The sequence below is a fragment of the Astatotilapia calliptera genome, unplaced genomic scaffold (genome assembly GCF_900246225.1).
Source record: "Astatotilapia calliptera unplaced genomic scaffold, fAstCal1.2 U_scaffold_6, whole genome shotgun sequence".
Taxonomy (NCBI): Eukaryota; Metazoa; Chordata; class Actinopteri; order Cichliformes; family Cichlidae; genus Astatotilapia; species Astatotilapia calliptera.
This window is the reverse complement of record NW_020535800.1, coordinates 94,983-220,000: the sequence shown is the minus strand read 5'-3', so window position 1 is coordinate 220,000 and position 125,018 is coordinate 94,983. Positions and strand designations below refer to the sequence as shown.

Genomic DNA, 125,018 nt, shown 5'->3' with positions numbered 1-125,018 from the left:
TAAAAGCTCTAAACTGCTTTGTTTGGGTAAAAAGTTCTTACACTTAATTTCTTTATTATGGTGTGAATGTGAGTGGGATTGGTTGTCTCCTGTCTGTGTGTTAGCTCTAAAAAGTAATTCAGAGGCTTGGTAAATATCACTATAAATATAAGTTAGATGAGCCTGATAAAACCTATGAATATCCTTTTAGTAATTATTTGAGTTTGATAAGTTCAAATAAATCTCTAAAATGTTAACATACGTGTTTGTGTTAAATTAAGGTCTTTATTTACATTTATCTCAGACAATAAATTCAGTATGTGGTTCACAGAATACCTTCTTTGCATGTGCTTAATATTTTTGTTTGAAATTGAATCAAAATATTTGAGAAATAGGTATCTATACTCCTCAGAATCTTGTACTAAAATCATTAATTATTCAAATCAATATTATTTATTGACAGCAACTACAACTGAAAAGTGCAAGTAAAACACAATAACGTAGAGTAATTGAGTACCATGAGCCTTTTTCATTGTATTGTTCATTTTGTTTTTTAAATACTCTGAGCGTTTGTGTTTGCTCTCCTGGTTTGACATTCATCCTTCACGTAAGTGAGGCTTTGAGCTAAAAGGGGAAAGGCTCCCTTCTTTTTAGTGCTTGTTTATTTCGAGTTATCTCCATGTTTATGAAAATTACATTTTCATTTGGAAAAATGTTAACATGTGGTCATTTTTCATACATGTATTATGAAACACTCAACTACATATTAGTTTGTTTGGTTTTGTAGACTTAGACTACCAGTGAAATACAATAACATTCATATTTGAATGTTAGGCGGCGATCGTGGCTCAAGAGTTGGCAGTTCTTCTTGTAATCGGAAGGTTGCAGGTTCGAGCCCCAGCTCCGACAGTCTCGGTCACCAACAGGCCTACTCTGTCAATGCACCCCAGGGCAGCTGTGGCTGCAATGTAGCTGCCATCACCACTGTGTGAATGGGTGGATGACTGAATGTAGTGTAAAGCGCTTTGGGGTCCATAGGGACTAGGAAAAGTGCTGTACAAATACAGGTCATTTATCATATTTAATATTAATTACAATTTTGATTATGTTAAGTTTACAATATTAAGTAAATGGAACAACATTTTGGATTAACTGACCATCTATATTTCAGTTACATGACCAAGCATGTCAGTGTTATTTACTCCATTTTTTTCATGTTTGTGTAACAACTACAATTATTCATTTCAACTTAATATGTTTAAGCTTTAGTTTAAAAGTGTTGCTTCAAAATTTTTTTTTTTTCTCAAATCTCTTTATTTGGTTTTCCAGTGTTCTTTATCATAAAGGCAACTAAGATTCAAATATAAATGATTGCATATATACAATAGGAATTAAACAAAGTAAAAACAAAACAACAACAACAACAACAAAAAAAAAAAGGCAACAACAAACAACGTTGGACAGAGGATGCTATTTATCGAACTACCAATGAGGCTCAGTGACCATTTATATCTGTACAGTATTGAAGAAATCTATAAAAGGTTGCCAGGTTGAATGGAATTCCTCCAACCTCCCCTTTAGTAGGAATTTAATTCTTTCCAGCTGCAAGTGTCTCAATACATCTTGTATTAACGCTGATGTGGTAGGAGGCACCCTTTGTTTCCAATTTAGTAGAATCAAACGGCGTGCCAGCAGCGTCACAAAACGTATCACATTATTTTGGGTGGCTGATAGGTCTACAACAACCGGCTTCACTCCAAATAAAGCACAGATTGGGTCTGGCTTAAGTGGTTTTTTTAGAATTTTAGACAAGATATGAAAGACATTATTCCAATATGTTGTTATACAGGGACAAGTCCAAAACATATGCGCCAGTGAAGCAGGTTGCTGTTTACATCTTTCGCAGGATGAGTTTACATCGGGGAACATTTTTGACAGTTTCAACTTTGATAAATGGAGTCTATGTAGCACTTTAAACTGTAAGAGTCCATGACGAATGCAAACAGAGGAAGAGTGTACATTTTCCTTGGCTTTTGTCCATTGATTGTCTGTAATTCTCGTACCAAGGTCACGCTGCCAGGCCTCTTTCAGATAGTCAAGTGTGACAGTTCCATCCAGCTGTGACAAAGTTATTAGTCCTTTCTTGAGTGGATCAAACTGAAATAAGTTATCTAAGGCAGAGTCTGGGGGCCGACCTGGAAAAGATGGAAAAAGCCTCCTTACAAAGCTTCTGATCTGTAAGTATTTGAAAAAGTCATTACTGTGCAAGTCAAATTTTTCTTGCAGTTGCCGGAATGTGGGAAAAACCTTGTTGATGAATAAATCCTTTATTGAGTGCAGCCCCTTGTGGTTCCATTGGAGAAATGAAATGTTTGAAAGTGATGGTGTGAATGATGCGTTATTCATGAGTGGAGTTAGTATGGAAGCTTCCTTCCACCCGAAATGTTTCCTTATCTGTGTCCAGATTTTAATTGTATGAGAGACTACAGGATTTTTAAAGTCATGTTTAGGGATAGGGAGGGCTGAATAGACCATAGCTTCTAATGAGGAGGGTAACAGCTTTCATTCTCCATCGTTGTCCAGTCGGCCCCCTTAGTGCGCAACCAAAACGACATGGAACGAACATTACATGACCAATAATACAGACGGAAGCATGGTAACCCCATCCCTCCCTGACATGTCGGTCTCTGCAGGTAGCCTTTCTTGATCCTTGGATTCTTTCTGTTCCATATGAAATAGGATATTAAGGAGTCTAATTTATTAAAAAAGGCTTTATTAATCACAATAGGGATACACTGAAATAAAAATAAGAATTTGGGAAGAATATTCATTCTAACAATGTTTATCCTCCCTGCTAGTGGAATTGGTAGATTAATCCATTTGTCTATGTTATTTTTGGTTTCATCATATAGTTTAGAGAGATTGTGTTTAAATAAACCACAATAATCCTGAGTGACATTTATTCCAAGATATTGGAATTGTTTAGAAACCCAAAATGGCAAGGTACTGAAACAACTTGGGTTACCTATTGCTTTAGAGTTGACTGGGAATAGCACACTTTTAGATAAATTCAATTTGTATCCTGACACTTCTCCAAAATTCTGCAAAATTTCCATGATGACTGGGACTGATTTTGCAGGGTTAGAAATATACAGTAGTAAATCATCTGCATAAAGCGAGACTTTATGTTCTGCTTTTCCCCTTCTGATCCCTGTATATTCGTCTGTTGAGCGCAGTAGAAGAGCTAAAGGTTCAATAGCCAATGCAAAAAGCAGAGGTGAAAGAGGACAGCCTTGTCTTGTTGAACGATTCAGATCGAAATAGTCGGAGTGGACATTGTTTGTTTGTACCGACACTTTTGGTTGGATGTATAGTAGTTTAACCAGAGAAATGAATTTAGGGCCAAATCCGAACCTCGACAGGGTCGAGAAGAGATAATCCCACTCGACCCTGTCAAAGGCCTTCTCCGCCTCTAAAGAAATTGCTTCAAAATTTTTAAGTAAATCTCAGTTTTAGTTTTTAGAGTGTAAGTGCAGAAGAAAGTCTTAACATCCCTTCAGTACAGTGTCAGTGGATGTGGGCTGGAGATGCAATGACCTTCGACCTGCCGGTGACCATCTTCACTGACCACACCTTCTGTGATGAACGACTCCTCTCTCCTGGTGTCCTGCAAGCAAACAATCATATATTTCAGAACACCAACTTATTTGCTTTCTTAAAACATTTTTTTCTGAATTTCCTATAGAACAGACCTCAGTTTACACTCTCAATCTCAGACTCCCTCCCCACTGGAGAGGTGACATTCACTGTCCCACTTGTCAGTCTGGATAGCCAGCCGATACACAATAATGTCATGAAAGCATATTTTTAAAAAGGGCTCTGCAAACATGGCCAATAACTTTCATTCTGATGATCTGCAGAATAATTTGGGCACAAAACAAATTTCACCCTTCAAAAAGTTGCAGACTTCACTATATACAGTGCAGACAGTGTGGACCCTCTAAACTAAGTCTGTGGGATATGATCTTTGAATGAATGCAGACCAAACTGTCGTTGTATTTACTTACACAGCATGTCTTGTAGGATTAACTGGAGTCATCAGCAACAGCACAGAGCAGTCACATCTCAGGTCTAATAATAGAAGACAGGAAACCAAAGCACAAAGGAAACAGCAAGTAAAGCAGTTTGATCTAAAGTATGATTAAAGTTCAGCCTGATTAACATAAATGTGACAGCTACTAACATATTGTGGGAAGTAAACTAACCAAAATCCTTCCCACTCAGCTGATGTCTTTCTGTCCAACAGCTGCTCTTCTAGACTTGTAAGAGTTTGATGTGATGTGTGGAGTGCTGATTCAGAGCCTCAAAGAAATAGGTGGTCTCTTTTTAAAACACATAATTGAAATGTCATCATTACATAGGGTGAGACGTTCGGCCATACGGGAGGGGCTCAGAGTAGAGCCAGGAGCAGACCCAGGACACGCTGGAGAGATTACATCTCTCAGCTGGCTGGCTTGGGAATGCCTTGGTGTTCCTCCGGACAAGCTAGAGGAGGTGGCTGAGGAGAGGGAGGCCTGGGCTTCTCTGCCTAGGCTGCTTTCCCCATGACCCAGCCCTGGATAACCAGAAGAAGATGGATGGATGGATAAAACAGAAATGTTCATTAAATGTAAAAACAGTTTGCTTATGTCGCTAAAGAAAGACTAGATTTAACATTAATAGATGTCACAGATGTCCAAAAACAACCTGTGGGATTATAATATTATTTTATGCCATGTTAGACCCCTAATTAAAGATTGTGAATTGTTATGTAGTTGTAGTTTGCATTATTCTCCTGAATTAGAAGAAGGTGATAACTATTGCATTAGTTAGACTGATTTGCATTACATTAGACTGCCGATTTATTGTGAATGAATGATATTGTTTATGATGCATTATACTGCTGAGTTATAAGAAATACTGTTCGCAGAAAGTCATCGTCTTATTTGTCTGATTAGAAGAGAACATGCTGGAGTTTTCTGCCCCATCTCAGCAGGAGCAGATAAACAGGGAGCCAAGGTTGTAGCTTAGGCGCTGTGTGAGAGAAAGCATGTGAATGTTTAGGCTTTTATGATTAGGTGGAGGCACCAGAGGCTATAAGAGTTTGATCAATGCTCCACCATTTTGAGATCTGATGCTGTCTGCATCAGTATCCATCTCCCACGCGTGTGATCATTAAAATCATCGTTTGACTCAACCCGGCCGGACCAGTGTTGTTATTGTGGTTTTTCCTCTTGTATCCATCCCCAATATTTGAATCCGTAACAAACCATAAAAAATTAAAATAAATACAGAGGTTAAGAATGTACAGTCCATGTTATAAAAGTGGATTAAAACAAGCCCCACCCCTAACGGCTGCACCTTCAGAAAAAGTTTCGTCTCGGCTCTTATCTAGTAGCTGCTCACTTTTCTATTTCAAACAATCAACAGAAAATTTCACTGAGAGATTTTATATAAGGTTTTTTAAGCTGTGGGTTAATTTAAGCACCATGAGCCGAGAGGCAACACCAGTCTAACACTAGCTAGCTAGCAAGTTTATAAACCTGGTGCTAATCTGAGAGAAGGCACAAAACCAGTTTGAATAAGAGTAACACTTTACTCACCAAGTCAGTGAATCACATAAAGAATCACAGCAATGCCAACAATGATCTCTTAAGCTGAAGCTTCTCCAGCTTTGCTCAACATATCCTCTGGGTGCTTAAGGGTGCTCCATCTAGTGACGCTATTACTGGGAGACTTAAACACTCATGTGTGCAACAACAGTGAGAGCTGGAGGGGTGTGACTGAGGGACCTCTGTGCAAACCACAGTTTGTCCATAATGAACTATAAATGATATATGTAATATTTCCAAACTGTTAAAATGTGTTCGGTTTGCTGATGATACCACTCTGTATTGCTCAGGTAATAACCTGGAACAGCTTCTGACTACAGTGGAAAAGAACAGTGGAGAATATACTAAAAAATGGTTTCATATAAATAAGTTATTGTTAAATATAAATGAAATAATATGTATTATTTTTGGCACCAGACAAATGAAAAATGTATCTAAAATCAGGGTTAATGGAATTGAAATCGAAAACGTGTACGAAAAAACATTTCTAGAGAGATAATTGATAAGCTTTGTTGGAAGTCCCATATAAACCATGTGAAAACAAAAAAGTTAAAAACCGTTGCTATTCTGTACAAAACAAAAGATGTCCTGAGCAAGAATTCATTATAGACGCTTTATTGTTCTCTTTTGCTTCTGCTAATAGCTTTTTGACTAGCCTTATCTCCTGCTTTCTTGCTTTGTGGTAGATCTTTATTCTGTATTCACTGAGAGATTTAAATGTTAATCAAATAAATAAATTAGATAAGTGCACGTGGCTCCAAGATACTGTGGGCCACGGGTCAATGATCAATTTTGTAGTCGTATCATCAGATCTGCACCCTAAAGTACTGGACATGGTTGAATAGAGGGGCTGAGCTGTCAACTGATAAACACCTGGTGCTGAGTTGGATCAGGTGGCACATCTAAACATAGTGAGGGTGCTCTTGGAATGGATGGTCCGTGAGATCTTCTACTTCAGTAGAGCTTCAACAGCATTCTGAGGGAGACCGGGGCCCTAATTTCCTTCAGGATTAATAAAGTATTCTGATTCTGAGTTTGAATGGACCATGTGCAGCACCTCCATTGCTGAAGCTGCTTCGCTGAGCCCCGGCCATAAGGTCATTGATGGCTTTCATTTTGGTAACCTCCAAATCAAATGGTGGCCACTGGAGTACTCCTCCGGCTTGGTACTGAAAAAGGAGTCCTGTCGGTTTTTGTTAACCTGTGAAACTTCAGAGGCAGCTGATAGGTACCGACAGGCCAAGTGGTTCGGGCAGTTAAGACAGTTAACCTTGTCAGGTAATGATTGTAGTGATTCTCATTAAAGCTTCCTGGTTTGATCAGAAAATAAAACATTGGTCCATACACCTGAAAGTCCTGAAAATGCGTTGTGAATTCTGTCTCGAGTCTACGGATGTATCCGTGTATTTCCGCGGTGCTGATGCTGTGCTGAGCATTTGAAGTGTTGAAATGTGAAAAGATAACAATGTCCCTCTCGCCGGTAGGTGGCTGATACATTTTTTGGGGGTTGTTATCTAAGATGTCGTCATTAAGAAGCGGCACAACTAATGGGTCTACGCAAGCTAATTTGCGATGTGCACCGCTGGCGCGGCCATTTATTTTTCAATGCACCTTCTCAGATTAATTCACTGCATGTCGTGCCCAGGGCTGGACTGGGCTCGAAAATTATAGGAAAAATCATGAAGCCTTTGAATGAAAATAAACACTGTTGTGACAGTGATGTTCACTGTTCTGATGGTATATATGCATCAATCTATCAATCGTTTGTTGTAAGACTCAGATTATTATTTTTTTTTAAAGTGAGACATTTTAAATGAGAATAAGAAAGTATTTCCTTGTTCCCCCCTTTCCCTTTTAATGCCCTTCCTGCCCCCCTGGCAACACTTTGCTAGACCCGCCCCTGCACAGTTACCAGCTGTCAGCTGCTTAGAAAAGGATCCTGGTGTTATTTGTCTCTCAGAAACAGTTCATAACTTCAACTCATTCATGTCACCTAAAAGGTAAACCTGTTTCTCCATCACCTGTTCAGCTCTGATGATCCAGTAAGGACATCTCCTGGTTTCATCTTTATGTTTCCCTCTCACCACATATCCAAACCGACATCATGACCAGCAGCTTTACAGCTGTGGCTCCAGCAAACATCAGCTGATACTAGAAATTAATATTAAATAAATTCTAACAACAGCTGATCAAACGTGCTGCTGTTGTTTAGCGCGACATCCGGCGGTTTCGTCTTTCTGGCGCAAAGTGGGCGATAAACAAACAAGAGAGAAAAGCCGAAAGCCGATCAGCTGATCATTGATCAGTTTCATGATTGAAGTAGAAACAGGAGAGGGAGGGGGGAGGATGAGAGAAGAAGAAACAGCTGTGCACAGAATAATTCCAGCTTTGTGTCTTTTTCATTGTAGCTGAAGTCCGCGACAAACTGTGTTCCTTTTCACCTCAATACGGATGCATTGCAATTGGTCCAACCCAGAGCTGATCATGACCAATTGGCTAAACCACCACCTTTTATTGTTTATACCATTATAAACACGAACAAACAAACATAAAAATGAAAAATCACCATCAGCCACTGGTCAAATGTCCGGTATGCCCAATGGCCAGTCCAGCTGTGCGGTCAGCTGGTGGGTAACAGGCATCTCCGAAAACGTTAGAGCAACTTTGCAAATATGTGATGTCTTGATGAATTGAGCAGATATTTGAAGTTTACACAGAAACATTTTCGCATGAAAATATCTTAAAAGTTTATTTTGTGACCCAGAAAGAGTAATATTTCAAACTCCGCCACTCTGTGTTCTTCCGCCACTGCCTCGTTTGAGTTTTGGACTAAATGCATTCTGGGATATTGCATTTCGTCATTTCGAGCTGATTGGAGACCAAAACAGCCAGCCAGATTTTTTTTTGCATCCAAGTCTGTGATTGGCTGGTTTTGTGGCACAAATATAACGGTGTAGAGAAAGAGTTGAGCGTGCACGGGCAGAAATGTTGAGAGCGCGAGCAACACATTGCGAGTGAGCGCAAATGCAAAAACTGAGCGAGAGGGGCTGTTGTGTGTGTGTGTGTGTGTGTGTGTGTGTGTGTGTGTAATAGCAAACACTGAAATACATATCTTGACAAGACACAAATGAACAACTACAGGCCGATCTCAAATCTCCCATTTTTAAGTAAGATCATTGAAAAAGCAGTTTCTCAACAGCTCAGTTACTTCTTAAAACAGAATAACTGCTACGATGCCTTCCAGTCAGGTTTTAGACAGAACCACAGCACTGAAACCGCTCTGACCAAAGTGTTTAATGACATATGTCTGAATACAGACAGTGGAAAAATGTCAGTCCTAGTTTTACTGGATCTCAGTGCAGCATTGGATACAGTTGACCACAACATATTACTCAAACGACTGGAGAACTGGGCAGGTCTTTCAGGAACTGTACTAAACTGGTTCAAAACATACTTAGAAAACAGGAAATACTTTGTATCAATAGGTAACTTCACATCTGAGCAGACAAGTATCACATGTGGAGTTCCCCAAGGTTCCATCTTGGGACCCCTTCTGTTTAACATTTACATGCTCCCACTGGCACAGATTATAAAGAACAACAAAATAAACTATCATAGCTATGCAGATGACACACAAATATATATCACAATGTCACCAGGAGACCGAGGCCCTGTACAGGCTCTTGGTAAATGCATTGAGGAAATTAATGACTGGTTGTGCCACAATTTTCTCCAGCTAAACAAAAACAAAACTGAGGTAATAGTCTTTGGCGCCAAAGAAAAACGATTACAGGTCACCAGAGAACTTCAATCTATACACCTAAAAAATTTGGTGTAGTGATGGATGCAGACCTAAACTTAGAAAAACACATTAAGACAATAACAAAATCAGCTTACTATCACCTCAAGAATATTTCAAGGATAAAAGATCTGATGTCTCAACAGGACCTGGAAAAACTAGTCCATGCATTCATCTTTAGTAGGCTTGATTACTGTAACAGCATCTTTACAGGTCTACCTAAAAAATCAGTCAGACAACTACAGCTCATTCAGAACTCTGCTGCTCGAGTCCTCACTAAGACCAAAAAAGTGGACCACATCAGTCCAGCTCTGAGGTCTTTATACTGGCTGCCTGTCCGTCAGAGGATAGACTTTAAAGTTCTGATGCTGGTCTATAAAGCTCTGAGTGGTTTAGGACCAAAATACATCAATGACCTCCTGACCCAGTATGAACCTTCCAGATCCCTCAGGTCATCTGGATCCGGTCTTTTATCAGTTCCCAGAGTCAGAACCAGACACGGAGAAGCTGCATTCAGCTTTTATGCTCCTTATATCTGGAACAAACTCCCAGAAAGCCTCAGATCAGCTGAAACACTCAGTTTATTTAAATCCAGGTTGAAGACTCACCTGTTCTCAGCTGCATTTGAATAAAGCACCAAATCCACACTTTTAAGCTTAAATTTTAAATTTAAATTTTAACTACTGATTTTATCTGTTTTGATTTAATCTGTTTTGTTTGTTTGCTTGTTTTAATCAATTTTAAATCATGCTTTTTATTTGTTTTTGTTTTTTAATGTCTCTGTAAAGGACTTTGAATCACCTTGTTGTTGAATTGTGCTATACAAATAAACTTGCTTTGCCATGCCTACAGTTTTTGCACGCAGGAATGAATTTTGTTCACTCAAATGTCTTTGCTCAAAATAAATTTCTCCTCAAAATGCAGCTGCAATTTTATTTGTGAAAAAAAGCAAAAGGGTTAGGGTTTGTTGGATTACACACACGTACACACACGTACACACACACACACACACACACACACACACACACACACGTACACACGCACACACACACACAGACACACAGACACACACACACACACACACACACACGTACACACACGTACACACACACACACACACACACACACACACACACACACACGTACACACACACACACACGTACACACACACACACACACACACACACACACACACACACACACACACACACACACACAGACGCACACACAGACACACACACACACACACAGACACACAGACACACACACACACACGTACACACGCACACACACACACAGACACACACACAGACACACAGACACACAGACACACACACAGACACACAGACACACACACACACACGTACACACACACACGTACACACACACTTACACACACACACACACACACACACACACACACACACACGTACACACACAGACACACACACAGACACACACACACACACACAGACACACACACACACACACACAGACACACACACACACACACACAGACACACACACACACACACACATGTTTCTGTCTGTATTTCCGTGGACGTCACTTGCCAGCTGTCACTGAATGTCTCCCACGAGCACGTTTAGCTTTTTTAATGTTTTGCCCACTTGTTGCCCACTTGTTGCCCACTTGTTGCCCACTTGTTGCCCACTTGTTGCCCACTTGTTGCCCACTTGTTGCCCACTTGCACCTTTTTGTTTTTGTCTGTTTTTGCACAAAGACAGAAATGCAGCATGAGGCCAGTCTCAGCGGTGCATTCACAGCACTATATTTTCCATTCTGCCGATTATTAATAATGAAGCCTGTTATTAAAGAAGCACTAATAATACTGGAGCTGTTAACACACACGCTTACACACATGTGAGCAGAAAAAGTATCTTTATTCAAATGCAGGTTTAAACCTCAGGACCAGCCACAGCTTCTTCAAACTGTGAGACGAAGAATAAAAGTTAGTAAAAGCTCAAAGTTCTTTGCATTGATGCTGTGAACATGAACGTGTGTGAAAGGTGTCCTTGTGTGTTGTTACAGCTTCGTACCTGCAGCTCACGAGACAAACATGTATTGGGTCTCAGCCTGGTCACCTGACAGAAACATGGTAGAAAAACATGAAAGTGTCATTTCTCTGAGTCACTGATGGAAACATCAGCTTGTATGAACTGTTCAGTCTGATGGATCCTCTGAAGTGTGTCAGTGTGCTGTTGGAGTAAAGCTTAGTTAGACTTGGACCTGGTTGGTAGTAGTCATAGATCTTGACCACGGCTGGCTTCAGGTTGTCCACTGGGAGCTCCTGGATGATCTCTAAGCTGTGGTTGATGGCTGTGTCCTTTGATAACTGGACGAGACAGAAACAATCGCAGACACAGTTTGTACCAAAGATCATCATCTGGTGTCCCCACGGTGACTTTCACTTACCTGCTCTATGTACACCAGAACGTGATCCTCCTTTTGCTCAACACGACTCACCAGGAGGCCACGTTTGAGCTGTGAGGAGATGACATCATTTTATTATTATCCTCACAATTATCACATGAGATGCACTCGTTGGTAGAATCTGTCTAATTACTCACACTCTTCAAAGACTCGGGGTCTGGGGAAAATCCAGAGAGCATTTTGATGTCCAGGATCACCATGTTTGTAGTTTCCTCCTTTCCACTGTACCTGTGTTTGAACAGTGTGATTATACTGACCTGTGTGCACACTTGCTTTTCATCTACCAGCAGTTCCTCCACACAGGTAAAGAGCACTCCTCTCACCTGTCACATACTTACAGTGATTGTATTTGCACAGTGAATTTGGGTCTAGCAGATTCACTGGTGTTGACCTCTAGATGGACTTTCACACTGAGAGTGGTGACATCAGCAGGTGTTGGGATGTTGTAGGTGGCAGAAATCTGGGAAACACACTTGGGTCACGTGTGGAACAGAACTAATCACACCTCAATGCACCCTGCTGTCACTGTTCTACACCATGACACATATTAGCACACATACTTTTATAGTCATACCTATATGTCTATATTCATCTTAATATGAGTATCTCTGTTATATCTACACTCATTTTATACGAGTGCTTGATGTTTGCTGTATATTTGCTGCTATGACAACTCAGTTTCCCTCTGGGATTAATACTTTCCCTGATTCTGATACAGACAGAAAGTTCATTTATTTTTGCTCAGTTCTCCAGTTTAGTTTAAAATAGCATTGTACTCTCTACAGTTATTACTGCCAGGTCTAATGTCTTTATTGTGTATGAAAATACCTGTGCAAGATGAGCTTTATTACATGTGACAATGCTAATGCTCTCTGAAGTTGTATAAGGAAAAAGAAGAAACCCTTTCTCTGACATCAACCAGGAGCTTCTCACGTGATGCTGTCACTGACCTGCACTGAAGCACATGCAGTGCCCTTCACCTCCAGCCTGTATTTTCCTGACACGTCCTGCAGCGCCTCCTCCTGGTAGAGCAGTTTGTTGCCCTGATTTACATCAAACGTCAGCTGACTGCTGGGAGCCTGAACTGTCACTGTGCTCCAACCTTCAGCACTGAACACCAGAGTGGAGTAGAGAGCCAGAGCCTGAAGAGCCACCACCGTGTCCTACAGGATGGATTCATTGTGGTTAACACACACAGCATATGTCTCCATATTTCATGGGCTTAAGTGGAATAGACATTAAGTTAAAACGGCCTGTGTCACTTTGAGACCCTCTCACAAAAGAGATCCTTAATCTCAAGTTTTGCAAAGTTCACTTCCTGGTTAAATAAACGTTAAACAGGTTAAATTATCTTTAACTGAGAATTATCAAAGTATAGAAATTACAGGTATAAACTCGCAGGTGATCTGTTATTTACAGGCTGTTACGTGTAGTTGGTACAGAAGTCTGAGGTAACATTGCTATTCTGTAAAAACAATGAATTTTTAGACTTAAATGTCATATTCTAACTAAAGAATAAAAACTTCTCTGCCTGGCTAAAACAAATCTGTTTTACATATCTGATAGAAAAATGAAAGCTTCAGTATTATTTCTTCTGTCCCTGGTTTTGTCTAAGACTGTACTCAAAGATGAGCTTCATACTGTTCGGGTGGTGTCGTACCTGAGTGGAGGAGAAGCCTCCGTAATAGTTCTGCTGCCCAGTCAGCCACCTGATAATACCAGAGGCATATCCCAGATCCTCAGCAGTCGGGGAGGCGCTGAGTTTGGCCAACAGCACATAAGAACTGATCTCCACTGACAGGGAGGCTGATGTTTCTGCTGCTGTCTGAGACCAGTAGAGGAAACCTCCTACAAACACAATAACAGTCACAGTGATGCTAATGAAGCCTGAATGATGTCCTGCTAAAGGATGACTCACCTTCCCTCACTGCAACTGTGTCTAAGTGCTGCAGAAGGTGAGCTCGGGTCTCCACGTCTCCTGCCAGAGTGAACACATAGGCCAGCAGAGCTGTAGTGTAGGTGTTGCTCAGGTCACTGAGAGACTCCTTGAGACAAGCCAGGCTCTGGATCATCACAGGATCCTTTAAAAGATCACAACAAAGAACTTCAATGGACAAACAGAAACCTTCTTTCATTAAACCCAGTGTGAGAAGAATAGGAGGCAGAGTTCCTGATTCAGTCACTCAAAACATCAGCGTGATAATAGAAAACACAGCAATTAGAGGAAAGTACAGATCAAGCAAAGACTGGAGCAATCTTCTAGTAGTATTTACAATATAAAGAACATACTGAAAAAACACTGTACAGGTTGGGTGGTGATACCAGTCCTTGCTGGTGAGAGTTCAGGTATGTGGATGACCTGGGTGAAAATCAATTCTCAGGACGTTCCACAATTCACAGATCACATTAACTCGGTGGAACAACACATCAAATTCACCAGGGAGGATATGAAAAGTGTCAGGTTAGTCTTCTTAGACTGTGAGATTTCCATCAGGAATGGAGGACATTTAAAAGCTGATGTGTACCGTAAACCTAAGCTCCAGCCGATCCAGGAGAGAAGGACAACTGCTGCCTAAGTGAAAACCTGTAGTGATCCCGTACGTGTCAGGAGTATCAGAACAGCTGAGGCACATTTTTTTCTAAACACTGTGTCTCTGTGGCTTTTAAACCCCAAAACATGCTGCGCCAAAAATTGGTCCACCCCGACACAAACCGAGTAACATAGTGTAAGGTGTTAAGTTCCAGGAGGATTGCCAGGATCTGTACATCGGGGAAATCAAACAACCTCTGGCTAAGAGGATGGCACAACACAGAAGAGCCACCTCGTCAGGCCAGGACTCTGCAGTCTATTCACACCTACAGACCAGTGGACACTCTTTCAATGATGAGGATGTAACATCCTGGACAGGGAGGAACGCTGGTTTGAGTGTAGGGTCAAGGAGGCCATTTACGTGAAAAAGGAAAGACCATCTCTGAATCAAGGAGGGGGCCTAAGGGTACATCTTTTGCTATCTTACAATGCTGTGATTGCAGCTATTCCCCAACTCTCTGTGAATGGTACTGATGGCCATTGATCAGTGGTCTTTGATCAGTGGGTTTTGGTCAGTGGTTGTTGATCAATGGTCATGAGAATTTATATAATTACGATTAAGGAACTGACCCCCCAGCCCACTGTTCCTTCCTGACTGCACTCCATGAGCATCTGGCAGCATAAATTAACCAGCTGTTAGTTTACGAGAGACACCCAGAATGGCTAACTGTAGGGCGGACAATCCTGAAGGGAACGGTCCCATCCAACTAGGCCGGACAGTCTTGAAGGGATCGGTCCCATCGATCCCATCCAACTACTGACCAATAACCTGCCTCAGTACCACATGGAAGCTCCTGTCAGGCATCATAGTGGCTAAGATGAACAGACACATGTTCCTGTGCCCCACTCATTGGCAAGAATACCAGAGGTGCAAAACACCAGCTACTTGTAACAATCAGCCGAGACTGCCTGGATTGATTACAAGAGGGTCTATGACTTAATGCCCCACAGCTGGATCCTGGAATGCCTAGACCTGTACAAGATCAACAGGACTTTAAGAGCCTTCATCAAGAACTCAATGGGGATGTGGCGTACAACACTAGAGGCCAATTTCAAGCCCATAGCACAATCACCATCTATCAAGGAGATGCTCTGTCCCTACGGATACTGACTACGGAATAGAGCAGTTGTCAGCCATCTGCTGTATGTGGACAGTGTTGGGGAGTAACGGAATACATGTACCGCCGTTACGTATTTAAAATACAAAATATGAGTAACTGTATTCCGTTACAGTTGCCGTTTAAAAAGGTGGTATTCAGAATACAGTTACTTTGTTGAAATAAATGGATTACACTGCGGTACTTTCCTGTTTCATATTGTCGCGGGTCAGGACTGTTTGGGTTTTGTTTGACAGCTACGGTCTGTTGTTCCAGGCGGCAGCGTTACAGTTGCCATGGTTACAGGGCGACGCTCTCTCTCTCTCTGCGACTGTGTGTTTCCTGGGTGAGAGAGCGCCTTTTCGTTGTTGTTGTTGTTGTGCTAAGCTAACAGGCAGAATGCTACAAGCATAGCTCTAAAGAATGTAGCATCATGGGCAGTGTAGTCCGTGTTGCAGGGAGAATGGACTGCCATACACGTTATGTGTCTGTGAGCGCGAGGAGGGAGAAAAAGGGGAGTGGAAACGTACGAGCAGTCATCGAGGAAAAACGGGAGCTGGAAGCATGTAAATATAATAATAACCACTGCAGCCAAGAAGAGTGCCTGACGAGCCCAGTTGTAAGTAAGCTATTAAGACTCGACTGTACACCGTGTTTGTGTTTTCCTCCGAAAGCAATAAGTTCCGTTGGAGCAGTCTTTCAACGCCTCTCTCTGTTTCTTGCAAGAAAAGTTGACCCACACAACAAAGTAAAGCTATTTTTCGGCTACGAGCTGACAGGGACCCCGCCGTATTAGTCAGAGGTCCCTTTACTACAGTTCGGAGTCGCGGACCTTCAGTAATAGTAATAAATCACACAGCAATAGTACATTCACGTTGTTGTAAAAAGCATGATAATATATTAAGTAATCCAAAGTATTCAGAATACGTTACTGTCATTGAGTAACGTAACGGAATACGTTACAGAATACATTGTGGGGCATGTATTCTGTATTCTGTAATGGATTACATCTTAAAAGTAACCTTCCCAACACTGTATGTGGATGACATCAAGCTGTATGTCAAGAGTGAACGAGACATCGATTCACTGATCCACACCACCAGGATATACAGCAACGACATTGGAATATCGTTCGGACTGGAGAAATGTAGTCGGATGATAACAAAGAGTCAGAACTGAGGGAATCGAACTACTAGAAGGCAACATTGCAGACATAGAGGACAGCTACAAGTACTCCAACAGGCAAATAGGAACCCCAAAGAGGCTGCTGGGAAAGCTGCAACCACCAAGTACCTGCAGAGGGTCAGGCAAATCCTGAGGAGTCAGCTGAATGTTAGAACAGGATCCGGCCTATCAAAACCTACGCCCTGCCCGTGATCAGGTACCCTGCTGGGATAATAAGCTGGCAAAAGGAGGAGATAGAAGCCACTGACATCAAGACAAGAAAGTTCCTGACCATGCATGGAGGGTTTCACCCAAAGTCCAGCATGCTAAATGGAAGGAAGGAGGCCAGGGACTGGTGAGTGTCAGCACCACATTCCAAGATGAAACAACGAATATTCACGAGTACGAGGAAGATGGCCCCAACTGACCGCGTGCTCAGTGAATACCTCAGGCAGCAGAAACCCAAGAAAGAGGATGAAGGCGAGGAACCATCATGTAAGGACAGGCCCCTGCACAGTATGTACCACCAGCAGATAGAGGAAGTAGATGATACCCAGAAATCCTACCAGTGGCTGGACAACGCTGGACTGAAAGACAGCACAGAGGCACTAATCATGGCAGCACAAGAACAAGCTCTGAGTACAAGATCCATAGAGGCTGGGGTCTATCACACCAGGCAAGACCCCAGGTGCAGGCTGTGTAAAGATGCCCCTGAGACAATCCAGCACATACCAGCAGGGTGCTAGACTGCTGGTTAAACCTAACTCCATGGCTCAGCAGCTCAAACTCTACTCCTTTTTTTGTTGAATACCTTGATATTCTTTGACGCTACTCACATGTTGGGATGTATTCATTTCCAAGAAGGCAGCAGTAACGTACGCACTGAGAGTCACTTCATCAGATACACCACCCTGTCAACAGAAGACATCATAGACACTTTATCATCAGTGCACCAACATTCAGGGATATGAAGTCATGAAAATGATTTTCAGCTGCATGTGGTTTTAGTATCATCAATGTCTTCATGCATGTTCAAACATCCAGCTAAAGAGATGAACAGGAAGTTGATTTTGTTCATCTGGACATTGTATTTCCAGTGAGATGGATGTTTCTTCACCTTGGGTTTCCCCAACTTTATAAACAGTTTGTGTAGTCATCTACTAATCAGAAGGTTGGTGGTTTGATTCCCCGCTGCTCCAGCCTGCATGCCAAATATTTGTGGGCAAGATACTAATCCCAAGTTGGTCTCTAGTGCATTCTTTGTATTTAGTATAAATATGTGTGAATGCTACATAGAAAGCAGTGCTGCTGTGAATGGAACAAGATGTATGGAAATAATTTCTTAAATAAAATAATAGAATATACTGATGTGAGCTATTACAGTATGTAGTACAGTGTTTTCCATGTATGCATGACATTATTAATAAAATTTGTTAAATCCAGACTGGAGGCTGTTTCCACAGTCTAACAGCGAAGAACTGCAGGTTACCTTCATTCCGTTGTTGAAGAGTTTCCCAGACTTTTCAAAACAGCCATTTTCTTGTTGTTTATGTTGCAGCCAGGTCTTAGACTCTTCGATCTTTCTGGGATCAATAAAGATGAAAGACTGAGCTTTGGCAAAACTTCTTACCACAAACGCAGTCAGCCTGACAGAAAGAAAACAACACTTACACGTCTTACAATGATGGAAATGTTTGGCTGTGAGGTCACATTAAGAGAAAGAAATACTGATCATTTTGAAAATAAAGTTGAAATTTCAAGGTTAAATTTGAAAATGTATTTTGAGACAAAAGCAGAAATGTGGATATCACAGTTGTTTCAGGACAAACTGCCACGGTTGCTTTCCCCTCTGAATTAGTGAAATGTATAAAAGGAAATGGCTGCTAATGTACAGATGCAAGGATACCGATGGTTCCACGCTAGTGGAATAAAGAGGATCTATGCTGTATCACAAGACCACTGATTTATTTCACTACATCTACTCAAGGCATTTTATACAGGGTATAGCAGTTGTTTGAAACAACAATCATTTCAACTGTTTTCTTAGATTTGAATTTGACTTTTTTCACAAAACAGTATTAAGACTTTATTATTGAAATAGCATTTAGATGTTTTCTTAAAGTAAAATAACTTTAAGCTTTAAAATTCGACTTTATTCTAATAATGATCAATAACATTTTTATGTGGCTCTAATGCTCCTTCCTACCTACTAAATTACACAGTATTAACCAAAAGGTATTGTTAATGTTGGCTTAGTCAAAGGATTAAATGGAGAATTATTTTAAGTATTAGAGGTAGACATGTTTATGTTATTAATGGGTAGTCAAACTTCAAGAAACGTCTTCTGTTTGGTGGGACATTTAAAAACCAGTGTAACCTCTCTGGTTTGTGACATGTTTGATCAGTGATGTTCTCACCAAGTGTTTCCTGGTCCTGTTCCAAATGTGGTGTAAGCACCGTCAGCACTTTTGTAGTTGAGCTGTCTTTGGTATCCTGTAACAACAGGGACACCATGATCGAGACATTGTTGCTATGGTGATGATTGGACTCCATTTGTTTATGGATCTGCATGTGTACATCAAGATTTGGGAAATTCAATGACTCTTGCTGACAGATGAGGAAAATGACACATTTGACCAAAAGCTGCGGCTAATGTTCTGCCTCCTGTCGGCTTGTTTCTTGAACCGTGTGTGTTGAAGTGATTCAAATGATTTCCTTCTTAGAGGAAACAATAAAAACTTGCCACTGGTGAGGAAGTTAGTAGCTTTTTCCATGATGGCTGCGGTGAGCTGCTGTGTGCCTTTCAGGTAGTGGAGGATGTAGATGTTGGGGGCCAGGAGAGCCATGTTCTGCTCCCCACATCCATACGGCATCTGCAGCAATCCATCCAGGTTCTTCAGAGCCCGGGCGAGGATGTCACCTGATCAAAAACATTGATTCACTAAAACTAACAAAACTAGTGTAAAACAACTTTGTATTATTGGGCAGAGATAACCTGAATACTTCAATGTGCAATTTTAAATGATGATTTCATTTGCTGAGCGAAAAAACATCCAAACTGAAAATCGTAGATTGACTGTGATTAACCAAATATTTCTGGGAAGACTGAGTTTCATTTCACCAACCAGACCCAGGCCTGATTAAGGCCAGACCTGCTGGATCAAGAAATCACTCAAGTACAATCTGTTTGACAAAGGGAAGCAGGCTAAAAGACGTCCAGAAGAAACACGTCGTTGCCATGACCAAAAGAAATTCAAAAATAGGCGAGAAGTCTTGAGATCTATCAGTTTGGACAGGATTAAAAACTATTTCTACAGCTTTGGAGCGCCAGTGCACCATGTTGGAACCCATTATCCACAAACTGAGAAAACTAGAAAAGATGTGGCCGAAATTACTCCATTAGCACATCGACGACTCACCGAAAAAGTCAAGCGAATCCCAACAACACCCAGAACTGAAGGCCTTGCCTTCCTCTGTAAAGGTCAGAGTTTACGATTCAACAATACAAAGGAGACGGGGCAAAAACAGCATTCATGGACAAAACCACTGCTGACCAAGAAGAACACAAAAGCTTATCTCACATTTGCCAAAAAACATCTCCAAGCTCCACAAGATATTTGGGAGAATATTTTATGGACTGAAGAGAAAACGTTTTGACTTTTGTTGCATTTGGCTTAAAAGTGACGCATCATTTCATAGAAAGAACATCATACCAACTGTGTGATGCTCTGGGGCTGTGTGGCGTAGGTTTGCAGTGTTTTGTGTTGTTTCACTTTAAATTTGTTTTAAAGGAAAAAGCTGAAAATGTAAATAGTTAAAAGTTGAAATGTGATTCTGTATTTATTTATTTATTACATTTTATGTGGAGTGAATAAATAAAAGTATATTTATTGTAGCCCCTAGAGACAAAAAAGAGTACAAAGTCCAAAACACTTAAAAACTCAGAAACACGTAAAAACACAACAGAAGTGCTCCAGGATGCTGGGCGCAGTGTTGAGCTTTTGTTACCTACACAAGCCAGCAAGTACCAACAACCGGATTTGGTGTGTGGTAGTAACAGGTAAAAGAACATTTTTTTTGAATTATTTGAATATATATGAGTGCTTGTGTATAAATACACGAACAATACATATATGATTTCAATTGTGTAATTTAAGTGATCTAGGTAGCTCTGTTTTGAAGGTCAGTTAACGCTAGCAATGTGTTTTGGAGTTTGTGCATTGTCTCTAGGGGCCACAAAGCACGCAATATATAAACATATAAATAAATCCATGTTTTTTTTTTTCACATTAGTAATTTCTTTTGTGCATGATTTTATTTTGCTGTTGATAATAAATTAATTAAAGCAACAAAACAACCTGAAGAGCCGGTTGGGAGCTGAAAGTCCTGGCTCTTTTTAATGCGCCGAGCCGAAAGAGCCGTTTCTCCAACAAGAGAAAGAAATCCCCTCACTATCTTGTAGCTGTGTTGTCTTAAATTGGTCATGTGATTTTGACGTGTCGGCGCATACGTCGACCCCAGAGGGTTAAGATGGAAAATGATCCAGGACACCAGAAAGTGGTCGAGTCAAAATCTGGACTTAAATCCTACTGACATGATTCTGCATGACCAGAACGATTGCGCTGGAAAACCCTCTGGTGTGACTGGGCCAAAACTCAGCGTTTCAAACACACTTATGACTAAAGCTAGACTGCAGTTCTTCCTGCACAGAATGGCACAAACAGCCTTTTTGGGGTCCATTTCTGTTTCACACAAGGCCAGGAAGACGTGGGTCTATCTATAAATGAAATCATCTTTTAAAAGCTGAATACGGTTTTTACTTTTACTTGAACATGACGTCTCTTTTATTTTCTGTTGTTTTCGTAATTTGCCTTTTTAACAAAGCTTTAACCTGCCATATTTTTATTTGGCTGAATCAAAATTGAGATGAAATGATGAGGTTTACCCAGGACTGATACAGAAGTGCGGGCAGATCCTTCTATCACATTCTCAGGCAGCTGTATCTCTGCTTCCTCCGTCAGCGGGCTTCCTGTGTACAGACACAACAAACGTCCAATCAGGAAGTCACGACTACAACAGAGTTACTGTCCAAAGTCACCAGGTGGCCTGATCTTCAGCACATATCGTTACATTTTGTGAAAGTAAAAGATGAAAATTTGGCACATTTTATGTACACAGTGCACTCCACTGCTAACTTTGAGCATTTAGGTCATTTCTTTATTTAAACTTTGTAACTGATGGAAATCATACCGACCTTTTGGACAAAGAAGCCAGTTGTACGTCTTTGTCGTCTCACTTCCCTCAGCCTGAGGAAAAGTATCTTTAAAATGAGTAACAATTTAAATTTTATGAGTAAAAATGTTTTTCTCGTCTCGTATTTATGACACTGACCTTCACTATGAGAGATTTGGTGACCACGTCGATGCGACCTCTGTCTGGTACGCTCACAACCTCATTATCGCATGACACATGAGACGCTACGGCCTCAGCAGACACAGTCACATTCACAGCCCCTAAAAGCAGCAGCACAGGTCACCTTCTTCGTCTCTCCATTAAAATAAAGGTTACCGAGGTTATTTTACAGATTTTGTAGAAACCAGATGGAAATGTGTTGGGACAAAAGGAGGCAGTTAACTGTGATTTAACTAGATCTAAAGCTAGATCTGTGGATTTAATGTTGGTTCTAAATCAAAGATAACGTCTAACTGAAAATTTTACTGCATCAGGTGTGAGAAACATGAGCTAGAAAATAAATAGTCCAAAATAATTTCAGGGTCCTGCTGGAGGCTGAGGTAATGTAAATCATAAAAAGTATCTCGTCAGAGACGATGCTTCTGACACTTTTAGGGCCACATACAATAATGTCAATTTGGCTGAATTTAGAAAACTGCAGGTCATCCTTAACACATGCCTGTAGCTAAATTCAATTTTATTTATACAGCGCTAAATCACAACAACATTCTTCTCGAGGTGCTTTATATTGTATTGTAGGCTGCCGGGGGATTCCCATGATGCATTGAGTTTTTCCTTTCCAGTCACCTTTCTCACTCACTATGTATTAACAGACCTCTCTGCATTGAATCATATCTGTTATTAACCTCTGTCTCTCTTCCACAGCATGTCTTTATCCTGTCTTCCTTCTCTCACCCCAACCGGTCGCAGCAGATGGCCCCCGCCCCTCCCTGAGTCTGGTTCTGCCGGAGGTTTCTTCCTGTTAAAAGGGAGTTTTTCCTTCCCACTGTCGCCAAAGTGCTGCTCATAGGGGGTCATATGATTGTTGGGTTTTTCTCTGTATCTATGAAGCGCCTTGAGGCGACTTTTGTTGTGATTTGGCGCTATAGAAATAAAATTGAATTGAATTGAATTGTAAGGTAGACCCTACAATAATACATAATTTGTTGCGTCTGACTTCACTAACTGATTAAGATATAAATAATTTGGATGGCAATGAAACTGCAAGCAGTCTTTTGTATTATATATCATTATATATACTGTCCAAGGGAAGCATACATAATGGAAATAATTGATGAGAATTGAAAGGCAGGTTACAGAATGATTTATAATTAGTTAAGACAGCTGCATTGAGTAAACCATGAGGATGGAGGCAGCTTCTACTCTCAGAGTGGAAGGATAGAAGTGGGAAATCTAGGCCTTGTAGACCCAATAGCTGTGTCCCAATTCAGGGGCCACATCCTCCTGAGGCCACATTTGAAGGCCGATTACGTCACAGCTACACGCTGAAGGCTGTCCAAATTCAAAGGCTGCTCCAAATGCGGCGAAAAATGTATCCTTCATTTCCCAAGATTTGAAGGATGGGTGGCCCAAACTATCCCAGAATTCATAGCGCATTCCAGTTTCCAACAATGGCGGCCGCTACTACGTTTTTTTTATATTATTCTTATTACTCTTTTTGGGTCACAAAATAAACTTTTAACATATTTTCAGGAGAGAATGTAGCTATGTAAACTTCAAATATCTGCTGGGTTTATCAAGATATCACATATTTGCAAAAGTGCTTCGACGTTTTCGGACCCACCTGCTCGATAGCTGACCGGGAGGTCAAGCCTCACTAGAGCCTGGTAAGAGATCACCGCTGTCTTTGGCTATAAGTCATTTAGATAACTTAAAACTGTTATTGTTTGGCTTTTTTCAGTGTTTTATTTGTTCCTGAGTAAATCGGTTTGGCTGAGATTAAAGTTACAGTTTTCACACAGCTGAATAAGCGTCAGACAGAAAACTGATTAATCAGAAACGTGAGATGGTCGAGAATTTACTCCAGTGTCCTGTTATATTTTAGATAGCAAGGAGAAGACAGCTGAGTTTATTAAACTCCACCGAGACGGCAGTGATGCGAATCTGAAGGCTAGACCGTCCAATTTCACAACCTGGCACTTCCGGTCTACCCGACCTTCTAAAGACCCGACCCACGTAGACCGCGAAGGCCGGGTCCTCTGAAGGATGCAGCCTAGGAATTGAGACACAGCTAATAATTCTTTCTGCCCCACTCCCAACACAGGGGTTTATAGTCTTGCTTTACCTCGATTTTCAACTGTGCTCGCTGGCACACAAACAGGATGTGTACTCAGCCTGCCACACAGCGGTTTCCTGGCAGTGTGGAGGACCAAAGCCTGATTCTCACCTAAGGCTGTTGGGATCATGGTCCACCTGAGGGTCTTGCGCTCGTTGGCACACAAACAGGATGTGTACAGATCACCAGAGAGAGGCGTGAGGGTGTAATCTGAGGACGGCCCAGGAGTGACAGTAACCTGTACGAGGAACACAGACATGGCTACATTTAAACCTGAGTTCAAATGTGAACACATTTCTAAGCATCTAAACAAATGCACAGGTTTGATGTTATGAACTCATGATCAAAGTAGACCTTCATTTTACTTGGATACTTTAATCACTCCCTTCCTAATCGTTTCCCTCCATCTGTTTTCTTACAGCCTCCACACTAAACTCTGTTCTACAAGGTGCATGAGCGCACAAAGAAAGCTAGAGGAGGGCTGGTAGTGTAAAGACATGTGATTGGGCAATCCTGGTGTCTGTGCTTGCAGGTGAGCTTGCAGGTGTTGGTGAGCAGGGGCCCTTCAAGAACGGCCTGCATCCTGCATGGTTATATTGCCAAAGAAAAGATATTTTCTATTGTATTTTAATAACTATGATATAAATTTTGCTTAGAAAGTCATGTTTTCAGTATGGCTTTCCTTGGCTATGAACAGACATGTATCTAAACACTTTAATCATTCATTACCATGATGCAGCTGGTCAGGTAGTTAAAGACAGTCGCCCTCAGTTCAAAGTGCTCCCCCCCGGATGATGGAGTAGGGCATGGTGAGTTCAAGGAAGAAAGGTTGGAAGACTTTCATTTCTTTACGAGGAGCCAAACCAAAACCCTGAGAGGACAAACAGAAAGCCTCCGTCTCCCAGGTGGTGATGGTGTCTGGGACAGTCAGGGACACGCCCCTTTTTCCATCGTCTCTGAAGCAGCAGATACACACAAACATATTCTGTAACATAATCAAACATGTTTTTATGTCTGTAAATTACTTGTATAACAGTGTAGTTACATCCTGCAGTGTGAATTACTTGTATATGTTGCATTGACAAAGTAAAAGAGCTCCACGTTGCTGATGACAGTGAAATAATATATCCCACAAAACTTTAAATATGACAAAACATCAGCCTGAAGCATCAAAACATGCTCAAGAAAAAACTCACAATTATTCTATTTTCATCTTTTTCATGTGTGCAAAGACACAGCAGAAAGTTCACATGGGTTTCTAAATGTGATCGTATAAACTTTTTAAAATGGAATATGCACCAGATCTCTTCACAACAGATACTTACCCAACTTCCACCAGATCCCAGATCCACGTCTCAGGGAAGAAAGAGCGAGCTGTCTCTATTGGAGCAGCTTCAGGAGGAAGCTGCCCAGCAGATCCCACAACAGGGCTACTTAGTTGAATAGAATATTGTCTAGACAGGGGAACCATACCTAAATAAAAAGAGAAAAATAATTACCAGTTTACTTTTTGGTGAATAAAAAGAAAATTTGTATCAAAAACACAACACAAACAAGTGAATGATTCACCGGAGGAGACAAGATAGCTATCACGGTAGACTTTTCCTTTGAACTTGAGGCATGAAGGCAATCGAAAAAGCAAGTTTGTCGCCATCTTCAGTCCGACTTTCTAGATATTTCAGCAGCACACAAAGATCAGCAAAAACTGGTGCAACAACAGAAACTATTGTATTTACGTTATGTTTGACGGACTCACAGGTATACATGTATGTTACCTGGAAAACTGCATAGGCGTCATTTTGCTCTTGACTGGGGTACGGCAAAACATATCTTTTTGGTCTCACATTAAGGCAGTCTGTAGCATCATCAACCTCATACAGGATACCTGAGGATTTCTTGAGTGGGAGCAAGTCAAATATCTGAAAAGAAAAGTGCAGATCAACAAAAGCTCCAAACATTTATTGCCTGCCTGCCTGGTCACATTTGATCCACATGTGTTTTTTAACTCTTACATGTAAATATGAGTACAGATTAGGTTCAAATGAATTGCTAGATTATCTAAGAAGAATTCTGAAAAAAAAAAGATTAAGTCAGCAGTAAGTGTCCGCAGATATGAGGTGTTATAGTTGAAGTATCTGTTTACCAAATCTTACAGAAGTTCAAATTCAAATTTTTATTTGTCACGTACACAGTTCTACAATTTTACTATAAACACCACATCGTTCTTAGTGACTTATATGGTAAGTGTTCTCCATTTGAAGCTGTCTCTGTAGCTCCTTAAACTCACTAAGTCTCACTTTTTCCAGGTTTTGCTGTATGTTTAACATCAACAAATACTCGTGTATTTGAGCAGTTTTGATGCAAAGTTAAATTCTTCTCAAGTAAAGCAGACAGTGACTGGCAGGTGATACACTTGTTTGCATGGTTGAATTATTTGCTAAAAAAAAGTCATGATCCTGGATTTATCTCCATGCTGAAATATTAATTTGCCCAAAAGGAATTAATTTTATAAGATTAAAATATTGTTGTCTGCAACCACATGAGCAACAAGCATGGTACTTACTTCAAGGTTCAAGGTTCAAGGTTCTTTATTTGTCACATGCATAGTTATACAAGTATAACACACAGTGAAATGTGGCCTGACACGCTCCTCGACATGTGCAAAAAAATTTGGGGGGGGGTATAGAGGAAGAACATTATAAATATATATATATAGTACCGTAATTGTCGGGCTATAAGCCGCTACTTTTTGCACAAGCTTTGAACCCTGCGGCTTTTAGTCAGGTGCGGCTTTTCTATGGATTTTCCATGATTTTTGTCATATCATAAGACGATTTGTTTTGTTTGTTCCGCTGTTGTACGGCACTACGTTGCCTGGCGGAAGGATCGGGGTTCAAGAGTGGTATGTTAGTCACATGTCCGTCCGCCAGGCAACGTAGTGCCGTACGAAGTAGCGCGAAAAACAAACTTCAAAGTAGCGCTACGCATTCAGCGGGAGTCGTGGATGACGAGCGGCGATAAACTTGCGAAAAGCAAGTTATGCCCAACTCCACCGGTGGAATCTGACAGCGTGGAAAAGTGCGAAAACATCCACGATCACCAACGGATTTTGAAGGGCTGGACTGCTGCATGATGGAGAGGAGGACACCGCCACGGCCCTTCTGAGGGTGTTCGACTCCGACACTGACAACGAGGATTTCTTTGGTTTTGAAAGTGACAACGAAGGAGAGAAGCGGAGAGTGGATGACGAAGCCATCCTGAGCCTGTTCGTTTCCGACATTGGAGAAGAGGACTTTGGTGGTTTTAGAGCGCAGGAAGAAGAGAAAGATGGTGAATGACTGACTTTTCTTCTTGTTAAAGCCGTGTCACTGCACCTGAGCCTAAAAGGTAGTCCGAATCTATTTTTCTGGTGTGCTGTAGGCTACTGTTATGTACTACATGTGCAAATATGTACCCATAACTTGTTTTTCAAAATATTAATAAAAGGGGTGTGTCTCCAAACAGCCATCTCTTTCCTGACAATTCCCTTTGTGCATATTCTCTTACATATGATAAGTCAACATTGAAACACCTGCGGCTTTTAGTCAGGTGTGGCTAATGTATGTACAAAACAGGATTTTCCCCTGATTTTAGCTTGTGCGGCTAATATTCAGGTGCGCTTTGTAGTCCGGGAAATACGGTATATACACTGGGTGAATGTGCAATAGTAGCAGCAAGCAGGTGAATTCTGTACATTAATATGAATAGACATCTGACTATTTTACAGGATAGACAATATAAACATATTTAAAATTAAAGGAATTTGGAATGTACATTGTGCCTTGGTTTAGTGTCTGGAAGAGTCCTGTCTCAGTCAATTATAGATGATGTGAGAGGGCGGGTGTGTGTGTTTAGGGCACGGATGGCTTGGGGATAGAAGCTCCTCTTGAGTCTCTCTGTCCTTGCCCGGAAGATGCGGAACCTTCTACCAGATTGCAGAAGTTGGAACAGTTTGTTGCCAGGATGGGACGGGTCCTTCAGTATCTGCGCTGCTCTAGTCCGGCATCTCCTGGTGTAGGTGTCCTGAAGCGGGGGGAGAGCAATCCTGCAGCAGCGTTCTGCTGTACGGATCACTCTCTGGAGAGCTTTTTGGTCCTTCACACAGCTGTTCCCAAACCACGATGTCATGTTCTGTGTGAGGATGCTCTCCACAGCGCCTGTATAGAAAATCCTGAGGATCTTTGGAGAGACCCTGAACTTCCTCAGTTGTCGAAGGTGATACAGGCGCTGCCTAGCCTTTTTGGTCTGGACCTGAATGTGGGCAGCCCATGTCAGGTCTGAGGAGATGTGGACACCAAGATACTTGAAGGACTGCACCCTCTCCGCTGGAGCTCCATTGATGATAATGGGCTTGTAGTCTCTGTGCTGACCCCTTCTGAAGTCCACCACCAGCTCCTTGGTCTTGCTGACGTTCAGCTGGAGGTGGTTGTCCTGGCACCACGATGCCAGATTCTTCACTTCATCCATGTAGGCCGCCTCATCGTTGTTGGAGATGGCACCCAACACCACTGTGTCGTCAGCAAACTTCACAATGGTGTTGGAGCCATGGGTGGCCACACAGTCTGAAGTGTAGAGGGAGTAGAGCAGTGGCGAGAGGACACATCCCTGAGGTGCTCCTGTGTTGATGGTGATGCTGTTGGAGAAGCACCTGCCCACCCTCACCACCTGAGTTCTGCCAGTGAGGAAGTCCAACACCCATGCACACAGACGGCTGTTAAGTCCCAGATCCCTGAGCTTTGTGAACAGTCTGCAGGGCACTATTGTGTTAAACGCTGAACTGTAATCAACAAACAGCATTCGCACATAGTTACCCTGTTTCTTGTCCACGTGGCTGAGAGTGGTGTGTAGGACGTGGGCGATGGCATCCTCTGTGGATCTGTTGGATCTGTAGGCGAACTGCAGCGGATCTGTGGTGTCTGGGATGGAGGAGAAGATGATGTTCTTCAGCAGCCTCTCAAACACCTTCATTACTACCGAGGTCAGTGCAACTGGCCGGTAATCGTTCAGGGATGAGGGTTTGCTGTTCTTGGGCACAGGGATGATGGTGGATCTTTTGAAGCATGTGGGGACCACAGACTTCGCCAGGGACTCGTTGAAGATGTAAGTGAACACACCTGCTAGCTGGTCAGCACAGCAGCGCAGCAGACGGCCGGTGATGCCATCTGGCCCCGCCGCTTTCCTTGTGTTTACTCTCCTCAGTGCCGCTCGGACGTCATGCTCCGCGATGCTGGTCACCGGTCTCTCGCTGATGACGTCACTGTCCTCGGTAGCCAGGCGGTAGATAGCATTAGCCGCCTGGTTAACCTCGAAACGGGCGTAGAACCGATTCAGCTCGTTGGTGAATGCAGAGTCGGCGTTGATCGGCGCAGTGTCCCTGGCTTTGTAGTCCGTAATGGTGCGTAGTCCGTGCCACATACTCCGTGTGTCGCCCTGGTGGAAGCGGGACTCCACACGTTCCCGGTACCGGCGTTTGGCATCTCTCACCGCGCGCCGCACGCCGTATGAGGCCGCTTTGTAGGCGCTCATATCGCCAGTGGCGAGACCCGTGTTGTAGGAGGCGGTCCTGGCGTTTACTGCAGTGCGGATCGATCTGTCCATCCACGGTTACTTACTCGCTAGAAAGACTGTCATCACAGACACATGCATATGTAACCTTGTATTTTTTATACCAGTTTGCTTTAAGACAAACTCAGCATTTGACTGTTTAAAACAGTTCAATGTACGACTGCCCAAAGAATACTTATCAGGACACAAGTACCAGAGCGAAGGCCTGAGCTGCTGGTAACTCACGGCACTACGGGCTCTGGAAATAAGGGATGTGTCCACCTCACTGGTGTTAATATCAGCAGTTACCTTATCTGCATCCAGAGTCTTCCCAGGCTCCTTGATGAGAACGCTCTTGTCGATGGCGCTCACACCACACAGAGAACGTGGCAGGGCCGTCACCTGCATGTTGGTCTCTTCACCTGGGACGGCTGAAGACGGTGAAAACTCCACTGACACCTGACACACACAAAACACCCGTAGAAGTTTAGTGACTGTGATAACTCCCCACGCACTGCTGGCTAAATGAGCTGCTTCACTGTGGTGAGTGACAAATCATGAGTCCCATGTGATGGCTGTAGCCCACGTTGGACACTGTATGAACACTGTGTCAGTGTTAGATAGGTAGGACTTGCATCATCATTGAAAAAGTGCTTGTATAAATGGGAGTGAGCGGGTCATGAGGTCATATAAAGAAGCAATTTGAGTCCTGAGGTAGAGTAGAAACAGCTGTGCAACAACCAGTCCATTTACTGATGCTAGAAATCCTCAGGTGATTTAGCCAACTGGAGATGACTTTGATTTGAACGACATGGCATGACTGCAGACACCAAACACACAGCACACCTCTAGAATTACACTCACCTTGTTGCTGAAGCATTTGTCAGTAGAGAAGTCAGCACTGTGGGCAATTACATCCTCACTTGGCAGGACGGCATAAGCCACAACCTGGAACTCTGGAGCCATCTCAGGAGACACTCTGACTTTAAAGGACACCTGGCCCTCATTCACTGAAACACAGGTCCAAACATGCATCCACAGATCAACAAAACAGACCAACGTCAATGCTTGGCTGTGGCATTTGTGGAAATATGGAAATTTTACCTGATCTATCTTGCACTTCAACCTGTGTTTGTCCTTGCATGGTGACAGCTCCTCTGGACAACACCTGGAAGACAGAAATCATTTAAAAACAAGAATGAACTAGCACTGATATCTGTGGACATCACTACCAGTGAAAGGTTTTGACACACCTTCTCATTCAGTGTTTTTTTTTTTATTGTAATGCTTTCTACATTGTAGATGCACACTGAAGCAAAGAAAAATATATAAATAACTCTAAATATGTTTTATGTTTTAGTCATGAAAATATGGAAAAACCATAAAATAAGTATGTGTCCAAACTTTTGAACGTAAATTGGTGCAGTTTTGTGGCTGAAATTCTGATATCTTATGAATTTTAAAAGTTGCTTGTAGAAAATTGTCTTCAGACCTTAAAAGCATCGGAGCACCTTAAAAGCAAAGGAGTGAAATAACAGCTCTTAGTAATTAAACTGTTTAAAGATAAGTTACAGACCCAATTTTTATAGCTGTTCGAAGGGTTTTGAAAAGTATTTTTGTATTTTGGTATTTTGTCTTTACTCTGATTACAATGCTAAGTTAGCTTACTCCACCCATCTCCTAATAATACAGTTAAATTACAATTCAAAATACCCAAAAGGTCTTTTCTTAACATGCAGTTTGTCTCATATGTTTTTAAAAGATCCTGCGGGTGCCCACAACTTACACCAACATTATTATTTTTTTCTACTTTTTTAATTTTTAATTTCCTGTGATTATATGCTAAAAATCTGAACAATTTTATGTTGAGTCCTGGAAAAATGTTATTATAAAATGGTACATATCATTGCTTCTTTCTGCATGGTTATTTATTGAACATGCCAATCTTGTTTATTATCTTGACAAACTTGGGTGTGACCACTATCTGGTAATTGAACATTTGGAATTCTACCAACGCGGGAGACCACGTCCTATTGTGGCCACATTCGGCCACTTTAAACAAAAGCAGGGAATTAAAAGGAACGGACTTCAGCGTGAACGACCAGTTCCCCAAAGAGATCCTGGAACGACGCAGGGTCCTTTTCCCAATCCGACGCGGCTTCATCCAGAAGGGCTCCCGCGCTGTCATCGCTGTGGACCGGCTGTACGTGGATGGACAGCTCCACCGCGACCCCAACATCACTCCGTGGCTGTATTAACCTCACACCAGATAAGAATCCACTACACCCTTTCCCTATCCACTCACACTAACTTGCATTAACTTAACATTAACATCTGTTTAACTTACCAGTATCAAATTGCATCTTAAGTGTGATATGATAGCAGAATTAACACCGTCACTCTCCGTCAACGGTTTGATTGGAATGTTTTCGGGGTTTGTTTTTTTTTTTCTTCTCTCTTTTTCCCCCTCTTGTTTTTATGCTGCTCACCCTTGTCCTTGGTTTCTTTCTTTATTTCTTTCACTGCTTCGATTACCTGCTTCCACACTAGGGCTGGGTATCGTCACTGATTTCTAGAATCGATTCAATTCCGATTCACAAGGTCCCGAATCGATTTGATCCACGATTCGATTTAATTCGATTCTATTCAATTTGAATCTGGGAAATTTTGACAGAAATATTATAATTCAGATCAGTACATTTACATATTTTTGTATCTATAAAAAGGAAGCTGACACACGCAAGACTTTATCACAGGTGTGAGCGTCACAGCAGATGCCTTTGTGTCAAAGTAGCTGAAGATAAAACACAGAAAAACATGATGGAGATTTTCCTGTTCTGGGATTTTATAAAAATATTCTGCAGTACATCAAAAACGAAAGAAAACCATTAATCAACATATGAACATCACCTCTGATGTTACAGCGGTTTTATTAGAGACACGGTTAAGCGTTTTGCATTTTGAATAATTTTAAAAAGTTTAAATTTGTTCAGTATTGAACAGCAGAAATTAGGTTTTCTTTTCGGAAGTATATAAAACGAAAAGAAAAAAAAACAGCGGCCGACAGCGCTGTAAACAACGGTAGTCTTGTGCGTAACAAGTAAGCGAATAATGAAGAAAACAGATTTTTAGATGGGAAACTGTTCTTGAAGTACAGAGAGGGAGAGAGAGAGCTGTGCATCTTGGACGAAGCAAAACAGTAAAAGTCAGAGTGAATTCATGACGATGTTTATGTGAAGCATAGTTTGGATCTTCTTTTGCTGTTGGTTTGGTCAATATTGTTTGGAGAGACATCAAACTAACAGCTTTAGAATCAGCGCATAAAGGGCGTGAACACAAAGCGCCGACCCGCCGACAGATCAGAATCAGCGAGCTGTCGGCTTTCAGCCCCGACTGTGAGAAAGGCGACATCTAACTGATTCTGATCCGCAGGTCGCGCTGTGTGTTTAAGTCTTTGTGCAGAATCCCTGTACCTGCTCTCATTTACTGTCTTAGCTGTTTGGTGGTTGTTGAAATTTTGTGAGGTTTCACCAGAGATTCTGGCATTTCGGGCAAAATAAATTTATATTAAAAAATCGATTCAGGATTTTAATGAATCGATTTTACGTTATCCAAGCCAGAATCGATTTTAATCGATGAAGCGATTATAAAAACCCACCCCTATTCCACACTCATCCACAAACAACATCCTTTATTTCCACACATACGCACCATGCGCTCAACGGCAGCACATTCACTTCAGTCAGACAGCGCACACAGTCGTTTAGGATACACACACTTAAGCCAAGCCTACATATTAGTAAATATGCAAACACATAGTCAGACTCAGGGAGCATCTCGCCACACATTTTTTCTCTCTCTCCTTCGTGTGTGTTTAGTTAGTTTGTTTGTTTGCTTGTTTTAATCAATTTTAAATCATGCTTTTTATTTGTTTTTGTTTCTAATGTCTCTGTAAAGCACTTTGAATCACCTTGTTGTTGAATTATGCTATACAAATAAATTTGCCTTGCCTTTATTTATGAACAAGTGACATATTCTCTCCACCTGTCTAAGCGACGCACACAGCATACACCCCTAGTTATACACAGACATCTATGGGTACACTGAGGTTCATTACATGGAATATAAATGGAGCTGGCTCCAGAGAAAAGAGATTAAAAATATTTAACCAACTCAAAAAACTACAGGCGGATGTTGTCCTATTACAAGAGACCCACAGACCTCTTAGAGGTTCGAATGGACTTAAAACACCTGAGTTTCCTAATGTGTTCTCAGCTTGTTATAATTCTAGACAAAGGGGAGCAGCAATTTTAATACATAAAAATATTAATTTCACAGTACTCGATACAGTTATAGATCCAGAGGGCAGATTCTTAATCATTAAACTATCTATACGTGATAAAAAGCTATGTATTGCAAGTGTATATGGTCCAGATGTTGATGATCCCTCATTCTTTCACGGTTTTTTCAGTGCACTCTCTGAACACTTAGATGGCACACTTGTTCTTGGAGGCGACCTCAACCTTGGACTAAATGAAGACATGGATAGGCTCAATACAGCGGGAACTCAGCGTAATTGGCAGTCCACAAATATAATCAAACAGTATATGAGCGACTTTGGTCTTTGCGATGCATGGCGCTCCCTTCACCCCACCAGTAAGGCATATTCTTTTTTCTCACATGTCCATCACTCCTACTCTCGTCTGGATTATTTTTTGGTCAGCAGCTCACTGCTGAACGACATTTCAGACACTGAGATTCATCCTATAGCTGTCAGCGATCATGGTCCTGTATCTTTAACACTAATGCACAAGAATAATACTACGCCAAGAAAAACTGGAGATTTAATATATCACTACTTAAAGATGAAGACTTTATTAAATATTTTAAAAAAGAGTGGACTTCATATTTGGACTATAATGACACTCCCGAAACATCAGCTTCTGTTCTATGGGAAGCAGGGAAAGCTGTGATGAGAGGTAAAATAATTTCTTTCTCATCACATAAAAAGAAAAAAGAAAACAAAAATACTCAGGAATTAGAAAAAACATCAAATCCATAGAAGAAGCCTACGAGTCCCACCAAGATCAGGAAACATTGAAGAAAATACGCAAAACAAAACTAGAATTACACTCAACAAAAATATAAGCGCAACACCTTTGTTACTGCTCCCATTCCCCATGGGATGGACGTAGAGACCTAAAATTCATTCCAGATACACAATATAACCATCCCTCCCAAACAGTGGTCACAAATCAGTCCAAATGTGTGGTAGTGGGCACATCTGCCATATTGAGATAATCCATCCCACCTCACAGGTGTGGCACATCAGGATGCTGATCTGACATCATGAGTAGTGCACAGGTGTACCTCAGACTGCCCACAACAAAAGGCCACCCTGGAATGTGCAGTTTTGTCTCACAGCAAAATGCCACAGATGCCACAAGCAATGAGGGAGCGTGCAATTGGCATGCTGACAGCAGGAATGTCAACCAGATCTGTCGCCCGTGCATTGAATGTTCATTTCTCAACCATAAGCCGTCTCCACAGGCGTTTCAGAGAATATGGCAGCACATCCAACCGGCCTCACAACCGCAGACCTCGTGTAACCACACCAGCCCAGGACCTCCACATCCAGCAGGTTCACCTCCAAGATCGTCTGAGACCAGCCACCCAGACAGCTGCTGGAACAATTGGTTTGCACAACCAAACAATTTCTGCACAAACTGTCAGAAACCGTCTCAGGGACGCTCAACTGCATGCCCGTCGTCCTCATCGGGGTCTTGACCTGACTCCAGCTCGTCGCCGTAACAGACTTGTGTGGGCAAATGCTCACATTCGATGGCGTCTGGCACGTTGGAGAGGTGTGCGCTTCACGGATGAATCATGGTTCACATTGTTCAGGGCAGATGGCTGCTGAGAATGTCCCAGTTCTTGCATGGCCAGCATACTCACCGGACATGTCACCCATTGAGCATGTTCGGGATGTGCTTGACAGCGTGTACCAGTTCCCACGAATATCCAACAACCTCGCACAGCCATTGAAGTGGAGTGGACCAACATTCCACAGGCCACAATTGACAATCTGATAGACTCCATGCGACGATGTGTTGCACTGCATGAGGCAAATGGTGGTCACACCAGATACTGACCGGTTCTGGGTCCCCAGACCCCCAATAGCGCAAAAAACTGCACATTCCAGGGTGGCCTTTTGTTGTGGGCAGTCTGAGGTACACCTGTGCACTACTCATGATGTCAGATCAGCATCCTGATGTGGCACACCTGTGAGGTGGGATGGATTATCTCAATATGGCAGATGTGCCCACTACCACACATTTGGACTGATTTGTGACCACTGTTTTGGAGGGATGGTTATATTGTGTATCTGGAATGAATTTTAGGTCTCTACGTCCGTCCATCCCATGGGGAATGGGAGCAGTAACAAAGGTGTTGCCTTTATATTTTTGTTGAGTGTAAATGAGATATTTGGTAAAAAAACAAAATTCTTAGTACAAAGACTACGCTTACAAAATTATGAACATGGTAATAAATCCAGTCAATTTCTAGCAAACCAGCTAAAAATAAATAAAGAAAAAACAACTATATGTGCTGCTAAAGATTTATCTGGGAACACAATATATGAACCGATACAAATAAACAACATTTTCAGGGATTTCTATAAAACGTTGTATTCACCACAAATAAACCCATCTAAAAAAGAAATTGATCAGTTTTTGGACAACATAACTCTTCCAAAATTATTAGACACTCAAGCAATGGCACTGGATTCACCACTGACACCAGGTGAACTCCAGGAAGCCCTGATAAGTATGCCCAATAATAAGGCTCCAGGTCCAGATGGCTTTCCTGCAGAATTCTACAAAGAATTAGACCTTAAAAATAATCTGCAAAGCTCTCTCAAAGAGACTAAAGAAAATAACCCCCTTCTTAATTCCTCCTGACCAAACTGGTTTCATAAAAGGTAGGCACTCATCAACAAATACACGTAGATTACTTAATTTGATAGACTACTCATACAGTAAAAACATCGAAACTACAATATTTTCTTTAGATGCAGAAAAAGCATTTGACAGAGTTAACTGGAAATTTCTATTTGCAACTTTACTTTTTGGATCCTCTTTCATAAACTGGTTAAAAATATTATATAATTCCCCAACAGCTTGTGTCAGAACAAATGACCAGACATCCTCCAGCTTCTGTCTCTTGAGGGGCACCAGGTAGGGATGCCCACTCTCCCCTTCACTGTTTGCAATTTTTATTGAACCACTAGCAGCAGCAATCAGACAGAATTCAGTAATTAAGGGCATAAAATGCAAGAACGTGGAACATAAAATCAGCCTTTTTGCGGATGATGTCTTACTCTTTCTCCAAAATTCACAAACCAATATCTCTGGGGTGATTGAATTGATAAACTCTTTTGCAAGAATATCAGATTACTCAATTAACTGGTCTAAATCTACAGTCCTACCGATTAATTGCTCCCTCCATAATTCCTCTTCTACACCACTGCAATCGGGAAATATAAAATATTTAGGTATTAATGTTTCTCCCAAGCTTGCAGATCTAACTAAATTAAACCATATCCCACTTTTAAAGAAGGTAGAAGGTGATCTGGCTAGGTGGAAATGTCTACCCATATCACTCATGGGAAGGGTTGCCGCTATAAAAATGATAGTCTTACCAAAAATAAATTATTTATTCTCAATGATCCCAACTAAACCGCCACAAGATTGGTTCAGATCTCTAGATTCATGTATGTCCAAATTCCTTTGGAAAAATAAACCCCCACGTATAAGCTTAAAAACACTACAAAAGACCAAGGATAAAGGAGGATTAGAACTACCTAACTTTCAGCACTACTTCTTAGCCAACAGGCTTCAGTTTATCTCAGGATGGCTAAAACATACCCTCTTAGATGAACCTTGGCTAGATGTAGAACAAGCACTTTGCAATAATCTAGAGATCTCAGACCTACCATTTATCAGCTCAGACATCCAACGACATGAATGCTTCAAAAGCGTCAGCATCAGCTCTTCTCTGACAGCATGGTGGGAGTTTCTAAAATTGACGGAGTCTTCATTAATCCCATGCAAACGTACACCTATCTGGAACAACCCTGACATATTGCAAAACAATAATATGATAAACTTTCCAGATTGGAGTGGTAAAGGAATCAAATATTTAGAACATATATTAGCAGGAACAGAATTTATTTCATTTGACAGACTAGTTACACAATATGGGATCAACAAGAAAAGATTTTTAGAATATCAACAAATTAAATTCATAGTAAAAAAGAAATTTAAACCGGGTCAAGTTGAACTACAAACACCACCAAATGTGGTTCAATTTCTTACTCTTAAAACCCCCAAATTACTATCCAAAATATACAGAATGCTTTCTAAAACAGATGAATCAATATAACTTCCTATTGCAAAATGGGAAGCGGATTTATCAGTTAACTTAGACCTAAACTTCTGGTCTCAGATTTGCTTAAAAAACTTTCATTTAATTAGAAATCCCAGTCTTCAATTAATTCAATACAAAATATTACATAGAGTGCACTATACAGGTCATCGGATGTTCAAGATGGGCTTTACGTCTACCAACAACTGCTCACACTGCCAAACCAATTCACCGGACAATTATATCCACGATCTTTGGTTCTGTCCACCAGTTCAGAAGTTTTGGCGCGAGATATGTGAAGACTTATCGAAGTGTCTGAAATGTAACATTCCAACTTCCCCCTTAGTGTGTTTGTTGGGCAGCTTAGATAATGTCACTTCAGAAAAGAATATCGCCCATATGGTTTTCACTGCCCTATGCATAGCCAAGAAAACAGTCCTCATGAACTGGAAAAATTAAAATAATCTTAATTCTAACCAATATAGAAATTATCTATTAGATTACATTAGTCTTGATACAGCCTCTGCCACCACATCAGATCAATTGCTCTGGGCTCCTTTGATCAGCTCCATCACCTAGTGGGGGGGTCATAGTTTGGTCCCACCTTCGCTGTTTTTATTGGTTGTGGTTGTGATTGGTGTGGGGGTAGGGACAGGCTTAGGGCGTCGGGGGGTTCCCCGGGAGCATCTTCCTTGAGGGGCTCAACCCAGGGTAGCGGTCATGTCCGGTTAGGGGCTCTGTTGGCTCTCAGGTGACTGTTTCCTCATGGCTGCGTGCAGCGGGGCTAGGGGAGGGTCTGTGCTGATGGACGTGGGTTACTGACCTAGTAGCCTGGCTGCCCCTGGGTGGGTTCGGGACAGGCGTGAGGTTCTGGGGGCGCTCTGTCTCTGGGCTGGGGCCCTGGCTGGGCCTTGGGGGCTTGGGTCCTGGTTGGTATGTTGCTGGGGTTGTGGGCGGGTGGGTGTATGGGGGCCCGGCCCTGGAGCAGGGTGCCGCCAGTGCATCGAGCCACCTGGGGGGTCTTCAACTGGTGGGGGAGGTTGATAGACCTTGCAGGAGCTCTCCTCTCTTCAGGAACTCACTCTGCAGGAGGGGGAGATACAGGAGGGGTGGAGGAAGATCTCAGCCTGGGCGTCTATTGTCTTGTGTAGTCTGGAAGATGAGTGGATGACGGGGTGGGTGCAGTTTTCTCTGTGGTGGGGTCGGGTGGGCTGTCCCGGGCGGTGCTGCTGTTCTGAGCCCCAGTCCGGATGGGCCTAGGCCCCCTTTCCCTGGCGGGTTGAGGAGTATGGGGGTGCCTACTGGGGTCAGCGGGGGAGCTGGCCCCAGGGAGGGGTCACTTGCCCCTCCCTTCCTTCCCTCCCCATCTCCAGCTGCCTCCCTCTTCCCGCTCCACCACAACCACCCACACATGCAGGGCCTTGGAGTAGGGGTATGTCACCAGGGTGCAGGGGGGGCTACCCCCCCTCTGTCCCATTCTGGCTGCCTCTGCCTCAATTTTATCTCACAACTTAGACATTCACATTACTCACACTCTCATTACACATACATATAGGATCTTGGGGGTGGGCACGCTACATGGAATCCAAATTACCATCAGGGTGTACACCTCACCCCTGGCGTCGTTGCCCACCTCTCAATTTTAAATACACGTAGACATTGAGGGCTAGCAGGAGGGACTATGCGCTTACCTGCTGCTCTCTGGCAGGTAGCTCCATGCCCTCCTGGGTTTTAAAGGCACCTTAGAACACACATGCATCAACACTACAATGAGCGGGTGGAGGGAGGTTTGGAGTCTTCTCACACCCCCGTTCTCTGCGACCTGCTGGAGCGGGGGGCGTTGGTGGTTCTTTGTGTCCGGGGATGGGCGCCCAGGTACACACCGGCTCACTCCTTGGCGGCCGCTTATCGGGGCCTGGAGCCTGGGGCTCGCTCGGGCCACTTCGGGGGTGGGGTGCCCTCGGTTTCTCGGCCTGGGGCTCGGTCACTCTGGCACAGCTGGCTGCCGGCGGAGCTCACGGGCGCGTCACTGCAACCCCCCTGGCTTCTGCTCCGCGGCTGCTGAGTGACCCCTCATCTGGGACTCTCCTCAGCTCTTTCTGGGACAGTGGCGCGGCTGCCCCTCTGTTGGTCTTCCTTGGTCTCTTGTGTTCTGAGGGCCTCTGGATGTCTGGAGTTTTGATCTCCTCCATACCTGCTTCATGCCCTGGAGGACGGGGCTGTGGCCCCCCCACACCCTCTAGCAGATCATTACATGAAGGAACCTTTTAAAAAAACAAGCGCATCCATGCTCACAGGTGTACACACGGGTGCTCACACCCACAAACTACACCCTTTTTGGCTCCTACCTCAAAGCACACTGTGTTCTGTTGATCTTATGTGCTGCACAATAATGTTTAATATTTAGTATTTACTGTCATATTCCCATATATCATTGTGATGTTGTTTATTCTATTACTCTTGTTCTCTTCTGCTTGTTTTCTTTTTTCTTTCTCAACAGGTGATCCAGGTGATTGATATATGCATTTTCTTTTTTTTTGTCTGCTTTCTTAGTTGGTTTTTGTTTTTTGCCCTTTATCCCCGTCCCTCTTCTCTGCTGTTTTTCTTTCCCTCTTCCTTTCTCCCTTTTCTTTTCCTCATTCAAGTCTGTCCCGTATCTAGCAAGTGAAAATAAAAAATAAATAAAATAAACAATAAAAGGTGAATCAAATGGACCATTATGGCAAGGCCGGGATGGTCAATTTGGTAAAGTAAATCCGTTGGGCATCTTTCTTCGCCTTTAGACAATAATTCTGATGCAAAAGAGCCAAACGGGACAGGCAAAAAATAAATTGAAAAAAAAAAAAAAGGAATTCTACCAACGACAGAAGAATGTACTATAAATCTGTTCTTCCATGTTGTATTATTGCCGCCTACTGGAGGAGCTGAGTATTGTGCTTTGGACGGATGTTCAATTAAGGCGCACATGTATGGGCTCAAATTTTGGTCATTATTTTGTACTTGTAAATCAGTTTTGTAAGTGTAAAAAGAATTTGTATGTCTGTAAAAAAGATTTGTATATGTGTAAATTTCACACGTATTTATAACCAAAAAATACGTGTGAAACTCTGCACTCAAGTTTCAAGGTCCAAGAACGAATTTTGAACCAATTTTTCTTCCTTTCAGCCGATTGGTCAATGTCATGTCAATCACAAATTTAAATATCTATATCCAAATATACAATACACAGAACAGAGAGAAAACACCTGTGGAACACTAACTAAACGTGGAGTCACTAAAAGACAAGACTTGAAAAGTGCAGGGGAAACACAGGGAAAGCATGATTAACTAGAGCAGAACCCAGATGACTAAATCTACGAAGGCCTAAGAATATAAATACTTAACAGAGAGAGAAAACTAAGGATATCATGAACAAAGGACTAAACACTGAGGCTAATTACTAAGCTGACAGAAAATGATGAGGGACAAAACAGAGGAACCAGACATGAAGTCTGTGATTCAGGAGACAGACGCCCTCCCTAGTTTTAAGTTTAGGCTTTTTCCTTTTTTCTAAAGCATATAGTTTGGGCTGGATCAGTATTTAGGCTGAAATAGATCGAAGCTGCTGGATTCTCATGATGGACTGAAAGTTTCTTCTTCAGTCATGATGGGCATTACAACAGTACTTTTTTAGCAAACACACAAAAGGTCTGGCCATGGTAAACTTTGTAGTAAACCCAGAGATAACTCACCAGATAAATGACATCCACAGACCCCGGAGACTCTCCCACTATAGTGTAGTTGACTGATACGTCTTCTTCTGCATCACAGGGAAGTGATTTATCCTTCTTCTGTACCTCTAGAGAGCTGATTGTTTTAATATCAGGAGAAGACGGCTGGGACATGGATAATGTGTGAAATCCCCTGTCATAGTATGCAGTTTTGTATTGTTGGTTGCCCACTGTTGGTGTCAGGCTTGCCTAGTTGGGGATAGGAAACAAAAATTTAAAAACTTGATCTACAAATAACATTGGTCAACGAGGCTTTATAAGCAAGGCAAAGGTGGAGGAAGCTGAGTCATAAACTGTTTCAGGATTGCAGCTTACTACTGTGGGAGGTATTTGGACATTTGCAGCCTATCAGAAACCAATTGTGGCTTCATGAAGCTGTCATGGCTGCATTAAATTACACATTGTTTCCGTGTGTCAGCTCACATGGAGTTGGATATCCTGGTCAAAGTTATCAGTGCTGAAAGAAAATGAGGCCACACCGTTGCTGTCAGTTGTCAGATTTTGTAGTGAGCGTGGTTGCCACATTTGTCCCGTGAACAGGTAGACCGGTGCGTCACAAACTGGTGTATTATTGTGGTACACTGCTCTGACCTGTTGAAGAACACAATGCTCTATCAATGGAAAATACAAACAATTTAAATGTGCTTTGTACGACAAACTGAGCTGAAAACAACATGTTAGGCTTACTTTTCCTTCCACATTAGATCCCCGTTCCCAAACCTTGGGCACGTTAATAAAAGACACTTTTCCAAGGACGTAAGAAATCGTGACTCTCTTCTCTTGAGGGAGTGAAACACCTGAATGTAAAAACGTTCATGTTACAATCCTGTGAATGCCTTTTTGGTTAAACATACATTGATGTGTCATTTTAAAGAAATAAAAATCCTTGCCTGTTCCCTCTTCTTCCACTTTGGCCCTGATATCCAGAACATCATGAAGCCTCCTTTGGTCTATTTTAGTAAAAATTGACATGTTGAAGGAAACAGTTGCACAGCCAGTCTTGTCTGCCTGGAAAGAACAATAAAGAAAGAAAATCACTGCTGTGTGCGATACAAGAATAAACCAAAATTAGAATCAAATCTCATTCACAATCGAATCTATAAAATATATTAAATGTTCAAACTATGATATTTTATAGAGTCATGAAAAACTTGAGCTCATTTAGAATTTGATGAATTCTACATGCATGAAAGCTGGTGCAACAACGGGACCAGAGGAGAACGCTCTACAGGGTGGGCCATTTCTATGGATACACCGTAATAACATGGGAATGGTTGGTGATATTAAAGTCCTGTTTGTGGCACATTAGTATATGTGAGGGGGCAAACTCCTCAAGATGGGTGGTGACTATGGTGGCCATTTAGAAGTCGGCCATCTTGGATACAACTTTTGTTTTTTCATTAGGGAGAGGGCCATGTGACACATCAAACTTATTGGTAATGTCACAAGAACAACAATGGTGTGCTTGGTTTCAACGTAACTTTATACATAAAAACATATATTTATAAAATAATAGAATATAATTTTATATTTATATTTCAATATCACAATAATCGTCCAATTTAGAACTACAAGTTAAAAAAGAACTAACATACAGTGGGGCAAAAAAGTATTTAGTCAGCCACCGATTGTGCAAGTTCCCCCACTTAAAATGATGTAAATAAAATACACTTCAGCTAAATACTTCTCATTTATTTTCCCAAACCACACGGAGCTGCACTATAAGGACTAAAGAGCCGCACGCGGCCCCGGAGCCACAGGTTGCCGACCCCTGCTCTAGATCATGTTTACTCAAACATCAAACATGCATATAGAGATATACCCCTCCCCAACCTCCACCAGTCCGACCACACCTTTTGGTTCCTTGGTGTCCTCGTCTCTGCTGACATCTCCTGGACAGAGCGAGACTTTAGAGTGTAGTCAATGCAGCACAGCCCTCTCCCGTCCCTGATGGACATTTATTCCTCCCACTGCTTCAGCAGAGCAGCAAACATCACCAAGGACAGCTCCCACCCTGGTTTCAACATGTTCAGCCTGTTTCCCTCAGGGAAGTTCTACAGGTGCATCAGCACAAAGACCCACAGACTCAAATATAGTTTTCCTCTCAAAGGCCTGCAGTCAGTTCTCTCCTAGCCCTCTTGAGTTTCTGTGCATCACCAGACCTGAAGACAGCATCCCTGACTTTCAGCAGGGAATGGATTTCTGCATTCAGCCAGGGCTTCTGGTTTGGATACCACATCACAGACTTGGTGGTGGTAACATCCTCCACACACTTACTAATGTAGCTGAGGACAGCCAATGTATACTCCTCTAAATCCAGCTTCCCCTTATACACAGCAGCATCCCTGAAGACCAGTCTGTGCATTTAAAGCAGTGCTGCAGTGCAGAGTCACCGTCGTGGCGCCACACAGTGATGGTTTTCTGTGTGGGTTTGGAGCATCCTAGTTCAGAATACAGTTACTTTGTTGAAATAAATGGATTACACGGCGGTGTTTCCTGTTTCATATATATTAGACTCGACTGTACACCGTGTTCGTGTTTTCCTCTGAAACAATAAGCTCCGTTGCAGCAGCCTTTCAACGCCTCTCTCTGTCTCTCGCAAGCAAAGTTGACCCACACAACAAAGCAAAGCTAGTTTTCGGCTACAAGCCCGATACGGAACCAATGTATTAGCCAGAGGTCCCTTTACTACGGTTCGGAGCCGCTGACCTGTTTTATATACGCGCGAAATAGTTTTCTACACGAGATCGCTGCAAAAAGTGCAGCCTTACCTAATGTCCACCTACTGTTACTCATTTATATTAAGATCTAAAAATCTAGTTGGTGTTGATATGGAGAGTAACCTTCAGTAATCACACATCAATAGTACATTCACGTTGTTGTAAAAAGCAGGATAATATATTAAGTAATCCAAAGTATTCAGAATACGTTACTCTCATTGAGTAACGTAACGGAATACGTTACAAAATACATTTCGGGCATGTAATCTGTAGTTGAATACATTTTAAAAGTAACCTTCCCAACACTGGGCACATTGTTAAGCAGCCTGTAGCTAAAACACATCCTTTATTCCCATTTTGTTCTTTGAATCTAAAACAAACGCCAACAACAACAAATCATGAAAGCTTGCCGGAGCGAGTGCAGTCTGCATTTCCATTTGTGTTCGCATGTTTCATTAAACCACTGTAGCTATTTTCCATGTACATGCAACACATAAACAAATGAGGAGTGGCTCAATATTTTTTTAACTGTACCGCATCATGATGCCATAATGTGGCTTGACAACTACTAAAATACTGTATATATAGCTGTATGTACCAGTAACTTAGTAAATCAGTCAAAATTGTTAAAACTTTTAACAGAAGCTGAATCTTTTGATATCATCATATTATATTGTCAGCAATGTTCCCTCTAAGCTGTGTGCGTGCGCAATTGTGCACTGTTGGCACGGTCTCTGCGCACAGAAAATGTGAGTTGCGCACAAAGAAAACATCTAACCTGAATTGAAATTAAAATTAAAACTTCAACAATTCTGTTCTGCAGTGTTAGTCAGTCAGTGACTGGCTGCTCCTGTATGGGATCAGAACGATGCCACCTTATCCCATAATCCAGCCAATGATGCGATTCACATTGGTATATACGCAGCTAATCAACGTGGTTGATGACAGCGTCCTTATGTGCCGACGCCGGTGTTTTAGCGAGCAAAGCGGCTGATGTGGAGTGAAGCCACGTTAATGACAACGTGTACAACCATTGGAGATGTGAGCAGGACAGACGGAACAACTGACGGACAAAGTGTGGACTTTATACCAGTTTTTAAATTGTGTTGATCGGCCACGTAAAACCAGAGTTATGATAAAAATATCTGCAATGTTTGTTTTTCCTGAATACTGTCGTTGTTTATATTTACTGCGGGAAGAAACGTTTTATAAGAAGAAAGGCTCGAAAGCACTCTCCGCCTGTGAAAAACAAACCCCCCCACCCTTTCTTTCAAGATGGCGGCGCACGTAGTTGCAGCAGCTCAGTGTTCTACCGATCGATGCTATGTTTGGATAATTTTGTACGCCTTATGTTTGTTTTTGTGTTCTACCAGCCAAGCGAATAACATCTATAGCCGACATGATCTCCTCAAGATTGGAGTAAGCTACCGCGAGAGCGTGACTAGCAAATTTGTCCGCTTACACAAGATACCGGTGGAAATAGCGAGGAGTCCGGGCTCCCCATGGATTGTTATCCCTTCGGGGTGGAGGCGCAGGCGGCGTCGAGAGAGAAGGAGACGGCGAGGCTGCAGGGCCGGCGCGCTAGCCAGGCTACGGAGGCAGCCACTCAAACCACTGCTCCCCAGCCTATTCATCACAAATGCCAGATCCCTCGCGAACAAGTTGGACGAATTGAGATTGCAAATAGCAGCGAATAACTTCATCAAAGACTCATGCATCCTTCTTATCACTGAATCCTGGCTACATCAATCCATTCCAGACTCTGCTATTGAGCTAGCAGGCTATACCACACAGCGACATGACCGAACAGTGGACTCCGGTAAGCGCAAAGGAGGGGGGCTCTGTATGTATGTGAACAACAGCTGGTGTACCAACACAGTGATAATAGACCGTCACTGTTCACCGGACATTGAATATCTGACTGTTAAATGCAGGCCCATCTACCTACCTAGGGAGTTCACCGTTGTCATAATAACAGCTGTTTACATACCACCAGATGCTAATGCTAACTCTGCGATCGCACTCCTGCATACAAACATCAATAATAAACAGAGCACTTACCCTGACGCTGTACATATCGTAGCAGGGGACTTCAATCACGCAGACTTAAAAAAAGCAATCCCCAAATTCCACCAGCACGTCAAGTGTGCCACTAGGGGTGACAAGATTCTGGACAAAGTTTATTCCAACATCAAAATGGGCTACAGGGCCAGACCTTTGCCACATCTGGGTCAGTCTGACCACTTGTCACTGTTTCTAATCCCTGCATATGCCCCCCTCAAGAAAACTGCTCTTACCATCACAAAGAATATTACCATATGGCCAGAGGGTGCCTCTCAGCAGCTGCAGGACTGTTTTGACAGGACTAACTGGGATATCTTTGAACATCAGGACTTGGAAATGTTCACAGACGGTGTCCTCTGCTATATAAAACACTGCATAGACACTGTTACAGCAGTCAAACGGATCCGGGCTTATCCCAACCAAAAGCCCTGGATGACCCGGGAGGTCAGGCAGCTGCTGAAGGAGAGGAACATTGCGTTCAGGTCTGGCAACAGGGATTACTACACCACAGCCCGATCCAACCTGAAGAGAGGCATCAGAGAGGCAAAGGGGGACTATAGGAGGAGGATCGAGGACCATTTGAAGAGTAATACCAGCCGGCAGGTGTGGCAAGGCATCCAGCACCTAACCAACTATAAGATCAATCTCGGAGCTGCGGACGGTGACCTGGAGCTGGCAGAGGAGCTGAATATCTTCTTTGCCCGCTTTGAGACCAGGGTACCGGAGGTATTGGAGCCACAGCAGCAACACGCCACCCATAGCAGCACCACCCTCACCCTGGAAGAGCACGAGGTGAGGCGCATGCTGCAGGCTGTTAACCCGAGGAAGGCGGCGGGTCCTGATGGTGTGCCAGGTCGAATATTGAGGGATTGTGCAGGACAGCTGGCTGGGATCTTCACCAGGATTTTCAACAAATCCCTCGCACAGGCGACTGTCCCACTCTGCCTGAAGTCCTCCACCATAGTCCCCTTGCCTAAGAAGCCCCACATCACCGGCCTGAATGACTACAGACCGGTGGCACTCACCCCAGTGGTAATGAAATGCTTTGAGAAGCTGGTCCGCAGACACATCACAGCAGCCCTGCCCCGCAGCCTGGATCCACACCAGTTTGCCTACAGAGCAAACCGATCCACGGAAGACGCTGTAGCCACAGCACTCCATGCTGCATTAATTCACCTGGAAGAGCATGGTAGCTATGTGCGGATGCTCTTCGTGGATTACTGCTCAGCTTTTAACACCATCCTTCCACACAAACTGGTGGCCAAGCTACAAAACCTGGGGCTTCCAGACAGCACCTGCATGTGGATCAACAGCTTCCTCTCGGGCCGTAGACAGAGAGTCAGAGTTGGCCATCACACATCCTCAGCCCTGAGTCTCAGCACTGGCTCACCCCAGGGCTGTGTGCTCAGTCCACTGCTCTACTCTCTCTACACACACGACTGCACTCCTCGCCACCACAGCAACATCTTTGTGAAATTTGCAGATGACACCACAGTGGTGGGGCTCATTTCCAAGGGAGACGAGTCTACGTACAGAGACGAGGTGGAGCAGCTGACGTCATGGTGTAAGGCCAATAACCTCCTCCTCAACACTTCAAAAACCAAAGAACTCATAATAGACTTCAGAAGGAAAAAGGCAGAGATCCAACCACTATTCATAAATGGGGACTGTGTAGAAAGGGTGGCAAGCTTCCGCTTCCTGGGAGTCAATATAGAGGAGAACCTTTCCTGGAGTGTGAACACCTCCGAGCTGCTGAAAAAGGCCCAACAGAGACTGTACTTCCTGAGAATTCTCAGGAGGAATAACATCACACAGAGACTGCTGGTGTCCTTCTACAGAGCCACCATTGAGAGTGTTCTAACTTACTGCATATGCATCTGGTACACTAGCTGCACAGGGGCTCAGAGGAAAGCACTCCAAGGGATCATTAACACCGCCCAAAAGATCACTGGCTGCCCTCTCCCCACACTGGAAGTTCTACACAACGCCCACTGTTTTAAAAAGGCCCAAAACATCATAAAAGACACCTCACATCCTGGCCACTCCCTGTTCGAACTGTTGCCCTCAGGCAGACGGTACAGGGCAATCAGAGCAAGGACTAATAGACTCAAACACAGCTGTTATCCAACTGCAATAACACATCTGAATACTACAAAAAAATGTCCATCACGCCACTCTTGTGTTAATCTATGCACGGTCTGAAGCATGTGTGTGGGAATGTATGTGAATGTTTTACTGTTATATCTTATTAGTATTTTAAGTATTCTATCTATTTTATTTATTGAATTTTATTGTTTTATTTATATTTTGATATTGCTAGGGATGATGCAATGATCGGGGAACATTCTTAATTTCGTTGTTCTCATGACAATGACAATAAAGTTTCTGATTCTGATTCCTATTGGTTGAAAAAATTACCATGTCGACCAATCAAAAAATGATATGGCAAGTTGTTAAGAAACGGGGGAAGTTTTAGGAGTGACTGCGGTGTTTTGAGATGTGAGAGATTTGCGACGTTTAGCGCAAATCTTGTGTAGTTAGTGTGTAGTGTTGTCAGTAGTTTTGTTGTGTGTGTCAGAACAATGGTTTACAGGTGTTACAGCAGTGACACATCTGCTGCTGTCAGGCCTGCAGGTATCAGGCTGTTGTTCTCCTTCATCTCATAGTGGACAGAAATGATTTTTGGAGCGGCACAAATAATTTGTGTGGCATCAGATGTGATGCAGAACAGCTGATTGTTCTGTAAATAGTTTGAAATTTTATTTAAAAAAACACCTTGGCTGTATTTTTAGGTAAACAGCTGCAAAACACTTTGTTTATCAAAACTCAGTAACTTTTTTGGGGTGATCGTGGCTCAAGAGTTGGGAGTTCGCCTTGTAATCGGAAGGTTGTCGGTTCGAGCCCCGGCTTGGACAGTCTCGGTCGTTGTGTCCTTGGGCAAGACACTTCACCTGTTGCCTACTGGTGGTGGTCAGAGGGCCCGGTGGCGCCAGTGTCCGGCAGCCTCGCCTCTGTCAGTGCGCCCCAGGGTGGCTGTGGCTACAATGTAGCTGCCATCACCAGTGTGTGAATGTGTGTGTGAATGTGTGTGTGAATGGGTGAATGACTGGATATGTAAAGCGCTTTGGGGTCCTTAGGGACTAGTAAAGCACTATACAAATACAGGCCATTTTTTGAAGAAGTAACTTTATAATTAAGTGCCCAACATTGGTCATTATTTACTGTATTCTGCAGACAGAGTTACAGACTCTCTCCCAGACCACAGACTCAGAATACAGTCAGAGCTTTATTAATTAAAAAGAAAGTTGTGTTTTCAAAATTGGAGTTCAAGTTATTTTTACTTCCAACAGTGTTAACATGCTGCACAGGCCAATGACTACATTTTTGTTTTACATTTTCATTGTAAGTGGGCTGAAGCAGTTAATTAAAAGTCGTGTAACATAAATGTAAAAGCTGTAATTTGATTATTTTAATGACCACAGTGCACACGTCTGCTGTTGCTCACAGTGGTCCAAGGGATACTCAGGCAGTTTGTGTATTCGCTCAGACACATGAAAATTAGAGGGGACATGTATGTGTATATTCATTGAGCTTGTTTAGGTGTCCCAGTCAGATCAGAGTATTTTTGAAGTTCTTAGATTTCCCACAGAAGTTGTATTCTTTTGTGTGACAGACATAATGAGACACACCACTTGCTTTAGCCCTACCAGTAAAGCTAATCATCTAGCAGATATTAGAAACACCAACACAACCTATGCAGCCTTTTAGGCACAACAATAACCACTTCACTCCTTTGGAGCTGACACGTCCGTCCAAGAAACAGGAGATATCACTAACAATTCAAATTCGTGGATGAAAGTATGAGATGATGAAAAAAGTAAAGAGGACACACGGCGCCAGTTCAGCTGGGTAGAGCAGGCAACCCGTTTGCTGTAATGCTAATGCAGGGGCCTAAATGTACCCAAAGTATCAGGGAAAAAAGAGAAATGAAGCCATAACTGTACCTGCTTTGTCTCTGTGTGGCAGGAGCCACCCATCTGCCATAGGGCCAAATCATCCTTATTGGGCTCTCTTATATCTAAACCACTATACAAATTAATAGGTCTGCACACATTGACTGTAACACGTCCTGGTACAGGCTGTCCATACGTGTACCTGTATAAAGAAAAAGAAGTAAACATTATGAGTCATTTGCTCTCCAAACTCCAGATTTTACAACACATAATTTGTCCTGAAAGAACTTTTCCTTACTTTGCACACACTTTAGCTTCAATGTCTTCCTGCCCAATACTCACTTCTTCAGATATATTTACTGTCACATCAAATTTGGGTAAAACTGGGGGAAATATGAATGTCAGCATTTGCACTCCATTACAACAAAGAATTTAAGAATAAATAAGACTGACTTACCATATTTCTCCACTTTGAAGTTGTGAGATATTTTCCTCTCACCCATTGACACAATGATCTGGTACGGTCCCTCAGGGGCCTCAGCGTCCAAGGAGTAAGAAAGCTGCAGTATTCTGCTATTGGATGTTTCATTTAGCCACTGTCCAATCCTGTTACTATGAGGATCCTGTTAAATCAAGTGGCAGTGACAGCTACTACACAGGTGTAAGTACAGTACCAACTAGATTCTTTATTTTCCTTTTCAACAACATTAGAGCTAAAACGGGACAATATAAATTTAGGGGGACATAAAGATGTCCTGTCTTCATCTGTAGCCAGCTTTGTCCTCTTCTAGATGTGAAGCACTTGTTTATAAATGTTTAAAAACTAAGTGATATAAAGAAACCTAAGCTGTAATGACAGGGAAGCTGTGGCTGTGTTTGTGCAGTAATTAAATCAAAATTATTAATTTGATTTAATCACTGTCATTTTATTTTCACATGTGGGGCATCAAGTGACAGAACAGACCCCTGTACGGTGTGTATTACATACATGCAACCCACTTTGTCCAGTTTTTAAAGCTTGCACTGTCAGTAACTTGGAGTAATACTGCAGAAGCAGTGTGTATGCAAGCAGTGAGCAGGGAACCTTCAAGTCTGTCTGACTGCATGTGTTCAGTGTTGTGTTGATGCATTTGCAAGAGAAGGAAAAGCCTTTTCTAGAGGCGCCCTCTTACCTGAAGTTCAATGACATCATACTGAAAGAAAAAGGAAGAAAGACAGGTGGAGTTAAGAAACTGTTGTGTAAATCACTGCATCCAAATTGCAAACAGCATTATTAATAATACTGTTCAAAAACTCACCAGCTGATTGGCAGGTCGCATTTTATTATCCATCGCAACGACTCTGAAATTCACTTTGAGAAGAATTGAGAGGTTACCTCTGTTTCTCTCTTTGTACTTTAAAACAGAGGTCCATTAACTAATTAAAATTGAAATAATTAATTAAATATCTAAACAATTTTATTATTAATAAATTATGTATTTTGAGTTTCAATTTTTAATGAAATATTTCATGGTTGCTGTGCTGCAGTGCATCGTGATCTGTCACTGCAGCTTATCAACGGACACAACATCTGATTTTTACCCTACACAGCAAGTCAATACAGATCTCAGATAAGGGACTGATATGAATTGGTGGTTATGACCAAATGCTTGAAGGTTGCACTACATAAAAATAATAAAATCATATTTGGTGACACGGCAAGTATTTTAAAATATTGCTTATGGTGTAGCTCCATCAGGTCCGAATGGCTGTGTGCATTAAGCAGGGCACAATAAATAAACAGACATCCGGGCAAAGCATTAAATTGTCTGTGTCCCTGAGTTTGATGGGTGACAGATAAAACTGATTAATGAACACCGAAGAAGAGGAAACACAAAATAATTAATTAAATTGAAAACCAATAATTGGACAGTGAAATAATTAAATATCCTTGTAAATAATCAAAATGAGAAAAAATGAATTGAATATATAAAAAGATCATTAAATATGTGCTGGAAACTGGAAATCAGAAATAAAAACCTAAATATGTGTTGGTGTACGCTCAATTGTCCAGGTAAGTAAATCTCCAAAAGTTGATTCTGTTCATCTGGACGTTTTCAGTGGAGAAACGTTGCGTCACTGATCCAGGTGACGTCTTCAGTCTCAGCTGACTGCAGGTTTCAATCTTATAAACAGTACATTTGCATAATGACTGAAACAGCCCACTGAAGGAACAATCTGCCGTTCGCTACATGGAAGAAGTGCAAAGCAGAGCTCTGGTATCGCACCCTGGCTGGAACAAAACAAAGTCACTGGTTCAGGGTTTCCCCACTGAAAACATCCAGATGAAAAGAAACCTTTTCAGATCATTCAATACTTTTTTACATTTTTTAAATGAAATTACTGATATTTGATTAATGTGTATTTTATATATATAGAATTTATTTAAATTTAAATGATATCACTAATTTATATTTTATTTAACGAGACATTTAATATATTTTCTAATTATGTGTTTCATACATTTTGGCACCCATGGCCCTCCATATACTTCCCTCATGATTTTTGGTGCTTTGAATTCCATGTTTGAACATAATTTAATTTTGAACAATAAAACTATTAAAGATAAAACCATTAAACTTTCACATAAAATGAATTTGACTCTGTAATCGGGGACAGATGGTACAAAAAAAAATCATGTCTGAGTAATGCCTCTTAGTTTATTTCAAAGTTAAGCTCAATTACTGTCTAATTCTCCATCACAGCAGCAGGTCTCAAAATAGAAAATATAATATGGCCTTTGTCCTTTGGGGGGAGCTGTGCACTCTGAGTATTCTGCATGTTTTATTTTGCATTACTGTGAATTTTTAAAATAGTTATATTCAAAGATGGAGTCGGATTTCAAAGTGCGACCGAAAATCCTGGTCGATCGACCGAATTAAATATTATATTAAATATCTTGAAAAACTTTTGCTATATGAAGCAAACATTTCACATCAATAACTGTATGTGTGTCCAAATTTTGGACCATAAAACTTGTTACACAAATTGGAGATGGTGGAGCAGCTGGCTCATGATGTTGGAATTTGAATGAACTACATGTCTTATATAACATAACAGCACATTGTTACCTTTTTGTCCAGGGAGGTAGATGGGTTTGTCTGTTTGGATGAATGTGACGGGATCAGACGCTTGGATCATCACTTTTCTGACTTGTTTGGAGTAAAATGTGTCTCCTCGTACCTCCACCTGAAAATGTTGCACCTCCTTTTGTACCAAAGGAGCCTGAGACAGTGGGATATTTAGATAGTCATTAAAGCCTATAATGCTTACGATAACAACTAACAAACGCATTTTGTGTGTGAAAGTGCTGGTGTCCAACCTCAAACTGAACACAGGTTTGAAAGGCCTCATTTGACGTATGCGTGAATAAGGTTGTGTTCTTCTCTCGGGACATCAAAGTGACAGTCATGACCAGAGTCCCACTGGGCTGTCGGAGAGTTGCACAGAATTTGGCCTCAGCTCCAGCTTCAATAACTGCAGGAATGGCCACCAGGTACTGGCTGCATACAGCATCACACATACAGCAGTTACTGCAGTGAACAACTCACACAGACAAAAACACGCTGAAGACAAACTCACGGTTCAGCCACCGCTTGATCCACACGTATCCAGCTCAGGAGGACACACAGAGTGCAGCTCAGGATCCAGAGACGGTCCATGACTGGTTGTGATCGTTCTCAGTGTCAGCTTCGGCTAAATATCGCCTGATCGTCCCCACCCACATAACAGCCACGTGTTTGAAACGCACTCATGTACTCTGATCTCCACAAAGTCAATCACTTACACATTTGCAAAATCCCATTCCTGCTTTCAGCACTGAACACTAAACTATAGACAACAGTAAAGTTTGTCATTCAGTGTAAAACATTACAGTAACATACAGTGCTCCGAGGTGATGTTTCTAAATCAGCTCAGAGTTTAATTCGGCTGTTACAAAATATTATTTCTGTTCTGTATGTGTCCATGTTTGTCTTAACACCAGTGCTGGGATATCCCACTGTAGTGTGTAACTACTGACATTTTCTAAAATCACAGGGAGCTACAGTAGGTGTAACTCCCTGTAGCCAGCGTGGGATGTCTGACTGCCATGTTTGTGACGTTATTTCTCGGGAAAGACTAAACAAACGTTTGTGGGGTGATAACAGGCTCAAACACAACGGATGGATTCATCAGTGATGTCACAGACTGCTATACACGCTTAAAAGACAAAAATCACAATGTTTCTGTAAGAATTCAAAATGAAACATGTTAAACAGCTTTTGTTGCACTTTGGTAAACAACACAGATCAAACTTCAGCCCACTGAAATAACAGCAGTGACAGTCACACTGCTGAGTGTGGAGGGATTTCTAGTCTGGTTTTTAAACTGTAACATTGCTGAGAATGAGTCATTATCTCTGACCCTCTGGACCCAGCAGTATTACCCCATGATTGCCTTGTTTGATTTGCCTTTCCGGGAAAAGGGTTTTTGTTTGTTCCGTCTTACTAATGTGCTGTGGGGGGGGGGGGGGGGGGGGGGGGTGGGGGGGCATGCTTTACACACATACAGATGTGTTAATCCATAAATGTTAATACAGTTTGTTAATACTTGTTAACAAATGCAGAAAATAAAGTTTGTTCAAAAACAGTTAACAGCACTGAACCCATGAAAGACTGAAGTATAGGGCTTTGGAGCGTGATGTCACGGGGGTGGGCGTGGAAAGGATTTTGGCCCGATCCGCCATTTTGGGGGTCTAAGTAAGGAGCAAAAGCATAGCCATGGTTCGTACTTGCTGTGTTGTCGGCTGCAATGTTCGATTTTACGACCGGCACGGGAATAAGTTTGGATTGTCTTTTTATGCTTTCCCAACCTGGAAGCAACATGAAGGAGCTCATGTATCGGATATTACCAAACGAAGGCGTCTAGCCTGGATAGCAGCCGTGAGACGAGCTGATATCAAGTTCTGTTACGTCTCCAGATATCAGCTGGTGTGCTCAAGACATTTTCATTCCGGTAAGTTCTAAATATGTTCACATCACACTTTATAGCTGAATAATATCATAGTTGGTGGTCTCGGAAGTTATAGAAATTGCAATCAAACATCGAATGGAGTGACTTGATTGGTTGATGTAAAGACAATAAATGAAATGAGACAGGAAGGACACAAATTGGAGTTAATAATTTGCCCGATTATCAATGTGTTAATTTGCATGTACTTTACAATTACGGGCATATAATATGATAACGATATTTTAGCAGTTCAATGATAAATGTATAACATTAATTATGGTGGGGGGTGAAAAATGGCTATTTCACTCGATGCACTCCAGCTGACTTACTTTGACGACGTACTCAGAGTTTGGCGGCTTGAAAATAGCCAAATCTTGCACCCAGCCATTTGTAAATTGGATGTGCGCCTCCAGTGACTTGTAATTACGAAACTGGTTCGCTGTGTAAGCGCTTACTCCACAAACAAGATACGTGAAGATATCGGGGTAGGACAGTGGCGGTAAGTCGTCTGGGTCTTTACTCCACTGCCGTATTTCATATGGGTCCAGATTTGCGATGCACTCTATTTTTTTCAAGTACCGCTGCTTCGCCTCTGGACTAGGGGTGGGTTTTTATAATCGATTCATCGATTAAAATCGATTCTGGCTTGGATAACGTAAAATCGATTCATTAAAATCCTGAATCGATTTTTTAATATAAATTTATTTTGTCCGAAATGCCAGAATCTCTGGTGACATCTCACAAAATTTCAAGAACCACCAAACAGTAAATGAGAGCAGGTACAGGGATTCTGCACATAGACTTAAACACACAGTGCGACCCGCGGATCAGAATCAGTTAGATGTCGCCTTTCTCACGGTCGGGGCTGAAAGCCGACAGCTCGCTGATTCTGATCTGTCGGCGGGTCCGCGCTTTGTGTTCACGCCCTTTATGCGCTGATTCTAAAGCTGTTAGTTTGATGTCTCTCCAACAATATTGACCGAACCAGCAGCAAAAGAAGATCCAAACGCTTCACATAAACATCGTCATGAATTCACTCCTTTACTGTTTTGCTTCCATCGCGATGCGCAGCTAGCTCTCTCTCTCTATACTTCAGGAACAGTTTCCCTTTCTTCATTATTCGCTTGCTTGTTACGCACAAGTCTACTGTTGCTTACAGGCTGTCGGCCGCTGTTTTTTTCCCTTTTACATTCTTCCGAAAAGAAAACCTCATTTCTGCTGTTCAATACTGAACAAATTTAAACTTTTTAAAATTATTCAAAATGCAAAATGCTTAGCCGTGTGTCTAATAAAACCGCTGTAACGTCAGAGGTAATGTTCATTAATTAATGGTTTTCTTTCGTTTTTGATGTACTGCAGAATATTTTTATAAAATCCCAGGCCAGGAAAATCACCTTCATGTTTTTCTGTGTTTTATCTTCAGCTACTTTGACACAAAGGCCTCTGCTGTGATGCTCACAGCTTGGATAAAGTCTTGCGAGTGTCAGCTTCCTTTTTATAGATACAAAAATATGTAAATGTTCTGATCTGAATTATACTTCTGACTGTCAAAATTTCCCAGATTTAAATCGAATCGAATCGAATTAAATCGAATCGTGGATCGAATCGATTTGGGACCTTGTGAATCGGAATTGAATCGATTCTAGAAATCAGTGACGATACCCAGCCCTACTCTGGACGCAATCGGTCTCTATACCGTCCGTTTTCTTTTGAGCTGCTTTTAAGCATGTTTCTTGTCGTCGTCGTTCCAACACAGTGTGTTTGTTTTGACCCCGAAAATGGAGCTGCGCTCCCACAATGCATTGCGGCGTGACGTCAACTCCAAAGCCCTATTGCGGGTGAGCGTAACCGTGTTCCCCTGGCTATAGGAGGCGCTACCCCCCCTGATTTCTTATTACCTCCGCACCATCCTCCAACCCAGTCCTCGGGAGCAGGCGCCCAGCGCTGCGTCACCACCGTTCACCACTGTCACTTAACTTCCCCATCACCGCCTCCACCATCTTGCGGCTCCGGGGTGATTCAGGTTGGCTCACTGAGACTCGGGCGCAGCCCGGGGTCGCTACCATCCATTCCTTCGTACACGAGCCGCTCACCCTCGCCGTTTCGTTCGGACTTCGCTTCTCCAGCCTCCTTTCTGGCGCGGATGTGGTCGGAGGATGAGGAGCCAGCCGTCACAGCTATCAATGTTGTGTCAACAGCCGCTGCTAGGAGGAAGCGGCGCCCTCGTCGCCGCCGCACGTCAGCGCAGCCAGAGTCCGGGGTGTCGTCAGAGCAGTCGCCTGGGCCGGAACCGCTGGCCGAAGCCGCCTCCGAGTCCGTGTCAGCAGTGATTTTCGGCTCTGAGGAGATGTCCCCACAAATCACTGCCCAGGACATTGCTGAACGGGAGCAGGTGGTTCTCGCGGAGCTGGAGGAGAAGCTCCGGTGGAAGCCGTGGCTGACCCCCGACTATGAGCAAGTCTTTCGGGGAACGCGCCTGGCTCTTGGGGGCCCGCGGAGCTGCCAGGGCCTGCCCCCTTTCACTTCCCCTGCAACCGGAGCTTCCGTCACTGCGTCGCCTTCAGGGAAGAGGCGACGGCGACGTCACCGTGGCGCCGCGCGGCAGCTGGAGGTTGGGGAGGGTCTCGTTTCATCTCGTGCCCCTTCCGAAATGGAGGTGAGTGACTGTACTTTTGCCCCACGTGTCTTTTCCGTGGGCGAGATTATGGCCACTATTGAACTGCTGCCTGGCGGGCTCAGCCATGAGAAAGACGATCGTGTTACAGAGTCAGAGTCCGGGCAAATGCCTGTTTTACCGGCCAAGGTGTCAATGGAAAATTGTATTTAGTAGTCAGTATAATCTTTTAGTGATATAAGTTTGCATATGGTAGAATACTGCATGTAGTTATTTGTATTAGGAAATGTTTAACCATGTATGCTTAGAGGCATATAATCAATTGTGTAGTGACAGGATGTGTGATTTTCAGCAGGCTTGGTTCACCCCCACATCCTGGGAGCATGGGAAAGAGCTCGTACCTTGTTTTATTGTTTTACGGTAGGATTAACGTAGCTATGTCTGTTTTAGTTTAAGTGCTTCTTTACATTTAGATGAACTGCAGGACTTCCTCACTGTGTTATCCAGGGTGAGGGGGGGGGGGGGGTCACCCTTCTCCTGACCAAGGATGTACCTTTTGTGCTTTATGACCCTTTGATCAGCAACACACACACACACACACACACACACACATATACACACACACACACACGCGCACACACACACACACACACACACACACACACACACACATTGGAACTATAAAATAAAGACCGGGGCAGTCTCTGAGCGCGAGTCCCTGAGCCCTCACTCTCGTGCGAGAGCTCAGAGCTGCCCTTGCTAAGCAACAAATAAAACTGTCTGTGTTTCTCTTCTCTGAAGTCTTTACTGAAGAAGTGTTTTATAATATTTTCCCTAACACAAGGTTACAGAGACTGCAAATGGACCAGCTAACAGTAATGCTACGAGCAGCGAGGCTGTAATTAAACAGCAAGGGATGCCCCCCAAGGGTTGCAGAGTGTCGCAACATAACTGTTTAGCGTTCCCAGGTGTTACCGGTGTTAATCACCACTCTATCAGTGATGATGAGTCGGGGGGCATTCTTGTTGCAGGACATGCGAGCAACACAGAGCATGAACCGTTAAGTGGGGTTCCCAGGACTTGTGGTGTAGAAGCTCCTCATGTGGCCGTACAAGTGCCAACAGAAACCCTGTCAATGTCATGTAGCAAGGATGACAGGGCTGTGCCTAACTGTTCTGAGGGAGCAGATAAGGAGATTTGGTACCATGTTCATGATTTAGAGAGGCCAGAGACTGTTTCCTGTGTTGCTTGTATAACCGAGCCCTTTGACTCCCTGTTAAACACGCCTGAGAACTGTGACCATGAACCCACTCTAGTTGGCGAACCGATGAACAGTGAGTACAGGGACACGTTAGCTAAGAATGTGCATTGTGTGTCTGAACATGCTCGGCCTGAAACAGTCATGGACCATGATAGAAGGTCTATGGGTAACCTGGACTGTTTTCTGGATGCTGTGAGTGTTGAGCAACCCGTGTTAGCTGACCTGGCCTTTTTTATGAGTGACTCTCTGTCGCAGTCATGTTATGAGTCGGAAGAAACCGTGTTTAGCTCCACAGCGGGGGCAGCCAAGGACAGCAGAAGCCACATTAATGGCTTAAAAGGACAGGGTTCTGTTTCAGGTGTTACTCCCTCAGCCACACTCCATGAAGCTCATGTTCCCAAGGCGGAGATTGCAGTTCAGTCTACTTTGGCTTTCTGTGACATGACGAATAACATTGTGTGTGTTACTGATCTTGACACTGGAAATGTACCCCTAGGCAATATTTCCACTATCAGCCATGTGAATGCCGTCCATGTGACCGAGTTTTCTCACATTAAGCCTGAGACAGTGAACTCTGTGTTTGAAGATCCCAAGACCGTTGGCTCAGGAGTCATTGTGTCCTCTGGGTCTAACTCCGGTACGGTGACTGTTAAAAGCGTTCGCTTACTTCAGAATCAGAATCAGAATCAGAATACTTTATTGATCCCTGGGGGAAATTATTTTTTGTTACAGTGCTCCATTTTAAACCAACATTAAGACAAGACAGACAATACGCTAACTAAGAATAGTACAATATATACATATATATACATACATACATACATAAGTCACTTATAAATAAATATTTGGAAAAGAAACATGTGTAGTTGTAGCAGCAAACAGTGTGTTAAGTGGATGCGTTGTACAGGGAGATGGCCACAGGCAGGAATGATTTCCTGTGTCGTTCAGTGGTGCTTTTCGGTAATCTCAGTCTCTCACTGAACGAGCTCCTGTGACTGACCAACATGTCATGGAGTGGGTGGGAGGTGTTATCCAACATTGTCTTTATCTTGGACAGCATCCGCCTCTCCGACACCACCTTGAGGGAGTCCAGCTCCATCCCCACAACATTGCTGGCCTTACGGATCAGTTTATTAAGTCTGTTGGCATCTGCGACCCTCAGCCTGCTCCCCCAGCATGCAACAGCATAGAGGATCGCACTGGCCACAACAGACTCATAGAAAATCCTCAGCATTTTCTGGCAGATGTTGAAGGACCTCAGTCGCCTCAAAAAATAGAGACGACTCTGGCCCTTCCTGTAAAGTGCTGTGGTGTTTTTAGCCCAGTCCAGTTTATTGTCAATGTGTACTCCAAGGTATTTATAGTCCTCCACAATGTCAACACTGACCCCCTGGATTGAAACAGGGGTCAAGTGTTTCCTGGTCTTCCTGAAGTCCACGATCAGTTCCTTGGTCTTTGCCACGTTGAGCTGCAGATGATTCTGCTCACACCACGTGACAAAGGAGTCGACCACAGCCCGGTACTCTGTCTCATCATCCCTGCTGATGCATCCAACCACCGCAGAGTCATCAGAAAACTTCTGAAGATGGCAGGTCTCTGTGCAGTGGCTGAAGTCTGTGGTGTAGAGGGTGAAGAGGAAGGGGGAGAGGACAGTCCCCTGTGGTGCCCCTGTGTTGCTAATCACCTTGTCAGACACACACTGTGGGAGACGTACATATTGTGGTCTTCCTGTCAGGTAATCAACAATCCAGGACACCAGAGAAGCATCCACCTGCATCGCTGCTAACTTATCACCCAGGAGGGTCGGCCTGATGGTGTTGAAAGCACTGGAAAAGTCAAAAAACATGACCCTCACAGTGCTCGCCGGCTGGTCCAGATGGGTGTAGACACGATTGAGCAGGTAGATGATGGCGTCCTCTGTTCCGAGACGAGGCTGATAAGCGAACTGAAGGGGATCCAGATGTGGTCTTACTATGGGTCGCAGCTGGTCCAGGATGAGCCTTTCCAGGGTCTTCATGATGTGGGAGGTCAATGCCACGGGCCTGTAATCCTGGGGGCCACTGGGACGTGGCGTCTTTGGTACAGGGACGAGGCATGATGTCTTCCACATCACCGGGACCCTCTGCAGACTCAGACTCAGCATAAACAGTTTATGAAAGACTCCACACAGCTGGGGGGCACAGGCCTTGAGGACAAGGGGACTCACTCCGTCTGGTCCAGCAGACTTACCTGAGTGAAGTCTCCTCATTTGCATCTCAACCTGGTATTGAGTGAAGGTGATGGGTGGGGGAGGGGTGTCAGGAATCTCACAGGAGGCAACATGTGAAGAGAGAGGCTGGCACAGTGGTGTGGCTCTGGATTCCAGGCTGACTGCAGGTGAGGTTGTGGGGGTGGGAGCAGACACTGTGGTGTCGAATCTATTGAAAAACAGATTCAACTCGTCGGCTCTATTCTCACCTCCCTCAGCTCCCCTGCTGTTGGTTGGCCTGAATCCAGTGATGGTCTTCATGCCCCTCCACACCTCTCTCATGCTGTTCTGCTGGAGTTTCCACTCCAGCTTCCTCCTGTAATTGTCCTTAGCCTGTCTGATCTTGTCCTTTAGTAACACCTGGATCTTCCTCACCTCCTCTTTGTTGCCCCCTCTGAAAGCCCTCTTCTTGTTGTTGTACTTGACACCTGTTTGGAGTTTGTGGGCACTAAGGACAGTTCTTCACCTGCCCTCTCAGAGCGTGGTGTTACGTCCCAGCGGTCTGTTTCACCACAGGCTTCAGCCCGGCTACCTGCTCAGCTGCCAGGTCGGTGTCCCGCTCAGAGGTTTGCTCAGCCACTTGTGCAGGCTCTGGCACAAATCCCTCCATGTCCACTACAGCCATCTGTCCAGTTAGCGGCTCAGCTCCCTGTCCAGCCAGGGGCCTCCTTAACTGTTCGTCCTGCGCCTGCTGCTGGATGCCCGGGTGTGCCTATCTGGCACCCTGCAGCGTCCGCACCACTTCCTGTCATGCCAGCTGGAGGGCCCGAGGAGCCTGTCCGGCCTCAAGCCATGTCAGCTGGAGGGCCCGAGGAGCCCGTCCGGCCTCAAGCCACGTCAGCTGGAGGGCCCGAGGAGCCCGTCCGGCCGCCTGTCTCCGCTGGAGGGCCCGAGGAGCCCGTCCGGCCCCTTCGCCGCCGCCGTTGCCTTCCGCACGGCTGGCCTCCTGACCGGCTCTGTCACCTGTGGCGCCCGCCTGGTCGGCCCCCGACCGTGTGACCCTTGAACTCTTGTGCCCGCGGGCTCCGGATCGGCCTCCTGATGGAAGATGGCGTGGCCTGTTGGGTTGCCGACCCCCGGGTCGGCCGCCTGAACTCATAAACTGTGGGCTGGTGTGTTGCCGCCCTCCGGGCCGACCCCCTGAACTATGTTTGGACTATTGTCACGTGCTCCAGTGTTTTCTGTTGGCTGTTTTTCTTTCTTGTTCTGGTCCCTCCGTCCTGGTCCCCCGCCGCCTGCCCGGGCTCGGTGGTCTGTTTTTTTTTTTTGGTTTAGGGCTGTCTGGAGCCAGCCCTTGGTGGGGGGGTGGTGTCATGGTCCTGGGTCGTGCGACCCAGTGTTTTGTGCTTAGCCTATTTTGATGTTTATTGTTTGTTTAGGTTCACTAAGGTAGTCCAGCCATTTGTATATATTCCCCTTGCATTAAGTCTCCCTTGCCCTTCTGTGTGTCTTGTACCGTCAAGTTCATGCTGTCAGTTATGTCATCTCCCCTGTACTAAGTTTCCCTGGGTCATGAGTCCTGTCTGCGTGGTTATGTTTAGTTCTTGTCATGTCTAATTTCCATGTTTCCTGTTTTACTTTGTAAATCTGTATTCATTGTCAGTGTATTCAGTTGCACCCTCCTGTCCTGTCGTTAGGTTCATGTGTGTCAGCTGTGATCCCATGTGTGGCCACTTCCCCTGATTATCCCTCATGTGTATTTAGTCTCTGTGTTTCATGTAGTCTGCGTCGCGTCGTCTGTGTTATCTCCCCTACCCCTTGTCATAGTTTCCCAGCCTTAACTAGTCCTAGTTTGTACTTTGTTTAGCCATAGTTTTCCCAGTCTATGTTCAGGTTTTCCCTCAGTTGCTTTGCTGCCTTGTTCCTTAAGTTTTCGGCCCTAAATAAAGGCTCGCTTTCTGTTAAGTCCGGTTTTGTGTCCTCACCTCTGTTTGCTCTTGGGTCCTCCACTCACTCCACACGGTCTGCCCCGGCGGTCCGTGTCAATAACTGCTACAGTATCATTGTTTAGAAATCTTTTGAAACTCTGAGATTAAATAATGTACATTTCCAGCAAATGCACCAAGAGTATGCATTTATTCACATAAATATAATGGCACATCAGTGGGTCTTATACCCAGTAACATCCAAAAAAAATCTATAATGTCATTAATGCTCCAACATTCAAGATTCTTTATTTATTCTTTATTCTTTATTTGTCATGTGCATAGTTATACAAGTACAACACGCAGTGAAATGTGTCCTGATACGCTACCCGACTGTGCAAAAAGAGAGAGAGTATTATAAACCGTTAGTGAATATATACAAAGAGAACATTATGTGCAGTAAATCAGTGAATTGCATACATTATATAAATAAAATAAAACAATCTGGAAATTTACAGTTTGAAATCTGAGAATGTACATTGTGTGAGCGAGGTGTTAAAGTGCCTTGTGCCGTGGTGTAGCCAGAATCAATCACTTATGGATGATTGGGGGGGGTTTGTGTCGATTGTGAGTTGACAGGAATCTGATGGAGAGAACAAACACAATCCAGCTGCAGTTATTGATCCATCATCTGTTCATTGATTGACCCTTTGATGATGACTCCTGACATCAGAGATGTGAATGATTAAGATGGTTGAATGTGTGCTGCTTTGTTTTCATGAATCCCATTAAAAACACACTTACACTTCCTCAGACCTGGTCTCAACCATCGGACTCCAGCAGGCTCCACCCTGAAAGGAGGAGGGGGGTCAGAGCAGCACAGTCAGCATGCACACATGGACATTACATGGCTCTCACACACACACTGTTACACACTGATAAAGGAACAGTCCAACATTTTCGCAAAGACACTTCAATCGATGGATCAAACTGCTGATGATTTGGACTGATCCTGGATCTGTCAGTACACCACTGTACTGAATGCAGAAGCTGGAACAGTTTATTGCTGGGACGGATTGAAGTCCTTCAATATCTGAGCTGCTCTTGACCAGCATCTCCTGCTGTAAATGTTCTGTAGGAGGGGAGAGCAGTCCTGCAGCCACGTTCTGCAATACGGATCACTCTCTGAAGAGCTTTTTCATCCTTAACACAGCTGTTCCCATACCAGGATGTGATGTTTTGTGTGAGGATGCTCTCCACAGCGCCTGTATAGAAAATCCTGAGGATCACTTGAGAGACCCTGAACCTCCTCAGTTGTCGTAGGTGATACAGGCGCTGCCTAGCCTTTTTGGTCTGGACCTGAATGTGGGCAGCCCATGTCAGGTCAGAGGAGATGTGGACACCAAGAAACTTGAAGGACTGCACCCTCTCCACTGGAGCTCCATTGATGATAATGGGTTTGTAGTCTCTGTGCTTACTCCTTCTGAAGTCCACCACCACCTCCTTGGTCTTGCCAACGTTCAGCTGGAGATGGTTATCCTGGCATCACAATGCCAGATTCTTCAGTTCATCCATGTTGGCTGCCTCATCGTTGTTGGAGATGTCGTCAGCAAACTTCACAATGGTGTTGGAGCCATGAGTAGCCACATAGTCTGAAATTTAGAAGGAGTAGAGCAGTGGTGAGAGTACACACCTCTGTGGTGCTCCCGTGTTGATGGTGATGCTGTCGGAGATGCACCTACCCCCCTCACCACCTGAGTTCTACCAGTGAGGAAGTCCAACACCCATGCACACAGACTGCTGTTGAATCCTAGATCCCTGAGCTTTGTGAACAGTCTACCGGGCACTATTGTGTTAAACGCTGAACTGTAATCAACAAACAGCAATCTCGCATAGTTACCCTGTTTCTTGTCCACGTGGCTGAGGGTGGTGTGCAGGACGTGGGTGATGGCATCCTCTGTGGATCTGTTGGGTCAGTAGGTGAACTGGAGCGGATCTGTGGTGTTTGGAATGGGAGGAGATGATGTTCTTCAACAGCCGCTTGAACACCTTCATTATCACCAAAGTCAGTGCAACTGGCAGGTAGTCCTTCAGGCATGAAGGCTTGGGCACAGGGATGATGGTGGATCTCTTGAAGCATGTGGGGACCACAGACTTCGCCAGGGACTCGTTGAAAAAGGAAGTGAGCACACCTGCTAGCTGGTCAGCACAGCAACGCAGCAGATGACCAGTGATGCCATCTGGCCCCGGTGCTTTCCTTGTGCTCACTCTCCTCATTGCCGCTCAGACGTCATGCTCCACGATGTTGATCGCTGGTCCCTTGCTGATTATGTCACCGTCCTCAGTTGTCAGGGAGTAGTTAGCATTAGCCGCCTGGCTAACCTCGAAACAGGCGTAGAACGCATTCAGCTCATTGGTGAATGCAGAGTCAGCGTTGATTGGCGCAGTGTCCCTGGCTTTATAATCCATGATTGTGCATAGTCCATGGCAAGATGGGCGTTGAAGGTGGCAGTCCTGGCGTTCACTGCACAGCGCGACTCTCGCAGTGGGGATGATCCCCTCCGCTAGCATGTTAACGAAGCTTACTGCTACTTCCGTAAACTTGTTGATGTCGACTGTGCATGCCCTGAACATGTCCCAGTCTACGTCATTGGGCGGGTCGTGTAGCGTAGCTTCTGATTAGACAGACCAGCGTTTCACCTGACTACCTCATCCCTACGTATGTTTTGTTATACTGAAGAATGAGTAAGATGGCGTTGTGGTCAGACTTTCCAAAACCTGGTTGTGAAACAGTTTTGTAGCGCTGCTTGTATGGCGTGTAGGTCCAAGATTCTGTCTGGCCACTGGGCATTGCCATTATGTGTTGCATCCTTCTCCCATGTGCTCTTGTGCTGTCCTCATACTGTTCCCTTGCCACTGAGAGTACATTCACCATCTTACAATGCTGTGATTGCAGCCATTCCCCAACTCTCTGTCACAATCAGTGACCATGAGTGCCATTCACAATTTGCATATTAATGATCCTAAACTGAGCTCACAGTCCATTGTTTATTCAGTGGTGCTAGTTTCAGTCATTATGCAAATGTACTCTTTATAAGACTGGGGAAACCTGCAGTCAGCTGAGACTGAAGAACTCACTTGGATGAGTGATGAAACTTTTCTCCCACTGAAAACGTTCAGATGAACAGAATCAACCTTTTGGGATTTTCTTACCTGAATGATTAAGCATGCTTTAAAATGTTTCTGTTAAAAAACATGTGTGAACACATCTTTCTCCCAGCAGAATTATTGAAGTGAAACTTTAGCGTTCTGCTGGTGCTACACATCACAAAACATGTTCTCTCATTAACAGATGTCTGTGCTGTCACTTATTATGAAAATGGACATAACATGGGTTCAAGCGTCCTCTTTTTCCTTCATCTTTGTTAATTACCATAGATCGTAGTGACCACAAAAGATGTGTCATATAATCCCCATAAAAACAGCATTTTTTTATAGAAATGATTATAATACAGATAATTGTCATGTTGAAGAAAAGAAGGAGAGTAGCTCACAAACCCTAAAGGTGGTGGTAATAAACAAATGTTTATTGATAAAAAGACCACACTGTGAAAACAAGTGAAAAAGCTGATTTATGAAGTTTCACACTCTATTTTTACCAAGATGTTTGTGTAGGTTGTCAGTCAGCCAGGTCATGATAATCTAAGGAATTTAAAAAGAAAGCGACCCTTTAATTTACATGGAGACATGGAGCTGCTATTTTTATAATCATCATCACCATTCCATTAATTATTACTCTGTTCAAAGTTAAAAATCCAACAGAGCTGCTCCTAACGCTTAAATTTACCATTCAGATCACAGTCTGAAAAACAAGTAGGTCAAATAGTAATATCCCTAATGGGTCCAACATGTAATTAATTCCAGTTTGTATGAATTCCGACCGAATACCAGAATTCATACTTGATAAAAAAGATGAAATATTAATACCTAATTAAAAAATACGCACTAGGGGGAGACGGGGACGGAATGAGCAAAGCTGCCAGTTATGGAGGGTTTTTCACAAACACATGCACATGTACAAACACACGTAGACATACAATTGTCTTCTTAAGTAAGCTGCTAGTTATATTCTTTTTAGGCTTCTTGGGCAGTTCATTGATCTCCGATCCTCTGTATACACAAGACCCAGAATTAATTTTTGGATTAACTGAAGGATTTTCAGGGAGATATTGCACAACTGCAAAAATTAAATTGAGCCTGATCAAAGAATTGAACTCTTTAAAAAAAAAAAGGGGGAAACTGTAAATGTTAAAAACAAATCATGACCTGGAGGACTGAAAATCCACACAGAGCAGCCTGTTGTAGATGTATCAGTCAGTCAGCTGTGATTGAACTCTGTCTGCAGTCACTCCATCCATCTCTCTGTCTTCAGGTCCTGAGGATGTTGACTATGGTCACGTGGTCATCAAAAGCAAGAAAAAAGCTGGCAAGAGAACAGGTAACCATAGTAATCACTACACTGACACAGCATGGCACTCACTCAATTAAATTAAGTTTTATTTATACAGCGCCAAATCACAACAGCAGTCACCTCAAGGTGCTTTATATTGTAAGGTAGATCCTACAATAATACATACAGAGAAAAACCCAACAATCAAATGACCCCCTATGAGCAGCACTTTGGCGATAGTGGGAAGGAAAAACTCCCTTCTAACAGGAAGAAACCTTCAGTAGAACCAGGCTCAGGGAGGGGCGGGGCCATCTGCTGTGATTGGTTGGGTGAGGGTTAAGGTTACTTTATTTATAGCTGAAGGTAAATTTGCGTTACAGAAAAATGATAGCATCTGGTATTGCTTCACAAACACAGACATGGTAAAACCTGACAAACACATATTCAGTAATTAAACAAAATAAATCAAATCAAATTTTTACAGACCAATTTGCAATTCTCATCAAAGTTCAGTTTTTCATTGATTATGGTCCCAAGTTATTTATATGATTGCACTTATTCTATTTTCTGAATGATAATAAGGGTGATAAACACACCCTTGGGGAGAACCTGTGGAGGAGAAGACTGGGTCAGACAGAACCCCATTTATTCTCACTCTTTGTGACCTGTCAGTTAAAAAATCTAAAATCCAGCCCACCAGATTGTTCTTGATTTCAAACTGTGCTAAAAGTCTTTGAATTAAAATATGGGGCTGTATTGTATTAAAAACAGAAGAAAAATTGATAGATGAAAAGAAGTCTTGCAAAAGTCCCTTTGCTCTCTAGATGTTTGAGAATCAGATTAAGTAGAGTCAAAAGCACATCCTCCACTCCTCTGTTGGGCGTGTGTGTGTGTGACACTGTGTGTCATGTTTGATAAGCAGCAGTCGTTCAACCGGGCCTTGTATGGTTGTTGAAGAGAATGTGCATTAAAGGATACGCTGTGGAATTCCCAGTACCAGTGTGATTGTGTGTTCTTCCTACTATCCTGCTAAGTTCTCTACCACCTCCTCTCAACCACTGAACACAACCCAACATTACAAAAGGTACATCTTCTCTTGGACCTCAGTGTGCAGTCTCTTTGAGCAGCTGATGATTTATACATTAAAAGGTACATCGCGGCAAAGTGGATGTCTGCCATACTTCATGGAAACAGACCACGCTGGCCTAGACGCAGACGTCGGGCGGATCACTGGATCATTATTATAGTGTATATTTCAAACTAATTCATTATTGATTCTCGCTGGCTTAACAGTTCTCATTAGGAAGCTGTTTTTAAGTGAATTTGACTTGAAAAGGTGATACTCATACACAGTTATTCATAAGTTTAGATGTATTTTGCAGCTAAACATTTTTGGTTTGGGGTGTTTACTTCTTCTACCTCCGTGTTTCAAAGCGAGATGAAACATTTACTGCTAAAATTAAGAATTCGCATGCTTTGGATATTTTTGTGTGATCAGAACTAAATTTTATTTCAGCACAACTGTTACCTTATATAGATTTGGGTCTTAATAAGTGTGTATTATGCCTACTCATCCTGACTTGACTGACGTGTGTGATGATATAGATTTTATGTTACACCCAAACCGACTTACTGCCAGACATAGTACTGCTGACCTTGGGCATAAAGTGCAAAGTCTACAAGCAGAGGTTGATATGCTTCAGCAGTGCCTTCATGAGTCTTTGGACCTCCAGAGGAGCAGTGGACTCAACAAAAAAGACCAGTCCCAAAAGTACCAGCTGCCCAGATTACTCACCCTTTTCCTCGGGCACCTGGCCCCACGCAGCCCACCAGGGACCTGTCCCAATCCCAGTCAGATTATCTGGAGCTAAATAATACAACCAGAGTCCTTGCTGCAGCATTTCACCAAGCTAAATTAGAGCCCACTGTGTTCGCTAATGATGGCAGTCTTCACCCAGAAGAATGGCTACAATCAGTTAATGCTTAAAAACCTCGTTAGACCGAGCAAATGCCCAAATCCTCAGAGAACTACCACACTTCCTAGCTAAGGAACCAAGGAAGTGGTTTAGTGTGCTCGGTCCTCATATATCGACTTACGCTAAGTTTTGTGAACTTTTCAAGACTATGTTTTTGCCTGCTGACAACCAGGAGCACATTTTGAAAGGCATCATGAACCGTTTCCAGCATCCCGAAGAGCCTCTGCCAACGTTTGTTGCCCATATGCCCAGTGAATTCAGGAGACTGAGGAGCCCACCATCTGAACAGGAGCAAAGCTCATCTGTAAACATGCAGTGGAGAAGTACAGAGTAGCGCTGTACAGGATGCCTGTAAGGTCAGTAATTGACCTAGTGTTGTGTGCCCATGAGCTGCATTCTGTTCTCGGCACCAGCCTTTCACAGCCTTCCCGATTTCAGCTGAAAAACGGAGCTGAGGGAGTTGTTTTAAATGTTCCATGCCTGGTGTTACATCTCGCACATACACTAACTGTTCCACTGATTTTCAGGGAGCTCGACATTCTCCCATGTCGGCTCCGGAGCTTCCCCAAATGCTGCCTCCTGATCACCATCCAGTAGCTCAGCCTGCAGATCCAGATGGAACTGACCCTGTCAGGGAGACAAAACCAGCTGGCAGGAGGCAGGGGAACTTCAGGGGGGGAGAGTGTTTCACAGGGGCAACCCTCCCCCCAGCCAATAAGTCAGCTCTCATTGCCTATGTCACACCCAAGTGTGACACCTGTGCTCAATCACGTTGAAGATGGAGCTTCGCAATCATCGTGGAACACCCCTCTCAGAGTTAAAGTAAACTTTAATGGGCAGCTCTGGATGCCACACTAGATAAAGGTGCATCTCTTTCAGCAGTAAATGCAGACCTGTTACCTGAAAAAAACCAAAATCAGTCATTAAAGAATCCGTGGGATTCTCCACCCATAAGACTGGCCAGTGGCACTAACTGCAGTCCATTAGGAATAACCTGGTTAACCATTGGATTCATGGGCAAGCGAGTCTATCAGCAGTTTGTGATAGTGCAGGACCTGTCATCCCCCTTTGTTCTTGGGATGGACTTTATGAGTCGCACTTCACTAACAATACATGTCCCAACAAGAACTGTAATTATGGATGATAAGCCCCCATGTCATGATGAACTCTGTGAAAATGGCTTTGTGGAAGCTGATTTTGATTGTGGAACAATGACTCTGCAGGACACTCAGCAGCTCTCTGTCCATGACAAGGCTGCAGAAGCTAACTTGGATTCTGTGGAAAGAGAAAGACTGTTAGAGTTGTTAGAAAGTTACAGCGACCTGTTTGATGGCCACCTTGGTTGCACTTCTCTGTCAGAACATGTCATTGTAACTGGGGATGCAAAGCCTGTTAACTTGCCACCATACCGCACCTCACCAGCTAAAAAGCAAATTGTAGAAGAGCAAGTACAAAAAATGCTACAGGATAACATCATCGAACCTGCATCAGGACTATGGGCAGCTCCCGTGGTGATTGTGAACAAACCCCCAGCAAACCACGGTTCTGTGTTGACTTCCGTCGAATAAAAAAAGCTGACCGTGATAGATTCTTACCCACTCCTACGAGTGGATGAATCACTGGACTCTTTGTCGAGAGGGAAGATTCTCACAACACTAGACCTCGCTCGAGGTTACTGGCAGGTCCCCATTGCTGAAGAAGCTAAACCAAAGACTGCTTTTATCACGCACTGTGGCCTGTTTCAGTTCAGAGTCCTTACTTTTGGCCTGTGTAACGCCCCTGCAACTTTTCAGCAGCTTATGAACAATGTTCTAGCTGGCCTGATTTATAAGTCCTGCGCGGTGTATCTAGATGATATTGTTGTTGCATCACCAACCTTTGAGCAACACCTGCTTGACCTAAAACAGGTCATTGGTAGGCTTAAGTCAGGCTTAAGTTAGGCTTAAACATGATAAATAAGTCAGTTAGATAACTTCAAAATGTTATTATTTGACTTTTTCCAGTGTTTTATTTGTTCCTGAGTAAATTGGTTTGCCTGAGATTAAAGTTATAGTTTTACACAGCTGAATAAACGTCAAACAGAAAACTGATTAAAAAGAAGTGTGAGATGGTAGAGAATTTACGCCAGTGTCCTGTTATATTTTAGATAGTAAGGAGCAGACGGTTGAGTTTATCAAACTCCACCAAGACAGCGGTGATGCAAATATGAAGGCTAGACCGTCCAATTTCACAGCCTCGCACTTCCGGCCTTCTCAGTCTTCGGAGGACCCGGCCCACGTAGACCATGAAGGCCGGTCTACGTGGGCAGCTGCTTTTACTTTGGGATACATAATAATCAGCACTGACTCAGAGGTGTGTGTATCCACGAATCCCTCTGTGTGTGTGTGTGTATATGTGTGTGTTGTACACCGTAATTTCTGCAGAGGCCTGTAAGTGGAGCGAGGAGCACCACTGAGCTAACCTGGAAGATATAAACATGTGAAACACACATACAGGTGTGCGATACTCTAATCCTGTGTGTGTATGTTTGTTACAGAGCAGTCAGCTGATCCATGTGCTGTGTACTCATCAGTGAGAGCAGGTAACATTTACATACAGGCAGAGATGGGCAGTAACGCGTTACAAGTAACGCGTTACAAGTAACGCGTTACAAGTAACGCGTTACTTGTAACGCGTTACTGTAATCTGATTACTTTTTCAAGTAACGAGTAAAGTAAGGGATTACTATTGCAAAATCAGTAATTAGATTACCGTTACTTTCCCGTAGGAACGCTGCGTTACTGCGTTACTAAAACCGTGATTTTTTTTGCGAGAATGTCTCATGACAGTGACGTGAGCAAGTGCGACGTTGGTGACAGCAGCTGTGTGCAGATCAACAATGGATAATATATCGAGTGCGGGAGAGAGTATGAGCGTGCAGCGTTTAAAGTGTGGAAGTACTGACCTTACTTTGAGTTTGATTCCATAAAAAGTGACAAAAACATTAGCGTCCATCGTGCGTGGGAAGAAAACTTCTTTTTACAGCGAAAAAAACCCCTAAACTTCCGAGCAAGCACCGAGTAGCTACGACGTGATGGGAAACTCACAGAGACACTCGCGCGGATTCTTCAACTGACCGCAGCACACCTGCACCAGGGTAACCCTCCGCCTACCCTGCTCCTGCTTTACAGGTGAAAATAGAGCAAAAGGACCGCTGAGTCTTTGACTTTATTTATTTTCTGCTGTGTTTTACTTGCATCTATTTGAAAGACTGAGTGAAAACACAAAAAATATTTTATTTTATGTGCTGGAATGTGTAGAAAATAGGTTTAAATGTTAAACTAATTTATTCAAGTCAGAGAATGTTGCATATAATTAAATGTTTTGCTTGATGCATAAAGTTAAAAGATTAAAACTAATAAAACAAGTTTTAAAAAGAGACTTTTCCATTTGATTACATTTTGTATGATGGATTATGTAGAAAAAGTAGAATTGGGCTGAAAGATCTATCACTTTATCACCTCTTCAGGTTGTAAATCGTGTTTTTAAAAAGTAACTAAGTAACTAAGTAACTAAGTAATTAATTACTTTTGAAAATAAGTAATCAGTAAAGTAACGGGATTACTTTTTTGGGGGAGTAATCAGTAATTAGTTACTGATTACTTTTTTCAAGTAACTTGACCAACACTGCATACAGGAGTATTTAAATAAAGGTCAGAGGTGAACAGCTGACATCAGTGATGTTTGTCTCTGAACAGGAAGCTGAGGACACACTCGGTCTGATGGACGACCTTCATCCTTCACTCTGCTCCTCTTTCAGAGCCTGCTGAGGCATCATCAGTTATTCCTGAATCTTCATTAGACAGTGGTGATCATGGAGGAGAAAGGTTCCACTTTAAGTATTAGTTTTGCTCTTTTCATTCTTCTGCAAACATGTGAATGACTTTAAAGGACCCATATATATGTATTAAAGGAAGGACCTGCGTTTAATAAAAGTTTGTTTAAAACATCCCAGATGTGACTGTGTCTGTTAAATCTGACTGCCTGAATGATTTGATAATCATTTGATTGTTGGGTTTTTACCTGTATGTATTATTGTAGGGTCTACCTTACAATATAAAGAACCTTTAGGCAACTGTTGTTGTGATTTGGTGCTATATAAATAAAATTGAATTGAATTGAGTACTCGAGCATGCTGGTTGATATTGTAACAGTTGGTGAAATGTTAGTATTTGACCACTAGGTGGAGCTCTTGTAATGATAATGTAATTAACGCATTTTATTTTGAATGTTTTATTTTTATGTTGAGTATGTTAACATTTTCCTATTTGCATACCGGATTGGTGTACAGTTAATTTGACACATGGAAAATAACCGGTTAATTTTGTAAGTGTAAGGTAAGGGCAGAGGTCACTTCCTGTTTTGGGAAGTAAGGTCAGAGAAGCTGCTCATAGTGACGGTCTGGCCGTGGGAATGTCAAAGAAGAAATAACAAGTCCTAAGTTCTAAAAACACCGGTTTGTCTACTTGCAGGCCAAAGTGGTATGTTTGTTTATATTTTGTGAATTTTATATTGCAATATGTTTTAATGCTGAAATATAATTTCCTTGTACACCTGTATTTACCAGTTCCATAGTGTACCTGTGTACGTTAAGAGAAGCACAGTAAACATCAGTAAAGAAGAACTCTCGTGTCTCTCGTGTCATGATTCGGCTGTGTGCAGGCTGGATGAGGACCCAATCGCAAACTCACAGAGGCAGGAATGAACTCAAAATTCACAGCTTTATTGCTGGAGAGCAGAACCATACAAATTAAACCAGGAAACTATAACGTGGATCATTTTCCATCTTAACCCTCTGCGGTCGATGGAAGCGTCGACACGTCAAAATCACATGACCAATTTAAGACGACACAGCCACAAGATAGTGATGGGATTTCTGCCTCTTTTTGGAGAACTGGCTCTTTCGGCTCGGCTCATTAAAAAGAGCCGGGTCTTTCAGCTCCCAACCGGCTCTTCAGGTTGTTTTGTTGGTCGAAAGTAACGGACTTCAGACTACATACCAGTTCTTGAATTGTGTCGATGGGCCACGTAAAACCAGAGTTATGATAAAAAATACACATAATGTTTTTTTCTGAATAAAACAGCGGCGTTTACAGCAGGAAGAAGGTAAAAACGTTGTTTTCTACAGACAGCGCTAGCAAACACTCTCTGCTTGCGCGTGAAAAAATGAAAAAGAAAAAACCCTCCTTCCCCATTGGTGTTAGAGTTTACCATGTCAGCCAATCAAAAAATGTTTTGTTGCTTTAATTAATTTATTATCAACAACAACATAAAATCATGCACAAAAGAAATTACTAATGTAAAAAAACAAAGTGGATTTATTTATATGTTTACATATAAATATATGTGGTGGCCCCTAGAGATAAAGCAGTGGCAGAGTAAAACTAAACACGATGAACACAGGAACACCAGACCTCTTCAACATAAAACAGGAAACATAAGATGCAGACATGAAACACATGAAGGGGAAGGGAGACTTGACATGGGCGGAAGACACAAGGGGAATCTAATAACGAAGAACTAGAACAACCTAGGCATGATAAAAAATGAACTTAGAAAACCTGAAGGGCTTAAACATAAACTAAAACTCAAAACGCTGGGTCAAAAGACCTGGATCGTGACATCGCGTGTATGTGTACAAGCCTGCCCTAAACACATCAGGGTTACTAAATGGACAATCAGTGACTTCCTGACCCCATCTTTTTTTTACAGAGCCGGATCTTTCGGCTCCCAACAGGCTGTTTTGTTCCTTTAATTAATTTATTATTAACAACAATATATAATATATAATATAAAATTGTGCACAGAAGGAATAACTAATGTAAAAAAAGTGGTTTTATTTATATACCTTTATATATAAATATATGCGGTGGCCCCTAGAGACAAAACACGTACAAACTCCAAAACACATTTCTAACGTTAACTGAACTTCCAAAGCAGAGCTACTAGATCACTTAAATTACACAATTGAAAGCATGTGTGTGTTGTTTGTGTCTTTATACACAAGCACTCATATGTATTCAAATAATTCAAAGAAAATGTTCATTTACCTGTTACTACCACACACCAAAACCGGTCGTTGGTACTTCCTTGCTTGTGTAGCCACTAGGTAACAAAAGCTCAACACTGCCCCCTAGCATCCTGGAGCACTTCTGTTGTCTTTTGTACGTGTTTTGAGTTTTTATGTGCTTCTGAGTTTTTAAGTGTTTTGGAGTTTTTATGTGTTTTGGAGTTTGTACGTGTTTTGTCTCTAGGGTACTGTAAATATACTTTTATTTATTCACTCCATATAAAATGTAATAAATAAATCATATAATACAAAAACCAACTATTTAAATTTCAACTTTTAACTATTTAAATTTTCAGCTTTTTCCTTTTAAACAAATTTAAAGTGAAACAACACAAAACACTGCAAACCACAACACAATTAAATATAAATTAAACTATGAAAACAAAAAGAAGATGCACATTCTCTGCATGAATAAACTTTCTGAATCCTTTATCATCTGCAACTGAAAATAGTTGTGGATGATTACTATACCTTTCTGATGTGACGTTGTTGTCTCTCTTTCTCTCTCTCTCCCTCCCGCTCTGTTCCTGTGCTACTGGGAGTGTAACTACCGCCCCTCCCCCCTCTGCCCAGCGCAAAGCACACGGCTCGAGAAAGAAAAGAAAACCTACACTGGTGTCGTTCACTTCAAAGAGCCTGTATGTAAAGCATGTAAAGTCAATGGAAAGGCGCGCTGACCCGCGATTGCGGCTCCCGCGAAAATTCGGAAGCAGATTTGCGTCGCGAAAACGCGAAAACGCGCGTGAGTGTAGGGCGTTTCAGGCGTTTGACTCGCGAAAAAAACCACGCGCGTGAGTTTATGTGTTGCATTTTGTGCATACACGCGTTTCGCGTCCCCCGCTCGAGTTGGAAAAATCTGAACTCCAGCGTAAAATCGCGCCGCGACAACCAATCAGGAGCCTGGTGACATGGCTGTTACCTAGTTCAAAGGGGCAGATCCAGCCAAAGCCCTTTATTCTTCAATAGAAGGAAGGCTAATCAATGCCGTAGCAAACAACCCGGAGCCTACGACACCAGCTGCCTTCTGGACCGAGACAGGAATATAAAGGACCGAGCTTGGAGGAAGATATGTGAAGAGATCGGGCAACCTGGTAAGTTCATTCATTTCTCTTAAGTTTTCTCTCAAGTTTTCACTGACCCGGGGAAGCTGCACACAAGCTAGCAAGCCACCGCTATTTTCCCACTGACGTACAAATACCGTTCTGCTTTTAGGCATGTTGTCATTTAAGAATATATTTTATTGTTTATTAATAAACAGCACACAGTGGTCCCGCTGTTCATCCGTCACTGCCTCTTTTTTTTGATTTCCTTTTTTCTGCACCGTACAGCATTGCATTCTGCAGCCTGATTGACAAATCTCCTCCGTGTCGTGTCTCCTGCGCTTGCCAAATTTATCATGTTTGGTTTTGATAACCATCACGTCCAATAGAAAACAGCACAAAAACACCCATAACTATGAGCCTCATTCGGAAATAGACACCTGCACCGCGAGGGAAAAAGGCGCACGAAAGTGGCAGGCAGATGAAGACAAACCGCGGCATAATAATACTTTTACGTTTTGCAATCTACAAAGGTTTGCACTTTGAGAATCAATTGTGAGAACTGTGACCAATGTTCATGTGTGTGTGTGTGGGGAAAAAAGTGTATAAAGTGCGTGGCCAGGGGCTAGTTATTCTGAGAACCCCTGATTATATCCTGTCTTTGTTTTTTTTCAATGTTGAAATTAAAATCTAGTAGCAGCCTTCTCATTTCTTTGTGTTTTGTGCTGTTTTACAGGCCCACAGGGGAGGACGGCTCCGAGGCAGATGAGGGGCGGGTCCCAGGACGGTCCATCGGCGCTGGAGCTGGCCATCCTGGTGTCCCTGAAGAGTCCACACCAGTCTCCAATTGTGCATTTCCTCCTCAGCCTTGTTCCTGCTCTGGAGAGCAGCTGGTCGTTTTTATTCCTGTCTCTCTGTAAATACTTATATTTTATATATTTATGTTTAATGTTTTTCTGTTTGAGAATTCTAATATTATTTCAAATAAATTTTTATAAAGACTAATGTCTCAGTTCTACTACACAGCAAATGTTGGCACACGACTTGACACATATCGAATTTATTTCATATTATACTAATGACAAAATATACTGATACAGTGGGATGCAAAAGTTTGGGCAACCTTGTTAATAGACATCATTTTCCTGTATAAATCGTTGGTTGTTACAATAAAAAATGTCAGTTAAATATATCATACAGGAGACACATCACTAGTGTGCGCTGCGTGTGGTGTAGGCGTCACAGCTCCTTTCAGCATGGCCGGAGGTAAGTCACTGCCACGTTGCTGTCAGCTAATTAAAGTTTGTTCAGACCTGTGAAGATAGTCGCACCGCCGTGTAATTATATAATATATATAATATATATAATAATGATTATTTGGTAATTTGGGATACATGATTTTTGTTCCACTTCTCACGTGTGCACCACTTTGTGTTGGTCTTTCATGTGGAAGTCCAATAAAATTGATTCATGTTTGTGACTGTAATGTGACAAAATGTGGGAAAGTTCAAGGGGGCCGAATACTTTTGCAATCCACTGTATGAATGATAAATGGTCCTCATGAGGAGACGAGGACATGGAGGAGGCAGCAGCTCTTAGAGCTGAAAGAACAACAGCAGCTTAGTGAATGAAACAGCAGCTGCAGTAGTAGCAGCAAGCAGGTGAATTCTGTACATTAATATGAATAGACATCTGACTATTTTACAGGATAGACAATATAAACATATTTAAAATTAAAGGAATTTGGAATGTACATTGTGCCTGGGTTTAGAGTGTCTGGAAGAGTCCTGTCTCAGTCAATTATAGATGATGTGAGAGCTTTGTCATAAACAGGACGAGCTGTTAATGTCATAGAATTGTCAGCTGTATGAAAAAGGCTTATAGTTACTTAATGGCAAACGTTCAAACTGAACTAAACAGTCACAGATTCATGTAGTGACTGTGTGCACAACGTTACAATTAATAATGATACATTTGTTCCAACAGCCTCTATGAAACTGATCTTTGTATTTTTCCATGTAACACAGTGGAGTATGAAACATGTACACTAGGGCTGTGCGACATGACCAAAATCTCATGTCCCGATATAAGAATTCTATCGTCCGGTAACGATATAAATCACAAAAATGTAACATTTTCTGTAAATTCTGTGAATCTCGGGCAGCTCGACTTGCGTGAAGTGTTTCCAGCTGCGCGTCATGTAGCTGGAGTCGAGTGTTTTAACCGATGCTGAAACGATACATTTTAGACATGTTGTAACGGCCGCCGTTTTCTTTGTGAGTATTTATTACACGGCGTGCTGCGGGGAAAAGCCTGTTCTAACGTTTGAGTTTAAGCTTTATTTTTCAGCACCTGGCAGCTCTTTTTTACTTCTCATGCGTAAGTAATCTGCTCTTTCACGTGATTTAGTTTATTTTGAAAAGTCTCAAAAGGATCTTGAGCTTTATTGTGAAAGGTTTATGTGGAACATAAACAAGCGGACTGGCGATGGTGTTACCGTCGTTGTTGCTAACCACAACGCATAAAAACAGGCGCTTGTCCATCGGTAGTGTGGTTATATTAAATATAAGAGAAAGAGAGAACTTCTAGAAATTAATAATAACTACAGTGACATCAAAACCATGAACAAATGTTGCCGTAAACAGTTTATTTTGCGACACCACGAAACAAACGATAGCGTAAAATGAAACGATAGACGTTTTTATATCGTCATCAGATATATATCGTTATATTGAACAGCCCTAATGCCCACAGTTTAATAAAACTGTAAAATGATAAAAATGTTTTACAAACAGACTAATTTGTTAGCACAGCCTGTTAGGAGCAGCCATTTACTTGTAGTGCTGAGTATAAATGTACTTGTACCATTAGATGTTATTTGAATGACATCATTGTGTACTTTTAGTTTCATGTACAGTTAGCATTTATGGTTGGCTTTTGTATCCTGTACACTGTTAAAGGTGTGATGTTGTTCCACTGTCACAAACACACCTACATGAAGTACACAAGTGAAAGAGCTTTGTTGGATTCCACAGACACACTCTGTATGTTAAAGGCTCTCACACACACACAGACACACACACACACACACACACAGACACACACACGCACGCACATGCACGCACACACACACGCACACACACATACGCACGCACATGCACGCACACACACACACAGACACACACGCACACACACATACGCACACGCACGCACACAGACACACACACACGTACAGACACACACACACGCACAACGCACCACACCACACGTACAGACACACACACACGCACACACACAGACACACAGAACACACACACGCGTACAGACACACACACGCACACACACACAGACACACACACACACACAGACACTCACACACACACACACACAGACACACACACACACACGTTTCTGTCTGTATTTCCGTGGACGTCACTTGACAGCTTGTCACTGAATGTCTCCACTAGCACGTTTAGCTTTTTTTAATGTTTTGCCCACTTGTTGCCCACTTGTTGCCCACTTGTTGCCCACTTGTTGCCCACTTGTTTGCCCACTTGTTGCCCACTTGTTGCCCACTTGTTGCCCACTTGTTGCCCACTTGTTGCCCACTTGCACCTTTTTGTTTTTGTCTAAACCTGCACAAAGACAGAAATGCAGCATGAGGCCAGTCCTCAGCGGTGCATTCACAGCACTATATTTTCCATTCTGCCGATTATTAATAATGAAGCCTGTTATTAAAGAAGCACTAATTAATACTGGAGCTGTTAACACACACCGGCTTTACACACATGTGAGCAGAAAAAGTATCTTTATTCAAATGCAGGTTTAAACCTCAGGACCAGCCACAGCTTCTTCAAACTGTGAGACGAAGAATACAAGTTAGTAAAAGCTCAAAGTTCTTTGCATTGATGCTGTGAACATGAACGTGTGTGAAAGGTGTGTGTTGTTACAGCTTCGTACCTGCAGCTCACGAGACAAACATGTATTGGGTCTCAGCCTGGTCACCTGACAGAAACATGGTAGAAAAACATGAACGTGTCATTTCTCTGAGTCACTGATGGAAACATCAGCTTGTATGAACTGTTCAGTCTGATGGATCCTCTGAAGTGTGTCAGTGTGCTGTTGGAGTAAAGCTTAGTTAGACTTGGACCTGGTTGGTAGTAGTCATAGATCTTGACCACGGCTGGCTTCAGGTTGTCCACTGGGAGCTCCTGGATGATCTCTAAGCTGTGGCTGATGGGTGTGTCCTTTGATAACTGGACGAGACAGAAACAATCGCAGACACAGTTTGTACCAAAGATCATCATCTGGTGTCCCCACGGTGACTTTCACTTACCTCCTCTAAGTACACCAGAACGTGATCCTCCTTTTGCTCAACACGACTCACCAGGAGGCCACGTTTGAGCTGTGAGGAGATGACATCATTTTATTATTATCCTCACAATTATCACATGAGATGCACTCGTTGGTAGAATCTGTCTAATTACTCACACTCTTCAAAGACTCGGGGTCTGGGGAAAATCCAGAGAGCATTTTGATGTCCAGGATCACCATGTTTGTAGTTTCCTCCTTTCCACTGTACCTGTGTTTGAACAGTGTGATTATACTGACCTGTGTGCACACTTGCTTTTCATCTACCAGCAGTTCCTCCACACAGGTAAAGAGCGCTCCTCTCACCTGTCACATACTTACAGTGATTGTATTTGCACAGTGAATTTGGGTCTAGCAGATTCACTGGTGTTGACCTCTAGATGGACTTTCACACTGAGAGTGGTGACATCAGCAGGTGTTGGGATGTTGTAGGTGGCAGAAATCTGGGAAACACACTTGGGTCACGTGTGGAACAGAACTAATCACACCTCAATGCACCCTGCTGTCACTGTTCTACACCATGACACATATTAGCACACATACTGTTATAGTCATACCTATATGTCTATATTCATCTTAATATGAGGATCTCTGTTATATCTACACTCATTTTATACGAGTGCTTGATGTTTGTTGTATATTTGCTGCTGTGACAACTCAGTTTCCCTCTGGGATTAATAGTTTCCCTGATTCTGATACAGACAGAAAGTTCATTTATTTTTGCTCAGTTCTCCAATTTAGTTTAAAATAGCATTGTACTCTCTACAGTTATTACTGCCAGGTCTAATGTCTTTATTGTGTATGACAATACATGTGCAAGATGAGCTTTATTGCATGTGACAATGCTAATGCTCTCTGAAGTTGTATAAGGAAAAAGAAGAAACCCTTTCTCTGACATCAACCAGGAGCTTCTCACGTGATGCTGTCACTGACCTGCACTGAAGCACATGCAGTGCCCTTCACCTCCAGCCTGTATTTTCCTGACACGTCCTGCAGCGCCTCCTCCTGGTAGAGCAGTTTGTTGCCCTGATTTACATCAAACGTCAGCTGACTGCTGGGAGCCTGAACTGTCACTGTGCTCCAACCTTCAGCACTGAACACCAGAGTGGAGTAGAGAGCCAGAGCCTGAAGAGCCACCACCGTGTCCTACAGGATGGATTCATTGTGGTTAACACACACAGCATATGTCTCCATATTTCATGGGCTTAAGCGGAATAGACATTAAGTTAAAACGGCCTGTGTCACTTTGAGACCCTCTCACAAAAGAGATCCTTAATCTCAAGTTTTCCAAAGTTCACTTCCTGGTTAAATAAACGTTAAACAGGTTAAAATATCTTTAACTGAGAATTATCAAAGTATAGAAATTACAGGTATAAACTCGCAGGTGATCTGTTATTTACAGGCTGTTACGTGTAGTTGGTACAGAAGTCTGAGGTAACATTGCTATTCTGTTAAAACAATGAATTTTTAGACAAAACTCATGTTCTAAACTATGTTCTAATTATTCTAACTAAAGAATAAAACTTCTCTGCCTGGCTAAAACAAATCTGTTTTACATATCTGATAGAAAACTGAAAGCTTCAGTATTATTTCTTCTGTCCCTGGTTTTGTCTAAGACTGTACTCAAAGATGAGCTTCATGCTGTTCGGGTGGTGTCGTACCTGAGTGGAGGAGAAGCCTCCGTAATAGTTCTGCTGCCCAGTCAGCCACCTGATAATACCAGAGGCATATCCCAGATCCTCAGCAGTCGGGGAGGCGCTGAGTTTGGCCAACAGCACATAAGAACTGATCTCCACTGACAGGGAGGCTGATGTTTCTGCTGCTGTCTGAGACCAGTAGAGGAAACCTCCTACAAACACAATAACAGTCACGGTGATGCTAATGAAGCCTGAATGATGTCCTGCTAAAGGATGGCTCACCTTCCCTCACTGCAACTGTGTCTAAGTGCTGCAGAAGGTGAGCTCGGGTCTCCACGTCTCCTGCCAGAGTGAACACATAGGCCAGCAGAGCTGTAGTGTAGGTGTTGCTCAGGTCACTGAGAGACTCCTTGAGACAAGCCAGGCTCTGGATCATCACAGGATCCTTTAAAAGATCAAAACAAAGAACTTCAATGGACAAACAGAAACCTTCTTTCATTAAACCCAGTGTGAGAAGAATAGGAGGCAGAGTTCCTGATTCAGTCACTCAAAACACCAGCGTGATAATAGACAACACAGCGATTAGAGGAAAGTACAGATCAAGCAAAGACTGGAGCAATCTGCTAGTAGAATTTACAATATAAAGAACATATTGAAAAAACACTGTACAGGTTGGGTGGTGATACCAGTCCTTGCTGGTGAGAGTTCAGGTATGTGGATGACACCTGGGTGAAAATCAATTCTCAGGACGTTCCACAATTCACAGATCACATTAACTCGGTGGAACGACACATCAAATTCACCAGGGAGGATATGAAAAGTGTCAGGTTAGTCTTTTTAGACTGTGAGATTTCCATCAGGAATGGAGGACATTTAAAAGCTGATGTGTACCGTAAACCTAAGCTCCAGCCGATCCAGGAGAGAAGGACAACTGCTGCCTAAGTGAAAACCTGTAGTGATCCCGTATGTGTCAGGAGTATCAGAACAGCTGAGGCACATTTTTTTCTAAACACTGTGTCTCTGTGGCTTTTAAACCCCAAAACACGCTGCGCCAAAAACTGCTCCACCCCGACACAAACAGAGTAACATAGTGTACGGTGTTAAGTTCCAGGAGGATTGCCAGGATCTATACATCGGGGAAATCGAACAACCTCTGGCTAAGAGGATAGCACAACACAGAAGAGCTACCTCGTCAGGCCAGGACTCTGCAGTCTATTCACACCTACAGGCTAGTGGACACTCTTTCAATTATGAGGATGTAACATCCTGGACAGGGAGGAACGCTGGTTTGAGTGTAGGGTCAAGGAGGCCATTTACTGTACGTGAAAAAGGAAAGACCATCTCTGAATCGAGGAGGGGGCATAAGGGTACATCTGTCACCATCTTACAATGCTGTGATTGCAGCCATTCCCCAACTCTCTGTGAATGGTATTGATGGCCATTGATAAGTGGTCCTTGATCAGTGGTCTTTGATCATTTGTCTTTGATCAGTGGTTGTTGATCAATGGTCATGAGAATTTGCATAATTATGATTAAGGAACTGACCTCCCAGCCCATTGTTCCTTCAGTGGTGCTGGTTTCAGTCATTATGCAAATGTACTGTTTATAAGATTGAAACCTGCAGTCAGCTGAGCCTGAAGACGTCACTTGGATGAGTGACGAAACGTTTCTCCCACTGAAAACATCCAGATGAACAGAATCAACTTTTTGGGGTATATGTAATATATATATTAGATTGTATATTATATTGTTGGTTTATACACTTTTGTGTATGTATTTATATATGCATACCAGCTCGGACGTCGCCCGGATCAACTACTGGAACAAGAAGGCATTGGTGGGCAAGAGATGAAAATAGGGCCTTGTTGGAATGCTACTATACAAGTAACCCTGGCAGAAGGGGTTACATGAATAGGATGAGGGACCTATGGAATACCCAGCACCCACACTGACAGCGAAACAACTAATAGCTCAGTGTTCCAACATTCGAAAGAAGGGTATTGCTCTCACAGCTAGAGATTGTCGAAGTGCAACACAAATGCTACGGCAAGGGGGAGCCAGGACGCCAGGCCAGGGGGGGAGATGTCATCACCGCCACCCGAGATTTGTACCAAACCCCAAGTGCTATAGTGCGAGAGGAAGTGACCTGAAAGATAGGATCATGGCAAAACTTGAAAACTGGATTCCCCATAGCTGGTTACCAAGATGTGAAGATCTGCTAGATGATGTAAATGCGATACATACAGCCACGATTATCGAAACTAACAAGCTGATGTACAGTACAGCAGCAGTGATCAGAGAGATGCTTGGCTACAGGTTGAACAGCTACAAGAAGGAGACTAGAGGCTAAGATCAAAGAGGGAGGTTAACCAACTTTCGGAGCTGCAGAAAGGTGTGACAAAGACGGTGCCCAAGAAGAAGTATAGCAAGCTGTCCATGGAAACTGCCAAACAACGACTAACAGCCTTGGCCAGCACCTTGCCATACACTAGTATGGCTCACGTCTACTGGTGGAAGAAGCTGACTGCACTCCATGAGTGTCTGGCAGCACAAATGAACCAGCTGTTAGTTGACGAGAGACACCCAGAATGGCTAACTGTAGGGCAGAGAGTCCTGAAGGGATTGGTCCCATCGGTCCCATCCAACTACTGACCAATAACCTGCCTCAGTACCACATGGAAGCTCCTGTCAGGCATCATAGTGGCTAAGATGAACAGACACATGTTCCTGTGCCCCACTCATTGGCAAGAATACCAGAGGTGCAAAACACCAGCTACTTGTAACAATCAGCCGAGACTGCCTGGATTGATTACAAGAGGGTCTATGCCTTAATGCCCCACAGCTGTATCTTGGAATGCCTAGACCTGTACAAGATCAACAGGACTTTAAGAACCTTCATCAAGAACTCAATGGGAATGTGGCGTATAACACTAGAGGCCAATTTCAAGCCCATAGCACAATCATCATCTATCAAGGAGATGCTCTGTCCCTACGGATACTGACTACGGGATGAAGCAGCTGTCAGCCATCTCCTGTATGACATCATACGTGGATACGTGGATATGTGGATGACATCAAGCTGTATGCCAAGAGTGAACGAGACATCGATTCACTGATCCACACCACCAGGCTATACAGCAACGACATTGGAATATCGTTCGGACTGGAGAAATGTAGTCGGATGACAACAAAGAGAGTAAAGGTAGGCAGAACTGAGGGAATCTAACTAAGGCAACATTGCAGACATAGAGGACAGCTACAACTACTTTGAGATCCAACAGGCAAATGGAAACCACAAAGAGGCTGCTGGGAAAGCTGCTACCACCAAGTACCTGCAGAGGGTCAGGCAAATCCTGAGGAGTCCGCTGAATGTTAGAACAGGATCCGGCCTATCAAAACCTACGCCCCACCCGTCATCAGGTACCCTGCTGGGATAATAAGCTGGCAAAAGGAGGAGATAGAAGCCACTGACATCAAGACAAGAAAGTTCCTAACCATGCATGGAAGGTTTCACCCCAAGTCCAGCATGCTAAATGGAAGGAAGGAGGCCAGGGACTGGTGAGTGTCAGCACCACATTCCAAGATGAAACAACGAATATTCACGAGTACGAGGAAGATGGCCCCAACTGACAGCGTGGTCAGTGAATACCTCAGGCAGCAGAAACCCAAGAAAGAGGAGGAAGGCGAGGAACCATCATGGAAGGACAGGCCCTGCACGGTATGTTACCACCGGCAGATAGAGGAAGTAGATGATACCCAGAAATCCTACCAGTGGCTGAAAAAAGCTGGACTGAAAGACAGCACAGAGGTACTAATCATAGCAGCACAGCAACAAGCTCTGAGTACAAGATCCATAGAGGCTGGGGTCTATCACACCAGGCAAGACCCCAGGTGCAGGCTGTGTAAAGATGCCCCAGAGACAATCCAGCACATACCAGCAGGGTGCTAGACTGCTGGTTAAACCTAACTCCATGGCTCAGCAGCTCAAACTCTACTCCTTTTTTTGTTGAATACCTTGATATTCTTTGAGTCTACTCACATGTTGGGATGTATTCATTTCCAAGAAGGCAGCAGTAACGTACGCACTGAGAGTCACTTCATCAGATACACCACCCTGTCAACAGAAGACATCATAGACACTTTATCATCAGTGCACCAACATTCAGGGATATGAAGTCATGAAAATGATTTTCAGCTGCATGTGGTTTTAGTATCATCAATGTCTTCATGCATGTTCAAACATCCAGCTAAAGAGATGAACAGGAAGTTGATTTTGTTCATCTGGACATTGTATTTCCAGTGAGATGGATGTTTCTTCACCTTGGGTTTCCCCAACTTTATAAACAGTTTGTGTAGTCATCTACTAATCAGAAGGTTGGTGGTTTGATTCCCCGCTGCTCCAGCCTGCATGCCAAATATTTGTGGGCAATATACTCATCCCAAGTTGGTCTCTAGTGCATACTTTGTATTTAGTATAAATATGTGTGAATGCTAGATAGAAAGCAGTGCTGGTGTGAATGGAACAAGATGAATGGAAATTATTTCTTAAATAAAATAATAGAATATACTGATGTGAGCTATTACAGTATGTAGTACAGTGTTTTCCATGTATGCATGACATTATTAATAAAATTTGTTAAATCCAGACTGGAGGCTGTTTCCACAGTCTAACAGCGAAGAACTGCAGGTTACCTTCATTCCGTTGTGGAAGAGTTTCCCAGACTTTTCAAAACAGCCATTTTCTTGTTGTTTATGTTGCAGCCAGGTCTTAGACTCTTCGATCTTTCTGGGATCAATAAAGATGAAAGACTGAGCTTTGGCAAAACTTCTTACCACAAACGCAGTCAGCCTGACAGAAAGAAAACAACACTTACACGTCTTACAATGATGGAAATGTTTGGCTGTGAGGTCACATTAAGAGAAAGAAATACTGATCATTTTGAAAATAAACTTGAAATTTCAAGGTTAAATTTGAATTTTGAGACAAAAGCAGAAATGTGGATATCACAGTTATTTCAGGACAAACTGCCACGGTTGCTTTAACCTCTGAATTAGTGAAATCGTACTTCAGACTCAGTTTTAGTAACAAGGAAGGAACTGATGTCATTGTAGCAATAAAAACAGCGTGGCAGTAAGTATAAGTACACCAAAAAGCAGAAAGTGGTGCAGAAAGCTGCATGTGGTTAGATTTGTATAAAAGGAAATGGCTGCTAATGTACAGATGCAAGGATACCGATGGTTCCACGCTCGTGGAATAAAGAGGATCTATGCTGTATCACAAGACCACTGATTTATTTCACTACATCTACTCAAGGCATTTTATACAGGGTATAGCAGTCGTTTGAAACAACAATCATTTCAACTGTTTTCTTAGATTTGAATTAGACTTTTTTCACAAAACAGTATTAAGACTTTATTATTGAAATAGTATTTAGACTTTTTCTTAAAGTAAAATAACTTTAAGCTTTAAAATTTGACTTTATTCTAATAATGATCAATAACATTGTTATGTGGCTCTAATACTCCTTCCTACCTACTAAATTACACAGTATTAACCAAAAGGTATTGTTAATGTTGGCTTAGTCAAAGGATTAAATGGAGAATTATTTTAAGTATTAGAGGTAGACATGTTTATGTTATTAATGGGTAGTAAAACTTCAAGAAACGTCTTCTGTTTGGTGGGACATTTAAAAACCAGTGTAACCTCTCTGGTTTAGGACATGTTTGATCAGTGATGTTCTCACCAAGTGTTTCCTGGTCCTGTTCCAAATGTGGTGTAAGCACCGTCAGCACTTTTGTAGTTGAGCTGTCTTTGGTATCCTGTAACAACAGGGACACCATGATCGAGACATTGTTGCTATGGTGATGATTGGACTCCAATTGTTTATGAATCTGCATGTGTACATCGAGATTTGGGAAATTCAATGACTCTTGCTGACAGATGAGGAAAATGACGCATTTGACCAAAAGCTGTGGCTAATGTTCTGCCTCCTGTCGGCTTGTTTCTTGAACCGTGTGTGTTGAAGTGATTCAAATGATTTCCTTCTTAGAGGAAACAATAAAAACTTGCCACTGGTGAGGAAGTTAGTAGCTTTTTCCATGATGGCTGCGGTGAGCTGCTGTGTGCCTTTCAGGTAGTGGAGGATGTAGATGTTGGGGGCCAGGAGAGCCATGTTCTGCTCCCCACATCCATACGGCATCTGCAGCAATCCATCCAGGTTCTTCAGAGCCCGGCCGAGGATGTCACCTGATCAAAAACATTGATTCACTAAAACTAACAAAACTAGCGTAAAACAACTTTGTATTATTGGGCAGAGATAACCTGAATACTTCAATATGCAATTTTAAATGATGATTTCATTTGCTGAGCGAAAAAACATCCAAACTGAAAATCGTAGATTGACTGTGATTAACCAAATATTTCTGGGAAGACTGAGTTTCATTTCACCAACAGGACCCAGGCCTGATTAAGGCCAGACCTGCTGGATCAAGAAATCACTCAAGTACAATTTGTTTGATAAAAGGGAAGCAGGCTAAAAGACGTCCAGAAGAAACACGTCGTTGCCATGATTTAAAGAAATTCAAAAATAGGCGAGAACTCTTGAGCTCTATCAGTTTGGACAGGATTAAAAACAATTTCTACAGCTTTGGAGCGCCAGTGCACCATGTTGGAACCCATTATCCACAAACTGAGAAAACTAGAAAAGATGTGGCCGAAATTACTCCATAAGCACATCGACGACTCACCGAAAAAGTCAAGCGAATCCCAACAACACCCAGAACTGAAGGCCTTGCCTTCCTCTGTAAAGGTCAGAGTTTACGATTCAACAATACAAAGGAGACGGGGCAAAAACAGCATTCATGGACAAAACCACTGCTGACCAAGAAGAACACAAAAGCTTATCTCACATTTGCCAAAAAACATCTCCATGCTCCACAAGATATTTGGGAGAATATTTTATGGACTGAAGAGAAAAAGTTTTGAGTTTTGTTGCATTTGGCTTAAAAGTTACGCATCATTTCATAGAAAGAACATCATACCAACAGCGGTGGTAGCAGTGTGATGCTCTGGGGCTGTGTGGCGTAGGGGTGTCTGCAGCTCAGCTGCAGGGGAGGGGTGGGGCATTGGGTTCAGGTGGTTAGCGACGGAGGAGTCTGGTTAAGGCAGCTGGTGCCCAGTGTTAAATCATGCCTCTGCTGTTTCAGTAGCTCGCCACGACCTGGAGGGAAGAACTCTCTACCAGGAGAATGTCCAGCTATCAGTTTGTGCCTTAAATCTAAAACTTGGGCTATTAACCCTCTGGGGTCAGGGTATAATTGGCCGTTTTTGACTACTTTTGATTTTACCTCTATATCTCACCTTTAAAAACTGTTTATCTTGGCTTGTTTGGTATCGTTACTTTCAGCACAGCTTTAAATATCTGAAACTTGAGTTATTTTTTCATTTTGGTATACTATATTAGCACAGTTGATCTAAATTCAGACAAAAATGTCAAAATCCGAGTAGAAAAAGTTAAATTTTTTTACTGTAAAACCCACAAGCATGTTTAATGAATCATTTTCATAACTTGAAATGCAAATAGATAGAATAAAATTATGCACAAATTTTGCAAACAACAAAGTTATATGGTACTATTTACCTAAAAATGCAGCCCAGGCCTCAGGCGTTTTTTACATAACCATTTAAATCTATTTACAGAACAATCAGGTGTGCTGCATCAAATAAGAAGGAACACAAATGATTTGTGTTCAGTATAAGACAGAGGAGAACAGCACAGGCCTAAAGCAGGTCTGACAGCAGGAGGAGCACCAGTCCAGTTTTCCATGTGGGAACAGCGTTTACACTGGAATCTGCCTTTGACGGCGTTTTTGGAGCAAATGTGACATTCAGCAGTATAACTGACACACAATACAACACAATAACTACACAACACACTAACTACAGCCTCCAAACGTCACTAATGTGTGACATATGAAAACTCTCTCTCTCTCTCTCTTTTGCTCGCTTTCCATCACTACTAAAAATGCCGTTCTCCCTAAATAACCAAATGTCACATGTTGCCATCTCATTTTTTGATTGGCTGACATGGTAAACTCTAACACCAATAGGGAAGGAGTGTTTTTTCTTTTTCTTTTTTCACGCGCAAGCGGAGAGTGTTTGCTAGCGCTGTCTGTAGAAAACGCCGTTTTTACCTTCTTCCTGCTGTAAACGCCACTGTTTTGTTCAGAAGAAAATATTATGTGTATTTTTTATCATAACTCTGGTTTTATGTGGCCCATCGACACAATTCAAGAACTGGTATATAGTCTGACGTCCGTTACTTTCGACCAACAAAACAACCTGAAGAGCCGGTTGGGAGGTGAAAGAGCCGGCTCTTTTTAGTGAGCCGAGCCGAAAGAGCCGGTTCTCCAACAAGAGAAAGAAATCCCCTCACTATCTTGTAGCTGTGTCGTCTTAAATTGGTCATGTGATTTTGACGTGTCGACGCTTCCGTCGACCGCAGAGGGTTAAGATGGAAAATGATCCAGGACGCCAGAAAGTGGTCGAGTCAAAATCTGGACTTAAATCCTACTGACATGATTCTGCATGACCAGAACGATTGCGCTGGAAAACCCTCTGGTGTGACTGGGCCAAAACTCCTCCACAGCGTTTCAAAAACACTTATGACTAAAGCTAGACTGCAGTTCTTCCTGCACAGAATGGCACAAACAGCCTTTTTGGGGTCCATTTCTTTTTCACACAAGGCCAGGAAGACGTGGGTCTATCTATAAATGAAATCATCTTTTAAAAGCTGAATACGGTTTTTACTTTTACTTGAACATGAGGTCTCTTTTATTTTCTGTTGTTTTAGTAATTTGCCTTTTTAACAAAGCTTTGACCTGCCATATTTTTATTTGGCTGAATCAAAATTGAGATGAAATGATGAGGTTTACCCAGGACTGATACAGAAGTGCGGGCAGATCCTTCTATCACATTCTCAGGCAGATGTATCTCTGCTTCCTCCGTCAGCGGGCTTCCTGTGTACAGACACAACAAACGTCCAATCAGGAAGTCACGACTACAACAGAGTTACTGTTCAAAGTCACCAGGTGGGCCTGATCTTCAGCACATATCGTTACATTTTGTGAAAGTAAAAGATAACATTTTTACTTTAAAAAATTAACATTTTATGTACACAGTGCACTCCACTGCTAATTTAGGTCATTTGTTTACTGACATTATTTAACTGGTGTTGCTGATGGACATCACACTGACCTTTTGGACAAAGAAGCCAGTTGTATGTCTTTGTCGTCTCAGTTCCCTCAGCCTGAGGAAAAGTATCTTTAAAATGAGTAACAATTTAAATTTTATGAGTAAAAATGTTTTTCTCATCTTGTATTTATGACACTGACCTTCACTATGAGAGATTTGGTGACCACGTCGATGCGACCTCTGTCTGGTACGCTCACAACCTCATTATCGCATGACACATGGGACGCTACGGCCTCAGCAGACACAGTCACATTCACAGCCCCTAAAAGCAGCAGCACAGGTCACCTTCTTTATCTCTCCATTAAAATAAAGGTTCCTGAGGTTATTTTACAGATTTTGTAGAAACCAGATGGAAATGTGTTGGGACAAAAGATGGCAGTTAACTGTGATCATACTAGATCTAAATCTAGATCTAAAGCTAGATTTAATGTTGGTTCTAAATCGAAGGTAAGATCAATTAAAATTGGAAATTTTACTGCATCAGGCATGAAAAACATGAGCTGAAAAAAAAACAGTCCAAAATGATGTCAGGGTTGCTGCTGAGTCCTGCTGGAGGCCAAAGTACTGCAAATCATAAGATCCAATTAAGGTTAAGAAGAAATCATTTGCATGGCAATACAACTGCAAACAGTCTGTTCTAATGATACTGACCAAGGGAAGCATGCATAATGAATTGAAAGGAAGGTTTCAAAATGACTTGTAATTGGCTAAGACAGCTGCATTAAGTAAAGCATGAGGATGGAGGCAGCTGCTGCCCTCAGACTGGAGGTATAGATGTTCTGCCCCACTCCCTACAACCCCCACGTTTAGCCTTCCAAACACAGGGGTTATATTCTTGCTTTACCTCGATTTGCAGCTGCATTTGACTGTCTACATGTCCTAGCTCTACACTGCACACTCACTGTCGTCTAATGCAAACACAGCTTTCTAAATTCCATGAATATAGCTTATTTGGTCTCAGATTCTCTCATATCATTATGATAACTTATATTTCAGCAGTATTTCTCACATAGTGTTTTTATAATTGCTCTTTATTGTTTTAATCTCATTTATTCTATTTAGCCATCTTATGTGGATTCTTTTTAAGTCACTTCCTGAGAGTTCACTTCCTGCTTCTGGGTGCTGCACTTGGGTCGTACTCAGCCTGCCACACAGCGCTTTCCTGGCAGTGTGGAGGACCAAAGCCTGATCCTCACCTAAGGCTGTTGGGATCATGGTCCACCTGAGGGTCTTGCGCTCGTTGGCACACAAACAGGATGTGTACAGATCACCAGAGAGAGGCGTGAGGGTGTAATCTGAGGACGGCCCAGGAGTGACAGTAACCTGTACGAGGAACACAGACATGGCTACATTTAAACCTGAGTTCAAATGTGAACACATTTTTAAGCATCTAAACAAATGCACAAGTTTGATGTTATGAACTCATGATCAAAGTAGACCTTCATTTTACTTGGATACTTTAATCACTCCCTTCCTAATCGTTTCCCTCCATCTGTTTTCTTACAGCCGCCACACTAAACTCTGTTCTACAAGGTGCATGAGCGCACAAAGAAAGCTAGAGGAGGGCTGGTAGTGTAAAGACATGTGATTGGGCAATCCTGGTGTCTGTGCTTGCAGGTGAGCTTGTAGGTGTTGGTGAGCAGGGGCCCTTCAAGAACGGCCTGCATCCTGCATGGTTATATTGCCAAAGAAAAAATATTTTCTATTGTATTTTAATAACTATGATATAAAATTTGCTTAGAAAGTCATGTTTTCAGTATGGCTTTCCTTGGCTATGAACAGACATGTATCTAAACACTTTAATCATTCATTACCATGATGCAGCTGGTCAGGTAGTTAAAGACAGTCGCCCTCAGTTCAAAGTGCTCCCCCCGGATGATGGAGTACGGCATGGTGAGTTCAAGGAAGAAAGGTTGGAAGACTTTCATTTCTTTACGAGGAGCCAAACCAAAACCCTGAGAGGACAAACAGAAAGCCTCCGTCTCCCAGGTGGTGATGGTGTCTGGGACAGTCAGGGACACGCCCCTTTTTCCATCGTCTCTGAAGCAGCAGATACACACAAACATATTCTGTAACATAATCAAACATGTTTTTATGTCTGTAAATTACTTGTATAACAGTGTAGTTACATCCTGCATTGTGAATGACTTGTATATGTTGCATTGACAAAGTAAAAGAGCTCCATGTTGCTGATGACAGTGAAATAATATTGTCAATAGAAAATTGTACTCAGTAGTCAGTATAATCTTTTAATAATATAAGTTTACATATGGTAGTGATAGGATGTGCGATCCTTAATAGTCTGCAAAAGCCTTGCGTGCATTCCAGAGTGCTCTGGCGTTCACATCCACATCCCAGGAGCATGGGAGAGGTCGTACCTTGTCTTATTGTTTTACGGTAGGATAAACGTAGCCATGTCAGTTTTAGTCTAAGTGCCCTTTTTTACATATAGATGAACTGTTGGATATTCGTTTAAGTTTACGGGGTCACACTCTGACACACACACGCACACACACACATACATATACACCTCCACATTCCAATGTAAGAAACAAACACCCACTGATGTATAAATAAAGACCAGGGCAGTCTCAGAGCTGCGAGTCTCTGAGCCCTCAAGCGCTCTGGAGACTGCCCTTGCTAGCAAGAAAACCTGTGTGTTTCTCCTCTCTGATTCTCTGCTGAAGAAGTGTTTTAGAATATATCTCTTAACAAATATATCCCACAAAACTTTAAATATGACAAAACATCAGCCTGAAGCATCAAAACATGCTTAAGAAAAAACTCACAATTATTCTATTTTCATGTTTTTCATGTGTGCAAAGACACAGCAGAAAGTTCACATGGGTTTCTAAATGTGATCGTATAAACTTTTTTAAAATGTAATATGCACCAGATCTCTTCACAACAGATACTTACCCAACTTCCACCAGATCCCAGATCCAAGTCTCAGGGAAGAAAGAGCGAGCTGTCTGTATTGGTGCAGCTTCAGGAGGAAGCTGCCCAGCAGATCCCAGACCAGGACCAGGAGAATATCTAATGTCTGGAGCCATATCTAAAGAAAAAAAAAAGGAAAATAATTACCGGTTTTCTTTTTGGTGAATACAAAGCAAAATTTGTATCAAAAACACAATGCAAACAAGCAAATGATTCACCATAGTAGACATCACGAGAGCGTTCACGGTAGACACCAGGGCCATCATGGTAGACTTTTCCTTTGAACTTGAGGCATGAAGGCAATCGAAAAAGCAAGTTTGTCGCCATCTTCAGTCCGACTTTCTAGATATTTCAGCAGCACACAAAGATCAGCAAAAACTGGTGCAACAACAAAAACTATTGTATTTACGTTATGTTTGACGGACTCACAGGTATACATGTATTTTACCTGGAAAACTGCATAGGCGTTATTTTGCTCTTGACTGGGGTACGGCAAAACATATCTTTTTGGTCTCACATTAAGGCATTCTGTAGCATCATCAACCTCATACGGGATACCTGAGGATTTCTTGAGTGGGAGCAAGTCAAATATCTGAAAAGAAAAGTGCAGATCAACAAAAGCTCCAAACATTTTTAGTCCTATGAAGTTTTGACTGATCTATCATGATCATGGTCACATTTGGTCCACATAATTGTAAACTCTTAAATGAAGTACTGGTGTAAATATTAGAACCGATTAGGTTCAAATGAACTGCTAGTTTACCTTAGAAGGGTTCTTAAAAGATAAATAAATAAAAATGATGAAGTCAGCAGTAAGCCTCCACAGATATGAGGTGTTGTAGTTGAGGGATCTTACAGAAGTTGTACAATTTCTCTATAAACTGTTCGTTCTTAGTGACTTATATGGTAAGTGTTCTCCATTTGAAGCTGTCTCTGTAGCTCCTTTAACTCACCAAGTCTCACTTTTTCCAGGTTTTGCTGTATGTTTAACATTAACAAATACTCGTTTATTTGAGCAGTTTTGAGCAGTGTAAAGTTAAAGTCTTCTCAATAAAGTAGACACTGACTGGCAGGTGATGCATTTACCTGACTGTCATCACAGAGACATGCATTTGTAACCTTGTATTTTTTATACCAGTTTGCTTTAAGACAAACTCAGCATTTGACTGTTTAAAACAGTTCAATGTACGACTGCCCAAAGAATACTTATCAGGACACAAGTACCGGAGTGAAGGCATGAGCTGCTGGTAACTCTTGACACTACGGGCTCTGGAAATAAGGGATGTGTCCACCTCACTGGTGTTAATATCAGCAGTTACCTTATCTGCATCCAGAGTCTTCCCAGGCTCCTTGATGAGAACGCTCTTGTCGATGGCGCTCACACCACACAGAGAACGTGGCAGGGCCGTCACCTGCATGTTGGTCTCTTCACCTGGGACGGCTGAAGACGGTGAAAACTCCACTGACACCTGACACACACAAAACACCCGTAGAAGTTTAGTGACTGTGATAACTCCCCACGCACTGCTGGCTAAATGAGCTGCTTCACTTTGGTGAGTGACAAATCATGAGTCCCATGAGATGGCTGCACACTACATTGGACACTGCGGGTCATGAGGTCATATAAAGAAGCAATTTGAGTCCTCAGGTAGAGTAGAAACAGCTGTGCAACAACCAGTCCATTTACTGATGCTAGAAATCCTCAGGTGATTTAGCCAACTGAATTTGACTTTGATTTGAACGACATGGCATGACTGCAGACACCAAACACACAGCACACCCCTAGAATTACACTCACCTTGTTGCTGAAGCATTTGTCAGTAGAGAAGTCAGCACTGTGGGCAATTACATCCTCACTTGGCAGGACGGCATAAGCCACAACCTGGAACTCTGGAGCCATCTCAGGAGACACTCTGACTTTAAAGGACACCTGGCCCTCATTCACTGAAACACAGGTCCAAACATGCATCCACAGATCAACAAAACAGACCAACGTCAATGCTTGGCTGTGGCATTTGTGGAAATATGGGAATTTTACCCGATCTATCTTGCACTTCAACCTGTGTTTGTCCTTGCATGGTGACAGCTCCTCTGGACAACACCTGGAAGACAGAAATCATTTAAAAACAAGAATGAACTAGCACTGATATCTGTGGACATCAGAGATGGGCAGTAACGCGTAATCCGATTACTTTTTTCAAGTAACAAGTAAAGTAAGGGATTACTATTGCAAAAACGGTAATTAGATTACCGTTACTTTCCCGTAGGAACGCTGCGTTACTGCGTTACTAAAACTGTGATTTTTTTGTGAGAATGTCTCATGACAGTGACGTAAGCAAGTGCGACGTTCGTGACATCAGCTGTGTGCAGATCAACAATGGATCATATATCGAGTGCGGGAGAGAGTATGAGCGTGCAGCGTTTAAAGCGTGGAAGTACTGACCTTACTTTGAGTTTGATTCCATAAAAAGTGACAAAAACATTAGTGTCCGCTGTGCGTGGGAAGAAAACTTCTTTTTACACCGAAAAAAACCCCTAAACTTCCAAGCAAGCACCGAGTAGCTACGACATAATGGGAAACTCACAGAGAAACTCGCGGATTCTTCAACTGACCGTGGCACACCTGCACCAGGGTAAACCTCCGCCTACCCCACTCCTGCTTTACAGGTGAAAATAGAGCAACAGGACCGCTGAGTCTGTGACTTTATTTATTTTCTGCTGTGTTTTACTTGCATTTATTTGAAAGACTGAGTGTAAACACAAAAAATATTTTATTTTATGTGCTGGAATGTGTAGAAAATAGGTTTAAATGTTAAACAGATTTCTTCCAGTCAGAGAATGGTGCATATAATGTAATCTTTGCTTGATGCATAAAGTTTAAAGATTAAAACTAATAAAACAAGTTTTAAAAAGAGACTTTTTCATTTGGTTACATTTTGTATGATGGATTATGCAGAAAAAGTCGAATTGGGCTGAAAGATCTATCGCTTTATCACCTCTTCAGGTTGTAAATCGTGTTTTTAAAAAGTAATTAAGTAACTAAGTAATTAATTGCTTCTGGGGGAAGCAATCAGTAATTAGTTACTGATTACTTTTTTCAAGTAACTTGACCAACAGTACAACCTACAGTACAGCCAGGGCTAATCTAAAGAAGGGCATCAAAAAAGCCAAACACCATTACAAAAAGAAGGTAGAAGAACACTTCTCCAACTCCAACCCCCGACGCATGTGGCAAGGACTCCAGACCATCACAGACTACAGGACCACCAAACCCTCCCCCGCATCCTCTGATGTCTCCTTCCTCAACGAGCTCAACAACTTTTATGCTCGTTTTGAGCGAGGGAACCCCACAACCACAACCAAAGCAGACGTGACGCCAGACCACCAACCTCTGACTCTCTCCCCCACCGATGTAGGAGCGGTGCTGAGCAGGATCAATGTCCACAAGGCTGCAGGCCCTGATGGCATCCCCGGGCGTGTTCTCAGAGCGTGTTCTGGTGAGCTTGCAGGAGTGCTCACAGACATATTCAATCTGTCCTTGGCCCACGCTGTGGTACCGGCCTGCTTCAAATCCACCTCCATCGTCCCGATACCCAAAAACTCCAACCCATCTTGCCTCAATGATTACCGCCCAGTAGCACTCACCCCCATCATCACTAAGTGCTTAGAGCGACTGGTCCTAGCACACTTCAAATCCTGTCTCCCCCCCACCCTGGACCCCCACCAATTCGCATACCGCCGGAACAGGAGCACAGAGGATGCAGTCTCCATCGCACTGCACTCTGTCCTCTCACACCTGGACAACAACAACACCTACGCCAGAATGCTGTTTATAGACTTCAGTTCAGCATTCAATACAATCCACCCCTCACAACTCATCAGGAAACTGACAGACCTGGGCATCAGTTCCCTCATCTGCAAATGGTTACTGGACTTCCTGACCAACCGCCCCCAACATGTCCGGCTGGATAACCGCTGCTCATCTACCATCACAATGAACACCGGTGTACCACAAGGCTGTGTGATGAGCCCTTTCCTCTACTCCCTCTTCACCCACGACTGCAGACCTGCTGATGGTTCCAACACCATCATTAAGTTTGCAGATGACACCACAGTGATTGGCCTCATCAGTGACAACGATGAGGCCGCCTACAGGGAGGAGGTGGATCGTCTGGCTGAGTGGTGCGACAGAAACAACCTGCTGCTTAACACCGAGAAGACCAAGGAGCTCATCTTGGACTACAGGAGGAATGCTGACCCACATCCACCCATCCACATTAAGGGGACGGCTGTGGAGCGTGTGAGCAGCTTCAAGTTCCTGGGAGTCCACATCTCCGAGGATCTCACCTGGACGACCAACTGCTCCAAGCTGGTCAAGAAGGCTCACCAGCGCCTCTTCTTCTTGAGGACCCTGAGGAAGAACCACCTGTCCTCAGACATCCTGGTGAACTTCTATCGCTGCACCATCGAGAGCATCCTGACCAACTGTATAACAGTCTGGTACGGGAACTGCTCTGCCTCGGACCGGAAGGCGTTGCAGAGGGTCGTGAAAACTGCCCAGCGCATCGCCAGAGCACCACTTCCTGCCATAAAAGACATCTACAGGAAGCGGTGTCTGAAAAGGGCTGGGAAAATCATCAAAGACCCCAGTAACCCATCACATGGACTCTTCACCCTCCTGCCCTCTGGGAGGCGCCACAGGAGCCTCCGGACTAAGACCACCAGGTACCGGAACAGCTTCTTCCCCACAGCTGTCAGACTCCTGAACTCTGCCTCCTGACATCTGACCCACGTTAAACTCATGGACTGAACATACACACACCCACAATGGACAACTGTACCCTCAAACACAATAATAACATGGACTGAACCACCACTCACAACCACTAGCACTTTATATAGCCTCTGTAGAAACTATCTACACCCTCACTTATCTTAACTGCACTACTGTATAGCTCTGTGTAAATAATCATTCTGTACATTCGATAATCTTTAATCCTACAACTGTTTACAACTTGCATAGTTCCCATTTCTGTATAGCTGTATATCTCAGATTCTGTAAAGTTATTTATTTCATATTCTGTATAGTTTTTCATATTTATATCCTGTTCATATCCTGTACTGTTACGTCTGGTTCGGTTTGGGTAAGAAGGAAAAACAGCCGAGTCCGTGTAGGTGACAAACATAGTGATTTTATTGCACACTTCTAAGACAGAAGCATGGGAAGACAAGCGTACAGCCACAGATCTCCAAAGAGTGGACCGCTCCCCATCCTTATATAACCCATGATCCCATGATGACGTAACACAGTCAGACCTTACTGGAAATGATAACAGTTTGGGCCTGTTCAGAGAGTTTACCTAATATGGACATCAACTGCTAGTTGTTAGAGAAAACAAGTGTGTATTACATTGTGCATTTTGTGAAAGTGTATCTATCAGAAAACTGTCCTCAGATGACCCTCCTATTATTACTAAAGGCCTGTGTACGTGCAGAACTGAACATAGAACCAAGGCAGGGTCCAGCAGGCCCCACAGGCTTCTGAGTGATTACAGAACTGTGAAACAGCTTTAAGCAAATAACATGAATAGTACAGAACAACAATAGACTGATTAAAGTACTGATAATCTGTGTAGATTAATGTTAACATAGATATGGTTCAAAGATTATTCTGTCAACTGGTTCAACAATGATAAATGATTGATGATTGATACTTCTGATTATAACTGTGATCATAAGAATACAAAATAAAATATCTCCTGGTCACAGTACATAGCTTGTACTCACTACAGCCTGTACATACTTATAGTTATAGAATATTCACAACATACTTCATACCGTGTACATTATAACATACCATAATAGACCCATTTCTGTAATATACTCACATATCTATATTATTGCTAATATATATTGTAATATATCTATATCACTAAAGCACTTCTGGATGGATGCAAACTGCATTTTGTTGCCCTGTACCTGTGCATGTGCAATGACAATAAAGTTGAATTCTATTCTATTCTATTCTATTCAACACTGGTGGATATACACTACCAGTTAAAAGTTTTGACACACCTTCTCATTCAGTGGTTTTTTAATTTTAATTTTAATACTTTCTACAATGTAGATGCATACTGAAGCAAAGAAAAATATATAAATAACTGTAAATATGTTTTATGTTTTAGAGTCCTCAGAGTATTCGCCCTTTGCTTTACTGGCAGTGAATGGTAATGGTAATTGGACTGGTTCTTATATAGCGCTTTTCTACTCTTTCTGAGCACTCAAAGCCCTGTACACAACTTTTCTGCACAACAGTGCTGCAAACCCTCGCCTGACGTGTTTCACCTCACAGGTGAGCCTTATCAGTGTCAACTGGTGGAATCTCCTGCCTTCTTAATGGGGTTGGGACCATCAGTTGTTTCGTCCAGAAGTCAGGTTGGTACACGGCTGACAGAACAGCTGACACAACTGTTAGAATTCATATTTGAATGTGTCCCCAGGTGCAGTCACAAAAACCATCAAGTGCTACGATGAAACTGGCTCACATGCGGACCGCCCCAGGAAAGGAAGGCCAAGGGTCACCTCTGCTGAGGATAAATTCATCAGAGTCACCAGCCTTAGAAATCACAAGTTAACAGCAGCTCAGATTAGAGTCCAGATAAATGCCACACAGAGTTCCAGTAGCAGATAGTGATGGTAAATTTGATTCTTTTTGCTGAATCAAGTTTTAATGAGTCACTCACCAAAGTGAATCGGGTGTTTTGAGTCATTTGAGTCACTGAGTCAGTTGACCAGAGAGTCCAAAAAATTTACATTTTCACTCAAACTTAATTTGTTTCTATTTTCATGTAAATCCTACTGCTAAGATGAGTGATTGAAAAAGAAAAACAACTGTTTTTATAGAGCAAAAAAGAGCAAAAAAAAAAGATTTCTAAAGGGAACATTTATTTTATTTATTTTTATTTTATTTTATTAGTATTTTCCTTAAATGTGTTAAATATATATTTTCTCATCTAAATGTCCACTGAGCTGTGAGCCAGGGGGCGGAAATGCGCCTTAACATTGGTTGCCAACCAAGAAGAAAAAGAAGCTGTGAGCCAGGAGGGAGGGGGTGAGTGAGTGATTCATTTATGCTACGATTCAGCCAAGAAACACAAGAAATGGACATTAGACCAGTGGAAATCTGTGCTTTGGTCTCATGAGTCCAAAGTTGAGATCTTTGGCTCCACCTGACGTGTCTTTGTGCGACAGAGAAAAGGTGAATGGATGGTCTCTGCATGCATGGTTCCCACTGTGAAGCATGGAGGAGGAGGTGTGATAGTGTGTGTGTGTGTGTTTGGGGGGGGGGGGGGGGGGTTTGCTGGTGACATTGTTGGGGATTCAAAGCTGTAAAAAATATTCAAAACTGAAGGCACACTGAACCAGCATGGCTACCACAGCATCCTGCAGCCACATGCCATTGCATCATCTATTTCCCAACAGGACAACGACCCCAAACACACCTCCTGGCTGTGTGAGTGCTGTTTGACCAAGAAGGAGAGTGATGGAGTGCTGCACCTGATGGCCTGGCCTCCACAGTCACCTGACTTAAACTCAAAGGAGATGGTTTGGGATGAGATGGAGCGCAAAAAAGGCCAACAAGTGCTCGGCATTGTTCACCAAATGATTAAATATGTGTTCATTCATTTTGATGTTTTGATGCCTTCAGTGAGAATCAATCGAAATAATTCAATTTAATTTATTTATACAGCGCAAAAAAACCCAAACCTGTCACCTCAAGGTGCTTTATATTGTAAGGTAGACTCTACAATAAGATTAATAACAGATATGATTCAATGCAGAGAGGTCTATTAACACATAGTGTGTGAGAAAGGTGACTGGAAAGGACAAACCCAATGCATCATGGGAATCCATACAGCCTTCGTCTATTGCAGCATAACTAAGGGAGGATTCAGGGTCACCTGGTCCAGCCCTAACTATATGACAGGACATTGGCCAATCAGATGAAAGGAAGAAAAATAGGGTCAAAATTTGTACTTGTAACTTGAAACTTGAGTGCAGAGTTTCTCACGTATTTTTTGGCTAAGTCCACACACAAATTCTTTTTTATGCACACATAAATTCTTTTTACACATACAAATCCTGAGAATCCCAAGATGCACAAAACAAAGGATTAGAAAAATAAAACAGAAAATAACTAAACGTGGAGTCACTAAAAGACGTGACTTGAAAAGTGCAGGGGAAACACAGGGAAAGCATGATTAACTGAGAGCAGAACCCAGATGACTAAAACTAAGAAGGCCTAAGAATATAAATACTTAACAGAGAGAGAAAACTAGGGATATCATGAACAAAGGACCAAACACTGAGGCTAATTACTAAGCTGACAGAAAATGATGAGGGACAAAGCACAGGGACCAGACCTGAAGTCTGTGGAACCAGCTTCCACTTTGGATTCAGGAGACAGACGCCCTCCGAGTTTTACGTTTAGGCTTTTTCCTTTTTGCTAAAGCATATAGTTTGGGCTGGATCAGGTATTTATGCTGAAATAGATCGAAGCTGCTGGATTCTCATGATGGACTGAGAGTTTCTTCTTCAGTCATGATGGGCATTACAACAGTAGTTTTTTAGCAAACACACAAAAAGTCTGGTCATGTTCAACTTTGTAGTAAACCCAGAGATAACTCACCAGATAAATGACATCCACAGACCCCGGAGACTCTCCCACTATAGTGTAGTTGACTGATATGTCTTCTTCTGCGTCACAGGACACTGCTTTATCCTTCTTCTGTACCTCTAGAGAGCTGATTGTTTTAATATCAGGAGAAGACGGCTGGGACATGGATAATGTGTGAAATCCCCTGTCATAGTATGCAGTTCTGTATCCTGGGTAGCCCAGTGTTGGTGTCAGGCTTGCCTAGTTGGGGATAGGAAACAAAAATTTAAAAACTTGATCTACAAATAACATTGGTCAACGAGGCTTTATAAGCAAGGCAAAGGTGGAGGAAGATGAGTCATAAACTGTTTCAGGATTGCAGCTTATTACTGTGGGAGGTATTTGGACATTTGCAGCCTATCAGAAACCAATTGTGGCTTCATGCTGCTGTCATGGCTGCATTAAATTACACATTGTTTCCGTGTGTCAGCTCACATGGAGTTGGATATCCTGGTCAAAGTTATCAGTGCTGAAAGAAAATGAGGCCACACCGTTGCTGTCAGTTGTCAGATTTTGTAGTGAGCGTGGTTGCCACATTTGTCCCGTGAACAGGTAGACCGGTGCGTCACAAACTGGTGTATTATTGTGGTACACTGCTCTGACCTGTTGAAGAACACAATGCTCTATCAATGGAAAATACAAACAATGTAAATGTGCTTTGTACGACAAACTGAGCTGAAAACAACATGTTAGGCTTACTTTTCCTTCCACATTAGATCCCCGTTCCCAAACCTTGGGCACGTTAATGAAAGACACTTTTCCAAGGACGTAAGAAATCGTGACTCTCTTCTCTTGAGGGAGTGAAGCACCTGAATGTAAAAACTTTCATGTTACAATCTGTGAATGCCTTTTTGGTTAAATACACATCGATGTGTCATTTTAAAGGAATAACACAACTTGCCTGTTCCCTCTTCTTCCACTTTGGCCCTGATATCCAGAACATCATGAAGCACCTTTTGGTCCATTTTAGTAAAAATTGACATGTTGAAGGAAAAAGTTGCACAGCCAGTCTTGTCTGCCTGGAAAGAACAATAAAGAAAGAAAATCACTGATACAAGAATAAACCAAAATTAGAATCAAATCTCATTCACAATCGAATCTATAAAATATATTAAATGTTCAAACTATGAGATTTTACAGAGTCATGAAAGACTTGAGCTCATTTAGAATTTGATGAAAGCAATATGGTTTAAAAATGCAGGGTGGGGGGACAAAAGTCTGGAGGGGTCAGTTGTACTAAACATAAACAGCTGAAGGAACATTTTGCAACTGATTATGTTACCTGGCAACAGATCATTCAGATAAACGTGTATAAAAAGATCATCATAGAGAGACAGAGTTTCTCACAAATACAGATGGGCGGAGGTTTACAAATCTGCAAAAGACTGTGTCTACAAATTGTAGAACAATGACAGAATAATTTCATTAATGTAAAATTATCAAGACGGGGAATATTTCATCATCTGCAGTGCATAATGTCATCAAAACATGCAAAGGTTAAGGCTGAAATCCACTATCAGATGCAGTCTCCAGGTCCTTGGGCAGCAATGCATGAAAAACTGTCATCATTCTGCCACTCAGATCACTGCATGGCCTCAGGAGCACTTCCACAAATCAATATCTGCGCACAAAGTTCACCGTGCCACCCACAAACGCAGGTTAAAGCTCCATTGCGCAAAGAAGTCAAATGTGAATGCGAACTGGAAACGCTGCATTCTTTTCTGAGCAAAAGCTCATTTAAAACGACAAAAACTGCTCTGTGCTCAGATGATTCAGAATCTGAAATTCTTTTTGGAAAACACAGACGCCGTATCCTCCACAACATCCCAAACACCCTGTCGAGCTGGGCCTGTATAGCAGTATGATGGCATCACCTCACAAAACCACTGTATCGTTTAAATTTCCCAGCAGCATCTCATTTATATCCTCAAAATCTCAGTACTACTATATATATGTTATACAGTACTGTGAAAAAATCTTCACCCACTACCTTTTTGTGTGTTTGTTTGTTGGCCTCCAACTAAACAAACTTTCGTGGGATTTTTTAAAATGGGCTTGAGCAGTTTGTGTTGAGACTTTGGCAGCTTTTACATTCATTTCCAGTTCAGTCCCCATACCTGATCATTCTTAGAGAACTTTTCTTTTTTTCATTCATTTATTTCGATCAGGCACTTTATGTTGACCTATGATCCATCCAAGCACAACAAAGACACCTGCCTCAAGGGATTATTGTTTCTACACATAACAGACAACTTAGCAAACAACCAGTTTGAACTTTTATCCCATTGTCGATCCATCTTTTACTCCCATTTCCTTCTTTGAATCTGTGTTTGAATGTCTCAGTAAACCACTGTAGCTATTTCCCCCACTTTTCAGTTATTTATTTGTAACAAATGTTTGGAATCAAACATTTCACTTGGAATTCCAATCAAATTGATTCATGTTTGTGGCTGTAATGTGACAAAATGTGGAAAAGTTCAAGGGGGCCGAATACTTTTGAAAGCCACTGTTTTGAGACTCGACTGTACGCTGTGTTCGTGTTTTCCTCTGAAACAATAAGCTCCGTTGCAGCAGCCTTTCCACGCCTCTCTCTGTCTCTCACTAGCAAAGTTGACCCAGACAACAAAGTAAAGCTAGTTTTCAGCTACGAACCCGACACGAACCCGGCGTATTAGCCAGAGGTCCCTTTACTACGGTCCTGTTTTATATACGCGCGGAATAGTTTTCTACACGAGATCGCTTCAAGAAGTGCAGCCTTACCTAATGTCCACCTACTGTTACTCATTTATATTAAGATTTAAACATCTAGTTGGTGAAATAGTAGTGGAATACACTTTAACCTTCCCAACACTGAGCAGTAACTCAGTAAATCAGTCTAAATTGTTCAAACTTTTAACAGGAGCTGAATCTTTGATGTGTGTGTGTTGCGCTCTAAAAGTAGTTATAAAACTTACATTTTTCTGAATTGTTGGGAAAATCTTTAAAGACTATTCTTATTTAATTGTGTTTTGTTTTTGGACACATTTCTAGTTCATTTTTGTAGTTTACTAGCTCCAGGAGGTCAGAGTTCAGACATGTGATGTCATCAGTAAGCGCAGAATAAAACAGTGTCTGAGACGTGAGGAAGCGATGTTTTGCTGATGATATGCTATGCTGCCTGTAAACTCCAACCCTGAACTGAGGAGAATAAAGTTGCAAGAAAAAGGAGAATGGAGTCATGTCTCTCTGAGGGTGCAACATGTATATTTGTTCAGTTTGTTTAGGTGTCACAGTCTGATCAGAGTATTTTTGAAGTTCTTAGATTTCCCACAGAAGTTGTATTCTTTTGTGTGACAGACATAATGAGACACACCACTTGCCTTAGCCCTACCAGTAAAGCTAATCATCTAGCAGATATTAGAAACACCAACACAACCTATGCAGCCTTTTAGGCACAACAATAACCACTTCACTCCTTTGGAGCTGACACGTCCGTCCAAGAAAGATGAGATATCACTGACAATTCAAATCCGTGGATGAAACAAGTACGAGATGATGAACTGTAGGGAAAAAAAGTAAAGAGGACACACGGCGCCAGTTCAGCTGGGCAGAGCAGGCAACCTGTTTGCTGTAATGCTAATGCAGGGGCCTGAATGTACCCAAAGTATCAGAGACAAAAGAGAAATGAAGCCATAACTGTACCTGCTTTGTCTCTGTGTGGCAGGGCGCACTTATCTGCAATTGGGCCAAATCATCCTCACTGTGCACCAATATACCATGGAAAAAGTACCTAGTAGGTCTGCACACATTGACTGTAACACGTCCTGGTACAGGCTGTCCATACGTGTACCTGTTTAAAGAAAAATAAGTAAACATTATGAGTCATTTGCTCTCCAAACTCCAGATTTTACAACACATAATTTGTCCTGAAAGAACTTTTCCTTACTTTGCACACACTTTAGCTTCAATGTATTCCTGCCCAATACTCACTTCTTCAGATATATTTACTGTCACATCAAATTTGGGTAAAACTGGGGGGAAATATGAATGTCAGCATTTGCACTCCATTACAACAAAGAATTTAAGAATAAATAAGACTGACTTACCATATTTCTCCACTTTGAAGTTGTGAGATATTTTCCTCTCACCCATTGACACAATGATCTGGTACGGTCCCTCACGGGCCTCAGTGTCCAAGGAGTAAGAAAGCTGCAGTATTCTACTATTGGATGTTTCATTTAGCCACTGTCCAATCCTGTTACTGTGAGGATCCTGTTAAATCAAATTGCAGTGACAGCAAATACGCATAGTAGTTTTATAGATACATACATACATATACATACACACACACACATATATATATATATATATATATACACATATGGTTTCCCCTGCCTCTAAAATGACAACAATGGGAATGAAAAGGCAGGTGTAAAAACACAATAATTCTTTTGAACATTTGTTTATTTGTTCATTTTCTATAATACCAATGAAAGGAATAATAAGCTGGTAATGCCATTGTCAGCTATGAGTCACAGGGAGCTAGCTTTCTAACTTTACTGGCAGTGCAAAGTTGTGGTGACAGCAGGGCTTGACTGGTAATCTGGCATTCTGGACATTTTCCTGTTGGCTGTAAGACCAGTACAACTCTTTGTTGTCAATATCATTATACAGGCTTAAAGACTGGCTGGAATGGCAGCTGCACCTGACCCTACGAGCGCTGGCAGCAATCTCTCTGGTGTATTTTTTTGTACACTACTTTTCACTTTTACTTAATAATATTTTAAAGTAATGCTACTCTTACTTGAATAAAATTTTTGGATACTCGACCCACCTCTGTATATATGCAACCCAATTTGTCCAGTTTTGAAACTGTCAGTGACCTGGAGTAATACTGCAGAAGCAGTGTGTACATAAGCAGTGAGCAGGGAACAATCAAGTCTGACTCCATGTGTTCAGCATTGTGTTGATGCATTTACAGCAGAAGTAAAAAACCTTTTCTGGAGATATTCTCTTACCTGAAGTTCAATGACATCATACTGAAAGAAAGAACCAAAGACAGGTGGAGTTAAGAAATTGTTGTGTAAATCACTGCATCTCAATTCTAAACAGCATCATTAATAACACTGTTCAAAAACTCACCAGCTGATTGGCCGGTCGCATCTTATTATCCATCGCAACGACTCTGAAATTCACTGTGAGAAAAATTTTAAAGAGATTGTGTCTCTCTTTCTCTCCTTATACTTTAAAACAAAGGTCCATTAGGGTTGGGGCCATGACTGCTAAAATTAACAAAATAAACACTTAATTACATTACTAATTAAAATGGAAATAATTAATTAAATATCTAAACAATTTTATTATTAATTAAATTATGTATTTTGAGTTTCAATTTTCAATTAAATATTTCATGGTTGCTGTGCTGCAGTGCATCGTGAATTAATCTGTCACTGCAGTTTATCAACGGACACAGCATCTGATTTTTACCCTACACAGCAAGTCAATACAGATCTCAGATAAGGGACTGATATGAATTGGTGGTTATGTGGACAGGCCGACCAAATGCTTGAAGGTTGCACTACATAAAAATAATAAAATCATATTTGGTGACACGGCAAGTATTTTAAAATATTGCTTATAGTGTAGCTCCATCAGGTCCGAATGGCTGTGTGCATTAAGCAGGGCACACTAAATAAACAGACACCCAGCCAAAGCATTAAATTGTCTGTGTCCCTGAGTTTGATGGGTGACAGATAAAACTGATTAATGAACACAAAATAATTAATTAAATTGAAAACCAATAATTGGACAATGAAATAATTAAATATCCTTGTAAATAATCAAAATGAGAAAAAATGAATTGAATATATAAAAAGATCATTAAATATGTGTTGGAAACTGGAAATCAGAAATAAAAACCTAAATATGTGTTGGTGTACGCTCAATTATCCAGGTAAGTAAATCTCCAAAAGTTGATTCTGTTCATCTGGACGTTTTCAGTGGAGAAACGTTGCGTCACTGATCCAGGTGACTTCTTCAATCTCAGCTGACTGCAGGTTTCAATCTTATAAACAGTACATTTGCATAATGACTGAAACCAGCCCACTGAAGGAACAATCTGCTGTTCGCTACATGGAAGAAGTGCAAAGCAGAGCTCTGGTATCGCACCCTGGCTGGAACAAAACAAAGTCACTAGTTCAGGATTTCCCCACTGAAAACATCCAGATGAAAAGAAACTTTTGAGATCATTCAATACTTTTTTACATTTTTTAAATGAAATTACTGATATTTAATTAATGTATATATATACATATATACTTTTATACTAAGTTAATATACTGTGTTGTGTTGTTTGTTGCGTTGTGATGTGTCATATCGTGTCGTGTTGTGTTATATGTAGTGCCGACGTAGGACATTTTTTCCAATTTCATTGTACTACTGTACTATGTATGACTGTGCAATGACAATAAAGAGTTATCTTATCTTATCTTATCTTTTATATATATATATATATATAATACATGAGCGGGACACAGAAAGGAATTGGCAAGAATACCAGAGGCGCAAAACACCAGCTACTGGTAGACAGAACAGTCAGCCGAGACTGCAAGACCAGACTGACCAACCTGTGCACTGCCTGGATTGATTACAAGAAGGCCTATGACTCAATGCCCCACAGCTGGATACTGGAATGCCTAGAATTGTACAAGATCAATGGGACCCTAAGAGCCTTCATCAGGAACTCAATGGGGATGTGGCGTACAACACTAGAGGCCAACTCCAAACCCATAGCACAAGTCACCATCAAGTGCGGGATCTACCAAGGAGATGCTCTGTCCCCACTGCTGTTCTGCATAGGCCTGAACCCCCTCAGTGAGATCATTAACAAGACTGGCTACGGATACCGACTACGGAACGGAGCAGTTGTCAGCCACCTCCTGTACATGGATGACATCAAGCTGTATGCCAAGAGTGAACGAGACATCGATTCACTGATCCACACTACCAGGATATACAGCAATGACATTGGAATGTCGTTCAGACTGGAGAAGTGTAGTCGGATGGTAAAAAAGAGAGGGAAGGTAGTCAGAACTGAGGGGATTGAACTACCAGAAGGCAACATTGCAGACATAGAGGACAGTTACAAGTACCTGGGGAGCCCGCAGGCAAATGGGAACCATGAAGAGGCCGCTAGAAAGGCTGCAACCACCAAGTACCTGCAGAGGGTCAGGCAAGTCCTGAGGAGTCAGCTGAATGGTAAGAACAAGATCCGGGCCATCAACACGTACGCCCTGCCCGTGATCAGGTACCCTGCTGGGGTAATAGGCTGGCCAAAGGAGGAGATAGAAGCCACTGACATAAAGACAAGAAAGCTCCTTACCATGCATGGAGGGTTTCACCCCAAGTCCAGCACCCTGAGGCTGTACGCTAAGCAGAAGGAAGGGGGCCGGGGACTGGTGAGTGTCAGCACCACAGTCCAGGATGAGACAACGAACATCCAAGAATACATTGGGAAGATGGCCCCAACTGACCGAGTGCTCAGTGAATACCTCAGGCAGCAGAAACCCAAGAAAGAGGAGGGAGACGAGGAACCATCATGGAAGGACAGAGCCCTGCACGGTATGTACCACCAGCAGATAGAGGAGGTGGCTGATATCCAGAAATCCTACCAGTGGCTGGACAAAGCTGGACTGAAAGACAGCACAGAGGCACTAATCATGGCAGCACAAGAACAAGCTCTGAGCACAAGATCCATAGAGGCTGGGGTCTATCACACCAGGCAAGACCCCAGGTGCAGGCTGTGTAAAGATGCCCCAGAGACAATCCAGCACATAACAGCAGGGTGCAAGATGCTAGCAGGCAAGGCATACATGGAACGCCATAACCAAGTGGCCGGCATAGTGTACAGGAACATCTGTGCGGAGTATAACCTGGAAGTCCCGAGGTCAAAATGGGAGATGCCCCCAAGGGTGGTGGAGAATGACCGAGCTAAGATCCTGTGGGACTTCCAGATACAGACGGACAAAATGGTGGTGGCTAACCAACCGGACATAGTGGTGGTAGACAAACAGAAGAAGACGGCCGTAGTGATCGATGTAGCGGTTCCGAATGACAGCAATATCAGGAAGAAGGAACACGAGAAGCTGGAGAAATACCAAGGGCTCAGAGAAGAGCTCGAGAGGATGTGGAGGGTGAAGGTGACGGTGGTCCCCGTGGTAATCGGAGCACTAGGTGCGGTGACTCCCAAGCTAGGCGAGTGGCTCCAGCAGATCCCGGGAACAACATCGGAGATCTCTGTCCAGAAGAGCGCAGTCCTGGGAACAGCTAAGATACTGCGCAGGACCCTCAAGCTCCCAGGCCTCTGGTAGAGGACCCGAGCTTGAAGGATAAACCGCCCGCAGGGGCGTGCTGGGTGTTTTTTTTTTTTATATATATATAATTTATTTAAATTTAATTGATATCACTAATTTATATTTTAATTAACAAGACATTTCATTTATTGTCTAATTATGTGTTTCATACATTTTGGCACCCGTGGCCCTCCATTTTGGTGCTTTCAATTCCATGTTTGAACATAATTTAATTGTGAACAATAAAACTATTAAAGATAAAACCATTAAACTTTCACATAAAATGAATTTGACTCTAATCAGGGACAGATAGTACAAAAAATAAATCATGTCTGAGTAATATAATATGGCCTTTGTCCTTTGGCCGTGCACTCTGAGTATTCTGCATCTTTTATTTTGCATTACTGTGAATTTTTAAAATAGTTATATTCAAAGATGGACTCAGATTTCAAAGTGCGAACAAATATCTCGGTCGATGGACCGTATTAAATATCTTGAAAAGCGTCTGCTAAATGAAGCACAACTTTCACATCAATCATTGCATGTGTGTCCAAATTTTGGACCATAAAACTTGTTACACAAATTGGAGATGGTGGAGCAGCTGGCTCATGATGATGGAATTTGAATGAACTACATGTCTTATATAACATAACAGCACATTGTTACCTTTTTGTCCAGGGAGGTAGATGGGTTTATCTGTTTGGATGAATGTGAAGGGATCAGACGCTCGGATCATCACTTTTCTGACTTGTTTGGAGTAAAATGTGTCTCCTCGTACCTCCACCTGAAAATGTTGCACCTCCTTTTGTACCAAAGGAGCCTGAGACAGTGGGATATTTAGATAGTCATTAAAGCTAATAATGCTTACGATAACAACTAACAAACGCATTTTGTGTGTGAAAGTGCTGGTTGCCAACCTCAAACTGAACACAGGTTTGAAAGGCCTCATTTGACGTATGCGTGAATAAGGTTGTGTTCTTCTCTCGGGACATCAAAGTGACAGTCATGACCAGAGTCCCACTGGGCTGTCGGAGAGTTGCACAGAATTTGGCCTCAGCTCCAGCTTCAATAACTGCAGGAATGGCCACCAGGTACTGGCTGCATACAGCATCACACATACAGCAGTTACTGCAGTGAACAACTCACACAGACAAAAACACGCTGAAGACAAACTCACGGTTCAGCCACCGCTTGATCCACATGCATCCAGCTCAGGAGGACACACAGAGTGCAGCTCAGGATCCAGAGACGGTCCATGACTGGTTGTGATAATCCTCAGTGTCAGCTTCTGCTAAATATTGGCTGATCGTCCCCACCCACATACACTGTAACAGCCACGTGTTTGAAACGCACTCATGTACTCTGATCTCCACAAAGTCAATCACTTACACATTTACAAAATCCCAATCCTGCTTTCAGCAGTGAACACTAAACTATAGACAACAGTAAAGTTTGTCATTCAGTGTAAAACATTACAGTAACATACAGTGCTCCGAGGTGATGTTTCTAAATCAGCTCCAAGTTTAATTTGGCTGTTACAAAAAGTTATTTCTGTTTCGAATGTGCCTGTTTTACTTAATAATGTGCATTTTCTTACCGTCAGTGCTGGGATATCCCACTGTAGTGTGTAACTACTGATATTCTCTGAAATCACTGGGCGTTACAGTAAGTGTAGCCACCAACAGTGCCCTTTACCCAGCGTGGGATGTCTGACTGCCATGTTTTTGACCTTATTTCTCAGGAAAGACTAAACAAACGTTTGTGTAGTGATAACAGGCTCAAACAAAACTGATGGATTCATCAGTGATGTCACAGACTGCTATATTTGCTTAACCCTAGAACACTATCGCTATAAATAGTAACACGATCACTAATGCCGGGTGATTTTTACCCGATATAATATAACCAATGAAAAGTAATCAAATATATCAAAATATGACAACACATGACAAATTAGAGTGGTCTTCTTTTACTTTCAACTGTGCCATGTCTAACAAAATGAAAAATAAAACTCCTATAACAAAATAATGACTCTGGAAAGCTGGTCTTTGGTCCACCCATTCCTGGGACATTTGAGACTTCCCTGGTGATGGCACAGGCTCCTCGACAAGTCGGGAATCACCAGCGATTGGTGTTCTAAAGTTAAAAGACAAAAATCACAATGTTTCTGTCCAAATTAAAAATAAAACATGTTAAACAGCTTTTGTTGCACTTTAGTAAACAACACAGATCAAACTTCAGCCCACTGAAATAACTGCAGTGACAGTCACACTGCTGAGTGTGGAGGGATTTCTGGTCTGGTTTTTAAACTGTAACATTGCTGAGAATGAGTCTTTATCTCTGACCCTCTGGACCCAGCAGTATTACCCCATGTTTGCCTTGTTTGATTTGCCTTTACGGGAAAAGGGTTTTTGTTTGTTCTGTCTTACTAATGTGCTGCAGTGGGGCGTGTTTAAACACACATACAGATGTGTTCATCCTTATGAACAAATCCAGAAAAGAACAGAAAAAAACACTTAACAGCACTGAACCTATGAAGGACTGAAGTCTACTGATATACTGAATATCTGCTGCTGTTATGATATTATTAGATATTATTAGATATTTATTATGATACATGTATTTATGATATGAGCTCACTCATGGTTAAAGTGCTGAAACATGTGGCCAAGGACTAGACAGCATGCTCATTTAAATCGTGACAAACTTCATAAAGTTGGATTGTCTCCCATTTTAACAGCTCAACAATTTTCTCTTAGAAATTTGACTACACTAAGGAATTCTGCAATAAAGTCCGTTATGCCAAATGAAGTTAAATACTTTCATGAAATCAATTTCAAAACATTTGGACCATATACACTTACAATACATAGCTTTTTATCACGTATAGATAGTTTAATGATTAAGAATCTGCCCTCTGGATCTATAACTGTATCAAGTACTATGAAATTAATTTTTTTATGGATTAAAATTGCTACTCCCCTTTGTCTAGAGTTATAACAAGCTGAGAACACATTAGGAAACTCAGGTGTTTTAAGTCCATTCGAACCTCTAAGAGGTCTGTGGGTCTCTTGTAAAAGGACAACATTTGCCTGTAGTTTTTTGAGTTGGTTAAATATTTATAAGCTCTTTTCTCTGGAGCCAGCTCCATTTACATTCCATGTAACAAACCTTAGTGCACCCATAGTTGTCTGTGTATAACTAGGGGTATACGCTGTGTGTGTCGCTTAGACAGGTGGAGAGAATACGTCACTTGTTCATAAATAAAGAGAAGGAGAGAGAGAAAAAATGTGTGTGCATATTTACTAATATGAGTAGGTTTGGCTTAAGTGTGTGTATCCTATACACTGTGTGCGCTGTCTGACTGATGTAAATGTGCTGCCGTTGAGCGCATGACTGCGTGATCGTGCGGTGCGTATGTGTCGAAATAAAGGATGTTGTTTGTGGATGAGTGTGGAAGCAGGTGATCGAAGCAGTGAAAGAAATAAAGAAAGAAACCAAGGACAAGGGTGAGCAGCATAAAAACAAGAGGGGGGAAAGAGAGAAAAAAATGAGAAGAAAAAAAACCCAAAAAAACCCCAGAAACATTCCAATCAAACCACTGACGGAGAGTGACGGTGTTAATTCTGCTATCGTATCACACTTAAGATGCGATTTGATACTTGTAAGTTAAACAGATGTTAATGCAAGTTAGTGTGAGTGGATAGGGAAAGGGTGTAGCTGATTCTCATCTGGTGTGAGGTTAATACAGCCACGGAGTGATGTTGGGTCGCGGTGGAGCTGTCCGTCCACGTACAGCCGGTCCACAGCGATGACAGCGCAGGAGCCCTTCTGGATGAAGCCGCGTCGGATTGGGAAGAGGACCCTGCGTCATTCCAAGATCTCTTTGGGGAACTGGTCGTTCACGCTGAAGTCCGTTCCTTTTAATTCCCTGCCACGGCTTTTCACATGTCGCTTTTGTTTGAAGTGGCCGAATTTGGCCACGATAGGACGTGGTCTCCTGGTCGCAGCCCGCATGGGGCCGAGGCGATGTACCCGATCGAAGACAATGTTCTTCACAGTGTCCTCCGGCAGCTTCAGGTGGGTTTTGATGAAGCTTTTTACCGTGGTCTCCGCGTCCTCTCCAGCGGCTTCTGGAATACCAGAAAATACCAGATTATCACGCATGCTACAAGCTTGTAGATCAATAACTGTTTCTTTTATTTTTTTTATTTTCTATATTTAGCTGAGTAACATTGTCTGTGAGACAGTTCACCGACTCCCTTAGCGTGGCATTTTCAGCAGCGAGTGTTTCCACCTGCTGCTGGTTGAACTCCAGGGATTCTCGCAAGCATTTGAATTCCCGGTGAAGAATCTCCACCAAGGACAGCCTTGCATCGAAACTGGACAATCATTGGTCGATTGACTCTAGGATGTCTGCAATATCTTTGCCGGCTGGCGATGTTGTGCCGGGGGAATCTGCCTGGCAAAGTCTTTTCGTCTCAGATTTGGCCGGGGAAGATGTACTCTGGCCCTTCTTCATCATGAGATCCTGGAAGCACTGATCAATGTAATCTTGGAGAGCCTCTAAACTCTCCCCGTTGCTCTCCAGGGTGTTGGAGATTATTTAGACAAATGTTGTTAGTTATAAGACAATTGATAAGTGTATTTGGTATTACTGAAGCTTAAAGGAATTTGTTCAAATCTAAACTACCGTTCGCTTTAATTTTCCGCCAAAATCTCCATCTGATGACAACATGAGTCGCTTACCTTGTCCGTCACTTCCATCACTTACCTCCTACCCAACAGTCTCCCTACCTCCGACAGTCTCCTTACATTAGAAGTTTATAATGATGATGATTGTGTTTCTGCTGTTCTGATGGATCTTGTAGAAATGTTTAGCTGATTTAGAGTTTAGAAATGTGTTAACATAGAATGTAGAATTATTGTAGAGACACTGACACTGCCCTCAATGTAATAAAGGCCTGATTGTGTCATGAACTTAGGAGTAGAGTATAGGAGACCCTCCCCAGTTGAGCTGCGAAAGTAAAACAGAGAGGAGTTAATGCTGAGTGGAAATTCCCAAACAGAGAATGTTTGGGTGGGGGTCTCAACATTTGACCTGGATAACTGTGGTCTGGAAGGGAGATGGGTTTTTATGACCTCTAGGGAGTCACCTACACCCACAGTGCTTTAACTGTTATGCACACTCATTCACGTGCACTCAGACATACACATAGACACGCGGGAACGCGCACATGTAGGCATTCACACGCACACACTCAAGTGAAAGTATGTAAACATAGCACTTAGTTTTATGGCACCTTGTAGAGGGTTTAGAAGGGGGGTCACTGATACAAAACTGCATGTAACAGACAAAGGAGTTGAGATCTGCAGAGGAGTTCCAGGGTCCTGTACATCTCCCTTCTAGAAGGTGTAATCAATAAGCGTGATCAATGAGTGTGAATTAATAAAAGTGTTGTGAATTGACTACTGAGTCCCCGGTGTTCTTTCTGGAGGCCTGAGGAATCTACGAACCGGGCGAAACTGTTTAGAGGTAACAGTTTTGGTGCCGAAACCCCAGGATTCACTCGAGGTTCAGAGAGGTCGTGAAACGAGGCAAACAGAGAGCCGGCTCAATCATCTAAAAGGTAAGCACCACCTGTGTCAGGAGTTTTCCTGTAATGCAACTCAGGTCAGAATAAATGACACCCAGACAGGTTTGCAGGTTTAACGTGCACACGGGTGAGAGTTCAAACGAAGACTCACACTCCGCAGCAGTCGCCACCCTTTATTTATACTCAAGCATGTTTGCGTCACAGTCACATGAGTGGAAGAGATAACATATAACAGTAGAGACTTTGTCACAGACACATGAGTGGAAGAGATAACATACAATGGTATAGACTTCGTGCTGAGCTTGCACAGTGTACTGTAACTTCTCTAGTAAAAAGAGCAAACACATCTAGAGAACTTTAAATGAAATGTACTTCTATACATAAACATAATAAAATCTTTCAACATTCCCTCCTGTTGTTTGATCTTTTCTCCTATATATGTACATAATAATAATAATAATGGATTGGATTTATATAGCGCTTTTCAAGGCACCCAAAGCGCTTTACAATGCCACTATTCATTCACTCTCGCATTCACACACTGGTGGAGGCAGCTACAGGTGTAGCCACAGCTGCCCTGGGGCAGACTGACAGAAGCGAGGCTGCCATATCGCGCCATCGGCCCCTCTGGCCAACACCAGTAGGCGGTAGGGTAAAGTGTCTTGCCCAAGGACACAACGACCAGGACAGAGAGCCCGCATAGCAACTCACTAACACTGTATCAGTCTATGACCACTTGTAAAACATTTTTAGCCAAGACATCATGAAATAGTGAGTTTTGCGAGTATGTTATATCCAAATGTCTATCTCATTATCATCTCCTTCATTCTGTGGTAGGGTGATGTAAGCATTAATTGAAGCAGTTACCATTTTTGACACCATGTTCTTCAAACAAGGTATAACACATGAAGTGAAAAGACACAATAACAGTAGTAGAACATCAACAAAAACAAGTCCTTTAAACAACAGGGACTTCCAAGAGCCGCTCATTCGGTTACCTGTGCCTGTTGAACATTTCTAAGTAATTGTAGAGCATTTGTCATATTATCGGAATGTACATTGTCTGAAATATATGTACAACAAGTTGTATCAAACAAAACACACAGTCCGCCCTTTTGTGCCAAGATCATGTCCAGGGCGACTCTGTGTTGCATAACAGTTATTCTTATGGCATCAATTTCCTGATTTTGCTCTTTGTTGATGGTGGTCGATGCATTTAAAAACAGCCCAAAACGATAGTCCAATAGTCAGGGGGTCACTGTGGTTTAGGACAATTCCTGAATATTGATAATCTGGACTGGTAAAGCTTGCTGCGCATGTCACTTGAGTCATATTCATATAATATAGGATGCTGTGTTTGAGCATATATATCTGTATCAGGCGTTGTTCATCCATGGATGGATGTGGTCCTGTGTCACTTCGACCAGGTGTGAATTGTCATATGTCCATGTCCTTCTATGCAAGTTGGCTTCTTGATCCATTAAGTGCATCAGAGTCCATGCTGTAAGCAGCAGGGCCAAGGTGGTAAACAGAATAATCTTCATGATGACCAGACACACCGATTTGCTCTGGTGAGTAGACTACAGGCGAGAAGTAGAAGGCGGGATATACCCAATCAGCCCTCCCTTCACCTGTAGATCACCACAGAGTCGGGGTGGTGGTGTCTTTTAGGTTGTGCTGTCACTCACTTCCACCTTTTTGCAATGGCTCTGGTGGATCCAAAAGGGCCTCTCAGCGATTTTGCAAGCTGTTGGTGTCGTTAAGAGTATTTGGCATGGACCTTATCGCCTGGGTTTAATCTGCAAGAGACTCTTTGTTGTGCTCTGGTGGACATCTCTAAACACCATCATGAATTCAGGCTTCAATTTCATCCCAATTATACTCCTCTGGGCTTCACCTTCCCACTGGCCCCTGTACCCTTCTCAAAGTGTCCTTTGTTGTCTTAAATCTCCAGCAAACACAATCTGTTTCTTCTCCATTTCTTTTCAGTATTTTCCTTTTAGATTAAGTCCCAGCCAGGCAAAGTATCACATTCAGTGCCTTTAAACAGTTATGTTGCACTGTTCTTACCAGCCTGCTGTTAATTCTTCAGGTTCACGATGTTCTGTTGGTCTTCATCAGGAGATTGACTGTCCTTTGAGCTTCTTCTCAGGATCGGGACAAGTGGGAGGTCAAGCTGTAAAATTTTAAGCCAAACTTTGGCTTGTTTTTTCCCAATTATGTTAAATCTATGGTTTTGCTGCTATGCTCAAAATTCTAGGTTGAGAAAAGTCCACCTTTATCTATTTATTAACACACTAAACCATACCATTAATATCATTTTCATTTTTTTTTCTTAAAGCCTCCATTGCTTCATCTGGCTAGAGTCTGTCCCTTCCGTTTTTCCTCTGGGTGCTCACTCCTTCTATGGGCATGCAAAGGTCCTGTCACACACACACTTCCTGTTACTCTCTTTTGCGTTTCTACAGGCTAATCAAACTCATTTTGCATTTACAATCTACAAATCCTTTGTAATTCTACTAACTTTTGATCTAAAATGTAGCGTCATTCACACAATAATTTCATATTTTAATAAAATCCATGTGGATGGTGTGGAAAACTGGCCTCTCTTAGGTCTTAAGTTTCCTTGTGAGTTGTGTTTTTGACAGAATAGGCATGTTCTTACAAATTTTTTGCTCAAGTTTCAAAATTTATAGTGTAAAAGTGTGTATTGTATTGTTTATCTATACTATATCTCCCTCCTGTTGACACATGTATTTACTTCATGTGTCACTACAACCGCTGTCCTGTGTAACGACTCTGGTAATATTGGTTTTCCATCACAGACCATTAAGTCATCTTTCAGTTGTGCTCCACATTTCAGCCACTTGTTTTGTTCAGTGATTGTTGCAGCTTGTTGTTCGGTTTTTAGAACATTAAGTGGTATTTGTGGGCAGCAGTCGGATACTAGTAGCTCTGCCAATTGTTGTGCAGCCTGTTTTGCTGCTTGATCTGCAAAATTATTTCCTTTTGTGACAATAAAATTGTCCTTTTGATGTGCTGCACATTTGCAAAGTGCCAATTGTTTTGGCAAGGTGATCACTTCCAATAAGATTTTTAATAAGCTGCCGTGTTTCACTGGGTTACCCGTAGAGGTAACCATACCTCTGTTATGCCAAATGTTTGCTAAGTGGTGCACTGCTGAAAGAACAAACTGGCTGTCAGTGTATATATTTATATTTTGGCCTGTGTGCAATTCATATGTACATATGACTGCTTACGTGCAGCTGACTCTTTTACTGTCTCTGCTGCGGCTACACAGCCTTGCACATGCAGGCAGGCCTGACGCAACAGAGTCTAATTTACACGAGTCTAAATTTCACCAGGAATGTTAACGAGCGTTGTTTTCCTCCAAACGCCTGTGTTATCACAGCTTTCATATAACCTGCTCCTCTATCTACACGTAAGTAGAAAGGCTTATCATAGTCAGGCAATGCTAAAACTGTATCTGTCTGTAATGCCTATTTTTAAATAACTGAATGCTTCTTCTTTTTTCTTTTTTTTCTCTATAGATGCAACATTACATTTTCACTTGAGGCATTTTTAGATAATTTCCAGTTTTTCCAAAGAATTCACACATCTTACACATCTTACATATTTCAAACTTTGAAGTTAGAGTCTTATATATATATATTTATATATATATATGTTTTTAAACTTTGCATTGCTCACAGTTCATAGCTCACAGCTCTAAAACTAGGCATTTATGAATCATATGCCTAATCACTATGTGTCACTGTGATCCACAAGTATGGTCACAAATTTGTTCCCAAATCAAAAAAATAAAATAATCAAACAAAATCGAAAACATACATGAGTCAGGACACAAAAAGAAAAATACTGCTACTGAAACAGAGCAGAAGTGTGAGAGAAAACTGAGTTCACAGACAGCTGCATGTGTTGGCTTTTAATAGCATGCAGCCTCTGTTCTAAAAAAACAAATAAATAAAAATAAAAGAAAATGTGTAACATGTTCATCAACTTAGCAGTGTCCACATATTTAATTCAGCTTCTCAATCCTGTAGGTTTAGCTATTATCTACAGGGTTTGGCTTATTAGTTGTTATTATAGATGTGCTCTATATCTCAGTAGTATTTTATCCAGGATAAATGACAGGTTTTCAAGCAGTTCAAGTGCCTCTATGCACCTAATTGGTTTAGATATTTCCTTTATTTTCTTCATCTCATATATCATTATACTGAGTTTGAGCAAACCTTAAGCTTGATGCAGACGACTTCATATCAATCGTCCATCTCACATCATAACTGACCAGGTTGCTTCTTATTATTAATATTATATCATTATCTTTTCTCTCTATATACTAACAATAGTATATTACAATATTTTATTAGTGTATATCACTATACTACTACTGAGCCAATTTAATAGTTAGGATCATCTTACTCAGCAAACAGATAATTTAGAATTTATCCAATCTGTACAGATTTGCTTTTTCTCTGAACAGGTTTGTGCCTACTTTTTAGACTGGTCTTCTGTTTGTCTCATCTCAGATCCAACCTTCGGTCACATTCATTCTCTCTGTTGCATGACGAACCAAGCAGTTTATTATTATATATTTTATATTTTATTTTGTATCCATCAAGGGCTTCGGGTGATCTGCAGTTTCACCTTTTCCCAAGCTGGAGACATTTACCTTTTCACACACTTTCCTTGGCTGAACAATGACACAGCCTTAATGTACCTTATGCATCTCTCTATTTTATTTAAAAGGTTTTCATGTGAATTATTTCCTTTTATTTATTTTATACATTCTGGGCATGGTCGTCATGCCAACTATGTTTCATTGTTAATATCAGTTTACAGGTTTTTATCCTTCCTATTATTAGTTTCAATACGTTAAAAATAAGTTCTAATGTAATTTTGTCTTTATTTATTTTATTTTTGTACTTCTTATATTTATATTTATTCAGTGGGGTCTGTTTCCAACCTTTTCAAACTACTTTGATCTCTAGTTTTCACTTAATAAGGGTTTTATCAGTCACTGCACTGTAGTGTGACCTGATGCTGATTTTACTATTAAAGTATCAACTGAGACTTGTACTTCCTGTGGTTTTCTGTTCAAAATAGTTTTACATACTCCTGTATTACGTAACATCTGCACTGGTTTGCCTTTTACTTCGGAAACTAATTGATAGACATTAAATACTTCTGCGTCACTTTTGTCAATTTCATTTGTTTTTTTCTCATTTAGTCATTCATTTAAATATTGCCGTTTGTCTGTTTTATGTCTGCAATCTCTGGCGAAATGCCCTTCCTTGCCACAATTCCAGCACGTATTATCTCTTTCTTCACTTCTTTCGCGTAAGTCTATCTGTCCTACATATCTCTGGCCTTTTCCTTTAAAGTCCTCCTGTCTGTTACCTTCTGTTACCTTCTAAATCCTTTATAACTACACAACTGCGGCACCTTCTCTGGCACGAGAATCGAGAGAGGTAGTTGACACGGCCTTCTACTTTCAAGCTATTCTTGAAAGCGGTGTCAGCTTTACGTGATAAAACACAACCTTTTTCTCTTTTCACCAGTACTTGGGTGGCCAACAGTAAACAAATTAGTGGAATAGTTCAGCCTTCTTATTGCGCTGGAAAATCAACTTATTCCACCAACAAAATAACACAATAAATACCTTTATGCGCGCTAATTTTACCCTCTACAGGGGAGCTACCAGTCCTATTTCAGACGAGCTCTATTTTATTTTAAAATGCTACCAGCCTTCTTCAGGCGAGCTTTTAAATGCTACCAGCCCCTCTCTGGGCGAGCTTACACGATTTTACGCAACGTGTCTCAGAGTGTCAATATTCACCTGTTTGCTGACTTTGCCGGTTGTCAGGTCTCCCTCATCGACCCCCAGCGTCGTGTACCACTTTTAAGAACGCTGGCCAGAACCCGAATTCTACGTCTCTGGTCTTTTATCCTGTACCTAGACAGGAGCTGTCGACAGACTTCAGCGCGGGCTTCTCACGACGTCAGGACTCGATGAGGTTTTCCTGTGGGATCACGCAAAGTGGTGTCCCTCCGGCTCGAAGGACCAAGAAATGTCAGGAGTTTTCCTGTAATGCAACTCAGGTCAGAATAAATGACACCCAGACAGGTTTGCAGGTTTAACGTGCACACGGGTGAGAGTTCAAACGGAGACTCACACTCCGCAGCAGTCGCCACCCTTTATTTATACTCAAGCATGTTTTCGTCACAGTCACATGAGTGGAAAAGATAACATATAACAGTAGAGACTTTGTCACAGACACATGAGTGGAAGAGATAACATACAATGGTATAGACTTCGTGCTGAGCTTGCACAGTGTAACTTCTCTAGTAAAAAGAGCAAACACATCTAGAGAACTTTAAATGAAATGTACTTCTATACATAAACATAATAAAATCTTTCAACATTCTGTTTATTTTCGAAGTGTGCACATTGAATAAATTCTAAATTATCTGTTTGCTAAGTTGAACGTATTACAGTGTAAATTCACTCAGTAGAAAAAGAGGCGGCTAGCGTCCGTCCCAGTGCATTAAAGCAAGAGACTTTTGCTAAGAACTCAGGTTGATGTTTAGCGCCCCGTAAGAACATCTCAGTGCGTTAAAGCAGGAGACGTTTGTTACGGATTAATAGAATTGGTGTTTCATCCGCGGCGGTGTGTGATCCGTCTTAGTTATTAGGAAAAAAGTGTTGGTGTTGTGAACCGTCCCCATGCGCTATAGCAGGAAACGTGTGTTACTATTAGTTAGAAAGCGGGGTTTAAGGCCT

At 42.4% G+C, this 125,018-nt stretch overlaps 1 protein-coding gene, 1 long non-coding RNA gene and 1 pseudogene across 3 annotated transcripts; all 3 read right to left on the bottom strand.

The window, feature by feature from the left end:
- Window positions 1-3,849: 3,849 nt before the first annotated feature.
- On the bottom strand, window positions 3,850-4,470 carry LOC113018309 (uncharacterized). The gene is made up of 3 exons (XR_003271757.1): window positions 4,245-4,470; window positions 4,047-4,110; window positions 3,850-3,893 (listed from the first exon to the last, which is right to left on the bottom strand). It is a non-coding gene; the product is annotated as an uncharacterized LOC113018309 (long non-coding RNA).
- A 6,843-nt stretch (window positions 4,471-11,313) lies between these two features.
- LOC113018324 (alpha-2-macroglobulin-like) lies at window positions 11,314-54,517 on the bottom strand (annotated as a pseudogene).
- Window positions 54,518-81,163: 26,646 nt separating this feature from the next.
- Window positions 81,164-114,255, bottom strand: LOC113018323 (alpha-2-macroglobulin-like). Of its 2 annotated transcripts, XM_026161378.1 has the most exons (37): window positions 114,214-114,253; window positions 113,794-113,875; window positions 113,534-113,714; window positions 113,283-113,436; window positions 109,408-109,460; window positions 109,284-109,304; window positions 108,372-108,537; window positions 108,212-108,296; window positions 107,968-108,115; window positions 105,188-105,305; window positions 104,986-105,095; window positions 104,722-104,889; window positions 104,260-104,487; window positions 97,609-97,672; window positions 97,369-97,514; window positions 96,890-97,039; window positions 96,019-96,162; window positions 95,789-95,912; window positions 95,553-95,688; window positions 94,448-94,673; window positions 93,830-93,956; window positions 92,774-92,895; window positions 92,637-92,688; window positions 92,315-92,398; window positions 89,451-89,627; window positions 89,125-89,200; window positions 88,073-88,229; window positions 87,420-87,494; window positions 83,663-83,825; window positions 83,405-83,592; window positions 82,677-82,889; window positions 82,065-82,186; window positions 81,864-81,954; window positions 81,709-81,777; window positions 81,523-81,628; window positions 81,333-81,377; window positions 81,164-81,230 (listed from the first exon to the last, which is right to left on the bottom strand). In XM_026161378.1, exons 2-36 carry the CDS (start codon window positions 113,871-113,873, stop codon window positions 81,340-81,342), a joined length of 4,362 nt encoding a protein of 1,453 aa, XP_026017163.1. In that variant the 5' UTR covers window positions 113,874-113,875; window positions 114,214-114,253; the 3' UTR covers window positions 81,164-81,230; window positions 81,333-81,339. The 2 variants fall into 2 exon arrangements, with proteins under 2 accessions (XP_026017163.1, XP_026017161.1); XM_026161376.1 differs by lacking the exon at window positions 81,164-81,230 and having other exon boundaries at window positions 81,374-81,628; window positions 114,214-114,255.
- Between the last annotated feature and the right edge of the window lie 10,763 nt (window positions 114,256-125,018).

Coding starts and splice junctions, on each gene's coding strand:
- LOC113018323 (XM_026161376.1), bottom strand. CDS start 113,873: ATGGACCGTCTCTGGATCCTGAGCTGCACTCTGTGTGTCCTCCTGAGC. Junction 97,515..97,608: donor TGAAGTGCAAGATAGATCGG/GTAAAATTCCCA, acceptor CCTGTGTTTCAG/TGAATGAGGGCCAGGTGTCC. Junction 82,187..82,676: donor CTGCATGTGCTTCAGTGCAG/GTCAGTGACAGC, acceptor TGTGTTTCCCAG/ATTTCTGCCACCTACAACAT.